The sequence below is a fragment of the Megalobrama amblycephala genome, linkage group LG16, assembly GCF_018812025.1.
Source record: "Megalobrama amblycephala isolate DHTTF-2021 linkage group LG16, ASM1881202v1, whole genome shotgun sequence".
In the NCBI taxonomy this organism is placed as follows: Eukaryota; Metazoa; Chordata; class Actinopteri; order Cypriniformes; family Xenocyprididae; genus Megalobrama; species Megalobrama amblycephala.
Window position 1 is genome coordinate 7949853 of NC_063059.1, and position 129247 is coordinate 8079099.

At 36.7% G+C, this 129247-nt stretch overlaps 5 protein-coding genes and 2 long non-coding RNA genes across 9 annotated transcripts; 3 read left to right on the top strand and 4 right to left on the bottom strand.

Annotated features, from left to right (window-relative positions):
• Positions 1-1342: 1342 nt before the first annotated feature.
• hdac12 (histone deacetylase 12) lies at positions 1343-8176 on the top strand. Of its 2 annotated transcripts, none has more exons than XM_048161802.1 (8): positions 1343-1763; positions 1885-2028; positions 2137-2296; positions 2641-2784; positions 6735-6830; positions 6980-7096; positions 7206-7348; positions 7731-8176. In XM_048161802.1, the coding sequence occupies exons 1-8, from the start codon at positions 1623-1625 to the stop codon at positions 7752-7754; spliced, it is 969 nt and encodes a 322-aa protein (XP_048017759.1). In that variant the 5' UTR covers positions 1343-1622; the 3' UTR covers positions 7755-8176. The 2 variants fall into 2 exon arrangements, with proteins under 2 accessions (XP_048017759.1, XP_048017758.1); XM_048161801.1 differs by having other exon boundaries at positions 1353-1763; positions 2641-2837; positions 6680-6830.
• A 3612-nt stretch (positions 8177-11788) lies between these two features.
• On the top strand, positions 11789-21283 carry LOC125248978. The gene is made up of 2 exons (XR_007180458.1): positions 11789-12001; positions 20743-21283. It is a non-coding gene; the product is annotated as an uncharacterized LOC125248978 (long non-coding RNA).
• trmt9b (tRNA methyltransferase 9B) lies at positions 13332-42657 on the bottom strand. Its single transcript, XM_048161148.1, is given in 5 exon segments — positions 13332-14834; positions 14837-15010; positions 17722-17895; positions 18338-18528; positions 42448-42657. Coding segments are annotated over 4 exon segments (1278 nt in total). The 5' UTR covers positions 18492-18528; positions 42448-42657; the 3' UTR covers positions 13332-14058.
• On the top strand, positions 37751-41236 carry LOC125248977. The gene is made up of 3 exons (XR_007180457.1): positions 37751-38002; positions 39200-39269; positions 41189-41236. It is a non-coding gene; the product is annotated as an uncharacterized LOC125248977 (long non-coding RNA).
• Positions 42658-47322: 4665 nt separating the features above from the next.
• pds5b (PDS5 cohesin associated factor B) lies at positions 47323-110467 on the bottom strand. Its single transcript, XM_048160128.1, is given in 38 exon segments — positions 47323-48131; positions 48264-48375; positions 49937-50035; positions 55227-55322; positions 55324-55469; positions 55471-55512; positions 55514-55697; positions 57145-57287; positions 57372-57434; positions 57928-58047; positions 59362-59494; positions 59795-59909; positions 61090-61294; positions 62355-62478; positions 66065-66201; positions 66475-66543; positions 70458-70616; positions 70784-70907; positions 71170-71330; positions 74172-74277; positions 74357-74472; positions 74570-74709; positions 74827-74875; positions 74992-75073; positions 75364-75477; positions 83546-83616; positions 83618-83698; positions 84898-85043; positions 87360-87454; positions 87567-87682; positions 92983-93123; positions 93784-93864; positions 94740-94866; positions 98041-98138; positions 98229-98315; positions 98723-98926; positions 104539-104665; positions 110167-110467. Coding segments are annotated over 37 exon segments (4230 nt in total). The 5' UTR covers positions 104647-104665; positions 110167-110467; the 3' UTR covers positions 47323-48095.
• Positions 110468-111698: 1231 nt separating this feature from the next.
• Positions 111699-118898, bottom strand: n4bp2l2 (NEDD4 binding protein 2-like 2). Of its 2 annotated transcripts, none has more exons than XM_048161252.1 (6): positions 118758-118898; positions 117443-118431; positions 116370-116494; positions 113360-113448; positions 113030-113106; positions 111699-112696 (listed from the first exon to the last, which is right to left on the bottom strand). In XM_048161252.1, exons 2-6 carry the CDS (start codon positions 118429-118431, stop codon positions 112573-112575), a joined length of 1404 nt encoding a protein of 467 aa, XP_048017209.1. In that variant the 5' UTR covers positions 118758-118898; the 3' UTR covers positions 111699-112572. The 2 variants fall into 2 exon arrangements, with proteins under 2 accessions (XP_048017209.1, XP_048017210.1); XM_048161253.1 differs by having other exon boundaries at positions 118820-118890.
• A 4824-nt stretch (positions 118899-123722) lies between these two features.
• mmp13b (matrix metallopeptidase 13b) lies at positions 123723-126923 on the bottom strand. Its single transcript, XM_048161966.1, is given in 11 exon segments — positions 123723-124123; positions 124235-124338; positions 124586-124745; positions 125127-125145; positions 125147-125261; positions 125393-125513; positions 125599-125754; positions 125939-126064; positions 126199-126347; positions 126435-126673; positions 126764-126923. Coding segments are annotated over 11 exon segments (1386 nt in total). The 5' UTR covers positions 126860-126923; the 3' UTR covers positions 123723-124022.
• Positions 126924-129247: the final 2324 nt, after the last annotated feature.

Sequence of the window (129247 nt, forward strand, 5' to 3'; positions counted from 1 at the left end):
GAGGCTGGGAGGGAAAAATCACAGTATACCACTGCGTACAGCCAAAAGTAGTCATTCGGCAAATGGAAGATGATTCAGTGAAATGTAATTGTTTTTATTTTGGCCAGGTCACTCCTGTGAAAGATATGTTTAACCTCAGTGAGTCTTTCCTGGTTAAATAAAAAATGGTGGTTAAAAGTGCTGGGCACTGCTGAAAAAAACAGCATATGCTGGTAAGGTATAGGTTTTGAAGCTGGTATGTTGGATTGAGCTGGTTTATGCTGGTCAAGTGCTGGTCCTATGCTGGTCCCGGACCAGCTTAGGACCAGCATAGGATCAGCATGGACCAGCATAAACCAGTTCAATCCAGCATACCAGCTTCAAAACCTACCTTTACCAGCATATGATGTTTTTTTCAGCAGGGTGGTACGAATATGTGTACCGTTACACCCCTAATATTTAGAGTATCACATATTGCTTAATGGTTCTTGTTCCTGTTGTTTCTCTTATGTTCCTGTTTTCTTCACCCATTAAAGTCTTACTCCACCCTGTCATTTTCCACCTTGTCATCTTCATCTTTTATAAAAAAATAAGCAAATTATTTTAACAAGTTAGCAAAACAGTTTGTGTGATTTCTTCATGAAGAAAATAAGGCCAGTTCATATTGTTTAAAAAGTTTGACCAGATATCTTTGTTTTTAGATGTTATTTAGAAAAGAAAGTGCAACTATCGCATATTTAATAGGTAAAACAAATATTTTTTCAGTAATTTCATTATTATCAAAAGACTTTTCTGATTAATTAAAATGTATTGTTGAGAAAGGGACCAAATATCTTTACTTAAAATCTACATTTTATAATCATGCAAAGAAAATATATTTACTTTTTTTGTCCATGACAGGGTGGACATATTTTGTGGTTTGCTTGTACATTGTCTGCTTGCAGTTAAGTTATAAAAAAAGTGCAGGAGCTTGATCAACATGCATTTCTAAGGTCTGCTTAATACAACAAATAAGAAGTTAAATGGAAAATCTCAGCTTTTTGTTTTGGAAATTGTGAAGTCTCAAAGGCATTTTATAGTGATTTGACCCAGTTAGTTATGTAAGCCGTTTAATCTACAGTCAGCCAATACCTTCTGATTTAAATTAAATCTGTGTGTAATTGTATATTTGGGACACTTATACTTACTTGTTTGTTTATTGTGCCCATTCTCTCCTTCAAGTGGACAATATTCTCTTAAATAAATGTAGAAAACAAACAACAAAAATGTTTGCAATATGACAAAATGACTGCACCACATTTGATGTCCTGTTTGCAGCTCTCTCGCTCCTCAACAAAGGGTGGCAGTAGCACACTTCGATTACAACAAGAAAAATACGAGCTCTAGTGCACGCGCGCGCGCGCACACACACACATACACACGCATAGATCTGTTTCTGTATCTTTTTTTTACAGTCTATGATCTGTACGGGCTGATGATCGTGGATATACTTTATGTTCTTGCGTGCGTATCTTTAATAACATCCAATCTGACTCAGAAAGCGTTTTAAAATGTCATGTATCTATCGATCGTTAATTCATAGTTGCTGATTGTATAACTGCGCGCTATTTGTAAACACTCAGTTGTTACGTATTGTAGCCTTTATGACAGCAATGTTTCATTTATTACGTCAAAAATCTACGTATAGAGCAACTATTAAATGCAAACATGTGGTCCAATATGAAACACTTCTGAAACGAAACCCAATGCATGGGGCATGGAGGAGGTCTTTCAACGCTGAACATGTAATTTTCCTCAATATTATCACATTCAAACCCCCAGAGTGTAAAACTAGTACAGACATGACATTTACTAACAGTTCAGTGCAGTGAATTGCTGCAACTCATTTGCATCTGTTTTTCTCAGACTTGCCTTGAATCAAGAGCACTTCCTTTAGTTCATCATGTCAAATACGTATGTGACCTCCCTGAAAACCACAGGTTTCCCATGGGAAAGTTCCCCAAAGTCCTGGAGAGTCTGCTCAGAGATCAAGTCATAACAGATAAACAGGTTGGGCATGTTTAGTGAATATGTTACTTGCATTAACACATATTTAACAAAACTTGATTTAATATACTTATGTAATATTAATATAGGCTACTTGACACCGTCTTATAGGTGTGGGCCCCTAAGATTGCCTCCAAAGGGCTTCTGGGATGTGTTCATACTGAGGAGTACCTGTCCAACTTTATTGATGGAAAAATCAGTGAGAAAGATCAGAGACGGACTGGATTTCCTTGGAGTTCTGGTTTAGTACAACGCTGCAGATATGAAACAGGTCATTTAGTACATGTACACATGTGGAGTGAACCTCATTAATGTCTGGTCTATTTCATATTTCTGCATTACAGTACAGGCCCCTTCAAAAATAATAATGTTACAATGGAAAAAGTTCATTTTCTTAAGCAAAACATTTTTTTCCTTCTGATTAAGGAGTGAAATATTGTTTTTGTTCGTTTGTTTCTGTGAGTCTTCAGCACTGTGTTGTTTAATCATTTAACCCATTTTGTTATTGCATACTGAAGTCAGTACTAGATTGTAAAACTACCGTATACTGTCCAGTTGTCCTCCCCCTTCAGCAGTCTCATGTAATGTATTTCTCTCATCTGAGATGTGGTCCAGGTGGCACTGTGCTGGCAGGAGAGATCGCCCTGCAGAGGGGACTGGCGTGCAGTACAGCCGGTGGGACCCATCATGCCTTCCCAGGCTACGGCGCAGGCTTCTGCCTCCTCAATGACTTGGCTGTGGCCGCCAAACACTTGATGGGTGAGTCCGCATCCAAGAGGAAGATTCTCATCGTAGATCTGGATGTACATCAGGTACAAGACTTTTTGAAGATTTTCTAAATTTTTTTAGGAAGAATGTTTTTAGTCACCATAAAAAAGAATTGACAATTCATATTTATACAAAATATGGCAGTATTTATTATATTATCCGTGCACCTTTTTTTTTTTAAATTCATGTGCCTTCATAATCTTTAATCAAAATAACTTCCCCTGCCTCTTGCAGTGACATCTCTTCTCTGATAGAGCTGCATGCTTAATCGTTAAAAGATCGCAATCTCCATTGAAACATCTTATTACTAAATGACAACGATTCGCCTGTGTCTATTAAACAAAATCACACTGGAACATTCAAATCTGCGTTGGCGCTGCCACTGACATAGAAAAACAGTTGTCAAGTTTAGGTATGCAACAGCTTCACAAACAGCCTTTTCAACCACACAGTATCACTATTTCTGTGTTACAATAATTCAAGTTATCACAGAAGTACTGGGATAAAAAAAATATAATTCGGATATAAACATTGATGTCTACTGTAGCGAACAAAATAGAGTAAATCATGATTGTATCAATTACATCATTACACCACTAGGTGGCAACAAGTGAATGTTAAAGTTAGGGATGTTAATGATTGATTAATTGTCGATAATACATTTAATCGATAAAATGTATCGAGTGTCGATTAAGCAGGTTCATGCGCATGTGTGCTGCTCAACCGCGAAACATGTAAAGGAAAAAAGAAGCGAGTTATGTTTGAAACCATTTTACAGCTAGAGTTACACCTTCATCATGACTAAGTTTGTGTGTGCATTTGCAGCCTTTCGTTTTGTGCAAATGTAAGTTGTAATATTGTGTTTATTTTGTGTAGGCCTCTCTATATCTGATTTATCTCATAGATTTGGTTAAGAATTAACTCTGTAGTAAAGCACGCATGCATTTAATAGACAGAGCCGTAGTTCACTGACAAGCTATGCAATATCGCGTTTCATCTGCGATATGAACGCGATATTGCGTAGCTTGTCAGTGAACTACGGCTCTGTCTATTAAATGCCGCTCCATTTGAAAGCAGGTGATGGCGATTTAGCGGTAATCAGGGAACCGGCTTTACTGACGAAATACGCGTGAAAATCGCATGCGATATAAGCCCTATTACATACCTACTAGCCCTTTATTTAGATTGAAAACCCTTCTCATTCATTTGGTGAGGAACATGGCGTTTTGAGCAGCATTTGCACACCCTGTCATGCCGTTGACTAAGCATACTGCAGTATTAAGGCTAAAGATTAATCAATTAAGTGACTGTTAATTTAAACGACGATCACTCGTGGGAATTTGTGTAAATTGACATCCCTAGTTAAAGTATTTGTCATTGAATCATTCATTCAAGAGATTGAAAACCATTTTGAAAAGAGGTTAAAGGTGCCCTAGATTCAAAATTTGAATTTACCTTGGCATAGTTGAATAACAAGAGTTCAGTACATGGAAATGACATACATTAAGTTTCAAACTCCATTGCTTTCTCTTTCTTATGTAAATCTCATTTGTTTAAAAGACTTCCGGAAAACACGCGGATCTCAACATAACACCGACTGTTACGTAACGCCCCAATATTTGCATATGCCAGCCCATGTTCCCAACATTATGAAAGGCATTAGACAAGGGCAGCCAGTAACGTCTGGATCTGCACAGGTGAATCAACAGACTAGATAAGCAAGAACAACAGCGAAAATGGCAGATGGAGCAATAATAACTGACATGATCCATGATAGCATGATATTTTTAGTGATATTTGTAAATTGTCTATCTAAATGTTTCGTTAGCATGTTGCTAATGTACTGTTAAATGTGGTTAAAGTTACCATCGTTTCTTACTGTATTCACGGAGACAAGAGCCGTCGCTATTTTCATTTTTAAACACTTGCAGTCTGTATAATTTATAAACACAACTTCATTCTTTATAAATCTCTCCAACAGTGTAGCATTAGCCGTTAGCCACGGAGCACAGCCTCAAACTCATAGAGAATCAAATATAAACATCAAAATAAATACTTTACTCACATAATTCGAAGCATGCATACAGCATGCATGACGAACATCTTGTAAAGATCCATTTGAGGGTTATATTAGCTGCGTGAACTTTGTAAATGTTCTGTAATATAATCGGGAGCTCGTGTGGCAGGGAGCACGCGAATTAAAGGGGCGGGCGCCGAAAAAAATCGGTGCATTTCTAATTATGCCCCAAAATAGGCAGTTAAAAAAATTAATTAAAAAAAAATCTATGGGGTATTTTGAGCTGAAACTTCATAGACACATTCAGGGGACACCTTAGACTTATATTACATCTTGTGAAAAAGCATTCTTGGGCACCTTTAAAAAACGTTGATTCATCTATAAGTGAGTCATTTGTGAGTGTGTCATTGAATCATTCATTCAAAACAATTTTTTTTTTTTAAACTTTTCAAATTAATTCAACATTCTTAATAGACTGAAGCAACCTTTTTGTCAGAATCTCTAGTAAATTGTTTTATTTAGTTATATATTCAGAGTTGGTGGAGAATTCTCTATTTGGGAAAAAAAAATATATATATATTCTCAATTTATCCAGAATCATGCAGCTCTATTCTATGATGATGTTTACTGGTGTGAAGGCGGAAAAACTGTCACTCACATGAGACTGACCAATAGCAAACCACAACTATCCAACTAAAATCAAAATCAAGTGCCATCCTACATTTTTTCTTGTTCAAGAAGCTGTTTCACTCAGATACAGTACAGTCCAAAAGTTTGGAACCACTAAGATTTTTAATGTTTTTAAAAGAAGTTTCGTCTGCTTACCAAGGCTACATTTATTTAATTAAAAATACAGTAAAAAAACAGTAATATTGTGAAATATTATTACAATTTAAAATAACAGTGTACTATTTAAATATATTTGACAAAGTAATTTATTCCTGTGATGGCAAAGCTGAATTTTCAGCATCATTACTCCAGTCTTCAGTGTCACATGATCCTTCAGAAATCATTCTAATATGCTGATTTGCTGCTCAATAAACATTTATGATTATTTTCAATGTTGAAAACAGTTGTGTACTTTTTTTTTCAGGATTCCTTGATGAATAGAAAGTTCAAAAGAACAGCATTTATCTGAAATACAAAGCTTCTGTAGCATTATACACTACCGTTCAAAAGTTTGGGGTCAGTAAGAATTTTTATTTTTTTTTTTTTGAAAAGAAATTAAAGAAATGAATACTTTTATTCAGCAAGGATGCATTAAATCAATCAAAAGTGGCAGTAAAGACATTTATAATGTTACAAAAGATTAGATTTCAGATAAACACTGTTCTTTTGAACTTTCTATTCATCAAATAATCCTGAAAAAAAATATTGTACACAAATATTTTGTACAATTGTACACATTAAATGTTTCTTGAGCAGCAGATCAGCATATTAGAATGATTTCTGAAGGATCATGTGACACTGAAGACTGGAGTAAAATTCAGCTTTGCATCACAGGAATAAATTACTTTGTGAAATATATTCAAATAGAAAACAGTTATTTTAAATTGTAATACTATTTCACAATATTACTGTTTTTACTGTATTTTTAATTAAATAAATGTAGCCTTGGTGAGCAGACGAAACTTCTTTTAAAAACATTAAAAATCTTAGTGGTTCCAAACTTTTGGACTGTACTGTATATGTCACAATAGGGAAGAAAAGACTATCACAACTATTGTTTCATGCTGACTTTAATAGTGGATGAATCATTTACATCTGAAAGTCAAAAAAGAGGCTAACAGAAATCCTTTTTTTGTGTGTGCGTGTGTGCTGTAGTTTTCCTGAATAATAGCAGATGTTTTTCTTTCCTGCATTCACTAGGGTGATGGCACAGCATTCATCTTTAAGGATGAACCCAATGTTTTTACCTTCTCAGTGCATTGTGGGACAAACTTTCCTTTGCGAAAGCAGCAGAGTGACCTAGATGTCAGTTTAGAAGATGGCACTGAAGACAAAGAGTATCTTTCCAAAGGTATTATTTATTTCACTCTGACTCACTTTGCACCTACACAAAAACATAAGCAGATCAGTTTTGACTTTTAAAAACATTTACATATATCTCTATTAAATAAGCCTATCTGTGGTACTATGGTAAAATGCATCAGGTCATTTCCTGTGCAGTCCAGGAACACCTCCCTTGGTTACTGGAGACATTCCACCCTGAACTGGTGCTGTATGATTCTGGAGTCGATCCACACTGGGAGGATGAACTTGGAAGACTTCGTCTCACAGATGAAGGTGAATCATTCCACTCTATTACGCACATATATCAGATATCATTATAATCAAAGTGGTATTTTATGTAATTGACCCTTTTATGTCTGTCCATTTTGCCCACACAACTTAGGACTTTACCAGAGGGATCTTTATGTACTTCAGACAGTCATTAAAAAGGGCATTCCTGTAGCCACTGTCATTGGAGGAGGCTATTCAAGAGATATTGATCGACTGGCACGCAGGCACTCAATAATTCACAGAGCTGCTTCAAAGGTGAGGTCACAGAATCCATAATGAATGTAACATGGTATTTCATGGACCTGAGTAAAATGAACATGGATATTATTCATGCCTTTTACCAATCTATATATTTATTCAATTTATCTCACTTTTTTATTTTTATTTTGACAATTGTTTTTCTCTTGATTGTGAGAAAACAGGGTATGTTTTTTTTTTTTTTTTTTTTTTTTAAGTAATGGAAAAAAAAAAGCACATGCTATGTTGCTGTTTTTCGTGTGGATGTTATTATGAAGCAGTTTTTGCTGAACACTTTTATAGAATTGCTTTCTGTCCTTTTAAATCACAAAAATGAAGACAGCAGTAGTGCACTGTCAGAGGTTTATATGCTTTTAATGGTTCATATTTCTGCTCTTAGGTTTGGAGAGAATATGGACTTTAACACCAGGATGGAAATGGACAGCAGATGCTAAACAAACTGAAATCATTGGTGTTGAGAGGGACCATATGAACATTCGGTCACAGTTTAGTTTGAGGAATAAATATTCACTATTAACTATGACTTTTGCCTTAATGTACTCCTAATTTACTGCTTATTAATAGTTAGTAAGGTAGTTGTTGTAGTGGTTACATTTAGGTATTGGGTAGGATCAAGTGATGTAAAATATGGTCATGAAAAATAAGGCATTAATATGTGCTAATAAACAGCCAATATGCTAGTAATATGCAAGCTAGTAATAAGCAACTAGTTAATAGTGAGAATACGTCCCCAAACTAAAATGTTACCGAACATTCTCTTGTGCCATTGCTATTGGATGCAATAGATCTCATGAATAAAAATCCCATATTTATTCAAACGATAAACTATGTTGGTCTTCTTTTAGTAATGTATTTTTTATTTATAAATGGCTGGGTTTTACAAAGTTTACAAAAATTTTTACTTGCCGGCTAAAACTACATTGCTCAATATTATTATAAAATAATATTTAATTAAAAATAAATAAACAAAATGATAATGAAGTAATTACATTTTATACTATGGGTCTGTTGAATGATTGAATCTGATTGGTTGACCAACGTTCTAAGGTGTGCAATTATTTTCAGAGAAGTAGTAAAGTAGTGGACTATGGGTGTGTCTCAATCAGTTCCCTAGCTCCCGAGCTCGTGAATCAGTATATCGTGTACACGAATTCGGGCACTGATAAGGACAGTAAAAGATGCTTGTTTACTACACATTGGGACACTTATGACTCTATTTCCGGCGATGTGACAACGTCCTCATTGTACAACATCACTACTGGTATTTATGAACAACAACAGAGCTGATATTTTCTGACATTACTTGTAATGTTATTTAAAGTACATTATGATTAATTATTTGCTTGTTACATATACGTGCAACATTTAAGCCGTGAATAAATTATAAATGTTAGCTAGATTATGTTCATTACCTGTCTAGCGATGTATGTTTATGCTGAAATATAATAAAATAACGGTTTGTATTTTTAAAAACATATATCGCGTATCGTTATGTGTAGTGAGTTGGCTCACGTGATTCAAGTTTCGCGCTTCAGAACTTCCGTTAAGGGAGCATAGTGAGCATCGATGCTCCCTGGTTTTCACGGTGCATTGTGGGACTTTTCAGGGAGTGACCGTTTCAGTGCCCTGGAAGGATTCTGCGATTGAGACAGCCCTTAAAATGGCCGACTCCCTGGTCAGTGCCCTGACTACTGAACTAGGGAGCTGATTGAGACACAGGGTATATCAAAGTCCCTTTAAGACAAGTCATTTCACTCGGCGGCCATCTTTGAAACGCCTCTCGGGCATCCTGGGCATCATGCAATCTCTTTGAATGGGGAAACATCAAATTCTCCAAAACTGTTTGCCAACCTTACGATTAAATTTCATATTTGAAATCACCAATGAAATCTAACAACAACCGGCTCATAAATTTAGTTTCTAAACGCTCGAATCATGACAAAAAAATTTATTTTTCAGGCTGGATCAAGCTAATGCGCATGCGCAGACCTAAATGCGCGTCTCTTCGGAGGCTCGCGTCTGACTGTTTCTATAGAAACCGGTGATTCTAACGGCCGCTGAAGTGACGCGATGACTTTACCAGTCGGCGATTGGCTCTTATTTAGAAGGCGGGACTTATTCCGCCATATTGCGCGTTACACTTTCTCCCATTCAAAACAATACGAGTGACACGTCTTGTGTTCCGCATTAATATAAGCCAGCTCGATAACTTCCGGTGAGATGTCATTTGCTGGTGTGTTAAGCATCAGTAGTGTAATACTTAGTTTATAATCAGAATATAGTCACTTAAATAGTCAGGCATAGCATTAATTTAGTTATTCAAACGTAAGACAGCTTAGAAAATAAATAAATAAAGACGTAGCCTACCTCAATGTTCCTCCTCGGCTAAATTCAATTCGACCATTAGTTTTCACACTTTTATGTGAAAAAAAGCTTCAAAAATTAAATATTTATTGTGCACTTTAGTTAGATTAATTGAATAAAATGTGTTTTTACAAGTGTGCTGAAATCATTGATCTTGCGCTGCACCATAGACTGTAAAAAACAGACAGACATCTGCTGTGATTACAAAGGGAGATGCGGTGCTCGCTTTCTGTGTAGTTAATTCACAATAAAAGTTATTGTTTTTCATAAGATTTTGTGAGTATTTCATACTTCACATTGACAAAATGTTTTTTCAAACCTAGTTATTTTATAATGTTTAATATTTAGTCAAAAACGAAGTGAAAAACGTTTAGAGGAAATGGCTGATTTGTGCGCAAATAAATGCTACTTTGCCGCCACCTGCTGGTTAAAGTGCTAATTACTGTCTTTTTTATTTTTAAATAAGTGTTTTTTATCAAATGTTAAATTTCCTACAGTTTTAAACGTTCGGTTTTACAATGGGGACAATCTCAGAAGGATGAACAAATTATGTTTGTGGTCATCGCATTAAAAATAACATTTAAAATGCTGGGGAAAAAATGTGTGTGTGTCTAATTACAGACACGGCATTTTTAAACAGTCCCAATAGCTTCGTCTTTATTGCAATCAATAAAACTGGTTTATTGGCAAATTAGGTAAATGTAATAACTGCATTAAAATATAAATACAACATTAAAAAGTCAACCATAGATGGTTTTGTGTCGATGTACAAAGACTACAGAATGAACAGCTAACAGTTCACCGGAAGTGCCCGAGCTGGCTTAACGACAACCAGGAAGTAACCCGTGCATATAGTCCGTTCTAGCAGGTCTTGTCCACATTGCAGTTCCATATCACTTCGCCAAATGATTAGTTATCTCAATAGGTCCTTACAGCCTACGACCGCAAAAGAAACAAAACCCAAAACGACAGTGACCAAGCAAATAAATATAGGAAACAAAAGGTTGAAAACGACAAATTTTTATCATGGTTTTTGCCACAAAATATGTTTTCTCTCCAGCTCTCTCTCTCTCTTTCAAACATACACACGTAATGTATAGTATGGACACACACTCATACAGAAACATTTGGTCAAGGTGCTCTGACGAATAATCAGTAAAATAGTTTAGCGACTTAAAAGCAAAGACTATAGAATAACACAAGACGCGTCACTCGTATTGTTTTGAATGGGACAAAGTGTAACGCGCATTATGGCGGAATAAGTCCCGCCTTCTAAATAAAAGCCAAACACCGACTGGTAAAGTCATCGCGTCACTTCAGCGGCCGTTAGAATCACAGGCTGCGTCCGAAAACTGTAAAATGCTGCCTTCTGAGGACACATTTCAAGGTAGGAAGGCATCAAGGCACGTCCGAATCCAATGTTAGCTTCACTTCCTGTTTCATGAGATACCTTCATCTGATCGATTTTTCAAGGAAGCATAGATGTATCCTTAGCTGCCTTTGATATCCCACAATCCTGTGCTTTCCATTCTGTGACAGTTGAGCTAGAAAAATAAAGATGGCGTCCGACAGTTGCGTTTGCTGCTCAGTTTGTGTATAAATGTACGATTTTGACCAACATTTTTCAATTTTGATATCATTTCTATCGAGAAATTACTACTGTAATAATTAAATATTTGTTTAGTTCTCCCCAAAGCTCGCGCTATATTGCTGTAGATCATTAAACTGTTATGCTGCCTCAGATGTCTGTCCGAAATCAGTTTCGTGACGTACCTTCATGTACAAACACTGCCGTAAAAGTCATTCTCTTATAAGACAGCGAGGCAGCAAGACAGCTACCTAGGTTTTCGGACGCAGCCACAGACATCATGATGTCTATGGTTAGAATCACCGGTTTCTATAGAAACAGTCAGACGCGCGCCTCCGAAGAGAGCCGAAGAGAGCCTTGATCCAGCCAGAAAAATACAGTTTTTTTGGTCATGATCCGAGCGTTTAGAAACTAAATTTATGAGCCGGTTGTTGTTAGATTTCATTGGTGATTTCAAATATGAAATTTAATCGTAAGGTTGGCGAACCGTTTTGGAGAATTTGATGTTTTCCCATTCAAAGAGATTGCATGATGCCCAGGATGCCCGAGAGGCGTTTCAAAGATGGCCGCCGAGTGAAATGACTTAAAGGGACTTTGTTAAAAGATACATGACTCACCAGTGAGGTAACTGTGCGATTCTTGAGATAAACTTATAGTTTCGCTGGAGACACTGCTGCCGTTAGAGACGCACAGATCAGGTAGGCTAGTTCACAAATTCTGCTTATTCTCTCTCTCTCTCTCTCTCTCTCTCTCTCTCTCTCTCTCAACTGCGTTAATAACTGTATCAACAGTATTATTCTGCTATCAAGGTTCAAGCCTCCGTTACTAGTTCTGAAATGACGTTTTGGAATTAGCAACGAAAGCTTGGGATGAGATGCGTAAGAAATTAGTCCCACACACAAGAGTGTTTTAAGGACAAAAACCTGACAAATGTCTTGAAATACACCATTGAAACAGTGTCTTGAGATGTGGTAACTGTAGTATAAGCGGAATAATTGACTCCAGACTGTTGAATTCTTAGAAAATAATGCACACCCGAGGTGTAACTCCGCTTCGCGTCATGGCCGCATTACCACCTCGGGTGTGCATTATTGTCTAAGAATTCAACAGCCCGTCATCAATCATTCCTTACTTATTTTAACCAGTGGGTAAAAACAGTGCTTTTATTATATTGTTTTTTGTTTTGTTTTTAATAATAAAAATAATGCATTATTAAGAATTTTCTTATAAGCTGTGTTTCATAAATTATTTTATAAAATACTTTTAATATACCTTTTCACTAAAAAGACTACTTTGGAATCACAGATTGTAGTCTTGGAAGTATGACCAAAACAAGAATTTTCACCGGTTAAAAATGCCATCTCAACAAATCTGCCACTTTTGTTCCGACCAACAGAAAAAAAAAAGCATTACAATAAATCGCGCTGCCAATGGTGATTAATGATTGCTTAGGTCATGTCACATCAAACTGTGCACAATTTTTGTTATACGTTCCCAAATTGTTAATGTTAACAACATCAGTATTTCGTGACTATATTTAGTCTGTGTTAGCGTTACCTGTAGATTTCAATTCCTGTAAAGTCTAAACTCTAACATTATTTTGTCATACCGTAAAATCCGCCATCAAAATAATATTTAATTATTGCAGCTGCTGTGAGAAAAGGCCATAAATGATCCAGCACCTGTAGCATTCACACATGATATAGCTACTAGCTGGGACTCTTCCTTCATGTAAACAGATGTGACATAATGACACAAAGTGAGCATGCCTCAAAATTTCCGGGGGAAACCTACCAGTACCACCCGAATTAGAAAACATTATTACAAACTTACCATTGTAAATCAGGCTAAGGTAAGGAGATAGTTTTGAACACTGGCTGGTTATGTACTTGCTCCAAAATTGATTTTGGATCATTTTTAACCAAAGAAAAAAAAAAAAAAAAAAGTTAGGGACAGCAGCTTTAAAATATTTTAAACAACTGGGAAAAAAAATTACCTTTCACTAAAAAGACAAAAGAAGCCAATAGGTCAGATAAAAACAAAATATACTGCATTTATTATAAGTCAAAAATACACATAAAATTGGTTCAAGTTTAAAGGAAAATTAAAGACCTTTGTTGTGACAATGACATGATCAAGTTACACAAATACAAACGCACAATTCACAACAACACGGCACAAACATGTTTCAATTGTTCAAGTTTTCAAGATGGATATTCATGTGCAATTGATTAACAAGCAGCCAACTAGTTAAAATCTTGTTTAAAAGCTTCAGACCACAACACAACTGCTTTATGATAATACTAACCCCACAACACAACACCTACACAGACAAACCTGCCAAGAGTGTTCATAAGAAAACACTAGTTATGTGCTCACATTGTTTAGTTCAGAAAAAATGATGTGCTATGCTTTCTGTTTCAGGCAGGCATTGCTTAAGACAGTTAACAGTGATACACCATTAAAATCAGTGCAAGTTAAGTCGATTATTTGTAACTTTAAACTGAATGCAACAGAAGTAGGCTAATGCTAAATTTAGTATAGCAGTTTTCATAGTACGACTAGCATTAGTGTTACAATTTGGACCAACACTGGTCTCGTAAGAGCATCAATACCTCGCTTGTTATTGCCATGGATACTGAACAGCTAATGCTTAATATTAGCTCTCTGGTCCCAATACTTAAAATCTCAAACTAAAACGTTAAAAGACATTAAAACAGATATTATAAATTAAAATACATGTATAAAATGAGAATTAAACCTTCCAGACTTGGACCTTCTCAGCCACCACGCACCAATTGGCGTGGTCCAAGTAAGTGTGCAGAACATGGAGGTCATCAACATGGTTTTGGATCAACTGCGTCAGTTCTCCTTCCCTGAATACGTGGTAGTACCGCAGACAAGAGTCCTTCATCTGTTCGCTGCTCCGTCCATTCATCCCCTCAGTTTCCAGAAGAGACGCTCTGCTTTCCTGCCTCTGCAAGGGCTCTTGTAGGCTTGATTTTCCATCCTCGTGTCCTTCAAGATTCGACTGATCCCTCTGGTAGGACACCAAGTCGGGCAGTGGAACTGAGGAACAATCATGGACAAGCTCCACAGGAACAGTCTCATTTCCATTCCCAGCACTTCTGTTGTCGAATTTATGGACCCGTTCGTGAGGTTCTGAGATGAAGACATCTTCTTCTAGACTGGTTCTGGAAGAGGATGAAAAGAGGCTGGACATCTGCCTGATGAGCCCTCTACTAGCTCTTCGGCTTCTGCTTTCCGTGGCTTCATCGACAGGAGTTTGTAAAGAGCTGGAAGAGGAGCGTGACATGGTCAGGCTGCCGAAGTCCAACACTGAATCCAAAGATCTGGAGAAGAACCAAAGCCTCTGTTGTTTCTGCTGACTGGGGTTGATCAAGTCACCCTCATCCACCATGGAGGATGTGCTTTTCACTTTCCTGTGCTTGTCACTGGAAGCGTTGTCGTCGCTGATGCTTTGGGTTCCGTTTGCCTCGCTGTCGGGTTTCGGCCGGTTACTCTGAGGGCAGGAGATGAAGGAGGATTGGGGTTCCAGGGAACGAAGATGTCCTGCTTCTCAAACTTGCGTCTCTTCTGCTCCATGGCCCAAACGTAGATCATGATCCGCCCGCCCACACGCAGGGTGCGCGCCATCTCTCTTATTGCTCGGATACGCCGTTCTTTGGTGGACATGTGGTGGATGACTAAGCAATTGAAAGAAATCGTGGTTACATTATTTCGATGGTCCAATTTAGACATTCTACTAACTATAAGTAACTTTGCAACTACATGTCAACTTCAGTCATTAGAGTATTAGTAGACTGTTAGGTTCGGGTTAGTAGAATAAGTTGGCATGTAGTTGCAAAGTAGAATGTCTGTTTGGGGACCATCAAAATAAAGTGTTAGCAGATATTAAGTTGACATGTAGTTAGTTGACATGTTGTTGCAGAGTTACTTATGGTTAGTATTCAATAATAATAATAATAATAATAATCAATAATAAAGTAATTCAACCCGTCTCATGGCAATTCGTACGTATTTTACGAGGTGGCTAATTTGTATGAATTACTATGTTTTTTTTGTTGTTGTTGTTTTTTAATGAGTTGCCAAATTTGGATGAATTTGTATGAATTACCTACCCCTAACCCCACCCGTCACTGGGGTTTAGACGAATTCGTATGACCTCACTCATTTGAATTAGCCACCTCGTAAAATACGTATGAAATTGGGCACAAAAATAGCGTTGGATATACAGTCTAGTGATTTTGAGGACTAGCTCGTCCCAAAAAATTGTTACTAAAATATTTACTTATAAAATATTTTACTTTAAAATATTTTATTTATATACTAAATATTGTCGGCATGCATGCAATAACTACATAACACGTTACTTCATAAGTTAAGACTTTTTTTTTTTAAATGTAAAATGTAACTGTTGGGTTTTACAAAGTAGAAAATTACATCTGTTGATATTACATTGTCTCAGTATTGTTATGATGATTAATAATAATAATAATAATAATAACAATCATAATATATTGTAATTAAGCTAATTAAACTGAAAACTTTGAAATTATTATAAATAGTGAAAAGTAGCATTGTCAGTTTTAAATTTAATTAGATTTTATTTTAAATATATTATTTAAAAAATAAAAACTAACATTGATTCAGAAAATTGTCTAAAAATATAATTTAATTTTATAATTTTATCATCACTTTTATTATTATAAATAGTGAAAAGGTTATATATATATATATTCAGTGAGTCAATATTGTCTCGATTCTGTTGCCTATCATTATTATTATTATTATTATTATTAATGAATTTGATCCAAACAAAATACAGTGTTTTTATTAAATACAAATCAAAATACATAGATAAAAAAAAAACAGTTCAAGTTTAAAAAAAAAAAAAAAAAAGACCAAATTGACATGGTCAAATATGGAAAAGAGCAGTATAAATTTACTTTAAGAAAACCTTTGAACAGCATTTCAGTGACTAAATTATGACCATTTTCAATTTTGGGTGAACCCACCATTAAAAAAAAGTGTCCCTATGAAGAACATATCTGAACAATGTAAAACCAAACTCAATGCAGAAAGCCCAGTTCATAGCAGTGGGCCATTTCATGTGTTTAGAATGGGCTTTCAGAGTGTTTAAACCATTATGAGACTCTGATATCATCAATGGCCACATGAATCTTCTCTCTGGGGATTGACGAGAGGTTGCCAGGTGACCCAGCGGTACAGCCTGACAACAAATACTCCCAGGCCTCTTCCAAGCACCACTAATCTCCTGTAGCCTAGTAACACCTCTTGTTTCCTATACCTCATAAAGTCTAAATAAACCTATATAACTGCTCCATTTGGAGTTAATGGCAGCATTACCAGCAGATTGAAATTAAATGGTTTGATCATGGAAATACTGGTATGTTAATTTGGGTTTATCACATGAAATGTGCCCCTATGAACATACATCCTCACTGATCATTATGCTAATGATCTCATATCAGAGCCTATCAAGAAAATGTCTGCACTAGATGTTCCTTTTAAAGCAACATGACCTTTTACAGTTCCAGTACATTCTGCACTAAAATAAAACATGGATGTGCAAAAAAAAATTTAATAATTGTTACAATAACTGGGATGGGAATTTTAACCATTTTAAAATAATAAAATATGGAACTGAATGTTTTTAAGTTCTGTTAATGCTTCTTGGTGGTTGCACACAACAACAACAACAAAAAACACAACCAGTTACTTTTATGAGTTTATGCATATTTTATATATATATATATATATAAATGATTTACTGAATCAATCCAAACAGTTCTTCACTTATTCACTGAACTGAAATTCAGTTGTCCAACTAATAATGTGTTTGTGTTAAGTGGAATCTGAATCAAAACCAGATGCAATCCACCTGACTGTATTAAAGGGTTAGTTCACCCAAAAATGAAAATTCTGTCATTAATTACTCACCCTCATGTTGTCTTATAAGACTTTTGTTCATCTTCAGAACACAAATGAAGATCTTTTTGATGAAATCTGAGAGATTTCTGTCCCTCCATTGACAGTTACGCAACTACCACTTTGACACTTAAAAAAAGTTCATTAAGAGATCGTAAAACTAATCCATATGAATTGAGCGGTTTAGGCCAAATTCTCTGAAGAAACACGATCGCCTTATATTACGAACAGATTTAATTTACACTTTTATTCACATATAAACATTCATCAACTCAGATCAGTTATGGTAAACGGAAGCTCATGCATGCTTGCTTGATGTGTACGAGAACCAATGGGGTTCATTCTCATGTGTTACACAGGGTGAACTGAATCGCTAAGTGAAATCAGAATAAGAACCAGAATGAATCCAACTGAATGTTTTAGGATATTTATGTTGATATATTACCTGCAATGGAGAGCACTGCGTCAAAACAGGCGTCTCTGTAGGGTAAACGTAGGCCATCGCAGAGCTGCACCTCGTGACCTTGGCTCCACGCACAGTCCACCAACGGACGACACACGTCACAGCCCAACTTGAAGATTTCCTCATTGATGTGCAGATATTTGCCATTTCCACATCCTGTAATAATAAAAAAAAAAATCATTAGTACATATTATAAATAAACTCATAAAAATGAATCAAAATCATATAATAGTTCCTCATGGATGATTCACTGGGCTGTTTATCCCAGTGTCGTAGTGTAATAACTTCAGTGCCCATTCATCCTTATTAAACTTTAATATGAGTAATTGCATTTCAGGCAATGGCGAAGTAAAAGCTGTTGACAAAGTCTCTGTGATATAACAGGCCATTACTCATACAGAGTTTTTTTTCCCCAAACAAAATTATAAAGACAAGATTAAATGGGCTCCAGTATGAGTGCAAATCATCAGATGAAAACGTGACAACGGCCGTTTACAAAGAAAGCGTGACTGCAACAAGTAAAAACACATTGATCTTGCTCTTCTGAGAGTTTTAGTTCTCGTTTGAAAGACATTAAAGATCGAACACGAAGCCTTACCGACATCAGCCACGATGCTGCCGGGCTCCTGCTCTAACAGGAATTGTTTGACCTTGGGCCAAGCTTTGTAGCGGCTGTCGTTGAAGTAGGGTGCGATCCTCTCGTACACGCTGTGAACATGGTCTCTCTCCAGCTGGCTGGCAGCCTCGTCCATGCTGCTCTCTATTAAACCCCACAGAGCATCTTCACCACTTATTAGCCAGACAGAGACAGGAACAGAGAAGGAGGAGGCGAGACACGAAATGAGACCAAAAGATTGAGCAGCCCTGTGTTTAATGCTTTGTTTCTGCAGCCATTTCTAAAAACAAAAATTGAATCCTTTATATTGAATGCTTCTATACAGCAACACTTATAACAAAGCTTATATTTATAACATGAAAACTGTAAAAAAAAAAAAAAAAAAAAAAAATTATATTATATATAAAAACTTGTAAAGTGCACATAAAGCAACTTATAAATCTAATTATAAAATTATGTTTTTAATCCAATTCGTTGTTGAAATATAATCTTTTTCACAGTGGCTGTCATCAAAGATTTGAACATACATTAAATAATCAAGACATCACTAATAAGTTAAGTAAAATATAGGCCCTAATGAATATATAGGCTAATATAGTGCATACATTTAGCGAAAGAGTTCAATTCTCTGGCGAACTAACAAGCTGTGGACTCGCCTGAGGTAAATGCTTCATGACTCGGTGTTTACAAGCTGTTTTATTGATGTCTTTCCGCCATTGAAACACTGATTGAAACATTACACGAGATATTACGTTTCAGTAAGTTGTACTGTATCATTCAACATACCTTCAGATGTTCATTCATGTTTTTTCAGTAACTATCAAAGAGGAAGCGATGATTGCGTTCATTGGCGCTCTGCGCTTGTGCTTGAAATGAGGCACCTGTACAGCGATCTGACATGCCACATTAAAGAGCGTCAAAAGGGCAGTTTTTGTTTGAATTTCATGATAAAATAGACAGAATTTGAAAGATGACACTTTGTTTATTATCCAAAGTAACAAAACAACACTAATTGTGATTATTGGTGGTTAGGCTACAACGTATTCGTCTTGTAGATCCAATGGGCCAGGGCTGGGCGGGCAGCAGCAGAGGTGTAAAGTACTTGAGTAAATGTAATTAGTTACTGAACTTAAGTATCTTTTTGGCTACTTTGTAGTTGTACAGAGTATCAAAGATATTGGCAACTTTTACTATCTACTTGACTACATTTTTGAGCAAGTAAATGTACTTTTTACTCCACTACATTTGTGATGAGTAATGCAATTACACATTATATTTTTCATGGCACCAAACTTTTTCTGCAGCAGTTTGTTTCTGATATAAAGAAGTGATATCGCCATCTGAGGGCAATGAAGTTACTATATCTTGTGTGTTTTGCCTTTACTCGCCCCAAAACTTGTCAACAAGGATACTTTACGTGAATGTGAGTGCATTAGCAGATAGTTGCTGATCGCAGATGTTTTATTTATTAGATGAGGAATTGACTGCAGCTGGTGATGAGGCTCAAACCAGCACATACAGTAGACCTTGACTATTTAATGTTAATTAACATCGTTTTATTTATCCGCTATAATGACAAGACCGTTTTGAAGGATATTGGTTTACTTATGGCCTTTCTGTGCACTTGAGCTCAACTGAGACTTGAGAGTTTGTAGAGGTTTAAAAGGTTGTTGTGTCGACCTTGATTTATTGCAACATTGAGGTGTTCAGTTTTATTTTGATTTTAGAAAATAAACTTGATTTCTCATCTTACAAATCAATTGTTTCTTATTTTCACCGGCATGTCTCTCAGGTGTTGAGGACTAGTGCATCTCTGAGCCTACGTTCAGCATGAGTAAAATACTTAAGTACTGTTAAAGGGGGTATCACGGTATGGTTTGAATATCGTTACACCTCTAAAGCCTGGAACACACCAAGTCGACGCCGACGAACTAGTGGTGATGAAAGCAGACTGTGGGGTTAGCTCACGTCGGCAGCATATGGGTCCAAAGTTGCCCTGACACACCATACCAACGCTCGACACCCAACGGCCAAGTAGCACATCCGTTCTGCTCCTGCGTAAGATGAAATGCCTTTCCGTACCAGTAGGTGGCAGTAGCTAAACAGCCAATGAGAATGATCAGATGGCCAGACGAGCTCCGACGCTGATTCAACATGTCAAATCAGCTGGAAAAAAGCCGACAAGGACTAACGTTGACTTGGTGTGTTCCGGCTTAATAGATTGAGAAAATCTAAGCAGTCTCAAGGAAATAAAATGTAGGCTATATATTCACAATGAGAACTACATGATAAATGGAAACTAATGATAAATGGTTTTCTGATTTTGATAAGTCTGTGAAATTTAGCTGAAACGTTTCTGATTAATTCTTTATTTTTACCTTTTTCAGGTCAAAGCATTTTGCAAATTGTTGCTCTTCTGCCACTTGACTGCACCAGCACATACAGACGCGATTGTCGCCTCTTCACAGCTGCACATCATTTAGCAGATGTCCAGTACAACAGCATCATACTTCACAATCAACACATGGCTGTTCATCATTTCCTCACCTCCAAACACGCACTACACCTTCCTCAACAAGGACATTTCAAACAAAGCTTTGAAGCAGAAACAAATCAGAGATTTCTGTGCTCCTATTGTATCACGTAATTGAAATGTAGATTGGGTGCCGCTTTTCAAACTGTGCTGCCACCTCTGATCGGTTTTCAAAGCCTTTGCTGTTGCATAACCAATACTCCTGAAACTAAACACGCAGCTTTTCAGGTTTTGGTTTATTCATTTATTGTCAAATATGTTATAACATCAGATAGATTTGAAAAAGTGATATGCTTAGCTGTAAAACTAAACTAATTGCCTTTCAGCTGGTTGAGTTGTTGATAGTTGAGAAGTGAAGACATGGATCAATAAAAGAACATTTCGAAGCAAATCCACATTCGATGCTTATCTACTCTTATGCATTTCAATTGACAAGGTTCAGTCAATAATCACATGCTCTAGTGAGCAAATTGATGAGACCTTCATGTGGGCCGCCAGAAGGGTTGAGACAAGTCTGCATTGATCGAATGAAGGATTTATCCTATTTTCACACTTACTCAACAAATGACCAGAATCTAAAAAGTGTGGTTTTTGATTGTATAACAAAGCCATTGTGAATAAGCAATTGACCTTTTGTGTAATTTTAATGAAAACATAATTATCTTATTTCATAATGCCTCAGTGGTTTGGTGTAGTCTGGTGACTTATGTAAAAACAGAAAGGCTCTTCGGTTGAATCACAAGCTGCCCTAAAGGGGAAACTCCACAGCTGAAATCACAGATGAGCTGTAAGAGACAACACAGCAGCATGTGGGCTGATCGTATATATGTGTGTGATTTGCTGACAGAAATTAAAACAGAAATGTAATTCAAGAAAAATTTCCAATGCAAGAAGTGGTTATATTTGGAAGTGTCTTGCATAATGCATCTTCTAAAGCCAGCATAAAATCACAATGCACTTTCGTAATGCACATTGTGGACTTATTGTGAACTATTCATTGGTGCAAGTTATTGTGAAGAAAAAAAAATGTTTGGCTTTGTAATCTTTAATCAAAATGTAATAACTCTCTTTACTTAAAACAACATACCTTGTTCTCTGACATCACTTATGCAGCATACTGATGGATAATGTTAACCAATAGCTAAACAGTTATTTAAGGCATAGATATGTATATGTAGATGCCACATTCAGTGCCCACCATCTTGGAATGGTCAGCGTGTCGTCACTCGCAGTAAGAATCAATGATGCCACAACATTGCACAGATTTAACTTCCAGAAGAAATAGGCTAACCTTTCTCTGATTAGAATGGGTTGGTTTGTGTTTTTATAAGACTTTAAAAAAAAAAAGTACAGGTTTTTAAACTATGCTAACTTTTTAATGTTAGGTGACACCTTTGTCTTGTAAGTTTAGCAAAATCATCTGCTGTAGTCTAGGCATGTGGCGTGTTTTCATGTTTTGATAATTTCTGAAGTTATCGCGGTATACGGTATTATCACAATATTAAAATAAGTTGCAACAGAAGTGTTGTCATAGGTTTAAGAACTCTTTTTCTTATAACAAAAAGAACTCTGAACATTTTAAAACGCAAAACACAAAGTAAAATGTTTCAAACAGATTAAAGTGCAAAATAATTATAAAGAACAACAGGTAATACTTTACAATAAGGTCTCATTATTTAACATTAGTTAATGCATTAACTAAGATTAAGAATGAGTAATAGCTTCATTTGTTACAGAACGTATTATTTTTTGTTAAAGGTGTCCTAGAATCAAAAATTGAATTTACCTTGGCATAGTTGAATAACAAGAGTTCTGTACATGGAAAAGACATACATTGAGTTTCAAACTCCATTGTTTCCTCCTCCTTATGTAAATCTCATTTGTTTAAAAGACCTCCGAAAAACAGGCGAATCTCAACAAAACACTGACTGTTACATAACAGTCGGGATCATTAATATGTACGCCCCCAATATTTGCATATGCCAGCTCATGTTCAAGGCATTAGACAAGGGCAGCCAGTATTAACGTCTGGATCTGTGCACAGCTGAATCATCAGACTAGGTAAGCAAGCAAGGACCACAGTGAAAAATGGCAGATGGAGCAATAATAACGGACATGATCCATGATAACATGATATTTTTAGTGATATTTGTAAATTGTCTTTCTAAATGTTTCGTTAGCATGTTGTTAATGTACTGTTAAATGTGGTTAAAGTTACCATCATTTATTACTGTATTCATGGAGACAAGAGAGCCGTCGCTATTTTCATTTTTAAACACTTGCAGTCTGTATAATTCATAAACACAACTTCGTTCTTTATAAATCTCTCCAATAGTGTGTAATGTTAGCTTTAGCCACGGAGCATAGCCTCAAACTCATTCAGAATCAAATGTAAACATCCAAATAAATACAATACTCACATGATCCGAAGCATGCATGCAGCATGCATGACAAACATTTTGTAAAGATCCATTTGAGGGTTATATTAGCTGTGTGAACTTTGTTTTTGCACTGTTTTATAGTCGAGAGCTCGGGGGGCAGGGAGCACGAGATTTAAAGGGGCCGCAGGCTGAATCGGTGCATAGTTAATGATGCCCCAAAATAGGCAGTTTAAAAAAAAATTATTTAAAAAAATCTATGGGGTATTTTGAGCTGAAACTTTAAACACACACATTCAGGGGACACCTTAGACTTATATTACATCTTGTGAAAGAACGTTCAAGGGCACCTTTAATGTTAGTAAAAAAATACAACTGATTGTTAGTTTTAGTTCAGGTCCATTAAATAATAGTTACAACTTTTGATTTTAGTAATGTTATTAAACATTAACCCTTTGATGCACAACATGGGTCAAAAATGACCCGGCTGAGATTTAATTTTCTATATCTTTGCAAGAAATTAATTTCATCATTCAGTATTCCAGGTATTCCTCAATTAACTTGTTGTTGATCATCACAAATCCTCATTTTCATTTTTTCTTTCTTACTTTTTGAATAAAAATAATTTTTGTATCACTACCCTTCTAATGCACAACATGGGTCAAAAATGACCCGTATTCATTTCCTATGTAATTTCAAACACGGTTGAGTGTTTCTTTGCTGAATCTTTAAAAGAAATGTATTTTATCATTCATTTATTCCAGGTATTCCTTAAATATCTTGTTTTTGATTGTCAAAAATCATTATGTTCATTTTTTTCTTTCTTACTTTATAAACAAACACAGTTTTTGTATGTCTACATCAATTTTACACACATGGGTCAAAAATGACCCGTATTCATTTCCTATGGTATTTCAATCATGACTGAGTGTTTCTTCGCTGAATCTTTGAAAGAAATGTATTTTGTCATTTATTTATTCCAGGTATTCATTAAATATCCTGTTTTTGATTTTCTACACATAATTATGTTTATTTTTTTCTTATTTACTTTATAAACAAACACAGTTTCTACATCAATTTTACACACATGGGTCAAAAATGACCCATATAGAAATCTTTAATATTTGCAAATTTTTGCAAGTAACATATTTACTGCAGACAACTGTTCATCTGCCACACATTTCACATCTTAACAAGGCTACTTTTGTATATTTGATGGATGTAAGTCTTATTATATTTAATATATTAGGCTATATATTTCATAATTTTTTAATTTTTGTCATAAATCAATGCAATTGGTCACGTCACCCTTTGAGTCTGTCAGTGTTCCTGAAAAGTAACAGTTTTGGACATATACAACATGGGTCTAAAGTGACCTGAATGAGTTATTTTCTATATCGCATATATTACAATAAATTAATTTCATCATTCCAGGTATTACTCAATAAACAAATCCTTATTTTAATTTTTCCTTTCTTTTTGAATGAAATTTTTTTTGTGTCATTACCTTTCTAAAGGCCAAAGTATACTTCACTTTTTATGCGTACGTGAGGGTCAGCATACAGATTTTTGTAACTTTTTTATAATTTCCGCCTGGTTTCTGTAACTGTATGTGCAACCTGCACATACACATTTAAATTGCATTTGATTGTTCGCAAAGTATACTTTCAGCTTTTTTTACAGTGATGTCATCATCCACCTCAGTTCTGTTGAGAACCAGCCATACTAACATTCTGGATAAAGAAAATCAAAAGCACAAGAATATTTTCAAATACACATCAAACCCTTGATCGATACACTTATTATATATTTTCACTGTTGGACAGAAACCTTGTTCAAAACTGTTACTTTTCAGGAACACTGATAGATGTAAAAGGTGACCAGTAGCATTGTAAAATTATGAAATATAATATGACTTTCATCCATCAAATATACAAAAGCAGTCATGTTGAGATATGAAATGTGTGGTGGATGAATAGTTGTCTGCAGTAAATATGTTCCATGCAAAAATTTGCAAAGGCTTCTATATGGGTCATTTTTTACCCATGTGTGTAAAATTGATGTAGAAATACAAAAACTGTATTTGTTTATAAAAAAAGAAAGAAAAAATAAACACAATGATTTGTTAAAATCAAAACAAGATATTTAAGGAATACCTGGAATAAATAAATGATAAAATACATTTCTTTCAAAGATTCAGCGAAGAAACACTCAGTCATGATTGAAATACCATAGGAAATGAATACGGGTCATTTTTGACCCATGTGTGTAAAATTGATGTAGACATACAAAAACTGTGTTTGTTTATAAAGTAAGAAAGAAAAAATGAACATAATGACTTTTGACAATCAAAAACAAGATATTTAAGGAATACCTGGTATAAATGAATGATAAAATAAATTTCTTTTAAAGATTCAGCAAAGAAACACTCAACCATGTTTGAAATACCATAGGAAATGAACACGGGTCATTTTTGACCCATGTTGCGCATTAGAAGGGGTTTTCATAGCTTGTGCATCAAAGGGTTAACAAAGAAATTAACATTAACTAAGATTAATAAATGACTACGTGACTAAGTGACTACACTAATGACTACACTTTTTTTTTACTGAACAATAACAAATAGGCTAATCAGAACATTTTCAATCATTATAGAGCATGTTGTAGCCTAGATTAAAATATTAAAATGTTTAAGTTTGAAAATAATTAGCCTATCAAGTTGTGCTGTCCTCACTGCAGTGTAGCAACTGCAGTTATACAGCCAGCTAACTCTGATACAAAATGACGAAAAGTCGTAGTGAGCGATTTCTTGCTGTTTACTGTGGCTTTCAACATCATCTTACATGACAGAGTGAAAACTGTAACAAAGGAAAAAAGTTTGAATGTTTTAACAAATCTTGTCTAATGAAATATATCTGTATCTGCATGTAAATAAACACTGTAACTATGTTTGGTCTTTTCTTTTAAACATTATTGTAACATCAACTTATTAACATAATGAATTTTGTACTTACGACATTGCTTCTAGCGCTAACAACAGATGGATTGCATGTACACACATACTGTCAACTTCCTTCTTTCCTTACAGGAAATAACCTCTAACCCCGAACTCCAGATCTACATCATATCAAAATAAAAGTCCTTAACATTTTGCCTTAATGGCAACACACTCCCCGCCTGGCATCTGTGAGGTCACTACACTTAACTAGTTATGTATTAACTAAACATATGAACATCATTCTTTACTCAGAAGCAAAACAATTTCCGTCACTGGTCTAAGGTACTTTTTTGAATGTCCTTGATCCGTGGTCTTCAATTCCACCTTACGGACTTTCCCGTCTTCTCCAGGAATAACCTTTGTGATTATCGCCATAGGCCAGTTGTTGCGGACAACTAGGTTGTCTTTGAGGAGGACGACATCTCCTTCCTGCAGATTTTGGTGGGACTTGGTCCATTTCTTCCGGCCTTGTAAAGTTGACAAGTACACTTGTCTCCAACGGCGCCAGAACATGTTGGACAAGGCTTGTACTTGTCTCCACTGCTTGGTTAAGAGGTCTCTGTCCGTAAAGTCTCCTGGAGGAGGTGGAGTACCGACTTTCTGAGTTAATAACATAGATGGTGTGAGAACGAATGGATCCTCTGGATCATTTGAAACTGGAACCAGAGGCCTTGCATTCATAATTGCTGTCACCTCCGCCATTAGTGTACACAAGACTTCATGGGTCAGGCGAGTGCCATTTTCAAGAAGCATTGAGTCCAGAATCCTTCGAGCCACTCCAATGAGGCGTTCCCATGAACCACCCATGTGCGAAGCATGTGGTGGGTTAAACACCCAGGAGCATCCTTGTTGGTGTAGGTACCTCTGCACAGCGGTGTCTGGTTGGTCTGCGCTCATCCCGAGTTCTCTGCAGGCCCCTATGAAATTTGTGCCACAATCTGACCGCAGTTGTTTGGCTGGCCCTCTTATGGCAAAGAAACGCCTTAAGGCATTGATACAACTCGAAGTGTCCATTGAGGCAATCACCTCAATGTGAACCGCCCTGGAGCTCATACAACAGAATAATATGGCCCACCTCTTGCTCTCAGGCTGAACTCCTCTTGTACGTCTGGTAGTGATGTGCCATGGTCCGAAGACATCTAACCCCACATACGTGAAGGGAGGGCAGGCTTTGAGACGCTCTGGTGGCAAATCCGCCATTAACTGCTCCTGCATCCGTCCTCTGAGTCTACGACAGGTCACGCATTTGTGAAGAGTTGAGTTAATGAGCCTTTTACCTCCCAAAATCCAGAGTCCTGCAGCTCTCACAGCGCCTTCTGTTAAATGGCGGCCCTGATGTTTTACTTGGGTATGATGATGTCTGATGAGCAGCAAGGAAACATGGTTGTCTTTTGGGAGAATTACAGGGTTCTTTTGATTGATCTCTACGTCTGCGTTTTTCAGGCGACCTCCGATACAGATGAGGTCATTCTGCAAAATAGGGTTGAGACGACGTAGACAGCTGTTTATAGGAATTGGCTTGTCTCTTTCTAGAGCCTCAAATTCCTTTCCGAATGCTTTTCTCTGTACGGCTCTAATGATGACTTCTCTGGCTTGAGAAAGCTCATCCAGAGAGCGAGGCAGCTCACATTTATGCCATCCTCTACACTTGTCCATCATGTTAGGGGACTTGTAAGATCTTGCAACATGAATTAAGAGTGCTACAGCTCGCTGGAGAGTGTTGAAGGTGGAGAACCTCCCAAAACGCTCTATGCTGAGACCTTTCTCGTGTAGTTGGGTGGCATAACTCTTCACATCCGGACGAATTTCCGCATCCAATTCTGGCGAGACTAAACTGAACGACTGAATAGGCTCTGGCTGAATGGAAAGCTTACGCAGAAAGGTAGGTCCGTTGAACCACATTGTTTGTGTGAGGCGCGATGCTGGAACAGACCTTGATGCAATGTCAGCCGGATTGTCCTCTGTGCGTACGTAGTGCCACTGTTCAGGATTTGTGGTCTGTCGAATACGCTGGACTCGATTGTGGACATATACATAAAACCGTCTGGATTGGTTATGAATGTATCCAAGAACCACTCTGCTATCAGTGTAGAACTTGATGGAATCTAGCTTCAAGTCCAGTTCATCCTGAATCAGTTCGGCCACTTCCACAGCCAAAACCGCAGCACATAGTTCAAGTCTCGGTATGGTTGGCTCTGACTGAGGAGCGAGCTTAGACTTCCCCATGACAAATCCAATGTCAACAATGTCTTCTTGGATGATCCTCAAATAGGCTACAGCCCCAATGGCCATAGTAGAGGCATCACAGAACACACAGAGTTCCATCCGTTCGGCCTTGATTAGAGAGAGACCTGTGTACATCCTTGAAATATGGAAGTGCTTCAGCTCTTGAAGTGAGTTTCGCCAAGCCTCCCACTTGCCTAATTTCTCTTCAGGTAATGGAGTGTCCCATTCTGAAGCCTCAGAATTCAGCTCTCGGAGAAAAGCCCTACCTTGAATTACGACAGGAGCCAAAAAACCCAAGGGATCAAAAATACTGTTCACCATGGAGAGAACTCCACGACGAGTAAACGGTTTTACCTCAATGGACACAGAGAAGGTGAATGTGTCCGTAGCTACCTCCCACAGGAGGCCTAAGCTGCGTTGGACGGGTGACTCCTTCGCACAGAGGTCTACCTCTTTTCTCTCTGCCACACAGTCCTCACTTGGGAAAGCTGCCAAAACAGCCGAACTATTCGATGCAAACTTGTGGAGCCTGATGTTAGACTCAGCAAGCGAAGCCTGAGTCCTACGCAGCAAGTCAATGGCTTCAGCATCAGTAGGGACAGAACAAAGACCGTCATCAACATAAAAGTGACGCTCGACAAAGTTAACGGTGTCTTGTCCATATGTTTGTGCACCGTTTCTGATAGCCCTTCTAAGCCCATAAATTGCTACTGCTGGGGACGGGCTGTTCCCAAACACATGGACTTTCATCCTGTAGTCTACGACTTCACTCGTTACATCATTGTTCTTGAACCATAAGAACCTCAAATAGTTCCTGTGTTTCTCTTCTACGAGAAAGCAGTAAAACATCTGCCTTATGTCTGCCATAACAGCCACCTTTTCCTTTCGGAACCGCATGAGTACTCCCAGAAGAGAGTTATTAAGATCGGGCCCAGTCAATAGTACATTATTTAAGGAGATTCCGGAGTGTTGGGCACTCGCATCAAACACCACCCTGATTTGACCCGGTTTTTGTGGGTGAAATACTGCAAAGCTCGGTAAATACCAACACTCTTCATCTTCCCTAAGTCCAGGTGCCACCTCAGCATGATCATTCTCCAGCAGTTTATCCATGAACGCTACATATTGCTGTTCCAACTCCGGCTTTCTTCTCAAGTTGCGTTGAAGTGATGCAAATCGTTTGAGTGCTTGGCTGCGGTTGTTAGGCAACCGTTCTCTAGGCTGCTTGAACGGTAGTGGAGCGACCCAACTGTTTGAATCATTTCTGTAGACTTCTTTGTCCATTATGTTCAAGAAAGCCTCATCCTCAATTGATGGTGCCAGCTTGATGTCCTGTTCAGTGCGATCGAATACATTTTTCCCCAGCTTGTCTTCTTTAGCCCTGCTAAGCCCTAAAACACTCTTCCTGGGCTCTTTGCTGTGAAGTTCATCGCTGACATGCATAAAACTTGTGCACGGTTGGAGGAGCGAAGGCCGTTGACAATCAAGCACTATCGTCCTGTACGTGCTGACATTTGGCTTGTGCGCATTTCCCAGGCAGACCTCACCAACCAACACCCAACCTAGGTCAAGACGTTGAGCAAAAGGGGCGTTGGGAGGGCCATTCACTTGTTCCCTTACCTTGTGCACTCTAATTACGTCTCTACCCAGCAGCAGCAGGATCTCTGCAGTGGGGTCCAACTCAGGAATGTGTTCTGCTACTTTGACGAGGTGAGGTTGATGAAGAGCGGCGTTCGGCGTGGGAATTTCAGCCCGGTTGTCAGGTATGTCATTACATTCGATAAGTGGGGGGAGAGGGATTGTCACTTTCCCATCAAGTGCTTTGACCATAAAATCTTCAGCCTTTCTGCCAAATGTTTCCTCCGTGCCGGAACACGTTCTCAGTAAGTAAGGATATGGCTTACTCTGAATGTTGAAAAGATCGAAGAAACTAGACGTCGCCAATGACCAGTTGCTTTGGTCATCTAAAACGATATATGCCTTGATGGCTTTATCTGGACAGCCCTTGTGATACACCTTTGCTAGGCATATCTTAGAACATGACCTCCCAACTCGTTCCGCACCACATACTTCAGTACAGCTTGAGCTGATGACTTCCCTACTGTCGTTACCCTCTTCTCCCTCCCCGCCATTTATCGACGAGATTACAGGAGCCGTGGACTGTGGTGGAGGCCCCGGATGCATAGCTGAGACATGTTTGGTGCTGTCACACTCGGAACATTTCACTACTGCAGTGCAGTCCTTCGCCACATGACTACTTGAGCCACAGCATTTAAAGCAGAATCCTCTCTCTTTCAGAAAAGCTTTCCTGACTTGAAGGTCTTTGGCTCTAAAGGCTTTGCACTTCTTCAATGGATGTGGTTTCGCATGTATAGGGCAGCTCTTATTTGGATCAATGGTAGTGCTTGACTCTGCTTGGGAGACATTGGTCTTATGAACTGCAATGGGGTTCTTGGTGCTTTTAAGATAGGGACTTTCAACCTTTACAGAAGATCCACTAGCATTTAAAAAGACAAAACTTGGATCATTCCTTTTCTTAGCCTCATAGCAGATGAATCTGGTAAAGAATTCAAATGGTGGAAACCGTCCTCCATTTTCTTCTTTAAACCTTGAACCCGCAGAGATCCATTTTTCTTGAAGTCCATAAGGCAGTTTGGTTACTATAGGTTCAATGCCACGAGCAGTATCCAGGTGGGACAAACCTGGAGAGTAGCCGTCTTCCTTAGCACACTGCACTTCCATCAGCAGATCCGCTAACTCCCTTAACTTCAAATTTTCTTTCGCCGAAACCTTAGGGAACTTATCGAGTCGCGTGAAGAGGGCTTTTTCAACTACCTCTGGTGCTGCGTAGCATTCCTGAAGACGTTCCCAGGCTTTTCTGAGTGCTATGTCTGGACTCGCTACATGCACTGAACGCAGGCGCTTCACTTGGTTGCTGGATTCTTTGCCAAGCCATCGAGTCATTAAGTCTAATTCCTCAGTCGCAGTGAGAGCCAGCCCTTGTGTGGCATTTTTATATGAAGACTGCCAAGCGCGATAATTTTCCGGTTTGTCATCAAACTCATACAAGCTTGCGCTCACCAGGTCACGTCGAGCTAAATATTGCGCAAGATGTTCAGTAGCAGACACACCCTGGTCGGGTTTTAGTTGGGGGTAATAGCACGGAGCAGAAATATTCAAGTCGGTATGAAACTTCTTCGAATCGACTTGAGCATCCTCTCTGTCTGTTAAAGTCTTACCATATGACAGTTCGACTGCCGGTGGAACATAAGCACCGTCTAGACCATCCTCCAATAAATTCACATTTCCTATGTCATTAGCCTGACATACCTCATGTGAAGGAACATGGTCCTGCCGGTATGGAGAGAAGGGGTTATTCGGATTGAAAATAAGAGCGCCATCCGCAACAGGCAGAAAAGTCTGAGAGCAATCCTCAGTAAGCGCCCGTCTTGCGGAGCTAGTCGGGTCAAAATGAGTTTGGACGTATTCGCTTGTCCGTTCCATTTTATCTTCTCTTGAAGCGCTCGTTTCATCCAACAGAATACACTTCGCAATTGTATCAGCCGATTCCCAAACGGCTGCTTCAGCTTCGGCAGCCGCCGCTTCACGACACATCGCGAGTGTTTCAAGCTCAGTCTCTCTTTTTACTTTCTCCAACTGTGATTCAGCTTCTTTAGCTGCCTTTTCTATTTTTGCTTTAGCCTCTCTTTCTGCATATTCAGCGCGTACTTTAGCAGCTGCTGCTTTAGCCCGTGCACGGATTGCTGCACTGCTTGATGACGCAGATGAGTGAGAACTTCCACTAGCTACAGAAGACTTAGTACGTTTTCCTTCCATCTTGTCACGATGTTCAACACTAACTTTGTGTCTTTTCACTGTGCTGTCCTCACTGCAGTGTAGCAACTGCAGTTATACAGCCAGCTAACTCTGATACAAAATGACGAAAAGTCGTAGTGAGCGATTTCTTGCTGTTTACTGTGGCTTTCAACATCATCTTACATGACAGAGTGAAAACTGTAACAAAGGAAAAAAGTTTGAATGTTTTAACAAATCTTGTCTAATGAAATATATCCGTATCTGCATGTAAATAAACACTGTAACTATGTTTGGTCTTTTCTTTTAAACATTATTGTAACATCAACTTATTAACATAATGAATTTTGTACTTACGACATTGCTTCTAGCGCTAACAACAGATGGATTGCATGTACACACATACTGTCAACTTCCTTCTTTCCTTACAGGAAATAACCTCTAACCCCGAACTCCAGATCTACATCATATCAAAATAAAAGTCCTTAACATTTTGCCTTAATGGCAACACACAAGTTATTAAGTATTAAGTATTTGGTGCTGTGATGAACAACATTGCGAATACAAAAAAATGTAATGACTGTTTGAAACATTTTAAATACTGTTCAGTAGCGCAAATCCTTTGTTTGCAGGGTTTCCGGGGTAACCGCTGCATTTCTGCTATTCCATCAGCGCTCTCTGTTGTCAGAAAGTTAACGTGCACTTTCATTCAGCACGTCTCCTTCACTCGTTCCGCCATGTGCTTTTAAAGAGTGATGAGCACGCGCAGCTTTTGTGTAGCAATCATCTGCAAGCTATCAATGGTCAGCTAAACAAATGTATTTAAACACACACAATCGCATTATCCCTGAATAACTTTTGAATCACTATAATATAGCATAAAGTGAATGATGAATAATGAATTTATGAATTCACTACGTTCGTGTTGTTCACATAATATGCATTTAGGCGCCTATTGCCAACAAAACAGACATTTGAAGCAGTTTTACTCACCACCTGCGGTTCCAACTCATGACCGGGATCATTACCGCTGTGACCGCTCTATCTTTCGTTTCAAAAGATCTGTAAATCCAGTGTAGAACTGGGCCTAAGCGCAGATCCTGAGGGCTCGAGCAGCCACAGAAAAACACGAGATATTCTCCATTCATTTTAACCAATAAAAAAAGTGATTGCAACTATCAGTTTCTATGGTTATTTTAATGATATATCAAGAGCGCATCAATGTAATATGTGAGCACAAAACTCTCAGCTCCACTTAAAGGTGCCCTAGAACTTTTTTTTAAAAGATGTAATATAAGTCTAAGGTGTCCCCTGAATGGGTCTGTGAAGTTTCAGCTCAAAATACCCCATAGATTTTTTTAAATTAATTTTTTACCTGCCTATTTTGGGGCATAATTAGAAACGAGCCAATTTCAGGTTGCGGCCCCTTTAAATCGCGTTCTCCGCCCCCTCCCGAGCTCTCGACTCTATCACAGCATAAACAAAGTTTACACAGCAAATATAACCCTCAAAATGGATCTTTACAAAGTGTTCATCATACTGAATGCATGCGTCGGATTATGTGAGTATTGTATTTATTTGGGTGTTTACATTTGATATTGAATGAGTTTGATAGTGCTCCGTGGCTAACGGCTAACATTACACACTGTTGGAGAGATTTATAAAGAATGAAGTTGTGTTTATGAATTATACTGACTGCAAGTGTTTAAAAATGAAAATAACAACGGCTCTTGTCTCCGTGAATACAGTAAGAAACGATGGTAACTTTAACCACATTTAACAGTACATTAGCAACATGCTAACGAAACATTTAGAAAGACAATTTACAAATATAACTAAAAATATCATGTTATCATGGATCATGTCAGTTATTATTGCTCCATCTGCCATTTTTCGCTGTTTTCCTTGCTTGCTTACCTAGTCTGATTATTCAGCTGTGCACATCCAGACGTTCTGCCCTTGTGTAATGCCTCAATCATGGGCTGGCATATGCAAATATTTGGGCGTACACCCCGACTGTTACGTAACAGTCGGTGTTATGTTGAGATTCGCCTGTTTTCCGGAGGTCTTTTAAACAAATGAGATTTATATAAGAATGAGGAAACAATGGAGTTTGAAACTCACTGTATGTCTTTTCCATGTACTGAACTCTTGTTATTTAACTATGCCAATATAAATTCAATTTTTAATTCTAGGGCACCTTTAACGCTGGGTTCTTTGAGAAGCAAGGTTATCTTTCCCTCACAACCAAAAACACAGTTCTTTGGTAACATTGTTGATTTCGTGAAGTCCTGTGACCTGTGCAACGCTGCCGACATCTTCCGTAAAGCCGAATGTGTGTTGATGGGCATGCTCTTGCTCTCTCGCTCTGGTCGATGTGCCTCGCTTCCGGGAGAAGTGCCCGTACAAGGAATTCCGACCTTTATAACGTTACAAAGGCCCATACTCTGAAAAAAAAAAAAAAAACCCCGAAGGATTTGCAAGATTTCGGGGCTAAAGGCAAAAGGCGCCTTTGACTTTATTTTCTTCTAAACCACTAGATGGCACAAAAATGCCGCAGCACTTTCCTAAATATCCGCTTTTCAAAATTTGAGTCTTGACGCGATCGCGGGCAGCAACGCAAAGTTGATTCTGAGGTAGTTTGATCTAATATTTGATGTTTTTTTAAATGTTGTTGATTAAAGTAGCAAATAAGAATCTATTAAACTAATGTTTGTATTTTCAGACAAAGGTCGTCTTAATGATTTTCGGTTTTGTTCAAGGTAATTCAAGCAACAGTTTTTCAATAACGGAAGAATATGTAAAAGTATGGTATTTGGGGTAAAAAGCGCCCCTGCTGTTGGGGCAAAAGGCACAGTAATTAACATGATAATGAATAGCTGGCTGACTTTTCCATTTCTTGACATGACATGGTTAGATACAGATGGCAAATATCATATCTCAAATTGGGTATCCATCTTAGAGATAATACCCATATTTAATGAAATAAACATATTTAAAAATATTATATTATCATATCATAATAAAATATAATTCATTGTTACTACTGTAAAACTATATTAAATATTATGGGATCTCCTTCAATGCTTTCAGAATCTTTACTTTTTAAAGTAATTTTGTTTATGTATTTTTAAAATATTTTTTTATATTAACATATGCTTATTTAAATGACAGTTTGAACAAGTATTAACCTAGACATTATTAAAAACATATTTTAGCTGAAATATTTGTACGAATACTGTGTGCCTTTTACCCCATGCTGGGGAGCCTTTTACCCCATGTGTGGGGTAAAAGGCCCCCCTCACCACGTCATACATTTATAAGATTTTATACAAAATTAACCACTTTTATGATTTATTTTCACACAAAAACTGTTGCTCCATCAATGTTCAATACAAACATATATTTTTCCTGCAATCATATACTTTGAGAGTATTGAAAAGCACATTTTTTCTTAAGGTGTGCCCCATTGTACCTATTTTTGGCACAGAAATACTCATCGTATGTCCAACTCGTGTTTATCCATGTTTAGCATGAGAATCCAACTCTTTACTTATTATGCTCATTTGTAGTCACAAAAATGTTTCCCTATTTTGCTTTTTCGGATATTATCTTTCATGTAGTGTGTAATATAGGTGTTTGTGGATGTAAAAAATCTGCAAAGATTTAAAAAACATAAGTGCAGAAGCTTTTGAGAGGAAATTCAGATATGGTAATGGGCGTTTAATTTTTTGAGATGCACAGCAAGTGGCAGACAAATCATAACAGACTGGCCAATCAGAGCAGAGCAGGCTCTCAGAAAGGAGGGTTTGAAGAAACCGAATCCTTGATTGAACTGTTTCAGACAAGAGGTGATGCTGCAATGTATATTATGAAAAAATTAAAGTGATTTTTGACCTTGAATGCATCTAAACCTATTGTCCAAAACAAAATCAGAAGCCTTTAAAATAGCATAATAGGGGCACTTTAATAGAGCCCTTTTGGAAATGAAACACAATATTAACTTAAAAGGCTGCATTTACATAGATTCTCTCTACATGGCAAAATATCCACGTGACAAATTTTTTGTGAGCAGTCATTTTAGACTTGCGCCAGTCTCTCTGGCCTTGAGAGTCTTGTCAACAAGCAAACAATATTAAAGGTCTTACCAGCACACACCGCATCAAATAAAGAGATAGTGGACAGCAACCTTAAATGTCACCTGACTGAAAGATGTCAAATGGTGTCGCTCCAACACACATTTGGAAAATATCAAACCTCCATCAAAGCAAAATTGTTTCCGTGACTTTCTCAAGCCCTTCCGTCTTGAGCATTAGGATTTCACCTACCCTTAGGACCCTGTGTACTGTTGAGCACTCTGAGGGTCCCTCATTACGAGACTATTTTAAGATCACACCCGCTGACAGAAGGATGGGAGAGGAGCGTTATGGAGTCATCACTTCGCACAGCCCTGAAGAGACTCTGATTGTCCCTTCAATTCATTAAAATGCTCAACTCGACAGGCATTATTTAAGCAGCTGCAAGCTGGATGTTGTGAGCATACTGAACAGCAGCATCTAAATTTAGAAACAGGCAATACCCGCCAGACCACTATTCTCTTACAGAGAAACAGCGGGTCTGGCTCAGCAATACTAATGGAAACATGGAATGAATGATAAAGAGATTCATTGTTCTGTAATATATCCGCTGATAGATTTACTTTTTCCTTCATGCAAGTTTCCCATAACTGATGCCTTAGAACTTAAATAGCTCTGTTAAGGCCTTAAGATAAATCTAAGCATTGCTTTTTCTTATAAAATAAGAATGTAGTAGTATAATAATATACCGCAGAGCAGTATGGATACTAGCCTAGTATGCAAATACATGCCACATTTAATATTTCTGTATTTACACTGAATATCATGAATCCACCACAAAAAAAGTACTGTGGAAAAATGACTATTACCAGATGGTAATACCATGGTATCAAAAACCATGGCTTTTTTGTTGATGTTAAGGCAAATAATTGTATATAATAATAATAATAATAATAATAATATTTTTCTGATGAAAGATGTAAAATATTATAAATCATTTTAATATAAAATTATATTTAAAACAATACACACACATATATACATATATATACATATATATATATATATATATATATATAATTTATTTGACATTTTTCTAACATTTAAGCGATTGATGCACATGCATCAGGCATATATAACACATATGCACACGGAAATGAGAAATGTACATGATCTATACATAATAATAAAACTTTTTTAATCAAAAATGTCCATGGTTTTCTAACAATAAATGTAAACTATTATAAATCATTAAAACAAAAACTAATATATATATATATATATATATATATATATATACACTCTAAAAACTCCTGGGTTATTTCTTTAACCCATTTTCTGGGTTATTTGTGTTGGGTTAAAATTATGGGTTATTTTTTCAGCGAGTAACCATTTTCTGGGTTACAGGGCTAATATTTTGACCCAATTCCTGGGTTGTTTAGGTTTCTGGGTTATTTTTCAAAGAGTAACCCATGTTCTGGGTTAACGCCCCTTCCCCCGCCCCCTGCTGTTGTTCTGGAATTTTCTCACAACAGTCGTTTGAAACAACCGTCACTTGAACTTGAACGCACTCGATCCGTTTTGGTCTGGGCTTCTTCGGTGCAACTTCGTCGCGTATTCAAGGTAAGCAAGTATTTTCAGTGTCAATGTAACGTAAACTTTTCTCTGTCCATGTCCCCGTTGCTATTTTAGCACTATTTGTTGAAAAAATGACCATGGCTTACCGTGGTAATTCTGTGGTTAGCATGTAGCTGCCTGCGGATATCGCGACAACATCTAACTAGTTTAAAGTCCGTGTAAAGTCAATATAAATATGTGTTTTGAGTTTGTCAGACTAAATAAGAAAGTGTTATTAACCACCCAGCCTCATTTGAATAATTAAAAATAACGATAAGTTCATGAAATTAGGTGTCAAAATGGTTGAAATGCTTTTTACACATTGTTGAGAAACGTATGACCCATTTAATGTGTTTAGAAGAAAATGACTGAATTTACTTTACACGGTCTTTAAATTCTATTTTCCATAAACTGTGTTGTACTTATCTCATTGTTATAATACTGGTAATAATACGACAGGTACAGTGCAGCTAGTGGCGACTTCATGCCGCGTTAAGGGGGTCGAACACCGGACGAGAAGCGCCGCGCCGCGTCTAGGACAACTCGAGGTATCGCATACTTTCTCAGTTTATGGCCAGCAATATTGTTATGTTTAAGGACATTATGAAATTAAGATAATGTCAGTACTATGTTATGATTGTACTGTATAATTAAATACAACCGTTGCTGAGTCTGCAGTCTGAACCTCAGAGCGTCCGTTAACTGAATGAATTGAGAATATCACCTGAAAATACAATAGGCCTAACATCAGCAATTTTTATTCATGCAGCTGATTTCTGTAAATTAATGTAAAACTAACTTTATATTGCAGCACATGGTGAAGTCAGTATATACATTAATGACGATTTGAGACAAATAAGTGTAAATTTAATATAAATCTATGTACATGGCGCTCTGTGGCGCTGCAGGATTTTGAACAAGGTCCTGAACCGTTGCTGGGCGCTGCGGACAGACGCCGAATGGCGCCGCCGGTGTGTGTACACTCATAGAGAATAATGTGTTTGAATTTTAAATAAGCTTCTCTTCCGGTGTGCGACCCCCTTTAGCCGCGGCTAGAGCGACGAGGCAACACAATAGTTGAGTTATGTTAACCAGCTACGCTGTGCTTATCATATTATACAGTGCTCTACGGGCTTAAGTAGTCAGAGTTAAAGAAGTGTGTCAAGTCTTCAAATTGTTGCTAACCTCTATTGTTTTCTCCAGGTCTTTTTAAATGGACAGCTTTGTCGCTGATAAGCTAACTGAGTGGCGGATGTCTGAGCTGATTTTAGAGGTGAGCGTTTTACTCTTTTAAGGGATAGTTCACCCAAAAATGAAAATTTGATGTTTATCTGCTTACCCCCAGGGCATCCAAGATGTAGGTGACTTTGTTTCTTCAGTCGAACACAAATGATGATTTTTAACTCCAACCGTTGCCGTCTGTCAGTCTTATGCTGTGTTCACACCAAACGCGAATAGAGCGTCTGGCGCGAATGATTTCAATGTTAAGTCAATGTAAAGACGCGTTTACGCGCGTCTGGAGGTCTCGCGGCACAAATGAGGCGTTTAGCGCGGCGCGGAAGACGCGAATTCGCCTCATTCGCACGAATGGTGCTTTTTGTGCATTTACGCGTTTGACGCGAATTCGCGTCTGACGCCCGAGTTGAAAAATTTGAACTTTGGCGTAAATTCGCACCGCGTTAACCAATCAGGAGCCTGCTTGCTGCTGTGGCGGCAGGCCCGCCCGGAGTCACTCATTCAAAATGGAGGAACGACTGATATTATCAGTCACCCAGAGATTTATGACACAAGTTCATACTTCAGACAGGAATAAAAAGGACCTCGCTTGGAGGAGTGTCGGTGAGGAGATTGGGCTACCTGGTAAGTTGTAAATACACATTTCACTTTTGAGTCACGTACACATTTATCGACCCGCGGCCTTCCCGCGACGCTGACCCCTACGCCACTGTTCTGCTCTCCAGAGCAAATACAAAGCGGTAGCTCTCTCGATGAACGCACGATCAACATCAGCCATCTTGCAAACAGACAACCGCCTAGCACTTGCCCCTCCCACAAGAAGTGGATTTCGCCTCGGACGCGCGTCAATTTCGCTTCAAACGCTTGTTTTTTACGCGCGTCTATTTCACTCTAGACACGCGAATGCATTCAAAATGTTCAAGCGGCAAACTAGACGCGGTAGACGCGAATTTGACGCTCTATTCGCGTTTGGTGTGAACGCAGCATTATAATGCGAGTGAATGGTAACACAATTTATAAGAGTCAAAAAATATGCTTAGACAAATCCAAACTGAACCCTGCAGCGCGTGACTACACATTAATGTCCTAAGACACGAAACAATCGGTTTGTGCGAGAAACCTAAGCGATTGCTGAACGCAGTTGGACATAGTGGTGTTTTAGAGGTAAAAAATTATATAAATAATTTTCGGTTTCTTGCACAAACCGATCGTTTCGTGTCTTAGGACATCAATGTGTCGTCACGAGCCGCAGGGTTTAATTAGGATTTGTCTAAGCATATTTTTTGACTCTTATAAATTGTGTTACCATTCACTCGCATTATAAGACTGACAGACGGCAACGGTTGGAGTTAAAAATCATAATTTGTGTTCGACTGAAGAAACAAAGTCACCTACATCTTGGATGCCCTGGGGGTAAGCAGATAAACATCAAATTTTCATTTTTGGGTGAACTATCCCTTTAACTGCCCTCATATCATCTCTCTATACCTAAATATTTTTCTTTAATATGACTTAAATGTGTCAGTGCAAGATTTTGTGACAGTCACAACATCTTTGACAGTGGGGAATGCATCTCTATAATAACCCTTATAGTTAAAAGATACTTGTGCCTTGTCTTTAAGCTGTTATGCATAATAATGGGCCAGATATTCACCTTTGCATTAATGTCATTACACTTGTTAGTGAAAGAAAAGATGGACAGGATAGACTGTCATTCACACAAAATGGGTAATGCTGCAAAAGAACCACATTAGTTAACTAGCAAATTGGGCCACTTTTTTTTTTTTTTTTTGCTTTTTTTTTTTGCTTTTTTTTTAAACAAAAAAAAACAAAACAACAGCATTCCCTTAAAAGTGATTATTTGTTAGCTTGATAATCAAAGAGTGTCTGGTGAGTGGTTCACAATTGTCTCGACTTATTAACAATACTCATGTTGTCTTGTTTTCTGTCTTTCAGGTGAAGACAGAGATGAGGAGGCATTTCTTCTCTTAGATGAGGACACTACCAAAACTCTTGTCCCTCAAGTTCAATCCAGTTATTGAATGTTGTCAAATGTTTGAGAGAGAATGAGTTGTTTTTCTATTTTTTCTAATGTCTAATGTTATTACAGTGTGACCTAAGATAAATAGGTCTAAGTGTGTAGAGTTTATGTAAAGTTTAATTTAATTTAATGCAATAAAAAATGTAAAAGTGCTTGAAGTGTGTAAGTGTCTGAAGTTTTATTTTCTGAAATAAGGCATACTTGCATAGTAACCCAAGTTAGGTTATTTTTGACCTTTGACCTTTGGTTAAAAAGGGACCTACTGATTTCTGGGTTATTTCAACCCAGATATTGGGGTTGCTCTTTTGACCCAGAAGTTGGGTTATATTAACTACAATTTTGGGTTATTTTAACCCAAAATTTGGGTCAGGTATTTAACCCAGAAATTGGGTCAAAAAGAATAACCCATTTTTCTGGGTTGAAATAACCCAGAAATTAGTTGGTCCCTTTTTAACCCAGGATTTGGGTCAAAAATAACCCATTATGGGTTATTTTTGACCCAGGAGTTTTTAGTGTGTATATATATATATATATATATATATATTTTGTGTGTGTGTGCTTAATTATCAACAAATGCTTAACTGTCACAAAGCAAAAATGTATATATAATAAAACAACATATAAGCTAAACATTATTCAATCTATCAAGCATCACACACTATATAAATATAACACGCACAGCATATAAGTGCTTGATTTACATAATTGTCTGTGTCTGTGTGTGTAGTATGTAATTTATATAAGCGATTGATGCACATAACATATGTGCATCAGGCATATATAACACACGTGCGCACGCAAATGTACATGATCTCAGTTAAATAACAGGAAATCAGGAACTTGTTCTTTCATTCATTCATTCATTCATTCATTCATTCATGTTTAGGAATCATTACACTATGAGACACATCATCGTGTTGATCCCTGACGAACCTGAATGACTCTATAAAGTTTAAACGCCAATAATGAGCTTCTTCAGAGAGGTAGTCTTCATTAAATAAACATGCATTTCACACACTGGCGTTTCTGTTTATCTTCATGCGCGAACTACACAAGACCGTCATTCAGCGTCAAGTGATACAAATCAATGCATTTGTTCCGGCTGAAAGTTTTATCCCATGTACATTTGCAACAGAAGATTCAGCGCCGTAAACATCCTATGAATCAAACCTACCTTTCCCCTCTCAAGGCTGCAGTCGCAGAGACATCAAAACCGACGGGAGGTTATTTCTGTAATTCGCGACATAATATTTCCGTGAAAGTAAAACACAACGATAAAACATCGACACCCCACACCGACTGTGTGCAACCGACCGGCTCAGGGTGCACACTGGGGATGTGTTAATAAATACATGCTCACTACACTCGACCCCTAGTCTGGAGTGATGTCCTGTTCGCGAACGAATTGTTCATATGAATCGGTTCTTTTTAATGATTCAATCGAACCGATTCTCAAATGATATCTTTCTTATAAAGTTCCTGATTTTTCTCCGGAGTATCTTGGAAGTTTACACTGATTGTGAGTGACTAAAATGTTGAAGCAAATTTCGGTATTATATTACTCAAAAGGTAGGAAAAACACTTTTCAATATAGGCTACACCTAACTGGATCGCACAGATAGCCTACAAAACTACAAGCTATTAAACCCAGTCAAAAACTTAATACACTGAAGCATTTGGCTGTAAATGTCACTTGTGAGACGTCAGGGAACATTGTGATGAATCAAACGAATCGAATCATTTTAGCAAGCCGTCCGAACGAATCGACTCGCTTAAATGAATCGGACATCCCTATGTAACAAGACGGATGATTGAATTTAATGAGAGCGCAGGGAACACAGGACTAGTGCGCGGCGTAACATCCGCGACTCCGATTGGTCAGCACAGTCATGTGACCCCAACATAACAAACACGCACACTGTGACACATGGCAAACGAGAGGCTAAGCAGGATTTTCATTTACTTAATGATGATTCAGACTTTTACTAGAGCGTGTTACACGAGACAAAAGAGTAGCTGTGTAAATAGATAATAATTAAACAGCAAAAAACTGATTTGTACATACTAAAAGCTGTAAAAGACAGACAGAAAGAGATAGATAGATAGATAGATAGATAGATAGATAGATAGATAGATAGATAGATAGATAGATAGATAGATAGATAGATAGATAGATAGATAGATAGATTTTGTATTTGTATTTTCTTTATGATCACTAATACAATTCATGGAAAGATGGCAAAACTAAAATGTATTAAACATATACATAATAAAAGCTGAGAAATACATGTCATTAATAGCCATAAAATAAGTAAATTAGCCAATTTTGTTTAAATGAAGGATTGCAGAAATGAGTACACCCCAGATTTAATTAAACAAATGTATAACATTCTAGTACTTATTATGCCCTCCATAATTTTGAATATACTGCTCTGACTCTTCTTGGCACAGAGTGTACAAGTTCATGACAAATTTTCACATCTGCCCTGTTTAACTCCTGGATGATGAGCTCCTTAAAGGTGCCCTCGAATGAAAAATTGAATTTATCTTGGCATAGTCAAATAACAAGAGTTCAGTACATGGAAATGACATACAGTGAGTCTCAAACTCCATTGTTTCCTCCTTCTTATAAAAAAAAGTCTCATTTGGACACCTTTAAATGACCTCCGATCTTTAACAGGCGGAGTATTGCTCAACTCATAACTCTACAGAATCCCCAACAGGTGCTCAAGAGTCGTTAAGATTGAGTGCAATACATGCCCCCAATATTTGCATCATGCCATTGCCCATGTTGAAAAAATGCCCAACATTATGAAAGGCATTGAGGACAAGGGTAACATCTTCTGTATTCAACGTCTTGTGTATCTGCACAGTGATGTGGGAATTCATGACAGACTTGATAAGCAAGCAAGGACAATTCAGCACTCATACATCCCTATATAAGAGCAATTACTACCACTTGACATGATCCATGATGGGAACCATGGCATATTCTTTAGTGATATTCCTCCTCCAATTGTCTTTCTAAATGTTTCATTAGCATGTTGCTAATGTACTGTTATTAATGTGGTTAAAGTTACCATTGTTTCTTATTGGATTCACCAGAGCCGTCGCTATTTTCATTTTGTAAACACTTGGGAGTCTGGATAATGGCCATAACACAACTTTATTGTGCTTTGGCTACAGTAGGTAGTCTCCAACAGTGTAGAACATTAGCCGTTAGCCATGTCATTTCTGCAGGCCTGCATCTTCATTCTGAATGAGAATGTAAACAGTCACTAACAGTATACAATATTTTGCTGGCTCTGAGACACTCACTTGGTATTTCTCCTGCTCTTTGTCTAGCAAAAAAATCCCTCATCACTAAATGAAAGCTTAAAGGCCAAAACACACCAAGCCGACGCCGACGAACTAGTGGCGACGAAAGCAGACTGCGGGGTTGGCTTCACGTCGGCAGCGTCTGTGTCCAAAGTTGCCCTGACACACCAAACCGACGCTAAACAGCCGACGGCAAAGTAGCACGTCAGTTCTGCGCCTGCGTGAGATGAAATGCCTTTCCGAACCAGCAGGCGGCAGTAGCTGAACAGCCAATCAGAATGATCAGATGGCCCAACGGACCAACGGGCTCCGACGCCGATTCAACATTCGAATCGGCCGAAAAAAAGCTGACGAAGACCAACTTCAGCCGTCGGTGCGGAACACACTGAGAAAACTTAGTCGGCCGACGAAGAAAAACTGCCCAACGGCCAACCGTCGGCTTGGTGTGTTCCTGCCTTAAAATGAAGGCCTGATTATTTCAGGGGTCTTGTCACAAGTCTTGCTATATGCCACAACTTTTGCTATATTTTCACACTTAAAACAATGATTTTGTAATCCTCTTGTACCACTGTCCTCTTTTGTGCTAAGAAATTAAGTCTCCTGGCAGTTCTCTCCCAAGTGGTTCCATTGTTGTCCAGCATTAAGTCTGAGAATGATTCAGTGGGCTATATAACACTTTTAATTGTCAAGAAATTACTTCTCTTTAAATGTTTTGGTTCAACATACTTACCTGTTGATCAAACATTGCCTCAAACTTACACCAGCAATTTTTTATTTTGTTTTATTTAGTAACTTTTAGGAGGGTGTACTCCTATTATTTTTTCTACACAACATTTTATCACCTTGATAAGAAGTCAACCCCTAGTCTGGAGTGATGTCAATTTGCTTAATTTAAATAAAAAATGTCTGTTTAGTTCCTCACTCAAAGACCACCAACAGTGTGTAAATAGCTGTTGCATATATAAACACTGAATTGTTTGTCTTATTTCCTTAATTCTCAGTTGCAGTTGGCAGTAAGTAGAATTTCTACATAGTGTGGGTGTGTATAAATGCATGCAAATTGCACAAAGCTGTTATAATAGTACAGAACAGGCTACATGCTGCTCAGTTAAATGTAATCTAATCGATTTCCAGTTTTAAAGTAAATGCCACACAGCAGCTGGTCAGCAGATGGTGAACTCAAAGAGGGTGAATGAAAAATAATTTTTGCTACCTCTTACAAAAACATGTTCTGTTAACTGTTCATTTGCTCACAAAATGCTCACAAAACTTGAAATTATATGTAAGCAGACATACAGAGCAACAATAAGGCAGTTGAAAGCACAAGGTTTACATCCAGTCATTTAATCATCTAACAAGATGGATTTCATTCGGATTTATACAGTTTTTGCCATACAAGTTTCAGTGGCCGAACAACTCTGTACCTGTAGATTCTGTTCGACCTTCTGATGTCTTCATTTATTTGAATCTCATCAATCAACATTTTTTAAGACACAAGACTAGCTGGACCTTCTGGACAGATGTTCACGTTCTAAAATCATTCTAAATTCAGCTGATGAACGATAAAAACAATCAGAATTCATCCTCCTTTATAAAGCTCGAGCATTTAAAGCGACAGACCACAAAACTGCAGAGCGTGCTTTTAATGAACAGAACGTTATCATTTATTGGTGTAGACGCTTTAAAGTTATCTTTAAAGACTGGTCAAAAACATGACATTAAACATAATTCATTTATTCCACCGACAGCCATAGTTTTGCATCTGAGATTAAAGGTGGGGTAAGCCATATTTAAACACGCTGTTGGACATTGTTGATATTTGAAATCAGCCCAAACAAACACCCCTCTCTTCATTGCTCTGCCTCCAAAACTCACCCTCCAATCCTAACCATCCTGCACCGTTCGCCGAGTGCACTAACACCGCATTCTGTAGCGGTCGTCAGTGCGCAGTGGTTTACCTGCTCAACTCTCACTATCTGGCCACTGTTAAACACACACAATGCGAGAGTGGACGTCAGTTTATCACAGCTGACGCGCAACAAAATAATGCTTCACGAAAAATAAATCGCAGATGATGAACGAACGACAAGGAAGCACAAAAAATTAATGTACAGTAGACAAGAGTAAATACAAACAAGAGTTTGTTGTTAGTCTCCAACAGCTCCAGACAATCATGACACCCAAACCCAGTGTTACTCACATGTGGAGCAGAATCAAAGCAGCCTCCATGTCTGTTTTCAGACCTTCCCGCTCAGCTCTCTCCAGCGCTGTAAAGCTTTTCTAATATTAACGTGGGTCTAAAGCGCTTGCCCAGTCATAAACCTTCATTCCAGTGATATTCTTTTGAGCTCTTTTGTATTGTTTCATCTCTTTCTGCAGTCTTTCTTCAAATCTCCCGCTTGTTCGTTCTGTCCCCTCGACAGTCTTAAACCCTCTAATGCTGATTGGTTACACGTTTGTTGTTGGCGTCGGCCCGACTAACTTCCAAACAGTGCTTTTGAAATATAGCTTACCCCACCTTTAAATAGTGCTGTAAGAATTTTTTATCCCCAGATATTTTATTAAATGTTAAATCTTTTTCACAGTATACAAAGCATATACTTATATAGCTGCCTTTATACTTAAGAAAGAGGATTCTTCAAAGGGAATCATAATATTTTGAGGTCTGTGGCATAAAAACTTTGAAAACTCCAGCCTAAATGAACACTTTACCAATAAACAAATACGCAAGTTATTTATACAGAATATTTTATTGGTTCAGCAGACTGAAAAACTGATTTTGGTGGTGGGGGAAGAATCTTCAAATGTTTCCCAACACAGCCAATATTAAAACCAATGCTCTGTACCATCTCCTCCCCGTTTCAAACACTGATAAAATCAATACTGGGCTGTAAAATGTAACAAATACATGAATTTATCATCAGACCAGTGTTTCTTTTATCTGCAGAGGCACATTTGCACATGCACAACCATATGCACACAAGAATTACACAAATGAGTAGGGTTAAAAAAGGAAAGGATAAAATGACAAACAAATAAAAAAAGGAACTACAAAATGGTTATTTGTGTAGCACAGTACAGAATGATATACAGAAGACACACAGGACACATACAGTACTGCTAAAAGTTTTTCAGATTTTTTTTTTTTTCCTTTACTTGGACAGATCAGCTGGTGCAATATATTTAAAGCTGGAGGTAAAAGCTATACAAGTTGCCTCCCTAACCTTGGGTGGGGGTAAAGTAAGAGCCCAAAAACTATTTACACTTTCTTTCTCATAAGATTAAGATCACATAGTCGGCACACGTAACAATGGAAAACGAACCACGAGTCATGGTGGATAGGTGGGGCAGAAGCATACGGCAGAAAAAGACGGCAAAATACAGCTGAAGCAAATGCATGGCTCCAAAAAGTCCAAACTTTCCAGAAGTTCATTCCTCTTTTTGGGACTTTTTCCTTAAGTATAGCAATCTCCAATCAATCTTGCATTTTGTCTCCGTAAGCACTCATCTTCGGTCCCTTCTTCCAACCTTCCGTCGCACCTATAAAACGTGTCATTAGTACATATTCTCAAGTTTCAATGTTTCTGAACAATGAATTTCAATTCAACAACTTTTTAAATAAGCTAATTGGGCTTTCCATGACTGTGGGAATTGAGGAGAAAGGGAACTCACTTTAGGTGAAGCGTCCACTGACTCATCCTCTTCCTCTTCACTCTGTTGGGCTGTGTCCATCTCCTCTTCAGACTCCTCTTCCTGGTTGGTGGCAGCTCTTGATCTCCCACCACTGAAATAGATTGTATGACTCAAATAAAACCCATGAAGCAGACCTAGAGACACATGTAGACCCACCGCGTGGTACTTTTCGGCTCGGCTCGGCACGGCTCGCTTTACTTTCGGTTTGCTTTTCCATTGCAGTTAGTGCCGCTTCAAAGTGGGTGGGATTATAGACTGATCATTATAGTTGTGCTGCCTCTACTGCCGTGGATCCGCTCCTCGTCCACCAACGAGTCTGCACCTCATCTACTGACCACGATACAGCAATTTATTTTTTCAAGTTCTGTGTGACAGTCGTTTAAAGGTGCTACAGAGGATGTTTTGTTTTATACATTTTTGCAATATTACTTGAAACCGTCTTTACTAACTGATAAAAGAACTATTTATTAGGTGCACTGAAAGGAATATTAATATACATCATCTGTGCACGAGGTAGGGCCTTAAAAACATCAGCCAATCGTTTACGCAATCATCGTGTAAACGATTGGCCCTCTGGCTTGTCAATCACTGGCCATGACGTTCCTTGTGAGAGACGAGCGCAGGCTGCGCGCTCCAGTAACTTTCCACACTCCACAGGCGCCGCATGCAATGTTTTTGTCAGGAGACAGGAGTAACAACTGCAGATTATGAGTTACCTGCGGTGAGTCCGACATAATGAATCCACTAACACGACACAGCGAATGCCGGTGGTAAACACTCGTGTTCCGATACTCGTGCACGAGTTTTGGGAGGCGTTCCCTCGAAACGAGCTGTGAAGGAGGGGGGGTGTTCTTGCGCATGCGCTCATTTCAAAAACTCACTAACAGTCTTTGGTTTCTCAGTCGACAAAAAGATAGCACCTTTAAAGCAAGTCGTTTTGTGTACAAATGATACTGTGGTGGTTGTTACTGACTATTTAAATCTAGCGGGTTTGGTGTCTCGTGTTTCAAATCCAATGACGCTGGTAGTGACGATTCTCTCTGACCAATCAGTGATCTGCAATTTACAAGTCACATTTAGTATTGGTACGGCTTGCTTGGAACCTCCACCAAGGTGGTACTATTTAAGCGAGTAGAGCCCCATGCAGTGGAAAAGCACCAAAAACTGAGCCGTACTGAACCGTACCATACAGTGGAAAAGCACCATAAGGGCAGGTTTACATGACAACAATGTACTAAAAAACTGAAAAGTTTTTTCTTTGTACAGATGACAACGACATCAAAACTATCCCCGTTTTACACTGATCCACGCAAACGACTTAATGCGCTGTATATCTCATGCCTGACAAATAGTTGGCAATTTTGTAAATAAAGACTATGTGCCTATCCACCTTATTTTACAGTTTACTGCACTTTGATATTCTTCTCATTATAGCGGCTAATATTTCGGAAGTCTCACACATTCACAGAAAACACCTTATTTCAGCATTGGAAAAAAAAAAAAAAAAAAAAAAAAAGTGGATAGACTAAACACACAATACGCATGTGCACAGCGTCACCGTTTTCACGGCCAAAACACATTTTTAGTTGAAAATGGTGTTGTGTAAACAGCCCCTAAGTGTCGAGAACTTTTAGCAACTTGGGTCTGTGTACCTGGCTTTCCTAGCTGCTGTCTGTGACTTTGGAGGTCGTCCTCTCCTTTTCTGAGGTGTGGATTCCACAGAATCGCTGGCGGCCTCTGATACCTCCGCTCTGCAAAGAAAGATCGTTATATATATAGTCTCTCATTTCCATGGTATAAAATGTCTATTGTTAGAGATTTTGGTATATTGTGTATATCGCGGTATGTAAATATATAGCATTGACACTTCAGAGTGATGAAATGCAAGAATGAGAATATAAAGAGCGGGATGAGCTTGGATGTTAAAAAGTTATAAATCGTCATATATCCTGAAAAGGCATTCGATGTGGTGCTCATGATGACTGACACACTGCCAAAGTGTGCGCACAGAAAGCTGCCTCTCAGAAGGCGGTTGTGAATTTGGGACATGCTCGATTTTAAATGTTATTAAGCACAATAAGCTAAGAAAAAAATAATGTAGTGCTGACACACAGCGTAAGCGCGCACACAGAAAGCTGCATCTCTCAGCATGCGATCATGAATTCAAATCTCTTTCACATCTTGTATGGTCGAACACACGCAATTACGTCAAAATGCCCATCGTGTAGAGTATTCATGTAAACACAGCCGGTTGCATCTCAAGTGAATGTAATTAGTGAATGTAATTAGTTGGGTGTAAACCGAATGTGTATCAGTATAATGGATCCATGCGTTTGGTTCGAAAAAAAGTGACAGCAGCCTAATATACTGCTGCTCTGTGCCATTAATGTGAATCAAACAAAAGAGGAAAAAAAAAAAAAAAAAAAAAAAAAAAAAAAAAAACGTACTGCTCTTGACTGAATAATTTTTTTTAAGCTTTATTAAGAATAAATTTATATTTAATTCATACATACAGTGAAGTATTTTTTCATACAGTTTTATTTTTACATTTGATTATTAAATTTCTGTACTAATTCTAACTGTTAAATACATTTTTACTATTTCAAATGTTAGTTCTATAACTTGGGTGTAGACCTAAATTATATATTTTGAAACATTAAAAAAAAAATAACATAAAACAAACAAGGCTCAAGTTTCGTAATGAAAGTGTTCATTTTAGCACTTCCAGTGAAACGCACTACAGCCTGTAAAACATTAAAATAAATATCCGTAAATAATTGCAATTTTTGTAATATAAGAAAGTTAAATAAATAAATAAAAAAAAACATCTGTTTTACATATCCCCACCAAGATAAATGCGTGATCATATATAGCGCCCTACGCATTGAGAGGGATGTGGGACACAAGCAGGACAGAGACCATCTTTTGTCTAATATCTTCATGTCTTCTCCCAAAGTTCCAAAGCAACTGACACTGGTTGTAAAAGGTATGAAGAGCTAATTTTATTTTCTGCAAGTGCAAGACATTTCAGCTATATTTGATGTTGTGCTGCCAGAGAAAGCAAAAGTAAATTACAGGTGTGTGTGAAATGTGCTATACAAATAAACTGGATGTGCCTAGTAAACTTGATAAACTTGAAGTCTAACAAGCGCAAACTGTTAAACAGAATTTGATGTGCAAGTAAAAAGGTATCTGTCCTACAGCCTTTTTCTACATTGAAACAGTAAAGGTGTGAATAGTCATTAAGAGTGAACAAAAGGAAGAAAAGTAGTGCTGTCAACATTCACGCATTAACGCACACATAATTTTTTTTTTTCCAGTTTAACGCATTAAAAATATTAACGCCATTAACGCAGCATGCGTTTTTTCCGTCATGCTTTGGCTAGCATTACAATATATGATCACACTCTTATTCATGCAAATCCTTTTAAACCATTTAAGCCAGCCAAAAGACAAAAAGAGAATGCGCTGTCTGTGAATGTCCTGTCACACACGACGCACAGTAATGCCAAAAATAACTGTTTTGTCGAGTATCCTCATAAGAGCAGCCTTGAACGAGTTAAAGTCTTAAAATGAAAGTAAAGAGCTGTGAGAAAGTGCGACGCGTGTGAGATCCGCGTCATGTGCAGCAGCGGCAGCTCTTAAAGTGACAGCAACCATTAATGCCGTCTGTCATTGAAGATAATGAGAGAACAAAGGCAACAGAGAAAATTACTGCTCTTGACTAAAGAACTTTTGTAGCTTTAATAATGATTATCTATATTTAATTTAGGCTATAAATTATGCAGTGCAGACTGTTTGGTAACTTTATTCAATTTCTGCATTTTTTCCTATCTGTAGGAAAGGCACAGGTAAATATGACATTTATTATGGGTTTATGTGAGGATTGTTCTAAGTTCACTTAAATTAAAAGTTGTTTTTAAAGCCTAATAAACGTAAAAAAAAAAAAAAAAACATATACATACACACAGTACAGTCCAAAAGTTTGGAACCACTAAGATTTTTAATGTTTTTAAAAGAAGTTTTGTCTGCTCACCAAGGCTACATTTATTTAATTAAAAATACAGTAAAAAACAGTAATATTGTGAAATATTATTACAATTTAAAATAACAGTGTACTATTTAAATATATTTGACAAAGTAATTTATTCCTGTGATGCAAAGCTGAATTTTCAGCATCGTTACTCCAGTCTTCAGTGTCACATGATCCTTCAGAAATCATTCTAATATGCTGATTTGCTGCTCAATAAACATTTATGATTATTTTCAATGTTGAAAACAGTTGTGTACTTTTTTTTTTTCAGGATTCCTTGATGAATAGAAAGTTCAAAAGAACAGCATTTATCTGAAATACAAAGCTTCTGTAGCATTATACACTACCGTTCAAAAGTTTGGGGTCAGTAAGAATTTTTATTTTTATTTTTTTGAAAAGAAATTAAAGAAATGAATACTTTTATTCAGCAAGGATGCATTAAATCAATCAAAAGTGGCAGTAAAGACATTTATAATGTTACAAAAGATTAGATTTCAGATAAACACTGTTCTTTTGAACTTTCTATTCATCAAATAATCCTGAAAAGAAATATTGTACACAAATATTTTGTACAATTGTACACATTAAATGTTTCTTGAGCAGCAGATCAGCATATTAGAATGATTTCTGAAGGATCATGTGACACTGAAGACTGGAGTAATGATGCTGAAAATTCAGCTTTGCCATCACAGGAATAAATTACTTTGTGAAATATATTCAAATAGAAAACAGTTATTTTAAATTGTAATAATATTTCACAATATTACTGTTTTTTACTGTATTTTTAATTAAATAAATGTAGCCTTGGTGAGCAGACGAAACTTCTTTTAAAAACATTAAAAATCTTAGTGGTTCCAAACTTTTGGACTGGACTGGACTGGACTATATATATATATATATATATATATATATATATATATATATATATATATATATATATATATATATATATATATATATATATATAGAGAGAGAGAGAGAGAGAGAGAGAGAGAGAGAGAGAGAGAGAGAGCTTTCAATTACACTAAAGTTGAATGGCTATAATTCATGTTTAAAATTGGGGGAAAAATCTATTACATCCAGACATCAGTAGCTGTATTAGTATCAGTGATACTGACCTTCATTCATAAAAATATGTATTTTTTGTAAGTATTTAAAATATACTGCTTTCATTTTGTTTCTTTATGTTGTTTTAATTTGGAGATTAACTGTGAAATTATGACATTATAAAATATATTCAAAACATACAGGGAGTGCAGAATTATTAGGCAAGTTGATTTTCTGATCATATTTTTTTTCCAAGTACATTTTACCAATTCCAATCCACATCAATCTTAATAACTACCATTAATATTGTTTTTAATCATTTATAAGTGATACATAATAGTTCATGAAGGCTGGAAATGAAAAACGCCTATTATTCAGGTGTGCAGAATTATTAGGCAGGTTTTCTTTTACAGGCCAAATGAGCCAAAAAAGAGATTTAACTCAGACTGAAAAGTCAAAAATGATTAAATACTCATGAGAAGGACGCAATACTAATGCAATACTAGAAATTGCAAAGTTAAAGCATGACCAATGGACAGCAAAACGCTCATTGGGTCAGCGGGGTCATACAAAAACAGGTGGAAAAGAAAAGACGCATGTTAACTGCAAAAGAATGAAGAATTAAGGTGAAGAATTAAGTGTGAAACCATCAGGAACCCTTTAGTCTCCAGCGCCACCATTTTCCAGAACTGCAACCTACCTGGAGTCTCCAGAAGTGTGAGGTGTCAGGATCTCAGAGACTTAGGCTAGCTAAAGAATCCTAAAAAATGACCCGCTCTTAATAAAAATCACAAGCTGAAGTGTTATAAAATACATTAAGACTGGGTTTTTATAGGCCTTATAGACAGACAGATTGAGAGTGACTCTTGAAGGACCAGCACCACATCCTCTTGTACCACTGTTTGAAGAATTCATCTTCCAAAATCTGACAGTAAGTTTTAGAAGATCATTTTTAGTCCATATCTGCAAGACGGACATTTCAGGATAAGAGATGGACTAAAAGTGAACTCCCACACCTTACTGCCAGATTCTGGCACAATTCTGCACACCTGAATATAAGGCATTTTTCATTTCCAGCCTTCATGAACAATTATGTATCACTTATAAATGATTAAAAACAATATTAATAGTAGTTATTATGATTGATGTGGATTGGAATTGGTAAAATGTACTTGGAAAAAAAATATGATCAAAAAATCAACTTGCCTAATAATTCTGCACTCCCTGTATAAAAACTTAAGCGTTTTTAATTTTTTATTAATCAATTGACAGCACTAAAGAAAAGTTTATAATCCACTGCGAAAATGAGTGAGACACGAGTAGAGATTTTGGGGGAAAAAAACAGATTTTTATGTTCAGTAGAATAACTCATAGAATTTTGTTAAATTAATGGAAAATCGGGTGACCAGATCACAAAACAGAATATTAAGCCAACAAATGGCTTAAATACATTGGCCCATGTACCGCACTCATTCAACACAAATCCAAAAGTTTCCATGGTTGCGACTTATTTCTTTTGTAAACAAAGCTTTGTGCTTCACTCGTGTCATAATATTCACGGAAAACAGCATTCACTTACAAAAAAAAAAATGCTTTAGCGCACTGCCGCCAGTGGGGCACAGGCCTACATGCAGATCTAACAGATTTGTAACATTCATGGAGCAACCATTAAAAACCTGGTAATATTTATGTTCAAACCTTCACCATATAAGGTTGAAGGCTACATAAACCTTAGATTCTCATCAAATATCTTCATGTCTTCTCCCATTGCTCCAAAGCAACTGACACTTTATCATATATATGATATTATTATTAATTATTAAGATAAAGAAGAATAGAAGTGCATATAGGCAGCCACTCACCTTGGTTTCCGTCCTCGCCTGCCTTTGGGCTTCACCTCCATATTCTCACTTCCTGCATCCTCCTCATCCTCCTCCTCTTCCTCTTGCTGCTCTTCCTTCATTCTCCTCATCTACAGGTGGAGCAGCCTTCCTGCGACCCCTCCTGCCCTTGCTGGGTGTCTCATCCTTTGCGGCTGCTGATTTGGGGGGCCGTCCTCGCCGCCCCCTCTTGGGTGGGCTGTTCTGTTCGTCTTCGGTCTCCATAGGTCGTCTCTGCCATGCTGCTGTCCTCGCCCCACTGGTCCTCAGGCATCATCAGTGCTCGTGTTGGCTGCTTTCTTCCGGCCCCGCTTGGGTTTGGGCTCCTGGCCCTTGTCGTCTTGGTTGGCTGCAGTGCCTCGCTTGCGCCCCCTGCTGGGCTTTTCTGTCTCAGATGGGCTCTTCATTGAAATGTCTTCATTCTCGCTGTGGTCCACATCAGCCGAGTCCAGTCTGGGGTGAGAAAAGTAATGCACATACGGTGCGAGACAAGTTACTCTTTGAATTTTTTATAAATCTTGTAAAAGGCCATGAGCTACTAATTAAAGAATGTGAAGAAATCAATAATTAAAGACAAACTTCAAGGCATTTCTCATCTGTTTGTCTTGGTCACATTATAAAGACACCTACGAGTTTGGCCATTGTAAATCTCGAGGGACGACATGAGTCATCTCAATGCCACTGAGCAGTACATCCCCAGAGTGCTCTTTCAGTGTAGCACAGGTAAAAGGAAACAGCAATTACTGTGCCTTCGTGACACAGATCCATAAAACACTCCATTCAAAAGAATCTCAATGACACCTATTCAATAACCGAGTGACTGCAGACAGCCACCGCACGCCTACCCATCCTGCTTTCACTCGTGTGGATGCTGAAAGGCGGTATGATTACCGAGCACCATGACTTCAATAGAGCTTGTTTAGTCCACAGCAGGATGTTAATACCACAGCCAGATTTTGCAGTATAAAAAAAATTAGGTTTAACGTCTAAAATGGATTCAGATGAGGCTTGAGATCAAACTGCAGGCAGCTCAGATTTTATAACAATATTACAGATTTAGGAGAGGAAGTGTGTCACATGTTATTTATAATGCTTGTGTATTTATGCACACCACCATTGGTTTTACTGGACACATCTAGAACAAATTTATGCTACTGAACAGATCACGCAACAAATATGTAGTTTTAAGGATGTTCTAAACTACAAAATCGTCAGTCAGATGGGTTGTTTCTTGCATTCAGAGCATTAAGAGCAAAAGCCATCTCTAGCCGTGACATGGTGTTTTCCCCTACAACCTATAGTGAGTTCAGATTACGAAGCAAACTGTCTTTACGTTGGTTGTTAATTAATTGGTTTAACCAAATTGCAAAACATTCGTAAACTTTTTAAATATAATGTAGAATTTTGTGTAACTACCCAAAAACTTGGCGATGAAAAGTATATTTGAAAAGAAAATTGTTTACTACAAAAAAAAGAACATGTAACTACTTCTTTTGTAAAATTTACATGCAAATGTAAACTGGAGAATCCATTATTCTTGAATTGCTAAATAAAAAACAACAATCCGAATGAACTGAACTGCTAAAAATGAATGATTTGATGATTTGTGCTCAGGAAACATTTATTATTATTAATGTTAAAAACAGTTGTGCTGCTTAATATTTTTGTGGAAACCTTGAAAATTTTCTTTGATCAATAGAAAGTTCAAAAGAATAGCATTTATTTGAAATACAAATCTTTTGTAACATAAATGTGTTTACTGTCACTTTTAGTAAATTTAATGCATCCTTGCTGATTATAAATTGAATTTTAAGAAAGTAAAAAAATCTTTCTTATCCCAAACTTTTGAACAGTACTGTATATCAGTTATCTCACATGTTTGTGCGTTTGTGACACTAACCGTCCTTTACTGCGGCCGGGGGAGCTGGGGTTGGAGTTGCTGCTGGCGTTGCTGATGGTCTCCATGCGTGAGAGTTTGGTCTGCAGTTTTCCTGTGGCGGACAGAGGTTTGTTCACGGCGCCCAGCACGTTTGCTGCCTTAGGCTGCAAAGAGAATCAGGCAGTCAATCTCACAGTCCTATTGGACTGATGAAGGTTAAAAGCACAGAATAAAAGGCAAATATGTACCTTTCCTGGAGTGAAGAACGATTTCATCTCGGGAGGCAGATAGTTTTTCGTGTTACTGAAATTCTGAAAGGCAGCAAGGACATTGAAATACAAAGTCATCGAGTGGGAGAAAAATCAATTTGAACAGACATCTGATTCAACTTGCAAACCGATTTAAAGTTTGTACCAGCAGCAGGGCTTCCACACCTGCTGACCCATCAACTTCTATGACTTCTGACTAGATAAATGTGTTACATTTATTTTATTTTATTTCTGAGACTGCATTCAAAGAATTATTTTTAGGGCTGGGCTTAAGAAAATTTTATATACACTAGTACAGAAATTTCAATTACTCTTTAAGATTTCATAAATTTCTGACTTTTCCAGGGTAGAAACGTATAGTTTCCATGATACATAAATAAAGAGCTGCTGTTTATGGGAGATACGGGTTCAAATCCAGTCACAATCCCATACTAGCTCTCTCATTCACTTTCCTATCCCTTTTTCAGCAAAAAAATTCCCGTAATCCCCCCCTCCCCTAAAAATCCCTGATACTTCTAAAACTAAGGTTAAGCACCTTGTCAGGTTGTGTGAAGTAGCGTGCAGGCAGTACAGGATCTTTAGGCGACTCTAGACTGTATGTGGTGCTCTTGGAGATGACGATGTTCATGGCTACATCGCACACTGTGTACAGTTTCTAGAGAGGAGAGAGAGAATTGAGAACAGTGTAAATAAATACATTTATATAGGCGTGGGCGATATACCGGTAGACAAAACCGGTAGAAATGTGTCAACCAGTAGAGATTTTAGACTATCGTCTCAATGCTGCCATGCTGCAGAGTCATGAAAGAATCATTTGCACGGCTTTAAGATCATTTGCTGTTTAAGAACAAGTGATTTTAAACCATTGAAGCACAATAAGCAGTGAAAGAACTCATTTCTGTATTTACGTGCACTGTCTAAACAGTTCTTTTTGTACTAAAGTACTAAGGTTCTTTTTGCTGCCTTACTGGGCTTGAACATTCAAATTGGCGAGAGGAATGATGAAATCTCAAAATTCTGATTTCATAAAAACCTTATTTAAAATAAAAAATAACTATATAGTGATATATACCATTATTGTGAAATAAAATTACTTCTATACTGATAAGATTCTGGTCATATCGCCCACCCTGACATTTATAAATAATCATGTTTACAGAGCACAAAGATGCTAAATATTGTCTTACAAAAATGTCAATGGATACTACCAGAAGTCAACAGCAGTACAATGTATTGTAAATTAAAAACAAGGTTCCAACAACTTTTTAACAATGCATGTAAATTACTTCCAGTCCTTTATGTTTACCTTTTAAAAGTTTGGGGTCAGTTTTAAAATGTTTTTGAAAGAAGGCTGTAATTATTTCAAAAATACAGTAAAAAGAGAAATATTGTGAAATATTTTATATTCTAATATATTTTAAAATGTCATTTAAAATGTAATTTATTCTTGTGATGGCAAAGCTGTATTTTCAGCATCATCACTCCAGTCTTCAGTGTCACATGATCCTTCAGAAATCATTCTAATACGCTGATTTGCTGCTCCAACAGTTGTGCTGTTTAATATTTTTTTTTGTGGAAAACTAAACAAATTTTTTTTTTTCCCAGGAAACTTTGATGAATAGAAAGTTCAAAAGAAATTGAATCAATTTAATGCATCCTTGCAAAAAAATAAAAAATAAATAAATAAATATTTACATGCATATTTTCCAATCTTTAATGATTCATTTAGATGACTATTCTCAGTGTAGAAATGTCAAAAATAAACTTTTAAATAGATAGACTGATCTCTATCTACTGATGACTGTTAGACATTTACATGTTTTGTTAGTACTTCATGAATGGCCAGTTCTGAAAATCATTTATATTTAAAAATTCCTTGATATTTCCAAGGAATTTCCAAGATTTTCCCTGTTAGAACAACCTTTGAATAGCCATGAGAAAAGCAAAGCATCCCTGAAACAAGACGAACCTCATTAATCTTGGCATCGTCCGGACACTGTCCATCTTTTGTCTGTTTTATGTTTTCCACCATTTTCCTGATAAACGCATGGCTGTTGTTTTCATTTTTGGCCATTAGGATTTCCAAAACAAACCATAAAGCCCTGAAGGAAAAGATATGAGAGAGAGAGGAAGGGAGAGAGAAACATCATTTTCAAGATTAAAGGCAGATGGCAGCTCTGGAACACCATTTATCAGTGTTTTCGGCAGCCAGCCAAACATCTAACAAACTGCACATTTTCTGCACTGTTTATGAAAATTTGAAGAGTAACATATTGGTAAAGAATATCTCATCCAAATTATGCATATGACATTATCAGAGCATGAAATAACAACCTAATGAAGAGATAAACATTCTCCGATTAAAGATGGAAGAGAAGCCAATGGAGCTCGTGTGGACTCACTCTTTGATGTCTTTGAGCTGCTCAATGTCCTGGACTTTCACGTAGTCTGGGTCGTGGACCAAAAGGTGAATTGCATATGGCACCACATACTCCGGCAGGAGTGATATCAGCTTCTCTGCAGCACACACACACACACACACACACACATTATGATAATGTGAGTTATAAAATCCTGGGCACTTTCCAGGGCCCACAATATTTTACAATAGCATAGGTTTGTACTGTGGTTCATAAATATGAATCAAAATTGGAAAAGGTTCCCATTCTCCAAGGGTCTGAAACTAACAAATCAAAAAACGCTGACGTGCAATGAATTCATTCCAAAAGCAACAGAAGAAACCGACAAATCCACCTGACAGGACAGACCTAACAACAGCATCTTCTGCATAATGACCCTGATGAACAGTTCAGCTGAGAATCTAAACATTTCACTGTGCTGAAAGCATGAATATTAACTCATTAAGATCACTAGCACAATTTAATAGGGAATTTGATTCTGCTTCTGATTCCTGAATGATTCTTTAGTATTTAAAAGTACTCTCACCGCAAATAACCATTCATATCTTAAACCGATTTATTCATTGTAATTCTTTTTGGAAGGTGGATCAACCCCCCCCAAAAAGCAATTTTTACATTAATAATTAATAAATGATGTTGCTGAAGAGATTAAGATGCAATGAGAATCATTTTGGAATGGCTACCTGAATCAAATCTAAATGAATCGTGAGGTGCCTAAAGATTTCCATCCCTATAATGCAGTAGTGGCTTGAGTTTGATGAGAATGAATCTTTTTGTATTGATTCATTTAAAGTCTATATAAACTTCAACTGAAAACAAGGTAATAAACAGCACACTTCAATCAAAAACTGCCTACTACTACTACTACTACTACTACTACTACTACTACTAAAAAAAACAAAAGAAAAAGTAAATTATTTTGAAAATCATTTTGGAGTCAGATTGTGACTCTAAAATCAAATAGAAATGCAAGTAGCTCAAACTGGGCAGGAATTAATCTTTTTGTACAGATTCATTAAAAGAACCAACTCGGAAGAGTCATTTGTTGGAAAAACTGACTGATCAGTGGTGCTGTATGTTTGTTATTGCATGTAACATAACAGAAAGATGTGTTGTCAACTCCCATCAACATTATAGAAACCATTTACTTACAGTATCTCTGTATTAAACAAACACCTAATTAAACCTAAATGAACCAAATAAGTGATAATGAATAAGAATCGGTTCTCGATTCTAGCCCTTGCCTTTAGAGCAAGATTTAGACAAACTCTCCTTACCACTGACTGCTGCATGCTGTTTCAGGTATTCCCTGCGCAAGTTGATGTTTTTGACCAGGCACTGACGGGCATGCGCCCTGCGCTCCTTCACCGGGTCTTTGGCACACAACGTGAACACGGCCAGGTACTCCAGTGGCAGACGCAATCTGCACAGACCTTTGTGCAGCTTCTGGGCGAAGGCCTGTCGCACCTGGTAGCACTCGTCCTGAAAAAGACAAGAGGACTCATTAGTTCCTAATGAGTCATTTAGCTGATGCTTTTGATCAACGGTTTACAAAACACTCCAGGAACAATAACCCTGGAGTGACCCAAGGTTAAGTGCCACCATCAGGTTTTCGCAAAGCTGTCCAAACCTGCATGGTTTGAACCTACAACGTTTTTGTTTCCTGTACAGATCAACGTGAAATCAAAATGGACCCCATTTAATTTCTTAAAGGGATAGTTCACCCAAAAATTTAAATTCTGTCATCATTTACTCACCCCCAAGCTGTTCAAAATCTGTATAATTTTCTTTGTTCTGTTGAACACAAAGGAAGATATTTTGAAGAATGTGTTAAACTGAACAGTTCTGGGGCACCATTGACTTCCATAGTAGTTTTTTTTTTCCTACTATGGAAGTCAATGGTGCCCCAAAGTGGCCTGGTTACAACGTTCTTCAAAATATCTTCCTTTGTGTTCAGAACAAAGAAATTTATAAAGGTTTGGAACAACTTGAGGTTGAGTAAATGATGACAGAATTTTCATTTTTGGGTGAACTATCCCTTTAACGCACATATTTAGACTTACTGTGAAAGACTGATCTGTTTCTTCCTCTGAACCCACTTTATTTTTCTTCTGATGTCACTTTTTGGCTGTCAGTTAAAATTATCCAACAGCCTGCACAGTCTGATTAAGCATTGGTTTTGCAAACATACATTTGGTCTGGCTCCATTTTAATTTGAAAAGCCCATTTTCAACAATCCAGTTAATTCCCACCCTATTTTTTATTTTTATTTTTTTCCCTTTTCAAGAGATTTAATCAAGGGCACTGAAGCCAACAGTTAAGTGAGGATTCCTCAAAGATATGCTGGTCATAATGTGAACATCAGATAAGATTTCAAAGCGTGACAGGTGATGGAATACAGCGAATCACTACAAAACCAACAAGCCTGTTAGTCAGAGCAACCCATTAAAACAATGTTATGATCTTTGTTTTTTTTTTTTTTAAAGAGATAATTCCATCAGGCCAACATGCAGTCAGATAAAGAGCCGGTGATGGGTCTTACATTGATGACGAGGGCGCAGAGCTGGTACTGCTCCAGGGTGATGATCTCATGGTAACATGGCTCCTGAGCAAGACGAAGAATCGCACAGCCGGCTGCCAGCCGCAGACGAGACATGTCCGGCTTTCTGCACACCCACACACAGAAAGTCAGCACATAAAAATCACTCCCATATCACAACATACAAATAAAAGCATCAGTAATGTTTTACCATGTATGTCATCATTTTCCAGCAAAAGTGTTCATAAATTTATGGCGATGCTGGAGTTTCCTATTATAATATTATAATGAAAGTAGAAAGACTAGAAAAAACCCTAATTCATGTGTGAAAAAAGTGTAATGAATATTAAAATTACTTATTTAATTATATAAAACTATAAATTTTACATTTTTATGATTTTATATACACCACTGTTCAAAAGTTTTGGGTCAGTAAAAAAAAGGGTTAGTTCACCCAAAATTAAAATTATCCCGTAATTTACTCACCCTAAAGCCACCCTTGTTGTATATGACTTTCTTCTTTCGGACAGTTATATTAAAAAAAATATTCTGGCTCTTCTAAGCTTTATAATGGGAGTGAATAATAACTGAGACTTTGAATCCCAAAAAAGCACATCCATCATAAAAGCCATATGGCTCCAGGGGGTTAATAAAGGCCTTCTGAAGTGAAGTGATGCGTTTTTTTTTTAAGAAAAATATCCATATTTATAGACCATAATCACTAGCTTCTAGTAACATCCATCTGCACATTCATGAGAGAGTTGAGTTCCGGCATAATAGACGCCTCTTGCACTCCTCTGACATTTCTCTTGTTTTGATCCATCCTCTGTGCTTCCGTGTTTGACAATACGTCATGCGTTGGGTCAAAGTTCACTCTTCTGCTGAAATTGATTCTCATACGGAAGCCAGTGATTCTAGTTTAAAAAGTTTTAAATATGGATATTTTTCTTACAAAAACACATCGCTTCATTTCAGAAGGCCTTTATTAACCCCCTGGAATCGTATGGATTACTTTTATGATGGATGGATGTACTTTTTTGGGATTCAAAATCTCAGTTACTATTCACTCCCATTATAAAGCTTGGAAGAGCCAGAATTTTTTTTACTTTAACTATGACTGTGTTTGGCTGAAAGAAGAAAGTCATATACACCAAAGGAGGCTTGAGGGTGAGTAAATTATGGGATAATTTTCATTTTTGGGTGAACTAATCCTTCAATACTTTTATTCAGAAAGAATGTATTCACTTGACCGTTCACAAATACCCGCCCTCTTTAGTAACTGTTGCTATGTCCGACAAGCCATGTCATTCTCACGCCACACATCAAGTTCTTACACAGTTAAAAATATACATCGCGGATCAAAGAGGACACTAACAACACGTTGACAGACAAGACAGAGCAAGTTACTTTTGATATGAAAGTCTCAAATTTTGTAATTTTTAAAGAAGTTTAAACAACTACTATTTTGTGGCTCTTTAATGTGTTGTGACAGATCGCTTTAGCGCCTCAGTTCAAGCGGCTCATGAACCGTTCATCTCTTCCTACTAGTTCATTTATAGCATCAAAAAAACATGAATGAACATCAGAAGAAATGTTGTTTCAACTGCGGAAAGATGTCAGTACACACCATTTTTCAAGTTCAAGTCCACCAACGTTAATCTACTAAATCCCCTGACTGCTTTGTCGAAAATAACGGAGGTTTCGATTATGATTGGTTAGATTGTCCCATCAATCAAACTCCCAGCAAAGGGTCAACTGATCAAAAGTGACAGTAAAGAAACTTATAAATGTACAAAATTTTTCTATTTCAAACAAATGTGGTTTTTCTATTCACTAAATAATGCTGAAAAATGTATAATAGTTTGTAGTGTTGTCAAAAGTACCGGTACTTCGGTACTAAGTCGGTACTGAAATTTTGAAAATGTGACAATACCAGCATTTTTGTAGTACCGGTAGTACCGAGAATATACCCGATATTTGGTACCCACTGATAGGGCTGTGCCAGTATTTACTTGAATATGACAAGAGTGAAGCACAAAACTTTGTTTACAAAAGAAATAATAGGTTAGAAATGAAATGTGACATCGCAGCCATGGAAACATTTTGGTTCGTGCCGAATGAGAGGCACGCGAGTCCATACATTTAATCTATGTATTCTGTTTTCCGAATCGCGATCTGGTCACCTGATTAGCAGAGAATTTAACAATATTCCATTAGTTATTCCACTGAACATGGAATCTGTTTCTTTTCCCAAATCTTCACTCACGCAGGGGATTATAACGTTTCTTTCGTTCGCATTTAGGCCTATTATAGGCTATTCGCATTATTTACTGTGGTAAAGTAGAAAAAAACACCGCAGGACAGAAACCTTTTTGCTTGCACGTCAGTTTCTATTTAACAGAGTTTGTGCTTGTTATTAGACTTTATAAGGCACGTCAAGTTTATTTGTATAGCGCGTCTCTCACACACGCTGATGATTTTTACTTCCGTTTTCTCTGACAGCGCTAAATCAAACATAGCCTGAATGTCTTGCCCCTGCGGAGGATAAAACTCGCTCTTCAGACCTTTTACAACAAGTGTCAGTTGCTTGTAACATCAGGATATAACGAAGATATTAAAGAGAAATGGTCTCTTTCCTGCTCGTGTCCCTATCCCTCTCATAGCGCAGAGCAGGTAGGCTTTATCAAAGACTAATAACGGGACTTTGGCTATATGACGCATCTTTGAGCGGAAATAAAAAACGAATATTTTTTTTAAATAATATTTAATTTTCTTATTATTTAGGTTACCATTATTAACCGATATTTATTTCATATAGTTTTACAGGCTGTAGTGTGTTGTTTCACTGATGGAATAGCTCAAATAAACACGCACGTCTGTTACCCCTGTTGAAAAAAACCCAGCATATGCTGGTTGGTTTTGAAGCTGGTATGCTGGTTTGAGCTGGTTTATGCTGGCCCTATGCTGGTCCATGCTGGCCCAGGACCAGCTTAGGACCAGCATGGTCCAGTTTTGGAGCAGAATGAACCAGCTCAGGACCAGCATGGACCAGCACTTGACCATCATAAACCAGCTCAAACCAGCATACCAGCTTCAAAACCTACCTTACCAGCATATGCTGTTTTTTTCAACAGAACAAAATGGATGTTTGAGCATTTATTTATTTTTTTTATATTTCAAAATTTATTTCATTGAGGTAGCCAATATTATACACACAAATCATATTTAATGTTTTTAAAATAGGCTATATAAAATGGTAAAATAGTTCCAACAGATTTTGCTGTGGTACCGAAATTGGTACCGAGAACCGTAAAATTTTCATGGTATCGGTAACGACTACTGGAATTTTGGTACCGTGACAACACTAATAGTTTTGCATAAAAAAAATTCTTTTAACACTGATAAAAGTTTCTAGAGCCCAAAATCAACACATTTGAATGATTACAGTTATTTTATATTCTAATAATTTCACAATATTACTGTATTTTGATCAAATAAATGCAGCCTTGGTGACCACAAGATTATCTTTCGGATCTTTACAAACTTTTGAACAGTAGTTTATTTGTCTGATGTAAATGCTCTGTTTTTGAGGGCTCTTAAAAATCATGAAAATCATTTATTTTCTTTTTACACTACAGCTCACAATAGTCACTATTGAAGGATTTGGAACTATGCCTTTAGGGCATGTGTGTTTGGTTCAAAGTGCCACTCACCCCATCTTGCCCTGCTCCGTCAGATCGCCATCGCTGCTCAGAATAGCCGTCAGCATTCTCAGAGTGGAGTTGCCAGATTTACTCTGGTTGTTCTTCACGCCAAGCAGCCACCTGACCATCAGTTTCAGACCCTGAATCTGAAACGAAACAGAGACAGAGGAACATTGAACTCTTACTTTACTCGCTAGCATCATCTCCTGTGGCTGCAAGTTCAGGTGTCATTTATTTACAAAGAGAAAAAAAAAAAAAAAATAACAGAAAAAAGAACCTGTCTAGCCATATCGGTTGGGAATCAATGCAATACAGGCTGAGATGTGAATCACTCTGGTACTTTCTTCAATAAAAATGAATAATAAATGGCAAAAGACAAATCTTAGTTGAAGTTGTGATTTATTTACTGAGTGTCTCACCTTAGCCAATGTTTCAGGAGAGACTTCATCATCTGGGACCCACAGCTTGGTGGTTTTCTTGCCAGGAATCTTTGCAGCAAACAGAAAATCTAGATCAGTATCAGATGCCTCAAAAACCCGAGAGTGAGGAGAATCCTTTATTGCTTGGTCTGAAAGTTTGTTAACAAGGTTACAACTAAAAATAAGCACGCTTCTTGTAATAGAGGCGAGGAGACAAATGACGTGTCACACGTCTATGTGTATTAAAGCACAAAACTTTATTTAAAACCACTGCAAAATGAAACTGTGCCCACAAGGTCAATCAAATGAGATCAGTAAACGGGATCTCATCTGTTTGATACATTCTGAACTTTCTTAGCCATTTACCCTCATAATTATACTGGGATGATTTAAGCCTTAAGCAAGCACATCCCCATAAAATCACATTAATTCAATAAGTCTAAATTAGTTCATGCTACAGGCAAATAAACAACACATGCATATTTAATGCCGTTCTCTCGACCAGCTACGATATTCATTATCAGCAGGGCTGTCACGATCATGAAACCTTGGCTGATGATTAATCATTATACTAATAATGGTGATTTAATGTCTAATGTCATGTTAGTACACGTTCAAACTGACCTTAAGAACAAAGTCATTATTTTGTATACTTCCTTTGAGGCTTTATGAACAAATATTAACATTTAATAATTTTTTAATTATATTTTAATCGTATGAATGTTCTATTTATTATTTTTGGCATTAAGACATTGGAATGTATTGTTAATAACAGTGAAATATTTTCAATAGCTAGTGGTTGAAATGGGTACTGGCAGACTCGATGCTCACACGGGATGCCAGTCTAAAGACACGCAACAGAAAAAAAAAAAAGAAGAAAAAAAAAAAATGAAGTCTTCAAGCAGCAGTGAGCACGAGTGTCTCCTCTCTTCTTAGAAGGAGAAAAAGAAAGAGGAAATATTGGGTCCATTCAATCCCGAGATTGCATAGAGAGAAAGGAGAGTTCACCTCATCAAGGAGCTGCGTGATTATCCCGAGCGTTTCAAAGATTACTTCAGGATGTCAGTGGCTCTGTTTGATGCTTTACTACTGGCACAATCTGTCTTTATATTCGGTCTCTTTGTATTCCTCACATTGTATGTCATTCATTGCTGCTGTTTTGTGCTGTAGACGACGTGGATCAACTTGTCAGATAGCATTCTGGATTTTTGCGTTCGTGTACGGTGGCTCTGAATTGTCAAAACGTCTCTCAAAATGCGTACCACGGATGCGAAAAACGCAGAAAATCGAACCTGATCCGAATATTTTTTTGACGGACGAAAGTTTCGGAGGCAGTGTGCAAATCCGATTGACATAACGTGAGGTCGAATTTATTTTTTAACGTGCGAAAGTTTCGCATGCGAATTTCGGACTCAGTGTGCAATGATCTTTACACAGTGTAAGATAATTAGTCGATTTATTGATTTATTAAGTTATGATGAGTTGATATCGCATTTTAATATGCTCCCGTTCATAGAGATTTTTAGATGGATGATGAGGCTTTTTAGGTCGGGTAGAATCTGCGACCTCTGACCCAGTTTGTTCACTGGCTTCCATGGCTGCAATTTGCTCCATGTGTTTTCCGCCAACTGGCAACCCGGGGTGGTGAAATGCTATTGGGTAAATGGGCAATGTGTGGTCTTGCAAAGACCAAAACAAAAACAGAAATTCCGACACGGAACGCACATTTCAAAGTAAAATAACTGGCTATAGCAATGGTTTTAAGAGAAACGAGTATGTGAACTTAGCATGTTTAAGAAATATGTGCAAACATATTATGGTATTTTTATGCTTTAGTACAGTCAAAAACTTACATAGAGCACCTTTAATGCACAGCTTGTCAGAGCTGTACAGCTCTGTGATCAGTAGTAAATGCTTCTCCATCTGAAAGTCTGAGGGCGCTCTTGCACAGAAACTCAAAACATGCCCTGCCGCAAGATAACACGCGTCACATCACTGTAGCTGAATAAACAGAAGAGTTAAACGCTTTGATTGATTAAACATGAATAATAAACACACGACTGCCTTATTCTGTGTAAGAAGCCACATCATCTCACAGAAGGATGCTAAACTGTTGTTATGAAGTGAGTTGGAGTAAAAACATGTTATTAAATGTTGTCTTTTGTAGGACAAGATGTTAATGAACGCTTTTCATGTCTGGAAAGAAGTTTGACGCGTGTTGCTTTTTCAAATGTACATTATATGCGACTCAAACTCGCAGTGCTTTCAGATGGATTAGCATTTGGAGCCATACTTATATGATAAGCTATAGTAAAAAAAATAAAAATAAAGTAAAATCGCAGCCTTTGCGATTAAATCACGTTTAAGCAATAATCGCGTTTAAGTTCAATGTTATTTTTCGTATCGTGCAGCCATATTTATTATTGGCATTAAGATATTGGAATATACTGTTAATAATATTGGAATATTATACATTGCAAGTCCAAAATATATTTACTACAATTTATTTACTTATTTAAATATAATTTATTTACTTTTTATTTCTAATTACTTTTTATTTTTATTATATATATTTATATATTAGGGGTGGGACGGTTCAGATTTCTCACGGTTCGGTTTGTGTCTCGGTTTCGGTACAGTTCGGTATGTGCTATGTTCAATAAAAAAATAAAAAAATAATAATAATAATAAAAAAAAAAAGGACAACTGTCAAATAAAGATAAAGAAAATAAAAAATAATCTAAATACAAGAAACAGCACAAATAAATACATGAGAGCTAAGATACAAATAAAATAAACAATGCTTTACAGGTTTTTCAGGTATCTAACAGCGTTCAGGTACAGAAATTAATCAAATATAAAATAACACTTCATAAAACCTTCTTTGAATAATTAAATAAAGATGAAACATTGAGGTTACAAAAGTTATTCAGTAAAGAGTGATTTCTTCGTGCTTTGTCATTTGATTAACATTAAAACACAGAGCAGGAATATTATACAGCTTTCCCTTTAAGACATAATTCAAAGATCCAGCACACTGATACACATACGTTGTCTGTCTCGTTTTTCTCTTAAGACATAACCTACTATGTTTGTTAGGATACTCGCTAAGATGGGCATGTTGACAATTTGTTTGTGAATTTGTCCGTTTAGGTGCAAGACTTGAAAGAATTTGTGCGAGAGTATTTGCGCGCTGTCACGCTGCTCTCCACGTACGCGCTTCGGATGAGTAAAGTTACACACAAATCTGCTCACAGTGTGTGTGAGTTCTCTTTCACGTACTACGGATGAATGTTTAAATTGGCAAGGTTAAAATGGGTTTAGTTTAAACACAGATAGCGACATGAGATGTTCAGGTCTCACCTGCGCTCACGTCACGCCCTATCAACACCCAGGTGATGACAGCGTATATGACTGGTCATAGAGCATTCGGCCATCATTGAACATTTGTTTACAACGAGTGAGTGTTTTGTCAATTTTTATCATTGCTGTTGTAACATATTGGGAAACCAGAATGCATCGACTGAAACATACATTAGCTGAATCCGTCTGTCTGTTTCGCACATTGTTTTCAACAAACCATATTATAGATGTGTAGTCAGATTTGGGATGAACCGCGGTGCAAGCACGTGCCGAACCGTGGGTGGAGAACCGAATGGTTTGATTTTTTACAGCGAGCTGTCCCACCATTAAACATTTGTGTATTTTTGGCCAAATATATAATATATAAAGAAAGAAAGAAAGAAAGAAAGGAGCACTTTGGGTTCACAATGCATGTTACACTGGAGCAATCCAGAGGCGTTTATACATCAAGTAACGAAGTAATCAAGAGTTAATTTTTAGTGCTCGCATACTGCAACACATCACCAGAAGGAGAGATATAAAAATGTGCATTTCTATGCAGTGCATCACTGATTGCTATGTCCTCTCATCAAAATTCAGGTTTTATTGCAGATACAGTAATGTGCAATGCTATCATTTACCCGGTCGTTCATTAGCAGGTCTTTAACGATGAAATTGGCCACTAAAGATTTGAGCGGAGCTGCAAACTGTTCTGGGGCCAGCATGGCCAGGTGTCCCAGCGTCGTTAAAGGGGTGATGAGCTGTTCCATGTTCTCTGTGTCTAGACTCTTATGCAGAGGCTGTGGTAGATAGAAAGCAATTGGTCAGCATGTCAGGCATCCAGGTAAAATTTTAAAGTAAATATGTGAAGGTCTCGGTTTTGTTAGCCGAAAAGGAAAGTCATTTCAGAGGAACAGCAAAATTACAAAAACATTATTCCAGATATTTTTTAAGACACTAATCTTACCTCAAATATCTGTGCAAAGTGTGTGTCTCTGTTGGAGAACATGGCATGGATACAGTGGATGGCATATTTGGCCTGGCGAGGAGGACCCTTCTTTGCTTTGTGCTGCAGTACTGGTAACAGGATTCTAGGGGGCAGAAAGAAGTAAAACAGGCAAAGTGAACAGCACCGTCCACTTTATGGATGACTGTACAGCACAAAAGAAATTGGTTTTCCATTAAAGTGTCAGAGCATCTCAGAAATCACAAAATAAATAACGGTCTTCAATAAACATAAGCATGTTTAAAACATCTGAACTGGTGGAACAAATCAAGCAGCATCACTCTTCTAAAACAAACCCAGACGCGCCCTTCAGAACAGCCCAGTCCATGAGACAAACTTAAACTTACGATTTGATGTGTGGGAAGCTCTCCTCCAGTTTGCTGCCAGTGTTTTTGAAGATCTGCAGTGCGGCCTCTGCAACCTTCTCATCGTCCATCCTCAGGCAGCCCAGCAAAGACTCAAAGGTCTCGGCAGAGTGGAACGACACAGGGTGGGTGAAGGACAGGACCTGAGAGGTGTAAAAACACTTCAGTACAGCTATGAACACATACCAACAAACTTATAGTAAAAAGGTTACATTCTGTTAAATGTGTATATTAAAGGTGCACTAGAATTCAATATTGAATTTATATTGGCATAGTTGAATAACAAGAGTTCAGTACATGGAAAAGACATACAGTGAGTTTCAAACTCCATTGTTTCCTCCTTCTTATGTAAATCTCATTTGTTTAAAAGACCTCCGAAGAACATGCGAATCTCAACATAACACCGACTGTTACGTAACAGTTGGGATCATTAATATGTACGCCCACAATATTTGCATATGCCAGCCCATGTTAAGGCATAACACAAGGGCAGAATGTCTGGATGTGCACAGCAGAATCATCAGACTGGCAGATGGAGCAATAATAACTGACATGATCCATGATTACATGATATTTTTAGTGATATTTGTAAATTGTCTTTCTAAATGTTTCGTTAGCATGTTGCTAATGTACTGTTAAATGTGGTTAAAGTTACCATCGTTTCTTACTGTATTCACGGAGACAAGAGCCGTCGCTATTTTCATTATTAAACACTTGCAGTCTGTATAATGCATAAACACAACTTCATTCTTTATAAATCTCTTCAACAGTGTGTAATGTTAGCTTTAGCCACGCAGCATAGCCTCAAACTCATTCAGAATCAAATGTAATACATCCAAATAAATACTATACTCACATGATCCGATGTATGCATGCATGACGAACACTTTGTAAAGATCCATTTTGAGGGTTATATTAGCTGTATAAACTGTGTTTATGCTGTTCAAGGCAAGCGCGAGCTCGGGGGTGGGGAGCACGAGAATTTAAAGGGCCACAACCTATATATCGGTGCATAGTTAATGATGCCCCAAAACAGGCAGTTAAAAAATGAATTAAAAAAAAAAATCTATGGGGTATTTTGAGCTGAAACTTCACAGACACATTCAGGGGACACCTTAGACTTATATTACATCTTTTAAAAAGAAGTTCTAGGGCACCTTTAAAGGCTTATTGATATTGTCCACTGGCATTTTATTGGGCAAATAAGATTCGAGTCTCTGATTTAAAATGCAGTAGTAAAAATGCTACAGTATTGGCAAGTTTAACTCATTACCATGAATCTGTGCAAACTGTTTCAATGAATTGATTCAAAACTTGATTCACCCATTTACGTATTGTTACCACCAGATGTTTTTGTTAATTCATAGTTTCATTTCTGTCCTAATGGGATTTAACACCAGCACAGACAGTCCAATGTGGGTAGGGGTGCGTTTTCAGGAAGGTCCGTTTTATGCACAAATTACTCCAAATTTACTCACATACTTATGAAAGTTTCATGAATGAGGCCCAATAAGTGCAACCATAATCAAAGTACTCTCTCAATATTCAAAGTGCAAACAGAGACCAAAACAGAGCCCAGGGGTGTATTCCAGAAAGCAGGGTTAACTTACTGTCACATATACCCTGAACTCTCGGTTGATTAACCCAAACCTTGCTTACTCGAGGTATGCTGGTTCCAAAAATGCATCCGGGAATAAGTTCAGCCAACCCAGAGTATGTTCCCGGTTAACACACAAGACATTCTCAACAGAGCGACGAATCGATGATTCACCATGGAAACAGACGCTAAGAAAAAGCACGCCATTCTACTTCATTCTTCTTCTTTTGTTTAATGGCGATTTACATAACCTACTTGGTGCACATCACCACCTATTGGGTGGTTGTGCAATAATTTTTAATCTTAATATTGTTTGTTTGATGCTAATTATTTAATAAAATATCACATATATGATATGTATTTTATTATAGAAATTATAGCATAGAAAATGTCCTGTTATAAAGATTAAGAAGTAGATCCATGTGTGCTATGACAATAAAATTCATATATTAGAACTGAATAAACATTTATATATTGTATAATATAACATTGTGTATATAACTGTAACTATATAACAAATTTAGATACATTAATATAACCATATTGATAATATAACACACATCTAAATTCCTCTTAAGCTAACTAACCCTTGAACATAACCTGCTCCGGAGCAGGTTATGTTCAGAGAGCAAGTTGCTATGGTTACTTACATACCCTAAAAGTTACCTCCGTTTTTGGAACCGAAAGTTGAGGTTATCCGCTTACTTACTCTTAAACATACCCAGGTATGTCACATAACCTGCTTTCTGGAATACCCCCCAGAGCTAAGAGGTGGTTACAACTACACAGGGCAGCCTAAGAGAGGTCTGATATTGGGAGACAGGCTATTGTATGTAGCCTAATTTGAGCGAATCAGGGAGCTCGCGTTTTACTTTCGCTTTCAAAGTCGCGATCACACATACTCTGTGTAAAGGGAGCGGCGGTGCTGAGTGCACATTCTACAAGATAAGACATTTATTAGACGCTTTAGGCTCTGTTGCACAACGAATCCTCCACCATGGTCTTGTCAGTCATCTCGCCTTACTCTCGTCACGTGATCAGTGAACTGTGATTCCTGCTGCACTGTGTGCGACTCTGCAGCTTGTGCTGAATGAGCAGACGTTTACAATTACGGTGGCATATTATATGCTAATTTCACCCTCACGCTCCGTCATGGTGAGATCGTGAGATCATGGCATAGAATCTCGACTCTGGTCCTGGAGGGCCAGTGTCCTGCAGAGTTTATCTCCATCCCTGATAAAAACTCACTTGCCTATAACTTTCTACTAATCCTAAAGACCTTGATTAGCTGGTTCAGGTGTGTTTGATTAGGGTTGGAGCTAAACTCTGCTGGACACTGGCCCTCCAGGACCGGAGTTGTCCATCCCTGGTCTAGAGGTTTATTTACCTTCAGCAGCTCCAGGCCGGCTCTAATCGCTTGCTCGGTCGGGACTCCCTCATCTTCATCATCAGCAGTTCCTTCTATAGATTTGTTTACTTGTTTGATAAGTGCACTGCAGAAAGAGAGGAAGCAGAGAGACTGTGAGCAAATGATGCTACATTTATTACCGGTATTTAAAAGTCTTAATGTACCTGATAGATTCTGTGTCGATATGAACGGGTGCTATCCGCTCCAATAAAAACTTCACCATCTCTAGGAAAGGGTTGCTGGGCTGTTTGGGGCTGCCCAGTTTTTTGGTGATTTCTTTCTGTGGAGTGTAAACACAGCCACAAACTGAGACAACTTAAAAAACAAAAAGGTTAAAAACAGGATTTTTCTTCGAGGTGAAGCAATACGGTTCTTACCACGCAGACCTCGGCCTGCTTACACGAGCAGGATGGGCTCACGAGAGTCTCCAGCTGCTTTCTGATCTTCTCGTCCTCCTCAAGAACCTGAGCGAGCTTCTTCACAAAGTCCTGCGTCTTGCCCGGGTCTGGCAGGTTTCCTTTAACACAGAGATGGAGAGATGTTTCTCCCTCAGCATGTTTTTTTTACACAAAAAGCTAATTGTATTTGACAGGAGATTAATCTAACAGCACTGCAGTGAACAAACACGACTTACTTGTGATAACCATGACCTTTGAGAACACGGCCTTGTTGTAAGAGTCAGACTAGGGGAATAAAGAAAAAACTATTCAAGAATGTTCCAACAGAAGTACAACATATAATACAGAGAAATCAGAAAAGCTATAACCAAAATGAAACAACTGTGAGAGGAAAAACCAACTTTTGGCTGTTTTACAAGATCCAGAAGATCTTTGACATGGTGTCTCAGCATGTTCTGACACTTCCACATTTCATTCAGAGCTCTAAAGGAGAGATGGACCACAACAACCACAATCAACATTCCATGTCTGCAAATGCATCTTTATAGGTCCAATAAACTCTTTTCAGACCCATAATCACTGTATAAAACCATTTTTTTTTATTAAAAACAACATGAAACGATTTTACTTCCATAACATGAAATTTGTAAATAAAATAATATTTAAGAGAATGGGACTTTTGTTGTTTACAGGTTGCATGGTTCAAAATCAGCTACTCAATTTCTGCGCAAGCAGACGTTTTAGATGAATAAAACAAGAATTACTGCACCTACTTGACAGCATTTCCATCCAGTGTGGCGTACAAGTAATACAGACACTTCATTCGCTCTGTAGTCTCTAGATTGTGAGGCACGAGATATTGGGCAAAGATCCTCTCCACAAGCAACCTAGTGGAAAAATCAAATGCGATTTGATATTTATTTATTTAAATTTACATTCCTTTAAAATTGCTCATTGTTTTCTTTGACATTGTTACCCAAATTTAAATGAGCTTAGACATCATTCAAGTGAGCTCAAATCTCATATTGATGACCCAATCACAGCACGAAATTGCATTTGCACACAGTTGTCAGCACATGCTTTAATAATGCAATAAGATTATAAACTAGCTCATCAGTGAGGAGTTCCAATGGATAATCGGAACAAGCTGCATGCAACACACCATGAAGGCTTGCAAATGAAAAGTACTTTGGTTGCAGAGCACAAAAACACCAACAAGGTCAGAAATGATTACAAGGCGGGATACCGATTCATGTTTCAAACAATGACCGCAAATGAACTCGGCATGCGTATTTAGATTTGAAAAGAAGTGAAAGAGGTTGTGAGCCACAAACTGCAACCATCTCTGCAGTTTATCCTGTGGCTCCATTCTGGGTTCAGTGTAAGGACAATCTATGGTCACTAGGGATGCTCCGATCAGGATTTTTGCAGCTGATACCAACTACGGATTTCATGTCATCAAGATTGGCCGATACAGTTCATTCAGTCTTTATATAAGTGATATATAAGCTCTCTGACTGTCACAGTTAACCCCTTACAACACACTGAAGGCATTTTCATTTCATTTCATTTCATGTCTAAGCGGCATATTTAAAAAGTAATGACTTATAACTTTTATTCAGCAAAGACATGTTAAATTGATCAAACTATATATATACATATATATATATATATATATATATATATATATATATATATATATATATATATATATATATATATATATATATATATATATATATATATATATATATATATATATATATATATATATATATATATATATATATATATATATATATATATATATATATATATATATATATATATATATATATATATATATATATATATATATATACACACACACACATTTTTTTTTTTGAGATGTATAAATATTTGAGATATACAGGGAGTGCAGAATTATTAGGCAAGTTGATTTTCTGATCATATTTTTTTCCCAAGCACATTTTACCAATTCCAATCCACATCAATCTTAATAACTACTATTAATATTGTTTTTAATCATTTATAAGTGATATATAATTGTTCATGAAGGCTGGAAATGAAAAATGCCTTATATTCAGGTGTGCAGAATTATTAGGCAAGTTTTCTTTTACAGGCAAAATGAGCCAAAAAAGAGATTTAACTCAGACTGAAAAGTCAAAAATTATTAAATACTCATGAGAAGGACGCAATACTAATGCAATACTAGAAATTGCAAAGTTAAAGCATGACCAAGGGACAGCAAAATGCTCATTGGGTCAGCGGGGTCAGACAAAAACAGGTGGAAAAGAAAAGACACATGTTAACTGCAAAATAATTAAGAATTAAGGTGAAGAATTAAGTGTGAAACCATCAGGAACCCTTTAGTCTCCAGCGCCACCATTTTCCAGAGCTGCAACCTACCTGGAGTCTCCAGAAGTGCAAGGTGTTAGGATCTCAGAGACTTAGGTTAGCTAAAGAATCCTAAAAAATGACCCGCACTTGATAAGAATCACAAGCTGAAGTGTTATAAAATACATGAAGACTGGGTTTTAATAGGGCTTATAGACAGACAGCTTGAGAATGACTCCTGATGGACCAGCACCACATCCTCTTGTACCACTGTTTGAAGAATTTATCCAGAATCTGGCAGTAGGTGTTTGAGTTCACTTTTAGTCCATCTCTTATCCTGAAATGTCTGTCTTGCAGAGATGGACTAAAAATGATCTTCCAAAACTTACTGCCAGATTCTGGAAGATAAATTCTTCAAACAGTGGTACAAGAGGATGTGGTGCTGGTCCTTCAGGAGTCACTCTCAAGCTGTCTGTTTATAAGGCCTATAAAAACCCAGTCTTCATGTATTTTATAACACTTCAGCTTGTGATTCTTATCAAGTGCGGGTCATTTTTAGGATTCTTTAGCTAACCTAAGTCTCTGAGATCTGAGACCTTGCACTTCTGGAGACTCCAGGTAGGTTGCAGTTCTGGAAAATGGTGGCGCTGGAGACTAAAGGGTTCCTGATGGTTTCACACATAATTCTTAATTATTTTGCAATTAACGTGTCTTTTCTTTTCCACCTGTTTTTGTCTGACCCGCTGACCCAATGAGCATTTTGCTGTCCCTTGGTCATGCTTTAACTTTGCAATTTCTAGTATTGCATTAGTATTGTGTCCTTCTCATGAGTATTTAATAATTTTTGACTTTTCAGTCTGAGTTAAATCTCTTTTTTTGGCTCATTTTGCCTGTAAAAGAAAACTTGCCTAATAATTCTGCACACCTGAATATAAGGCATTTTTCATTTCCAGCCTTCATGAACAATTATATATCACTTATAAATGATTAAAAACAATATTAATAGTAGTTATTAAGATTGATGTGGATTGGAATTGGTAAATGTGCTTGGGAAAAAAAATATGATCAGAAAATCAACTTGCCTAATAATTCTGCACTCTGTATTTAATTTAATAATAAAATAATATTTTATTAATACAAATTTAATATTATATATATATTATTTATATATCTCAAATAAATGCTGTTCTTTTGACCTTTCTATTCAAAGAATCCTGAAAAAATTCCAGAATTGATATTAATTCATATTAAATTGCTTTATTTAAGTCCTTGCTTATAGACAAGGCAGAGGAAAGTTACCTCTTATTTCAGCAGAGGGCGATATGTGGTGTATCAATGAGTATTACATGACATCATATCTCATTCTAGTGTACACGAGAAAGTGAAAATGCCAGACAGAGAAACATCTACAGATATACGAACTGCACCATCATGTACAAGTGTATCATTCAACTTTGCCCCATGGTCTAGAGTTAAAAAAGCAAACCAAAATCACAATACATAGCAATATTGAATCGCAATACTTGTAGAATCGTAATTCTTAAAAATCGCAGTATATATCGTATCGGCACCCTAGTATCGTGATAGTATAGAATAGGTGTAACATCCCAGCCCTAATAATAACATGTTATAAATAATAAAATGTTTCTTGACCACCAAATCAGCATATTAGAATGATTTCTAAAGGATCATGTGACACTGACAACATTGGTGTTTTTACTGTATTTTTTAACAAATAAACACAGCTTTGGTGAGCATAAGAGACTTTTCAAAGTTGCAAAAATCTTAATTAATCGTAACTACCGTCATTCAAGGTCCAGAGAAGTAGTAAAGACATTGTTAAAATAGTTAACGTGACTACAGTGGTTCAACCTTTAATGTTATGAAGCAACGAGAATACTTCTTTTGCGCAAAAACAAAACAAAAATAACCACTTTATTCAACAATCTCTTCTCTTGCCTGTCAGTCTCCTACGCAGTTGAGGCAGTACAACGCTTCTGCGTTTACGGCTCAATGCCAGCTCAGTATTGGCCAACACCATCGCATGAGCACAACGATGCATGCGTGTGACGCAGGAGCTGGGCAATACTGAGCCGGTGTTCGGACGTAAACACGGAAGCACTTGCACTGCGCCAACAAAGTAGGTGAATGACAGGTGTATTGCTTTCTAAGGGGGACAAAAAAAAAACTCTTGGATTTCATCAAAAATATCTTAATTTGTGTTCCAAAGATGAAAGAAGGTCTTACGGGTGTAGAACGGCATGAGCGTGTGTACTTCATGAAAGAAATTTCATTTTTGGGTGAACTAACCCTTTAAGTGCTGTAACAAAATTAACAACAATTTATACACAACTATTTTGTTGAAAAAAAAAAAAAAAACATTTAGAAATAAAACAAACATTTGTTTCAGACAAATATAAAAAATATATATACACAGTACAGTCCAAAAGTTTGGAACCACTAAGATTTTTAATGTTTTTAAAAGAAGTTTCGTCTGCTCACCAAGGCTACATTTATTTAATTAAAAATACAGTAAAAACAGTAATATTGTGAAATATTACAATTTAAAATATCTGTGTACTATTTAAATATATTTGACAAAGTAATTTATTCCTGTGATGCAAAGCTGAATTTTCAGTATCGTTACACCAGTCTTCAGTGTCACATGATCCTTCAGAAATCATTCTAATATGCTGATTTGCTGCTCAATAAACATTTATGATTATTTTCAATGTTGAAAACAGTTGTGTACTTTTTTTTTCAGGATTCCTTGATGAATAGAAAGTTCAAAAGAACAGCATTTATCTGAAATACAAAGCTTCTGTAGCATTATACACTACCGTTCAAAAGTTTGGGGTCAGTACGAATTTTTATTTTTATTTTTTTGAAAAGAAATTAAAGAAATGAATACTTTTATTCAGCAAGGATGCATTAAATCAATCAAAAGTGGCAGTAAAGACATTTATAATGTTACAAAAGATTAGATTTCAGATAAACACTGTTCTTTTGAACTTTCTATTCATCAAATAATCCTGAAAAAAAATATTGTACACAAATATTTTGTACAATTGTACACATTAAATGTTTCTTGAGCAGCAGATCAGCATATTAGAATGATTTCTGAAGGATCATGTGACACTGAAGACTGGAGTAATGATGCTGAAAATTCAGCTTTGCATCACAGGAATAAATTACTTTGTGAAATATATTCAAATAGAAAACAGTTATTTTAAATTGTAATAATATTTCACAATATTACTGTTTTTACTGTATTTTTAATTAAATAAATGTAGCCTTGGTGAGCAGACGAAACTTCTTTTAAAAACATTAAAAATCTTAGTGGTTCCAAACTTTTGGACTGTACTGTGTGTATCAGGCCAATAATTATTAAGGCAGTATAATCAATAATTTAGGCAGTATAATCGGCCAGCAGAAGAAAAAAGTGCAAACCCTGATAATGTATTACAACAGTGATTAAACCCATTTATATAAAAGACATAATACATTACAATATGTATAACATTACAATACCCACAATGTGCAACATGACAGCTTTATAACTCATTATATACACAGGCATCAAGCAAACGTCTGTCTGGTGACATCATTGTTTTTTCTTTATGAGTGGCCCTGTCTTCAGGGAGCTCTGCAGAATCACTCAACACAGGTTCAGCTGAGGATTTTCACAGTTCTCTTGTTTTCAGGCAAATCACAGATGGCTTTCAGAGGTCATTTATCCATGTTCTCATTTGAAAAACAAGCCCACTGGCTGTCAATACATCTAAAAGTCACCTCAAGCCTTAAAAACATGACTGGATTTTTAATGTCGAGGAGGCGATGTGTCATGCCATCAGTACCATCGTAGAGCTTTCTCTGTAAACAGCACCATCTCAAGCCCTCTGTCCAACAGTGGAAATTCCAACAGCTTCTGAACAACCTTATAAAATCCAATTACCTAACAGAGCTCCTTCATACAGGAGATTCAGTTTTATAACAAGCTCTTACAGTAGGCTTGCTGCAGTAGTGGGTGTTACACGGTGTTCGTTGTACACAGATTACTTTACTTGGCCACCGCGGCACTGCCCCCACTGTCATTTTGCTATTTTATAGAAATAAAAACTAGGGATGCACCGATAGGATTTTTTGGGGCCGATACCGATTTTAACAAACAATTGTTGGCCGATTCCGATACTTGTCATTTCCTCTCTTATTTGAAATTTTGTCATCAAAATAGAATTATTTTGACCATGTTTTAAAGGTCCCGTTCTTCGTGATCCCATGTTTCAAACTTTAGTTAGTGTGTAATGTTGTTGTTAGAGTATAAATAAAATCTGTAAAATTTTAAAGCTCAAAGTTCAATGCCAAGCGAGATATTTTATTTAACAGAAGTCGCCTACATCGAACGGCCAGTTTGGACTACATCCAGGGCTTGACATTAACACCCGCCAACCCGCCAAATGCGGGTAGATTTCAGCTGTGGGCAGCCACTCCCACTAGCCACTTTGGCGGGTTGAATATAATTTCAGTTTACAGCCAAATTATCGTCGAAGATCATCGTAGCACAAAATTACAAACACAGTTCGTTATTTAGGCTACGTGCAGTTAGTGAATGAGGGATAGGCGGAATTGCGCTGAATGACACACAACAAAAGCGCTCTCTCGCGTGCGCTCTCTCTCTCTGTCGCGGGCACGATCAGTTCTCCTCGCGCCGGAATAGTAAAATACACGTGCACACAGATGTCTAAATGTCCATCGTGTGGAGTATCTCGCGTGAATACAGTCGGTTATGGCTTAAGTGGACGTAAACAGGTGGGTAATAACTGGATATGCGTCAGTTACGTCCATGCATTCAGCAGCCCAATTAAACAGGCCTACCTGTCTGTCATTAATGTTAATCAAACAACAAAAGATGTTAAATAAATGTAGGCTATATGTTAAATAAACCTAGTGTATCTGAAAAAAAGATTATTTTTAATGTACTATTGTTTTTGTAATTTGCTTCTTTGTTCTTTTATATAGCCTAACACAAATAACTTATACAATTTCTCATATTAGCCCATGCTCATATTGTCCACCTCTTGCCCACCTGTACATACCAGCTGATATACAATCAATGTAGTCTTGATTTGGGTGGTCAATCTGCATTTAAAAGTTTGAAAGGGTTTTAAATCTTCTAAATCAAGTAAAATGACTCAAAATAAAGTAATTTAAGCATAACAAAGTCAACTTTAATCATATAAAATGTAATTTACCAACATCAAAATTGTGGCCAGTGAAAATGCTGAGTGGCTAGTAACTTTGGAAAACCACTAGCCACAGTGGCTGGTGAGCAAAAAAGTTAATGTCAAGCCCTGACTACATCCCTCTACTTCCTTCTTTAATGACGTCACTAAAACAGTTTTTTGACTAACCTCCGCCCACAGGAATACACAAGAGTTGCGTTTGTAGAGTGTGTTTGTCGCCATGTCGTCGAAACGCTGTTATTTTCATCCCGCAGTCCAATCACCGGGTCTGATTCCAGCTCAAATTGATAGGGTAAAATTAAAGACATGTTTACAATAACACTGAGCGCGTGCATCTCCACGTTATGGTAAGAGGCGTGACCTTTCCGCTAAGCTGCTGTCGAATCACAACACAGGAACCGCTGGCACAATCAGAACTCGTTACGTATTTCTGAAGGAGGGACTTCATAGAACAAGGAAGTCATCAGCCCGTTTTTATGACAGTGGAAACAGCGGTATACAGATAAGTAAATTATGTGAAAAATACTGTGGTTTTTTACACGCGAAACATGAACACATGTTATATTGCACACTATAAACACAATCAAAGCTTCAAAAAACCACGAAAAACGGGACCTTTAAATCAGCAATGCTCAAAAACACCTGCATTACATTATACTGGCAGGTTTATTGCTGCATCATTAAATATTTTCTAATGAACATGGATTAGATCCATTTAACATTCAACAGGCCAACATAAATACAACAGAACAAAGACACATATGAAATAAACTGTGCTTTTTACATAGGTTTAATAGTTTTCAGGTACGGAAATAAAGGAATGTAAAATAACAGCATATTATTCATTGTATAAATTAAATGCACATTAATCCTTTATTGTAACAGACTTTATTATGATTAATCTTCTAATTTGTTTTTGTATACATTTTCATATTTTTTGTAAGTTTAAATATGTATAAGACTCTTATTTTGACGGATTTTCTATACGGGTAATGTAATGGAGAGCACGCAGTTCTTCAGTGATATTTTGCAGATTTAAAGTACTTTTAAGCAAAGAACAAAAATAAATGGACTTTGTCGTGAGTACATAAGGACCACAAATCATGTTCAGACTCCTTGTATGTTACATGTGCATGAGTACGAGCAATAAGTTGCTGGTTGCAGTTCACTTATCAGTAACTGGTGTCGCTAATAACAAGGGTTTCTGAATTCTACATATAGCCCCTTTAAGATTTGAACCAAACAAATTAAGACTTAACCGCCAAGTATTGAATGGAGGCAGCATTCACCACTGACATATATAAACTCACTTGAATTTAAAATACTCATGGATGTCATACAAATATGAAGAGACTACCAGCTTATATTTACTCACCGGTCGTCGATACTGTTCTGGTAGTAAATGTGGAGCAGTTTGTCTTTGATCCAGGAGATCTGCTTGGCTGCCTTCTTTGCCGGCCTCCGCCTGTAAGGAGTACTTCTTATAGATCTGAGCCAGGCCCATCATAGCCTCCTTACGGACCCGCCACTGCAAGATATCACACAATGAGAAACTCTACTCAGTGAGATTATTCTACTATAGTGTAAAAATCATACCCTTAGAGCCAACAGAAATAAAAACACCTTGGTCAAGTAGCCCATTTAAGGCAGAATACATATTTTCCATAGTAAATAAAACATACAACACTACCATTCAAGAGTTTAGGGTCTGTAAAAAAATGTTTTAAAAGAAGTCTAAGGCTGCATTCATTTGACCAAAAATACAGTAAAAACAGCAATATTGTTAAATATAACTATTAAAATAAAATTAAGTGTTTTTTTTTTTAATATACATTTTAAAATGTAATTTATTCCCGTGATGGCAAATTACTCATTACTCCAGTCTTTCAGTGTCACATCATCCTTCAGAAATCATTCTAATATGCTGATTTGGTGAAACATCATTTATCATCCATCAAAAACACTTATTGACCCCAAACTATCGAAACCATCTGGAATTCATAAAGCATCTCTAGCATGCCAATTATGATTACAAAATGTTGCCTTGGTGAACAGCTTACTACATTTTGGAACAGGTTTACAGTAAAACAGTAAAAATAAATGCATTAACAAACAGAAATCATATTTAATCTAGTCACATTTTGCCTCTGCATGAATATGTCAGAGAAATGACTGCTTTTGAGGTTTTACCAAGACATAAAAGTGACAAAACATCCATTTAGCCACAGCTGAAGCTGAACAGCCTGATATTACCGTTCCTGCATAAAGCCACAGTTTATGTATGGCAAGCTACAGAAGTAAACGAGGTGTAATAGGATGTGATGGAGATACGCCTTGACTACTGCGGTGTCATTTGTCCAGGAACACAGAGGGCTCTTCAATTAAATTCCTCCCTGAAAGCATTTTGAAAAGGCTGAGGAATGGTTATATGTGAGTTATAGTCCAATTTATATCATTCGGTCCCCTCCAGCTCGGGTGGCTAAAGGAGACTGCTGATTAAATTATAGGGGGAAGAAATGGAGTGTGTCTGGAAAGAAACAAGAAGCTAATGTATTCCAGTCCCGGCTCTGCCCTGAATGCAGTGATGTCAAAGTCTCTGGTTCATTTGGGGTACTAATGGGAGAAAAGGCCCTCGGATATTATGCATGAAATAAAATGACTGCAGCACTAATAAAGAATGTTTAGGAGACAGCAAACAAACAAGCATAAAGACAGCCTGGCACTTACCCGCTTATCTAAAGTCCTCTCCCTCACAAAGTTTAGCAGGTGATCATTGACGAGAGAGAGGTCCTTTTTGGAAGCAGTCACAATGGACACAATGACGTCGTGTCGAATTGCCTCCTCTGGGTCATGTGACCTTACTTTCAAATACTCTACAGAAGAAAAAAATGACATGCACAATTTGGTTTAATGTGCATTTGCATAATTTTCCTTGCATTGTGTGATGCATTCAATATAATAAAATATATTTCAATACATTTAAGTGAAATTTAAAAGACATTAAATGTAACAAATATACAAACACATATGTACGGTGGCCCAGTAGTGCACAACACAACGAAATTAAAAAAGCAAACATAAGTTCACAACACAACGGAATCAAGCCACAACACAACGGAATAAAGCCGCAACACAACGAAATTAAAAAAGCAAACATAAGTTCACAACACAACGGAATAAAGCCGCAACACAACGAAATAAAGCCACAACACAACGAAATTAAAAAAGCAAACATAAGTTCACAACACAACGAAATCAAGTCACAACACAACGGAATAAAGCCACAACACAACGGAAATGCTCCCGACCACTTGGGGGCTCTCAGAGCTCTGCAATATTACTATTCCTTGCCACTGTTCTATAAAGTCGACAGTTTTACAAAGATATCAATACCATGATTAGTTTTAAGTATGCAAGCATTGTATAGCGACATGATATATTAATTAAAAATCAACTACGTTCACAATAGCTTCATATTTATACTTGTCAATGATTTGAAGCGATACCACGGCGCATGATAAAGGGAACATCCACCAATTCCACCAAGTGGTTAAAACGTATAATTTGTATTCATTAAAGTTACTTTTAACATTTAAAAACAGACATATTCAAATTCCAAAGCTTGTCAGTCTTACCAACAGGAATTAACAACATTTGGAATTTGAACATGTCTGTTTTTAAATGTTAAAAGTAATTTTAATGAATACAAATTATACGTTTTAACCACTTGGTGGGATTGGCAGACATTCCCTTCATCATGCGCCGTGGTATCGCGTCAAATCATTCAGAAGTATAAATATGAAGCTATTTTGCACATAGGTGATATTGAATTAATATTTCGTGTCGATATACAATGTTTACATACTGTTAAAACTAATTGTGGTATTGATATTGCTGCCGACTTTATAGAACATTGGAAAGGAATACTAACTTTACCGAGCTCTGAGAGCCCCCTAGTGGTCGGGAGCATTTTCGTTGTGTTGTGGCTTTATTCCGTTGTGTTGTGGCTCGATTCTGTTGTGTTGTGGCTCGATTTCGTTGTGTTGTGGCTTTATGCCGTTGTGTTGTGGCTCGATTTCGTTGTGTTGTGGCTCGATTTCGTTGTGTTGTGGCTCGATTTCGTTGTGTTGTGGCTTTATTCCGTTGTGTTGTGGCTCGATTCTGTGGTGTTGTGGCTCGATTCTGTGGTGTTGTGGCTCAATTTTGTTGTGTTGTGGCTCGATTTCGTTGTGTTGTGGCTCGATTTTGTTGTGTTATGGCTTATTCCGTTGTGTTGTGGCTCGATTTGTTGTGTTGTGGCTCGTTTCGTGTGTGTGGCTCGATTTCATTGTGTTGTGGCTCGATTTTGTTGTGTTATGGCTTTATTCCGTTGTGTTGTGGCTCGATTCTGTTGTGTTGTGGCTCGATTTCGTTGTGTTGTGGCTTTATTCCGTTGTGTTGTGGCTTTATTCCGTTGTGTTGTGGCTCGATTTCGTTGTGTTGTGGCTCGATTTCGTTGTGTTGTGGCTCGATTTCGTTGTGTTGTGGCTTTATTCCGTTGTGTTGTGGCTCGATTCTGTGGTGTTGTGGCTCGATTCTGTGGTGTTGTGGCTCAATTTTGTTGTGTTGTGGCTCGATTTCGTTGTGTTGTGGCTCGATTTCGTTGTGTTGTGGCTCGATTTCGTTGTGTTGTGGCTCGATTTCATTGTGTTGTGGCTCGATTTTGTTGTGTTATGGCTTTATTCCGTTGTGTTGTGGCTCGATTCTGTTGTGTTGTGGCTCGATTTCGTTGTGTTGTGGCTCGATTTCGTTGTGTTGTGGCTTTATTCCGTTGTGTTGTGGCTCGACTTGGTGTTGTGGCTCGATGTTTGTGAACTTATGTTTGCTTTTTTAATTTCGTTGTGTTGTGCACTACTGGGCCACCGTACATGTGTGTATTCAAAATATTTATTAAAATATAAAAACTCTAGATAGATAAAACTTTATATAAAAATATGTTAAATATATTCAATATATTGTAAAATGATCGATGTGGATTTTTTTTTAATTAGATTTAATTTACATTTTTTTTCCTCATTGGAACAACATGCACTGATGAATCATGCAAAATGTTTTAAATTAAAGGGGTTCCATTTCAGCTTCATGTTGGCTTTTATGCTCATTTGTGAAATAAAAGGATCAGTGAAAGTTAGTTCGGGAACAGTTTGTACCAGTGAGATCTTTTGCCAGGTCTGGATGGTTCATCAAGCAATGGCTGGCAAACTTCACACATTCCAGTCGAACAGGGACGTGGATGTCATTAAACCTAAGGAAACACAGATGGTAAAAATCGTACAGCTTCGTCTTGCTGTTGAAATGTTTATCAGTTTGTGTAGAGAAAGAATCAGGTAATTGGATGTGTGGTGCGTGAGCTGTACCTCCCAAGGTAGCACTGCCAGAGAGGTTTGTTCTGTGAAGCGAGCTCTGAATCCTTCGCACCAAACATCTTGGCCAGGAGCTTCACAACTTGCAGGCGTTCGTCGTTATCGTTGCTCTACAAAACACACATGAGGGTTTCCCGGTGATACAACTGCAGAAAGCGAGGCCCGTGGCCATTAATTAAAAAAAATGAATGAACCCATTTAGCCTTGTCGTCACTGTGCTTTGCATAAAAACAAAAGAATAAAGACATGACGTCAAATACGGTACATGGAACAAGCAGCTCCTAACAGACCGATAACATTCATTCAAACGCTAATCACAAACTCAGCCTGCTTTTGTCAATGTATACAAGTTTAATAACATGGCCAACACAAAAGAAAGTAATCGCCTTTGCTAGTTTTTGAAAAATGCTGTGCTTTCAGGCCACGCTGGATTAAACCTCATGTGAAAGTAAATGAAAGAAAGGATCGTTGACTCGGCTGAAGTGTAATCATTTTCATGCAGCACGTCAGCATCTTTTCTCTCGGGAATGTCATATCCATTTATTAGATGTGGATTTTAATGCTTAAAAGGTTGTTGGTTTCTATTAACTTCCAGTTAACTCACAAACAACTGAGCCGAGTTTCCCCATTTGTGAATAACACACTTATTCTCAGGTAAGCCACTGAAGGCAGAATTTATTTGGCAATTAAAACGCTTCTCCATATGTCATCAGGTTCTGACCACAGTTAATACACACAAGGTTTTGAAGAGGCCACAAGAAAAGTCATAAACAAGGTACTGCTTCCAAGGGGTTGTGAGATGTAAATCATGAGCTATCAAAGATGTCCTAAAGGCTCAATAAAGGTCTCATTACAGGGGTAACATGCAATCTTAGATGCAGCCAGATATCCATCCAAAACTAGACCAATAACCAGCATGACATTAGAAGGGGAAAGAAAGATTTAGTAGTTCAACTTTGTCCTAATCTAACAAGACTGTCAATAAATAATACGGGTGTAATGATACACTCATCGCAATTCGATGCCAATTGCGATACTGAACTCTCATGTTGTTTTCGCATGTCACGCAAGCATTTGAACGCCAGCGTTTACCACAGTATGGGCGTCGTTGTAAATCTGTTCATCATATAAAGCCATCGTGTCTCCTCAGAAGACTTAGATTTGGATTAGATAACTCAATTATTTTTTTATAATGCCTTTGTGACCTTTTTTGGATCTTTTAAGTTTTAGAGGAATGGACTTTAAAATGGAGGGAGAGAAATCTCAAGTTTCATAAAAAAATATCTTCATTTGTGTTTGGAAGTTGAATGAAAATCTTCTAGGTTTGAAATGACATGAGGGTGAGTAAATGGCAGAATTTACATTTTGGGGTGAATTATACCTTATAAATACAGTAAGATGAGCCTTGGATAAAATTAACTCTATATCACAAATCATATCGTTTACATCAGGGATTCCCAAAGTGTGGTGTGCGCACCCCCAGGGGTACGCGAGCTGCCACCAGGGGGTGCGTGAGAGGAAAAATGAATGGCGGCCTGTTTTTTAAGTGGGATTTTTCCATACAATAAAAAAAAAAACATGAACAGTAAACATTTCCTTTGTAATCGCTTTTATTTTAAATAAAAAAAATATAATTTATTAGTTTTTGATAGAAACGTAGAAGACGACAGCTGCTGTCTTCTACGCACTGCAGGCTTGGCTATATGTGTGCCATCTCGTTTCATTCATAGCCTATTGCTGCAATGTTTCTTTTACGCGGCTGAATATAACCGTGCTTTCTGTTAGGCTACTGCGTTTACATGGACAGCAGTAATCTAACTACTGACCTTATTCTGAATAAGACAATACTATGATTAAAGTGTTTACATGAGTTGCTTTTAGTATATTCCATTCATGTTCCCGTTTTACATGTTATAGAACATAGATCGATTAATGGCAAACGTCATTACGTCCCCACGACACGCCGTCCGACGTACTCTACAGTATTTCACATTAGAGGTCTTCATGGGTCCAAAAATTCATACCCGAACCCGAAGAGACCCGTAAATGTGCTACACGGAACCGACCCGGCCCGACTATTATTTTGAAAGTTGGACCCGAACCCGTGCAGAACCGAGAAATGCCATAAATGTACTACCCGGACCCGTCTAAGCTGGACCCGAACCCGACCGGACCCGTCTGGACCCGATTGGCACATAGGTTTTCCACAGCAAATTGCTATTAATAAGTCAATAAACAAGTTGCGAAAATAAAACGTGTTGTCTTACCTAATATTAGGCTATAGCTTTTTCCCTTGTACCTGACTGTGATGCACTTGCCAAGAAAGTTCATCCGTTATTCCTCTCTTGCCGATTGAAATGCTTAATCCACTCATTATTCCAGCTTTAAAAGTTCTCTTGCTGTCACGATGACAAATGCAAGTTTTGCATTATTTCGTTGTATCTCGAGACTCGAGTCAACTCACATAATAAAATAACTTTGAATGTTTGCCCTTTTTAACTATAATAACGATTGCTTGTTCAGTGACATATGGCCGCTGACGTTAGCATTACTTATTTGCGGTCATTTCTGTGCTTTCTGAGCAGAGTCTGACCAAAACTTTAGATATAACAAGACGGCATAATGTTATTATAAAAACAGGAGAAAGAAAGTGCGCTCGCATGAGACATGCGCGTTAGCTGGAGCGACCTGAAACATAAGCTTTAAGCGTCACAGAAAACATTCGTGTGATAGTTCATATTTTGTTAATGATTTGAAATAGGCTATGTTATTTAAATCCGAATGTGCAAGGCTACAAGCAGTTCTTGAGATTTGAAGTTTGTTTGCATTACTGTTGCACACGATAGGAATAGTAAAACTCGATGATCACTGTTCGCTTGCATTAACTCCGCCCGCTCTGCTTCTGATGGCTGGGGTCACTGTGTTTTTTCACCTTATTTCCCGGCTCATACTTTGCAAGTTACAAAACATGCACAGCGCTGACTGACTCTGAACACGGCCGGGTGAACTCCGAATCAAATCGGCTCGGGTATACACACAATGTTAATCAGACCCGGGAACCGAAGTAATAGATTAGGACCCGACCCGGACCCGGCTGACCATTTAAAATATAGTCCCGAACCCGTACGGGTCCCGGGGTTGGGTCCCGGGTCCTCGGGTCTCGGGTCTTTTTTGTAGACCTCTATTTCACATATCATCACCACACAGTTCGTGCCATATACAGTTTTGGGTGTTTTCATTTTTAATCTTACAAAAGCTTCAAGTGCTGTTAATTATTTGACAATGCAATACGTGCAAAACGAAGCCCGCACATGACATGCAAGAATAAATAAATAAATTGTGTGCATGATTTACTAATTCGCTCCCTCGATTTATACATAGAGGGAACAAATTAGTAAATCATTTGCACGATTTAGCCCAGGCTACTATTTATTTTCTCTCTCATGTGTGGGGCTCTGTAAATAGACAACGGTGGATACAAATTCTCCAGCAACAGGCCTCCTGTACTTCAATTCGGCAACTTTTATTCATGCCACCGCGACAAACTCAGAGGTACTGGATGAGAGATGAGGTGAGAGGAATTTGATTTGTGGCTTCTTGCTTGACGCTTGCTCTCGTTTGCCGTCAAAACGGTTGACCACTGCCGTGTGTGTATTATGTGTCCTGTGGCAAAATGTGGCGAAAACTCCCACATGACGTTAATAGTGTGATTAAGGTGTGTACATTTCTACAATGCACTCCAATAATGCGACTAAAATAGGAATACTCCACCTGTCTTAATTCGATATGTGTTAACTTCTTCGAGTATGACTTTAGTCGGATTAAGGTAATAAAACAATCGCTGTTTACATGGACCTTTCTTAATCAGAGTAGGGCTGCACGATTAATCGCATGCTTTTGTCATGCGTGTCTCGTCAGTAAAGCCGGTTCTGTGATTAGCGGTAAATGTCCATCACCTGCTTTCAAATGAGCGGCACTTATTACAGAGCCGTGTCCGGACAAGCTACGCAATATCGCGTTCGTAATCGAAAGCGATTCATCTGCGATTATGAACACGATATTGCGTAGCTTGTCCGCGAACTACGGCTCTGTATATTAAGTGCCGCTCCATTTGAAAGCAGGTGATGGACATTTACCGCTAATCACAGAACCGGCTTTACTGACGAGACACGCATGACAATCTCGTGCAATTAATCGTGCAGCCCTAAATCAGAGTATTGTCTTAATCGTATTAATATCGGATTACTGCTGTCCATGTAAACGTAGTCACTGAGCCTGTGTCTGTCACTTGTCCTCTTAAAAGTGGAAGCTTGTGCGTAGCTTTGTTGCATTATATTGAAACTTTGTTGATGTTATTGTCATGCATGTTCTGGTTATTTGCACATGAGTTTTATATGGCGATAAAACAAAGCTTTGTTGCGTTTTTTTTTTTTTTAAAGTGGGGATTGGGGGTGCGCCAACCTGGTTGGGACAAAAAAAGTTTGGGAACCGCTGGTTTACATCAACGATACATATCGTCGTATTTTTATATCACAATATCTTGATATAACAATGTATCGTTACACCCTTAATAAATGGCTTCAAATATTTGTCAGTTTTCAGTAAACAGAGTAAAATGTGTCTGTATGTAAAAATTGAGCAGCAAGTTTGTGTATTTATTAGCTATTGTATTATGTGTATATAAGCCATCAGCCACACTGCTCTTGACATATTAACACTGATAGCAGCCTCAGTTTTTAAATGAAGCCAGATTATCTTTTTTTTTATCTTCTTATCTAATATATATTACATTATATTATATTATACTATATTATAAATCATTAGGTGTTTTCTCAAAGGCCAATACCAAGAAAGCAGAATCCAATAGCTGATATAATATATGTAAGACTTTTTAAAATAAACTAATTTACTACTACTTCTAATGATAATAATAAAAATATTAATAATAGTAACAACAACAATAATAAACAAAATAAAACCAGACACTGAGCCCAAAAAAGAAGTTATTTTTCAATGCCTAATGCCAGTTTTAAGGGGGCACTGACTAATATAAATGTTTAATAATTTTACAGTTAGTAAATGATTATTAAACTGTAGTAATAATAAACGAAATCCAAAAACAGAAAAAAAGTAAGAAATGCTTATTTCGTTGCACACTATTTCACTAAAATAATTTGAAAACAGAAAACAGGAATTTATAATGGCTGTTGTCAGATTTTGTAACTGAGGGAAATCTCAAATATCTTTTGAAAACGTTTGAAAAACTCAAATATCAGTCTATGTCAGTCTGTCACCACAAACAATTCAATTATACATTTTTATACATAAGCAAAAAGACCTCAAGGCACAGACAGACAGTTTTATCTGAGATCCCCAAAGAATGCCACGTATCATTAACAAGCCATCTTACCTTGAGCTTGAACTCTAGCTGTGGCAGGACGGACAGCAGTAGATGGCTGTCGATGTTGTAGAGCTCCAGGATTAGGTCGAAGACATGTTCCGACAGATCACTGACTGAAGTCTTCCCCAGCATCAGCACCTGGTTAAAGAACTGAGACACCAAACTGCACATCACACACTCGCATCCATCAACGTCTACCATGCTGCACTGGAAAACGGCTCCCCTTTAAACTCACTGCATATCCGTCTGGTAGCAGCTCTTAACATGGCGTTGATTAGAGATTAGTCTGAGGAAGCTGGTATTAGATCAAAACAAAAAAGTAAGTGGCTTCATCTTTGGGCAGGAAGGGCTTTCTCCAACAGAGCACAGATGTACGGAATAGAAAGAAAATCAGGCCTTTCAGATCTATTAGAGAGTTATTGAGAAGGATTCTTGTCTGGTAAGGACCTCCACACTTATTCTCACTATCTCTGGCACTTTTAATGAGCACTGCAGGGAATAAGGTTCACAGCATAACAGCGCTGCATGCTCCTGCGGGTGTTACTGATGAATGTGTTTAAGCTCAACATGCTGTTTGAGTGTGGAGAGGCACTCTTGATCTCCCGGTTAATGTTGTAAGCCTCAACGAGTTTTTGAAAGCGAAAGGGCTGGAGTCAAATCATGGATGTTCATTAGGGATTATTCACAATTTAAATAAATGAGAAGAACTTTCTCACACCCTTGTAAGTCAGCATGATTATGGCACAGCTGACAAGAGGTAGGGCCATACGTTCTATGCAAAGTTAGCTATTATAAATCACGTTTACTCACATTGGTAATGTATGGCTCTATGGCCTGAGCGGTTCTCTTCAGCAATGCTTTGGCCAGATCGTACGCTTGCTTGTTGAGATTCTGCAAGACAAGATGGAGGAAATTAATAATTAATTACCTATAATGGCAGGTATGTGTGTGAATTTCATGAATCCTGTCAAGAACCTGTTCTGGACCTTATTTTATCCCCAAAACAAACAAATATAATGAAACCTATTTTAAGGGTCATTAAGATTATTTTATATCTTGCAATGTATTTTTTTAGTTTTTCTGTAAATAAATAATTCATATTTTGCTTAAAAATAGAAACCTATTATAAAGGGTCATTAAGATTAATTTATAATTAAGCACATTTTCCTCTCTCAATTTATTGTACTGCCAAAAAAACAATATAATGTACATTGTAAAGCAATTACACATTATGGTAGTATTTTTGTACTGACTTTAATTCAAATTTCAGAATTACTGTTTTAAAGTAAACCATAATCAAATCAACATTGAAAACAATTTAGGGTGAAGTGTGCTTAATTGACATGGAAATTATTTAATAAGCTTCATTTTCTTTACATAAATGTCATTATAAAATTAAAGACAGTAAAAACAAATACCAACATGATATAAAAACTTAAATGCAAATATGCATTAAACAAAAAATATTAAGTTAACTTCAAACAAAACTAAAACCAAGAAGCTTAAGTTCTGCTAAAAGCATTGTGTCATCCACATTAAAATTCATTATGTAAAATTAAAATTTGTAAAAAGTAATGTAAAAGTACATGACTCTGTTCATATGTAATTACTTTTTAAATGGCTTTGCAATGCATGCAACAAATTATGTAAACACATTAATACAGTATTATAGACATGCAATTATAGGCCAAGCTTAAAGTGCAACACATAAACAATATACTGCTCTGTCTCTCTGTCTCTCTCTCTATATGTGAGATTCAAGTTACCTTGTGTGCTGGGACCAGGTTAACCAGAACAGTATCCAGGAGTTCCTGTGAGACAGAGTCACCCTCACAGACAATTGAGCTCATGAGATCCACCATATGCATGTGGACTTTCTGGTTGTGTCCATTGCTAAAAGAAAAACATCACGGTAAACACAAGAACTGACCTAAAATCAGGTGCACCAGGCAATCAAAGTGGAGGAGTGCAAGATGGGAAGCAAGCTTCAATGGGGCAAAGAAAACAGAAACACTTCAAGGTTTTTCCATTTACGCATGAGAGCCGAGTGCTGCAGTGTCCCGCGCACAGAGGACATTTCCGACTGAGTGAACATCAGTGGCTGAGTTGAATCGCCCCCATATGCAGCCTTTATAGCACACATGCAATGAAGGGTTTCCACCTGGGATTCGCACGCATCATTGTCATCTGACCGAACGCGGGGAAATAATATCGGCAAGCAGGAGGCTGACAGCTCATTAGGACATAACAAATAGGCAACAGCTTCACATTTGAATTTCAAACAGAAAACAGCAAAAAATAAGGAGGTGCTTTACTGCAAGATTCAATGATGCACTCTCTAACCAAATGACAGCACTATTACAGGAATACAAAAATACAACTAGGTCATATAATTCATCCTCAACAATAATTTTAATGATATAAAACTAGAAAATATCACTTAAAAAATCTAAATATCTTAATGTTTTAGGTAAAAATATATGTTGGTAAGTATGTATGTTCAAATGACTGTATTTTCATATTTACACAAAATTATATATATAAAAAAAACTTTTGTAAAATTTTGTAACATTGTAAAATGTTACTATGTAACTAGATTTTTACTGTTTTCGCTGTGTGAAAAAAAGGAAATTCAAAATATTTATATAATAAAAATAATATATTTGAATTAGGGTTGCACAGTACACTGGTACTGGGAAAATTCTGGCATGTATTTTATTTAAAACGGTACGATATCATGATTTTGCTAATTTCGGTACTTGATATGCTGCTGTTCCGGCGTTCACAACTACGCGGCAGTGTGCTGCTTTATTGAAGCTCAAACTGCATTGATTAATTGTTAACATCCCTAGAAATTACTTCTCACAAAAAGTTTTCAAATTACTGATTTGATGTGATAATCTGATAATCTAATTTCCCGCATTATAATTTTATATATATTTATATGTATATTTAATATATATATAATATATATATATGTATATTTAATATATATATTTTAGGGCCGTCAAATGATTAATCACGATTAATCGCATACAAAATAAAAGTTTGAGTTTGCCTAATATATGTGGGTGTACTGTGTGTAATTATTATGTATATATAAATACAAACATCCATGTATATATTTGAGAAATATTTCCAAGTATATTTATTTATATTTTTATATAATTTATGTTATATATAAATAAATTTTTTGTACATAAATAACATATTTCTCTTAAATATATACATTAATTTGTGTGTATTTATATATACATATTATTTACACACATTACTCACACATATATTATGCAAACTCAAACTTTTATTTTGTATGCGATTAATCGCGATTAATCATTTGACAGCCCTAATATTATATATATATATATATATATATATATATATATATACATATATATATATATATATATATATATATATATATATATATATATATATATATATATATATATATAAATATAAATAAATAAAGGGCTGTTAAAAAAAAAATGTAATTAAAATTACATTGTGCCGATTAATTTAATTAATCACATGTAAACTTTTAGGCTAAAAAAAACTAAATGAGGATTTTTTTTTTTTTCAGAAGCTGCATCTGAATTGGCATTTAGCTATATTTACAGACTGTTTATTGAAACTCAGAGGTGGCATGAATGCATTTACACTGCAAATACAATTGCATAAATAATGCCATGAGATTAATGGGTGTTAAATGGGTATTAGTGCACTTGTGCTTTTCAGGACAAAAACAGCACTCGTGATATTGCGCTCGTTACTCATAATAAAAAACCTATTAAAGGATAGATTAGTTCACCCAAAAATGAAAATTCTGTCATTTACTCTGCCTTATGTCGTTTCTAACCTGTATGACTTTCTTCTGTGGAACATAAAAGAAGATAATTTGAGAAATATCCCAGTATATTTTTGTTCATACAATGGAAGACAACGGTAACCAAAACAGTATTTTCTTTTATGTTCTGGAAAAGAAAAAGTCATAGAGATTTGAAATGACATGAGGAAATGATACTCTAAATGAGAAACTAAAACTGCCAGTATGTGGCAGTAAAGTGTGTCTTAATTAGAAAGTCATTAGCTGTGTCTGAAAGCTGAAAAATGCTGCCTTCAAGAGAATGCATTCCAGGGTAGGAAGGCATCAAGGCACGTTCAAATCCAATGTTAGCTTCACTTTCTGTCTCCTGATTGATTTTTGAAGGCAGCATAAATGCATCCTTCACCACCTTTGATATCCCACAATCCTGCGCATTCCATTCTGTGACAGTTAAGCTAAAAAAAGATGGCATCTAAAAGTTGTAGTTGGTGGTCAGTTTGTTTAAATGTACATTTTTGACCAATATTTTCCACTTATGTCATTCCTAGTGAGAAATTACTATTGTAGTAATTAAATATTTGCTTAGTTTTCACCAAAGCTCTCTCTATTTTGCTGGGGATCATTAAACCATTATGCCGCCTCAGAAGTCTGTCCGAAATCAGTTTCATGAGCAACTTCATGTGAAAACACTGCCTGCAAAGTCATTGCCTGATAAACCAGCAAGGCCACAAGTAAGCTGCCTAAGTTTTCAGACGTAGCCACTGAGTCATTCATTCGATTAGTCAGACGGCTGATTTATTCAAGAACAAAGTAAATGGCTCTCTTTATGAATGGGCCATTGAATCATCACTTCAACCGAGTCATTCAAAACATGCATTCATTCAAAAATAAAACACCGCTGTGTGTTGCTCAGAGATGCACAATAGTTCTGCTGTGGCTTTATAGATAACATTTTTGTTGGCAAAACTGAGCAAAAACAGACAATATTGTACCTAAAATATAACATAATATTAACTTCTTATTTAGTGAACTGTTGCATAAAATCAATATCACATTTGCACTCGTGCTATTCAGGATAAAAACATGATATTTACTCATTACTTGTATGACATTGCTTAACTATATCATATGATATAAATATGAGACAAAAACCCATATACCCCCAAACACAAAGAAAAATACTGATACAATTTTTTACTCTATTGAATGCTTCAGTGGATAGACATGAACAACAGACTCACTTGATCACTTGAAACAGCGTTCTATAGAGTTGAGTAAAGATCTCATTACTGTCCTCCAATTCAAAGCAGATGTTGTAGGACTTCACCCAAGCGATGTTCTAGGGAGCCAGAGGGGGAAAGACAAGGTCAGATACTGGTTGAAAAACCATTAAGACCTTGCTTCAGAGTGTATTAGTTGGGTGCCATACCTCCAGTAGATAAAAATATCGATTAAACTGGGCACTCTTGGTGTCCTCCAACCCTTTCAGCTGTCGAGTTATGAACATGAAAATATCCTGAGTGGAAAAGAAGAGCAGACAGTTTTAATATTTAAGCACCTGCAAAGGCAAGACTTCACAATGCATAAGAGACAGCAGTGTTATTTTAGTATTTTCTGCAGAACAACTCGATCCGTTGCTGTCTTTTGTTTAAGGTGAAGAAAAACAGACACATGCACACACCCTCAATAATTCTCAGTTTTAACACACACCAGAACAATCAAATATTTCTTTCCTAAAATAAGCCAAATTTTTACTTAATGGGGCCAAAAAAGACTTAGTACTCAGTATACTGGTCATGTAATCTCAACATGGCAGCCAGCATGGTGGGAAAATAAAATGTAATTACAGATATAAAACATTTATAGTTCTTCACTGACATATGCATGAACTAGCATGGCATTCAATAGACTGAGTTTTCCAACCTTAAGTTTATCAGGTGATGTGTACGGTGCCTCGGGGGCGTAGATGCGAAATATATCTGCAAGACAGCAGGCCACGAGCAGTCTGACATCTTTGTCTGGGTGTTTGAGAAAAAAATCTGAGGCGAGATGCAAGGCCAAGTTCAGATAGAGTTCCTTCTCCTCCTCTGAGTCCTGGTCCATGTCCATGAAGGTTTTCACCACCATCTGAGGTTGAAAAACACCACAGAGTCGCGTGTCAACCACACATCCAACTAAAAGTGTGATGCAAGACAATCTAATGGGAAACATACTTTCACTTGGCAGTCCTACTTAAAAATAGACATAAGTGACAAAGCCACAGAGGGAGGAAACTGTATCTACAAGCTGTAAAAACGTCTTGAAATACGAGCTGAAAAATTATCATTTAATTCTGTCTGATAAAATTTCAGCTGTGGTTTCAGTTGAACAAATCTGAATATGAAAAGATCTGCACAAAATATTTCTGATAAAATATCCAAGGAAAAACATCTCTGGCAAGGAATCTGGAACAACTCACCAAAATTCCTAATGAGAATTTCAAATTAATAATTATTAATTATTCTGATTATTGGCAGTGTTGATGTTGTTAAGTAAAACTAACAATTAGTAAAAATCAGGGCTGCAATATTAATCGAAATTAATTAGAAATCACGCTTAAACTGATGTGGCTTAGTACGATTATGAAATCGCAAAGATGGTTTATTTTATGTGCAGCTTGTCAGTGAAACACAGCAGTGAAAGCTGTTCCATCAGAAAGCACTGCGAGTTTGAGTCGCTTATAACATGCTTCAAACATCTTTACAAATATGAAAAGGATTTATGAACCTCTTGTCCAACAAAAGACAACATTCAATAACATGTTTTTACACCAAATTCAATTCATAACGTCAGCCGAGTGTTTGAAATAACATTCTTCTGTGAGATGATGTGGCTTCTTACACTGAATAAGGTCCACAACATATTATTTCATAGAATTCTATACAGTGAAAAAGGCTATGTCGATTAGCATTGAAGTATAAATATACTTTATTATCATGAAAATATCTGAGAAGGCTTGAAGAATTCAGATAAACCATATATTGTTGAATTTGTGTGTTTGTTAGTCATGTTTAAATCAATCAAAGCATTTCAATCTTCTGTTTATTGTTGTTGCCCTCTGGCTTTCAGATGGAGCAGCCAGGGGCGCATTAAAGGGTTAGTTCACCCAAAAATTTAAATCATGTCGTTCTACACCCGTAAGACCTTCGTTCATCTTCAGAACACAAATTAAGATATTTTTGATGAAATCTGATAGCTCACTGAGGCCTCTATTGCCAGCAATGTCACCGAACAAGATCCAGAAAGGTACATATTTAAATATTTAATATTTAAAACAGTTCATGTGACTACAGTGGTTCAACCTTAATATTATAAAACAAAAAAACAAAAAAAACTACTTTTCAACAATATCTAGTGATGGGCGATTTCAAAACACTGCTTAATGAAGCTTCGAAGCTTTACGAATTTTTTGTTTCAAATCAGTGGTTCGGAGCGCCAAAGTCACGTGATTTCAGTAAACAAGGCTTTGTTACATTATAAGTGTTTGAAATTTCAATAGTTCACGTGACTTTGGTAGTTTGATTTGTGATCTGAACCACTGATTCGAAACAAAAGATTTGTGAAGCTTCGAAGCAGTGTTTTGAAATCAGCCATCACTAGATATTTTGTTTTTTTGGCGCACAAAAAGTATTCTCGTCACTTCATAATATTAAGGTTGAACCACTGTAGTCACATGAACAGTTTTAAATAAAGTCTTTTAAATATGTACCTTTCTGAATCTTGAGAGGTTCAGTGACTGCTGGCAATAGAGGCCTCAGTGAGCCATCGAATTTCATCAAAAACATCTTAATTTGAGTTCTGAAGATGAATGAAAGTCTTACGGGTGTGGAACGACATGAAAGCGAGTAAAAAAAATGACATAATTTTAATTTTTGGGTGAACTAACCCTTTAAGATAACCAAAGGCCCCTGGGCTACAGCATTACGGTAGGCCCCCCTACCCCAGATAAAAAAATAAATTAAAAAAATGAGGTTTGACTGACAGTTTGAGGAGCGAATGGATTTACGAGGTTTAGTCACAACCTCTTTTAAATGCTTTTTATTGGTTAAATATTTGTAAAACCCACATACAGACATAAATGATGACAAATAGCATTCATTTTATAAAACAAAAATGACGAAATATAGAGACACAAGGTCCAACAGCGATGATATATTATTATTTGAATAATTTATTTTTACATATTTTTTGGAATTTGATAATTTTCCACGGCACACAGGGTTTTTCCTGCATAGTGAATTATGAGGCGGCCGCCTCCGTCAAAATTCGTGCCGCCTCCGGTTGTCAATAAAACTAAGACAGGCAGTCACATGCTCAGATACCCCTTTTCCACCAACACGGTTCTGTTGTGGGTTCCCGGCCTATGTCCATTCTCAAACCGTTCAAAAGTGATCCGCGGGGTCGGGCGGTCCAAGTAATAAAAAATAACATTACAATTAATTGCGAGTGGATGAGAGATAAATCATTAATGTATTGTTTTGAATAAAGACAAAGAACTCTCATTTCACAGTAAGATGCAACGAAAGCGCGTCACTGTTTTACTTCCCTTTTCAACTGAACGCATTTCTCTTTAGGGAAAACCAATCAATGTGCGTAGAGCACCTAGTGGTCATTAATAAAACACAAAGGAAAAACCCTTCATGAGATAAAGCTATTAAGTTATAAAGCAGTAACTAAAAATATACACAAGCTTAACTAACAGACATTATTCTGATAAGAGTGTTTTCAAACAATGATGTAATGAAACGGTGACAATTTAAGTTTGAAGGGAGTAAAGCCTGTTTAGGCTATTAAAGGTCCCGTTTTTCGTGTTTTTTTTAAGCTTTGATTGTGTTTATAGTGTGCAATATAACATGTGTTCATGTTTCGCGTGTAAAAAAACACAGTATTTTTCACATAATTTACTTATCTGTATACCGCTGTTTCCACTGTCATAAAAACGGGCTGATGACTTCCTTGTTCTATGAAGTCCCTCCTTCAGAAATACGTAACGAGTTCTGATTGTGCCAGCGGTTCCTGTGTTGTGATTCGACAGCAGCTTAGCGCTCCTTGCCCGGAAAGGTCACGCCTCTTACCATAACGTGGAGATGCACGCGCTCAGTGTTATTGTAAACATGTCTTTAATTTTACCCTATCAATTTGAGCCGGAATCAGACCCGGTGATTGGACTGCGGGATGAAAACAACAGCGTTTCGACGACATGGCGACAAACACACTCTACAAACGCAACTCTTGTGTATTCCTGTGGGCGGAGGTTAGTCAAAAAACTGTTTTAGTGACGTCATTAAAGAAGGAAGTAGAGGGATGTAGTCCAAACTGGCCGTTCGATGTAGGCGACTTCTGTTAAATAAAATATCTCGCTTGGCATTGAACTTTGAGCTTTAAAATTTTACAGATTTTATTTATACTCTAACAACAACATTACACAATAACTAAAGTTTGAAACATGGGATCACGAAGAATGGGACCTTTAAGGAAATGTAATTTAGATAAATATTAATTTAGAAGCAACCTACTTCAGTGTATGTATCATGCTTAACACTGAGAATTTGAATAATTGTAATGTGATGATCAGATGCAGATATCTAAATCAGAGAATATAATCAGGTGGTTGGTGGATGGATGATTTATTTTTAACAGTGGATTCAGGTACAAGTCAATGCACAGACTTTTTTATTTGTTCATTTTGCACACTGAACATGGGTCGGAGCTCTCAAAGTTCACCAGATGAATGAATTTATCTTTAAAAGTGTACAAAATTTTCAGACCAAGGATTTTACCACCTCTGCCTCATTTTGAGCCAGGAAAAACCCTGACACACTAGCATAAAAGAAAATGCCATCAAAACTTTTCCGGCCGAAATGCGAGTTGTTCCATGTTATTAATAACATAAATTACACAAAATATTTATCATTCATCAGCAGTAGATCAAAATAATCACTTGGCATAAATGTGGGCTATTTGGTGATTGCAAACTGCTCTAAAAGCACAAGCACGCAACAACAGCACCGGTCTATTCTTTGAAACATGCAGTGCTGGCATTTTCATTAATCAAATCATAGCCTTTTAAAGTTTAATTAAACAATATTGCAGTTTTTCCGTCCCCAGATTTAAAACCTTCTTAAAGTATTGAGGTTTTAAAGCAGCACTGATGTAACAGGGACTGGATCCTATCCGTGCAAGTTAATGAACGCTCAGTGCAAGGCGGCTCCTGAATGACGTTAACTAGTTGTCCAGTACGGTTCTGTTTGCACACAGGGCTTTGCCGAAAGTGCAGTTAAGTGTCCTGAAAATGTATGGGTGTGTGAGTTGGTTTAATGCTGCTGCAAACCCCAATAAATACAAATAATTATTTGTATAGACATACATATACACTCCCCCTTCAAATAAAAAAAAATCCTCCCAGAAGGGGGAATTCCCCCCCTATTTTCCAAAATTAAATTCAAGCCCTGCCATGAATAAATAGAATAAGTTTAGGGCTGGAATGACACATCAATGTAATAGATTACGTGAATTAGTCAATATGCGTGGAATGCGTTGATTCATTGCACGGTTTATGGTCATGCCCGATGATGGCAGCTCAGACTCTTGGGTATGCTGAAAATCAGCCGTCATTACAAAAATATTGAGCCCAATCTAAAGTGTGGAAATTTTTTTAAACAGAGACCAAATAAAATGGTGCTCTGCATGCTCTGTAAAACTGAAATGGCACAGGCAGCACAACTTTTATGCAGGAGCATCTGAAAAGAAAACATCCTGGGGCTCTCCTACTTCAAAACGACGAGACGGCAGCGCAAGTATTTGGACTATTATAGTGATTTTTTTAGTGCCATATTTTGATCTTAATATGGCTGCGTTCATACTGCTTTAATCTCCTTAATGTACAAAACATTTCAGGATTCTCGCTTGCAAGCAATTGCTGTTGTTAATCCTAAAAAGTGGCTATGACCGCAGCCATAGTACACACCTTTCCTAATTAGGCCTACACTCCATAAACCTTATCTTTTGTCATAAATAGTTTCATTATGTACAATTTCATACATAGATTAGTTACAGTTATTTATTGGTAAATTAAAAGGTGCAATATGTAAGATTTCTGTCCGCTAGAAGTTGCTAGAGGCCCATTCAAAACAAAGGCGTAGCTTGATGACGCCAAGTTTGAGCGTGGAATCTTGGGACGTGGTCTTTACCTCAACGGCCGGTGGAAAATAATTGGGATAGGACTGGGAATGGGGAAGAAATCATGTTCATGGATGCGATTATTAACGTTACTGTAGTATGAAGCAGAGTAAATAATTAAATTATTATTATAATTAGACATTTCAATTTCGAATTATTAATTATTCTAATTAATAATTAGATTAATCGATTGGAAAAAAAAAAAATTTGTTAGTTCTAGCCCTAGATAAGTTAATATTATAAACTGTTTCTGCATTTATTGTCAGTACTGGGCTCACAGTTCACATTGGTAGGGTACTTTGTACTGTGTGTGTGGATAACCGTGTTCGTCTGCCACCACAGAGGACCATTTTTGATCCAGGAAATACCCTGTATACATATATATCTATTGTATATCTAACCGAAGAGTGGTACAGACAAGCTTCAGTAGCCATTATTCATTGTAATTACACTGGGGGGAAAAACATTTTCACCAGTAATCAAACTGTTTCCACTTTGATGAATGACAAATTGTTCCTCACCTTCAGTCTCCGAACCATCTCCTCCTTGGAGATCTTATCGGAGATCTCCTTCACCCCCGGCGGGTAGGTGATTTTGCCGTCCGTGGCTCGATTCTTGGAGTGAGCCATGCTCTCCAATCAGTGATCGCTGCAAAAGTGTCAAAAAAGAAAGAGACGAAATTTGTCAGCCCACAGAACGCTTATAAATGAACATCATGGGAATTTCCATCAATTACTCTTTTGGAAAAGAATGTGCCATTAAAGAAATGATCTAATGGATCCTGTATAAAGATTTGACTACCCCCCACCCCCCAAAAAATAAGAAAACATAAGGCAGAAACAGTTTGTTTTTTTATGAATTTGTTTTTTTAGAAAATTGCTGGATGCTGGCCTAAACCTCACCTCCTGTGGATAGTTAAATATTGACGGCTCTAAAAAACCCATTTTAGAAAGAGCAGTCTCATGCATTTCATTGCCACGGAGACATTTAAATTCAAAGAAATGCTACACTTTCAATTCAAGCTGGTGTGCACAGAGGTTTTTCAGATTATCCAACTAAAACACTACACCCACATATGAATTATAACACCAAACAGTCTAATCTAAGTAGACAAGTCAAAAATGAATACAATTACATAAATGTTGTGGATAATTCACAACATTTATAGACAGTTGTTATAGACAGAGTTATAGACAGCACAATTAAGCCTACTGGCATAATGAAGAGTTAAGATTAAATAAGGAAAGACACTATGAAATGCTTCGTCAAGCCAAGTTATTTTCCATGTAACAAGAAGTTGCAGAAAGATGCATTGCTTGTAATTTTTTTAAAAGGTCAATACTCTTTCCTTTACATCACAACAATGAACTATGCTTTACTTGTCATTAGCAAAGTTTCTATCCAGTTTTTGCACTGTTTTGTTATTGACAAAGTAAATATGCATTAAAAAAAAGTTTGTGAAACTTGATATCTCCAGCCTTTTACCAACAAAATGGTGTGTGTAATGACGTCATCCATAAAAAAATGCATTGTCGCATGTTGCCCTTGAGCCGTTTCCATACATAATTTCAAGTATATCGCAAATTATATCATATCTTTCGCATCTCGAATATTTCTAAAATATAGAGAGTAATGAGACAATTCGAAGTTTGCTAGTGTACGGCTTATTATTTTCACAAATTATATTATTAAATTAGGAAATAATAGGAAATATCAGATGCCGACAGCGAAGATTGTGTGACAGGACTGCATGTAACTGCCTTTGTGTGACGAAGCCTACATTGAACACAAATTTTAACATTTAAAAAAAATGTAGGGTTCATAAAAAAGATTGGTACAGTCTTTGCATATAGCAGCAATCTTTAACATAAGCTACACTTGAACATGCAAGCCAGTCGCGGTTTGACGCGGCCACATATAGCCTAATTCAGATTTAAATAACATCAGTTTGATCAAAAGCATCAAATAGCTGCTTTTTTTTTTTTTCTTCCTTTCCTTCAGATACAGCTGTGACCTAAACATTTTGTTTATTTACGCTTTAAATATGTAGCTTAACTGATGTGGGTCTTATTCTCACAAAAAAAAATTAAAATTTGCTTATAGCTTTTTGGATTCAACCCACTTTATTTTCCTCATTTGTTTTAGATAAAACTACATTACATATAAATTGTATTTATAAAATTATTTATTATTTATTTACAAGCGTCATGTTTGTGATTTCAACCAAAACTTTATTATATTATAATAAAGTACAATAAATATTATAATAAAGTTTCGGTTCAAATGCATGGTTGAGGAAAACACAGCGTCTCTGCAGCTCGTCAAAATAAAAATGGGTCATAGGAAATACATAATATTATTTTTATAAACAAGTGTCACTTCGTTTTGTACTGTTATGTAAACTATTTAGATCAATACTTCATAATCATAATCAATATTCACTTATTATTTTTTTCTGATTGCCTATTATTTTTAAAATGTGAGAAACAGCCACCTATTTATACACTGTAAAAATATTGTTGCAATTAGTAATCACAACTTAAAAATTTGTGTTAGAATAATTTTCTCGGATTTAACTTGTAATAAAAGGAAAATCATGAAAAAAAATTAATTACAAAACTAAGGATAAATGATGTTTGTCTTTTTCTTACCAAATACCAACAGTAATAAAATAAGTTTATATACAATTTAATAATATGATATAATAGATTTAATGCAACTTTGAACATTACAGAGAAACAGTGATCAACATCACGAGCATGGACGCTTTGTGTAGACAAATTCTGTCATGTGACACCACCACATTTATTTGCGTCAAAGCCCTTTTACTCGACAAAAAGTATCTCCAAAATAATTCTTGCAACATTTGAAGTATTAATATAGAATTTATGCGTTAAACTTAACCGAAAAAAAAAAAAAAAGATTGTGTCGATAATTGAGAAACCATTGGGTAACCTTTTTTTGCAAAAAAAAAAAAAAAAACACCTTGGATGGAAACCTGGCTATTGATAGTCAGAACTAGCTGGTATTGGGAGGAGGGGCATTCTCATTCTAGAAAGCATTTGATTGGCCAAAAATATACAGTGCAAGAAGAGTTATAGGCCCTTTTCACAGACTGTGATGATGCGTTTTAATGGTCATCAACATTTTTATATTTTCATTTTTTAAAAAACATATGTACATTTATAACACTATATTTAGTATTAAATTACCTTTGCATCAAATTACAAAAAACTAGTTAACGCTGCTGTGAAGGTGTTTCTAAAGGCAGGAACACACCAAACCGACACCGATGAACTAGTGGCGATGAAAGCAGACTGGGGGGTTGGCTCACGTCGGCAGTGTCTGGGTCCAAAGTTGCTCTGACACACCAAACCAACGCTAGACAGCCGACAGCTAAGTAGCACATCCGTTCTGCGCCTGCGTAAGAAGAAATGCCTTTCCGTACCAGCAGGTGGCAGTAGCTAAACAGCCAATCAGAATGATCAGATGGCCGAACGATGACCAATTTCAGCCAAACACACGGAGAAAACTTACCCTGCGTCTCAATCAGCTCCCTAGGTCCTGAATCAGTATTTCATGAAAGTGAATGTGGCTGACTCCCTGATCAGTGCCCTGACTACTGAACTAGGGAGCTGATTGAGACATGGGCTGCACGATATATAGCACGATGCGAAAAATAACATTGAACTTGAACGCGATTATCACTTAAACGTGATTCTTAGTGTGATTATGTAATCGCAAAGGCTGCGATTGTTTTTTATGCGTGGCTTATCAATGAAGTATGGCTCCAAATGCTAATCCATCTGAAAGCACTGCGAGTTTGAGTCGCTTATAATGTATATTTGAAAAAGCAACACGCGTCAAACTTTTTTTCAGACACAAGAAGCATTTATTAATATCTTGTCCAACAAAAGACAACATTTAATAACATGTTTTTACTCCAAACTCACTTCATAATGACAGTTGAGCATCCTTCTGTGAGATGATGTGGCTTCTTACACAGAATAAGGTAGTCGTGTGTTTATTAGTCATGTTTAATCAATCAAAGCGTTTAAATCTTCTGTTTATTCAGCTACAGCGATATGATGCGTGTCTTCTGCTGCAGGGCATATTTTGAGTTTCTGCGCAAGAGCGCCCTCTGGCTTTCAGATGGAGAAGCATTTACTACTGATCACAGAGCCGTACAGCTCTGACAAGCTGTGCATTAAAGGTGCTCTAAGCGATCCTGGGTGGAGTAACTTCCTGTTGACGTTCGAAGTGTTGTCAAACAAAACAGAGGCTAGCCAGTTTGTTTTTGTTGCCGTTTTTGGAGCTTGTGGCGACTACAGAGACCGTGTTTTTTTACAGTGTGTTCTGGGGACAGGCAGCTAGCGGATAGTGAGGAGATGTTTGCTGTATGTGACAAAAAATGTTTTGGCCTAAAAACACGTGACATCGCTTAGAGCACCTTTAAATAATCGCAGCCTTTGCCATATCGCGTGCGATTTTATCACGATAAATCGTGCAGCCCTAATAGAGACACACCGTTAGTCGGCCGACGAAAAAAAAAACTGCCCAACGGCCGACTGTCGGCTTGGTGTGTTCCTGCCTTAATACAGCAGCTAGGGGAGTGACGGTAAAAATTACTTTTCTCTCTTCTGACTGCCATTATCAATCGCTCTCTATTTTTTCCCTCTTTTTGAAAGTTGTGAGAACACTATTGTGAAGTTTTTCTTTTGCTGTTTGAGCAAATTGAAATACAAAAAAATATATATTTAATGTGTTTTCTCATTCACCGCTATAGAAGTTTACCCAACTATGACGACTTCTGAGAAACCCAGAAATGTGAAAAGGGTCCATTATTCTGGCACAATTTTTCCAAGAGAAAATGACCGTCAATTTAAAATGTGTTATCTTAAACACAATAAAGACAATTTCCAATGTTTACAGCCCCAAAATAATTTTATATATATATATATATATAAACAATTGTTACAAAAATTACTTGACTTTACAAAACAATTACAATAATAAATGTACTTTCATTCTGCAATGATAGCTGGAATATATATAAAAACAATGTAATTGATTCAAAACACACACACACACACACAACATATAATAATCATGGATTCTTTAAATAAACAATACGAATAAATTAATCAAATGCAAATAAATGCATTATGAGTCCTTTGCATTCCCCTAAGAGCGATCCATGAAGTTATAACAGCACAATTATGCAAGAAATTAATAATGCAAGCTGAAGTGAAAATAGCTGTCATTTCTAGGGAGGATCAAGTGTTTCACACTCTCTGCAAACAGCAAACGCATTTCACAACACCTCCATGCATGCAATTAGTAAACAATGCAACACATTTACAGACACAATTTCAGCCTTACAAAATTTTGCACGGAAAAAAAGAGAGGCTTACACTCTGACAGCAGGTTGACTTTCTCGGCTGATGTCTTTGTGCTCCGTCACTGCTTTTTCTACAGCCACAACCAGGACAAAATACAGTTTTGATCACATATCAGCTGTCATTTCATTCCTTTGACAGTGGTTTATCCCGTGCAAACCCAGATAACACCCCTAAGGGGGTGTTTACAGGCTAAAATTCATTGCACACCACTACAGCTCCTCCGTTACTATCTAGATCCAACGCATAACACCACGTCCGATCTCAGCATGCAATTGACTATATTAACCCATTACAAAAATGAATGCGAAACTGCAGTAGTAATATCTGAAATGGGTTATGAATCCGATTTAAACAGAGGCTGAAACGGTTTACGAGCAGCTAAGCTAAGCTAACAGAGCTAAAACACAAACACACTCATATGCATGTAACGTTACACACACACGAGGCATCAGAAAAGTGCACGGCCCTCTTTTGCAATGAAAACGACCACGATAGCATACGTTACACGTAAACCAACAACAACTGTCAGAGAAATTTGGATTTTGAGTTAAGACTGAACAGATTTGGGGGGAAAGACAGTGAGAGTCAGATGCCCTCGCATGGGTTAACAGAAGAATAGACAACCAACCGCCGAAAAGGAAAAAGCACCTACTAAAACAGCAACGAAATGACAATTCCCATTAACAGACTCCAATTAGCAGAGATCGATTATACTCGCGTGCGATTTAAAATCAAATAGTCGTTTACCTTTTTGGAAAAAGTGCGCGCTCCACTCGCTTCTCCCACCACTGTGATCCTCCTGTCGGCTTCAAAATGGCGCCAATTTGTCCCTATCTGCACCAGTCAGTGCAGCTCCGCTCAATACAGACCCTTCACTTCCCTCCTCCACTCGAGTTTATTTATTTAAGGGCATGGCTGTGTTTTTTGTGGCTATATTCGCTGTATTAGTTTAGAAAAATACATAAACTGCTATAATATTAATGTAAATGGCCAGTGCATAAACGAGCGTTTGAGTCGCTTAGCAGGCTGGAGCGCGGTGTAACAGCGACATCTATAGGTCATGAGGAGGACAGCAGGCAGTCTCCGCCTTCATACACATTGGATGGATACGGCAATGCACTGCAGCAGTGCTGTTACTGTTGACTAAACTATTAAAAAAAACGTGTTTGGTAATTTAAATTAAGCTGAGATAAAACATAATATAAATATTAAATGAAAAACTTACACTTAGAAAATCAGAAATGCTGCCTTGCAACCAACCAAAAAAAAGAAGTTTAAGTTGAAGAAGTAGCCTATTAAATAGACGAAAGAAGAAAAAAACTAAAACTAAACTTGAAATAAAATTAAAGCTATATATATATATATATATATATATATATATATATATATATATATATATATATATATACTAATGAAAAGGACAAAATTAAAATGATTAAAAACTAAAATTAAAATTAATAATGTTAGTACATAATGCTAAAATAATGGGGGTAATTCTTAAAAGTTGGTGCACTTTGACATTTAAAAAATGAAACCTAGATTTTTAGGAGTCAAGGTTTCATCATAATATGTTATGATGTAAAAAAAATTTTATGCTCAGCTACCTACTTTATTGTTTTTGTCACATCATTGACGCAAGTGTACAAGGAGTTTTGTGCATTGATCCTAGCAGCAATGCATAACAAGAACTACAATTATACACAAATAATAATAATACACTATACATACAATGGATACACTTTACACAAAAATACAGTAAGACAGAGGTGCGACATAAACAGTAAACAGAATTATGCAATGTAATGTAATTCTTTATTTATCTACATTATTGCCAAGGTCACATTTAGGATATTTTAAATTTTTTAACTTTTAGTTTTTCATCTACTTCAGCTTTATTTCAATTAATGAAAACGATTTTTACTAGTTTTAGATTTAGCTGATAATAACACCACTGCTTCTAAGTGGTAAGCAATGCTTATCCCATCATAGATATTTACTCGTTTGAATATAAATGTAGAAATCTAACAGTTGTGGCACTTAATTTTCTAAAAGATGTTTAAATGGGAACATAGAAAAAAAAATTCAAATAGTTTTAGGCTGAAAGCTGTGTTTTATATATATATATATATATATATATATATAGAAATATTTTACATTTTATAATAAACATTTTTTAAAACAATATTTTAATCTTTTTTAAAAAAAACACATTATAAGTGCCACAAAAAATACTGATGTGCATGTGCATTCTTTTTAAAAAATGAATTATTGGCATCATATCAGAAAACATCATTTATTTACAAAAATAAGAAGCATTTAAGAAAAAGATATCTTGTTCTGTACATAAGCCATCAACTATGTAAAACACCATGAAATGTAAACCCTGAGATTAGCTGCTGGTCTTTTGAAAAATCTTCACCTTGGAATTATAAGGATCTGACATTTTTCTCAAAACTGAGTTATTCACATATTCTTATTCTGTGACAGTGCATTTACATCATGTGATGTTTTCAAGTTGTGTGAATATTGGGACTTTTTTTAGAAAACAAAAAGTTTCTATCTACAGAAGAATATGAAATACAAAAACTTTGAAGCTCAATATCTCAAAACTGCTCAGAATGCAGACTGAACCTTTTAATTCCAAGGTGGTGAAATAACTGAGAATGCTTAAAAACACATACACTGGATGTGCTGCTCCTAATACAGCATGTCACTACAGAATCAGATAATATTATTTTTTATTTATTCTGGCTTGGAATGTATCTGGAAGCTCAGCACTAATTGTATGTGCCAGACTGTGTAAAGGTCAAAAGCTTCATCAGACTCTAATGGTCTTAAATCTTACCATTGGTCGACACTTATCAATGTGATGATTTAGAAGATTTACATTTTTATATTACAATGGGCAAAACTAGGACAGCAAAGAACGTTTTCATATGCACACTATTTAAAAAGACATTCTCGATCTAAAAAACAGAGCATTTTTGAAAATCTGCATTGTTCTCAATTTTCATTAAAACATTAAAATCACCACACAGTCATTAAAACACCTTTAGCTGCATCAATTATATTAAAACTGAAGAAAATAAACCTATTATATTCCAAAAGATGAAATGAAAAATGGCATTTTTGCTAAATGGCATCGGTTCCCTGTTAATGGCCTTTGTTTTTATGGGGAGGCACCACAGAATTCATCACAATGTCAACATTCATCGGCCACTCGAAACCATCCAGCATCTTTGCTATTGTTTCTCGAGGGACTCCGTGCTTGTTCCTCCTGTTGATTAAATTAATAGACAGGAAATTACCAGGATATCCAAACTCTAGTAGACTGCTATACAAAGCCGGTCATAAATGAAACAAATAAAAGAAAGTAACATTGTCTCTTAATCCGACCAGAGTCAGCTGGTCTTATTCACGAGGACATGAAAGATACTCACTGATCCTAGACTATAAAACATTTTATCCACTTAAACACAACTGAATTCCGAACCTCTGTACTGTAAGCCAAAACCTGATCCAAAGTCAATAGTCTCTCTCATTCAGTGATTAATAAAAAGCCACTGTGTTCCTTGCTTGACATGAGAACCAAAATTATTAACAGACTTACTTTTCTAACTCAGCAGGATCATATTTCCAGGGGGTATCTGGCTCAAAAAAGTCCACTCTGTATCCGTTCTTTAAAGCCTGTGTGAAATAAAACAAATTAATTTAAATATGTTACTAGTTTATAGTTCATTTAGCAAATAGCCTGAGAAATGTGATGTAATGTAATACAAGATCTCTGGATTCAAACATATGGAAATGTTCTAAAGCACTCCTCTAATAAAAGAGGGGTTGGTTGTGTTTCAGACAGTTTCCAGAGCCAGTTTAAAGCCTAACTTGTGTTTTACAAAAAGATTTTTCACTCCAATCCCAGGCATTTCTGACACCAACTCACCATTTCAACATAAGGCTTCATCTCCCAGGCTTTGACATTAGTGTTGTCGATGATAACAGGTGAGCAGCCCTCCAACATCGCCTGTTCAGCTTAGAAATGACAAAGCCATAAACAATTAAAAAAACAACACTTCATTGTCTTTCTCAAAACATTAAAGGTGCCCTAGATTCAAAAATTGAATTTACCCCGGTATAGTTGAATAACAAGAGTTCAGTACATGGAAAAGACATACATTGAGTTTCAAACTCCATTGCTTTCTCTTTCTTATGTAAATCTCATTTGTTTAAAAGACTTCCGGAAAACACGCGGATCTCAACATAACACCGACTGTTACGTAACAGTCGGGGTTTACACCCCAATATTTGCATATGCCAGCCCATGTTCCCAACATTATGAAAGGCATTAGACAAGGGCAGAACATCTGGATGTGCACAGCTGAATCAACAGCGAAAATGGCAGATGGAGCAATAATAACTGACATGATCCATGATAGCATGATATTTTTAGTGATATTTGTAAATTGTCTATCTAAATGTTTCGTTAGCATGTTGCTAATGTACTGTTAAATGAGGTTAAAGTTACCATCGTTTCTTACTGTATTCACGGAGACAAGAGCCGTCGCTATTTTCATTTTTAAACACTTGCAGTCTGTATAATGCATAAACACAACTTCATTCTTTATAAATCTCTCCAACAGTGTAGCATTAGCCGTTAGCCACGGAGCAGAGCCTCAAACTCATAGAGAATCAATTATAAACATCAAAATAAATACTTTACTCACATAATTCGAAGCATGCATACAGCATGCATGACGAACATCTTGTAAAGATCCATTTGAGGGTTATATTAGCTGTGTGAACTTTGTAAATGTGCTGTAATATAATCGAGAGCTCGTGTGGCAGGGAGCACGCAAATTAAAGGGGCGGCACGCTGAAAAAATCAGTGCATAGTTAATGATGCCCCAAAATAGGCAGTTAAAAAAATTAATTTAAAAAAATCTATGGGGTATTTTGAGCTGAAACTTCACAGACACATTCAGGAGACACCTTAGACTTATATTACATCTTGTGAAAAAGCATTCTTGGGCACCTTTAAATACTGAAATTTGCAAGTTTCCATTCTTGAAATTGTCTGAACAATTCTGTAAACAGTCGAATCTCACAAAAATGTTCTGGTCATATTTGACCCCAAAAGCAAAAGAAAAAAAAAAGAAATTATATTTGAATACATGAAGGCTATATTAAGACTTTTTTTGCACGGTAACATTATTTTCATGACAATTGAACAATTTAAATACATAAATATAAATTCCTGCCTCTTCATAATTCAAAAAGCATTAGGCCTATATGTATTTGTATATCTATATACATTATTTAATCCTTGTTTTTTTGTTTTTTTACTGAAAATTACTGTATTGCAGCAATGACAAATGGCATAATGCTCCGGCAGACAGAGGCATGTTTCACTAGGTTATTGGAGGTGCCACAATATACGGCGACATGTTCCAGAACATTGTCAGTGGCACAGGACGTAATTATTCAGCACGTCACAAGTTTTAGTTGGCACGTGCCAGTGAATAGTGGCATGTGCCAATGACAACACAACAGGATGTGCCACTAAGCCACAGCAGTTTATGCCAATGGCTTCTGAGCGTAAGATGCCACGCCACTTAATGTTAATACTACTACTGGGAACGCGGATAAGCAAATGGGCTTAGGATACGCACCTAAATGCGTACAAGCAAAAAATGTCAAAATGCCTTTTTGGAGAATGCCTTCATGTAAACACAGTGTGTTATGTCTTAAGTAAACACACAGTTGAGAATTAAAATGCATGTGTAACAGTATATTGGATCTGTGCATTATCTCTTAAAGTGACAGCAGCCTAATTCTGCTGCATTCTGTCATTAATTATTATCAAACAACAAATGATAAGGAAAATCACTCAGTGATTTGGACTGAATTAGTTAAGTAGCTTTAATCTATAATTGATCTATATTTAATGTGTACAGTAAGACTATGCAGTTTTATAGGCCCTATGCAGTGTTATTTTACATTTGATTATTAAATTTTTTATTGTAGGCTATAGGGCTGCACGATAGATCGCATAAGATTGTCACGCGCATTTCGTCAGTAAAGCCGGTTCCCTAAATGGCCATCACCTGCTTTCAAATGGAGCGGCATTTAATAGACAGAGCCGTAGATCACTGAAAAGCCACGCAATATCGCGTTCATTATCGAAGGCGATTCATCTGCGATATGAACGCGATATTGCGTGGCTTTTCAGTGATCTACGGCTCTGTCTATTAAATGCCGCACCATTTGAAAGCAGGTGATGGCGATTTAGCGGTAATCAGGGAACCGGCTTTACTGACGAAATGCGCGTGACAATCTCATGCGATATATCGTGCAGCCCTAGTAGGCTATTACTTATCTGAATACCACTGTTAGTACATCTTCCTGATAAACTCTTTATTTAATTTGTATTTTCATTCTGTTAAATATTATTTATCCATTTTCTTTGTTTTTATTATATTGCCGGCCATATACTTGTCTTTTGTAATTGTTTTGAGGACCTTTTTCTTACATTAGTTAACCTAGTATTAGTTTTTGCTGAAGTATTGATAATTGAGAAATTGACACTGATATTTAAAATTACTCATATCGTGAAATAAGACTTTAATCATATCGCCCACCAATAGTCGTGATTTCAATATTGACAAAAATAATCGTAATTATGATTTTTGCCATAATCGAGTAACCTACCTGCCCACAGCCCATCTGAGTAGGCCTGCTCAAATATGGCAAAAATCATAATTATGATTATATACCTGGATATATTTTCATAATAGCCACCCAACTAAAATGTATCTATTTTATTTATTTTAAAAATACTTATTTTAAATATTATATAATGTAATATAATATATGATTAAAAAGTAATAAATTGTAAGATGAAAATGCTTCAGTGTCCAATGCATAAAAAGATGTAACATATAGACTTTCCTCACCTCTCTTCTGATTCCAGTCATGTGCATCCCCAAGCAGAGCAGAATCGAAAACATATCTGTTGTCTTGGAAAAAGTAGTCATCTGTGCTCAATATTACTCCATTGGGACCAGTGGACAGGAGCTCTCTGAGAGACATGCAGTGTAATATTAAAAAATCAGTTAAGCTTAAATTCTCTGCATACCTAAACTAATCAAAACATTCTGTGGAGACAATGTTAGCAGAACTTAAAGGGTTAGTTCACCCAAAAATGAAAATAATGTCATTTATTACTCATGCCGTTCCACACCCATAAGACCTTCGTTCATCTTCAGAACACAAATTAAGATATTTTTGTTGAAATCCAATGCCTCAGTGAGGTCTGCATAGGGAGCAATGACATTTCCTCTCTCAAGATCCATAAATGTCCTAAAAACATATTTAAATCAGTTCATGTGAGTACAGTGGTTCAATATTAATATTATAAAGCGACAAGAATATTTTTTTGTGCACCAAAAAAAAACAAAACAACGACTTGTATAGTGATGGCCGATTTCAAAACACTGCTTCAGGAAGATTCAGAGCATAATGAATCAGAGGTTCGGAGCGCCAAAGTCACGTGATTTTAACAGTTTGGCGGTTTGACACGCGATCCGAATCATGATTCGACACAAAAGATTCATAACGCTCCGAAGCTTCCTGAAGCAGTGTTTTGAAATTTTTGGCGCACCAAAAACATTCTCGTCGCTTTATAATATTAATATTGAACCACTGTACTCACATGAACTGAATTAAATATGTTTTTAGTACCTTTATGGATCTTGAGAGAGGAAGTGTCATTGCTCCCTATGAAGGCCTCACGGAGCCATCGGATTTCAACTAAAATATCTTAATTTGTGTTCCGAAGATGAACGAAGGTCTTACGGGTGTAGAACGACATGAGGGTGAGTAATAAATGACAGAATTTTCATTTTTGGGTGAACTAACCCTTTAACCAATCAATACAAGTATTACTTGTAATAGGCCTTTAGTATTTAATCAATCATTTGGCCACTGATTTAGTGTAGAAATTTCTCTACAACCTAGTTTTACTCACCTGGCCAAAGAGGATTTTCCAGATCCCGGGACTCCCCTCAACAATATGAGCTCCAAATGTTGATATTGGTCTTTTTCATGATCGTGCTGCTGCCAGTGTGATAATAGTGTGTCATATTCCTCAGAGAATCCAGGATGCTCATGTGACTGGAAACTGCTACGTTCATGCCATCTGTTTGAAGGTAATGGTGGCCCTTCCCATGGGCCCCTGCTGTTATTGTAACCGTGGAAGTTCTCCTGAGGTCTCGTGTCTGGAGGATACATGATTGGACCTCCAGAGGTTGGGGGAGGGACGAACTGAATCCTTGGGTCTGGATGAACCCATGGTGGAGGTGGATACCATGGCTCCGGATGTCCTCCTCCACCAAAGTTATCCGTATTCCATTGTAAGCGAGGTCTCCATCCCTTTGGATGGTTCCCGTTTTGGTTCCGTTCATGTGGATCTGGGTAGGGTCTGTAGGCTCTACCGTGATCAGTTACAACAACAGGACTGCTTGTCCTGTTTGATAGGTTGCTTTTGGGATTTCTGGATGAATGGCGGCCATGCTCTTCAACCGATTTGGTGTTGGCATCGCCATCAACCTTATCTACTTCCTCAAGCTCTTTGTAAAATTCACAAAGCTCCTGCTCGATAGAAGGATCAGGGCGACAAGTGGGCCCAATAAATGCAGTACTAGTGACACCCAACTTTCTAATGACACGATCTCTGTCTGTTTGGCTTGTACTCTCTTTCGAACATGCGTTAACTTTTTTCACATTAGCGTCTGTTTGTATTTGTGTTGAAGGATCCAGTTGTCTGCCATCTGGATCAACACCCTGTTGAGTCTTGAAATGACTTTCATCAGGTAAATAAGCAAATTCAGTTTGAGTATTGGATGATTTAGTCACTCTGACACCATCTGAGCAAATCTGTGGTGTGGTTTTATATGGTTCCTCTACATTTCCACCGTCAGGTGGATAAGTAGATTTACTGGTGTTCACATTTGGCATCTATAAAGAAAAACAAAACTGACTTAAAAAAAGACATACAAAATCGCATAGTAAAGCAATATTGTGTACATTCATAGATTCATTGAGTACAAAGACGAATAGATTAGTCAAAGCAGGCCAACATTTTAAGTATCAGATCACAGGTTAGTAATAAGAGTGTATAGACGTTTATATCGGTCTGTTTGACAACCATTTTTTACTATTTTAAAAAAATACTATTTAAACGACACAGAAGCAGTTTCGATAATCAGGCTCATCCTTCAGTAACGACGTATTCTACGAATGATCTTTTGTGAAATCGCTAAAATTGCGCTGAAAAGATTTACCTGACGTGTTGACAAAACTTGTAAGCATAAAGGTTAATTAAATGTTTCGATTATCGACGTACATATCTCGTAGTAACATAGACGGAAGCCAACCGCCTGATACACAACACCTCAAAGAGGAAACTGAAAGATTTCAAAATAAAAGTCGCTTAAAAAGAAAATATATATATATTTTTTAAATGTACAAATGTATGTGTACGCATATACTGTACCGTTAAAAAGTCTGTTATTACTATTATATATATATATATATATATATATATATATATATATATATATATATATATATATATATATATATATATATATATATACTTTTTTTTTTTTTTTTATCTTATACTTACCCCAAACTTTTCAACAGTAGTGTAGCAGGTGAATTAAGGGTGATTGGGACATAACATCAAATGGGACAGTATAACTATATAGAATACAGTATAACTATATATATATATATATATATATATATATATATATATATATTTTTTTTTTTTTTTTTTATTTTTTTTTTTGCTGAGCCCTAGCTGTGGGACCACATAAATAAAATGGGATGCCCTCATTGGTCTAGCATCATGTAGGTGGGCGGGGAATGCATCAAACAGGAAGTTGACCATGCATGCATGAACAGAGGAGAATGACATAAGCTTTTGGTAGTTTTACAGGGTTAGTTCACCCAAAAATGAAAATTCTGTCATTTATTACTCACCCTCATGCCGTTTCACACCCTCACATCAAGTCCTTTGTTATTTTTGGAACACAAATTAAGATATTTTTGTTGAAATCCGATGGCTCCGTGAGGCCTCCATAGTGAGCAATGACATTTCCTCTCTCAAGATCCATAAAGGTACTAAAAACATATTTAAATCAGTTCATGTGAGTATAGTGGTTCAATATTAATATTATAAAGCGACGAAAATATTTGGTGCGCCAAATAAACCCCAAAATAACGACTTATACAGTGATGGCCGATTTCATAACGCTCCGAAGCTTAATGAAACAGTGTTTTGAAATCGGCCATCACTAAATAAGTCGTTATTTTGTTTGTTTTTTGACGCACCAAAAATATTATTGTCGATTTATAATATTAATATTGAACCACTGTACTCACATGAACCGATTTAAATATGTTTTTAGTACATTAATGGATCTTGAGAGAGGAAGTGTAATTGCAGGCTATGGAGGCCTCACTGAGTCATTGGATTTCAACTAAAATATCTCAGATGAACGAAGGTCTTACGGGTGTGAAACGGCATGAGGGTAAGTAATAAATGACAGAATTTTCATTTTTGGGTGAACCAACCCTTTAATAATAAGGTCCTAAAATGGTCATAGCTACTATAGTGTACAAACTTTTGATAGAAACATGAATATGATGCACTGCTACAAAATCAGTAAAAAAATGTTAATATCATGTTTCTATTTTCAGAATTAGCTTGTTTTTTATTTTGTCCAAATTGTGTTTGGGTGGATGAGACAGTATAATTTTGGGTGATTGGGACAGTGCTTAAATGCTTTGCTAATTAAGAAAATGATCAGCCTTGCAATAGAGAACCATTGTTTGCTATATATACTCTATATCAGTGTTCCCAACCATGCGCAAGCCCTAATCAACCACTAAAGTAGGGGAGAGCGGGGTAAGTTGTCACACTTTTCACACTGTCTAACATTTACTGAGCACCATACATCACAATGGTATAAATGTCATACCAAATGAAAGAAGGAAGTCTTGGGCACATATGTTGTATTCATTACATTTTCATATCTTATCTCATTACGGAGTTGTAGACTGGTGAATAGAGAATGTGCACTTGTGACAATTTGCCCCATCGGCCGGTAAGCTGTCACACTAGATTATCTAAAAATAAGAACACAACTACTTAATTGTTATTATTGATTTGAATTTTTAAATTCAAACCAGAACTGGAAATATAAACAATCATGCCTAGATAATTTGGAAAAACAATTATTTCAATCCAAACAATACACATTTCAATCAAAACACATTAAGTGGTGTTGTGGAAATTTTAATTTTTCATATGCTTTAACCTGTATTCTTGTGAAATATGATGCTTATGGAACATGATATGATGTTGGCTTCATTGGTAATGCTTAACATAGTGTTAACATAGATGTTAGAAATAGAAAGAGCAAGATATAGTATGGGGAAATGCAAGATGTATGTTAAAAACATGTCCGTGCTAACAATGTGTGGAAAGTTACAGCCACTAAGGGATGTTCCAAATATGGTAAAAGGACAGAGGCTTCGGCCTTGGAGGTTAGAGATATAAAAGTGAGGGGAAGCTTTCATTCTTTGTCTTACACTCTGCAGCTACTTGTGTTTCTGTATGACCTGTCTGACCTTTCTTGCAAGAAATAAAAGCTTTAAAGACAATTGGACGTGTTTGTCTCTTATGCAGTAGAGTCTGAGTTGATTTTTTGCCACAACAGTGGCAAGACCACTTTACTTTGAACTTTAAACTCAAACTTTCTCTGGCTTGCACATAGATCCATGATAACTGAATGGAATACTGCAAATAACTCGCTTAACATGTTTAACCTCTGAACATAACTGACTTAACATGTTGAACCTTTGAGCATGTTCTATGTGTTTATTTGTACTGGGGCACACGTGACAACTTGCCCCAAAGTCACTGAGACAACTTGCCCCAAACTGACATGTGTGCTAATGTTGGCTAAATCTCAAGGTGAGCTCAACATAGCACGTCAGCTAAAGTATCAAAAGACACGTTATTGTCTCCTCTATGTTGTGAAAAAAAAAATATTTTTTAACATTCATATCTAACAAAGTTATATTGATAGTTAAAATTTCAAGTGCAAATCTTTTACTTTTTAAGCCAAAAAATAAGAAAATTGTGCTAACCTCAGATTAGAGCGATCTTGACCACATGTGAACAGGAAGTTGACTATAGAAGAAGAAGTCACACAAAGTGGCTATTTGATTTTTGAGACTCTAGTTTTGGAGTTATGAAGAGTGTGACAACTTACCCATGTGACAACTTACCCCGCTCTCCCCTATTCATGAACTAGCTAGATTTTACTAAAGTAAAACAATCAAATTCAGAAAATATAAACATTATATTTAAATTCTTTTTATTTTATTTTTTATTTATTTTTTTATTTATTTACTGATTACAGTAATAATTTTACCGTTGCAGTAATAAAAGTTTTTTGTAGGTTAAATATTTGTCAAACTGTTAATAGGTGATGGGCCCACCCAACATCTCATCCAAATGTTACCAAAAAAAAAAAAAAAAATCATTTTAGTTTTTCTTTCTCTTTTTTTCCCTTTTTTTGTATGAATTTTGGACCTATAGCATCTTTTACTTGTTTACTTGATTTTTAAATGTTTTCAATTACTTCTTTTGTGGATGGAGAAATAAAATTGAACAAACATAATCATGGACTCTTAACGATGATGAACAGAAAAGGAAATATTGCATATAAAATTATATAAAATTATGATCTAACATATGCAATACAGTAAATATGCTTACACTACCCTAAATCAATGGAAAGACGTGCTGTCTCAATCACCCAAATGTGTCCCAATCACCCAAATGTTCCCCCCCAATTTTTTTTTTTTTACTCAGTGCTCATTTAACAGAAAAGTGTATGTCACACATCCTTACATTATAATATAGGCTACCATTGTTTGTCCCTCAAATGGATAGTTATCTTCAGTATTACAGAAATGTATCATGTGTTGAGCTGATGTTTTGTGACAAAAATTTTGAGAAATTCAAAAACTGTCCCAATCACCCTTAATTTAACATATGTGATATAAAATAAGATGAATATGTTGTAATTTGTTGGTAGGATATTGTCAACAAAAAGTACATAAATATATACATTTCCCTCAAAACAGAAGTGAAAACTCAATGTGCTCCTCAAGTTAAACCACAGAATGTGTCAGTAACCACTTAGATCCTCTTCTGTGAAGAAATGTGAAGTTTGAGTCCACACAGTTACGCTCTTTGCAGCCTAACTTGAATTTATTGCCAAAACCATATTTTGTTTTGAAGGATGACCTACACAACATAATCACATAAGGAAGTGGACTCTTCAGATCCTCCTGTAGTAGAGACTGCTGGTAAACCGCTGGAACTTAACCAAACTGCCTTTGAGTGAGTGCATTTGAATGCTTTCTTAAGCTGTTTGGGGTTAATTCCTATATATTGACTATACTGTGGTATTATTCCAAACACATGATAATGAAAAATGCTGTTTTATCTTTTTATTCCTTTAATAAAATAACTTTTCTGTTTTACTGAGCCATACATCTGAAAATATGTATACACAAATATTGCAAAACTTCTCAAAACTGAGTTTTCCTATAAAATCCCCAACTCACAGCAGGATACGTTGGCCACAGTACACCAGGCACATAAGCAAACATGTTTGGTAAAGTATGGGTTTTAACTGAAATCCCCTATAAACACTTGAGGCAGCCAAACACCATGACTGGTGGGAGTAATTCAGAGCAACCTTTGAGAATGTTTTCAGTCATCTCATTGCCAAAAGCATTTAGTCTAGTCATAGACAGGGTCAGCTGGAAATGAGACTAAAAACAAACGTGTGTTCATGCAGGGACTCAAGGTTTTCATATATGTTTATTAGTCATGACAGAGACAAACAGTCTTCTTTGGATAGCAATTTGTGATTAGATGCATATTCTTTTTTTCTTCTTTTTTATTACTATGAATGGATAGTTATGTATAATTTACATGTGTTTTTCTTTTGTTATTTTATTTTATTTTTTTGCTTATTGCCATATCACTTTAGTTCATTTTCTGCTTCTATTAAGTCACTTTAATATTCATTTAAATGTCCACTATTTATTGTTTATTCCCTGTATTCATTTACTTATGCATTCTCTGTAGACGTAGCCCAAAAATAAATAACATCCATTAACACTTAAGTAACAAATTCAAAAACTCACCAGGAAAATTTTCATGCGCATTTGTTTATTTTTTTAACAGTGGTATTGTAGATGCATAACACATTTACAGTTTTCAGCTCAATCAATTTTTATTTCACTTTCTTTGCTCCACGTTGGATAAAGAATCACACAGAAGTTAAATTTACCAAAATATCCCAGACATGATTCCAGAATCATGGTTTATAAATAAATGAGAACATTTCTACTGATTTACCAGCTCAGTAGTTAAAAACACATAAAAAAGAATGTGAATTTCCACAGCAGTTGATAACAATTGACAATCTATAGCACATCCACATTGTAAGTGCTCAACAACCGAGAATAGAGTTGGCCCTCATGATGCGCATGACTTTCCGTGAGGCGAAACTGTATTCAAACTGCAAATGATCATGGTAGAAGTATAAATATCCTGTAAAAAAAGCGAAACAACAAATCTTTTCATTCAGTCATTCATGTCTTGGTTCAAATACATTAACTGACACAATAAGAAAGTTATGTAACATTACTAATTTTCACGTACCATAATGATAAGCAGCAGCATCCACTTCATCTCCAATTCCGGGAAAGTTTTCCTCAATGGATCGTGGGTATCCACTATCCATGGTGCCTGTCTGCTCATCATAACTGGAGAAGAGATGCAGCTTGCATTAGCTTTTTAGCATTCTGTTGACAGTTGGATTTGCTTCTGGGATCAGAATACTCAATATATATGTATATATAGACATCTGAAATTTTCTTCTAAAATGAGCATTTTTATCAAGCTTGTATGTTTAGGGTCAGTAATTTCACTCTAATGGCAATGAAAAGGACCTATTAATTGCCATTATAATGAAATTACTGACCCTAAACATACCCTAAGATTGTAACATACCTCCAGTATTCCTCATCTACGAAAAGTAGAGTCTTGCCCGTATCTCGGATGTTAACAGCTGCATCTATTTTGCGGACAGTTTTCGGGAGACCCAGTTTGTGGATGTATTTTGGATAGCCATCAACTAGATTGTAGCCATTGAGAGCCCACATTTTGATACCTGTAATATTTTTCAATCATAAAAATATTAATACGAGTTAGTTAAATCTAACTCAAAGTGTTGCAGTGATGTTATTGTTAACTAAAAAAGGCTAAACTATTTTTAAAAAGTGTTTTTGTAATTGAAGTAAAGCTGAAATTAAAAAAAAATAAACAACTACTGAAATAAAATAACTTTCAAGTACTGAATTTACTAAAACTGAACAAAAACAAAAAATAAAAAATATTTTAAAAAATAAATATAAAAAAAAAAACAAATAAAATGACAAAAGCACAACAAGATTACTAAGTGTTGATAAAGAAAACATTCACAATACGCTGAGCAGTATATAAAGATAAAATAACATGACTTATCATTTGACATTTGAATCTCAAAACTAACCACTGAATATGATGACGAATATCTTTCTCTGGGTTCTCATAGGCAGCATCTACTTTGTTTGGTATTTCAGGCCAGGTATTTTTAATGAGGTTTTGTTCAGGCTCAGGCATTTGTGCATGTAGCCGCCAGTAAAACCTGCCAAGAACGATAATATCACAAAAAATTAACCATATTAGGATATAACACATTATCCAAAAGTTTAAAAATGTGCAAGTTCAGCCAGGTACAGTTTTATCACAACAATGAACTGTGGACTATTTTTGTACCTGTCTTTGAAAATGATTGTCTCTCCACGGAGTTCAGTGACAGCATCAAAACTCAGTTCAGGGTCACACTTGCTTGGAGCGTCGGGTTTGGGATTGACTTTTCCGTGGTTTGGGTTTTCACCTTCGATTAACCCAAAAGCATAGGTTGAATCAGGACTATGAAGACTTCAAGAATGATCTATTGGTCAGAATGGTATATTACTCACCATAGAGAGACTGGATCCCCTTAATGTCATCCTCAGCGAGAGGGTAACCCTTGCCGTAGGTGTACACCGGGTACATCAGTGACCCAGGGTCAGAGGAATGGGCCATACCAAGAGCATGACCAAACTCGTGGGCCGCGACCAAGAAAAGATTGAATGCTGCAAAAGAACATAAAAAGATAAGAAATCAGACTGTAATAATATTTCACAATATCACTGTTTTTACTGTATTTTTTATCAAATAAATGCGACATTGGTGAGCATGAGGCATTTAAAAAATCGTTTTTGAACAAACTTTTGAACAGTGTTACAGCTACTGCCTAAATGTGTTATTTTTTTGTACCGTGAAAGTCTTTGGTCCATGTTTCATCCTCATCAAAGTGTGTATCACCACCAATGCCATTTCCAGGGGGATAAGCATGAGCAAGAAGCCCCTCCGGTCCATCAAACGGGTTGAAGTCTCCATGTTCTGTCATTTGCATACAAAACAAGGAGATTGATTGAAGAAATATCCTTCATTTTAACTTCAATGAATAATACAAGGAGATTGATTGAAGAAATATCCTTCATTTTAATTTCAATGAATAATAAAAATAGTGGTACCTCTTGCTCCAAAGCTGATCATGATATCAGCATTTCCCTCATACAGTTTCTTAAACTTCAGTGGAGTCACCCTGCTCCAGACATTAAAAGCGTTGCGAACGGCTCTGTCCACATCCGCCTTCTTGAGGTCAGGAGTGTAGTTCAGAATCCTTAAATTGAATAAAACACATATTTTGAAAATAAAACGGCCTCTTTTTTTTTTATCGCATTCACCTATTTAACGTACAAAAACAAACCTGAAGGTCACATCTGTGGTTTTCCATTTGAGGTCTCGTGGAAAGTGATTATATTCGGCCACATCTGGAACTCCGCAGCGAGCCATTTCCATTATCTCCAAAGTGTCATCGTCCAGCTTTCCCGTCACTTCCAACTTAAAAAACTCTTGCATCTCTCGAATTTTCTTGCTCATGACATCAGATGTTTTTCTTTCTCCCTGGAGACCGGCCGGCATGCCATAGTACCTTCGAAGATATCGCTAAAAAAATAAATAAAAAAAAAATACAATTTCAAGAACAGAAAATCAACAAGCAAAGATCTTTATCCCACAAAAATAATGCTCTCATACCTCAGCTAACAACACATCGTCTTTCTCCTCACTTGAAATCGGTTTTGCTAAAGCGTGTGCAGCGATCAACAACAATACCACAGCTGTGCGCTCCATGTTGACCGGATGATGTTCTGCTCAGTCTGACAGGGTCCTTTATAGTGCTCTCTCCTGTCAAAAATTGTTTGTGATTCATGTAAAAAGTACCTTGGCCAATCTGCCACTTCCTCAATCCGCACAGCCAGCAGAATGTGGTTAAAAACTGCTTTTAAGACACCTGAGTGAGCAATGATATCACTGCTGCGGTGCTACTTTTAGCTGCAAGTGATTTGTTGACTCATTTTGGTAAAGGACATGAGTAATGAAAGGATATAAAGTCATGTTAGCGCTTCTTGTTTTGATAGTTTATTATGATTTTAGAGTTTTAGAAGCCCTCATAGTACATACCTCTCAGACTTGCTCATATATGATTTAAAAAATACACAAGAAATCTATTTTAAGGCCTGAATGATGCTATGCCAACTTCATTTAAAAAATGAATATTATATTTCCAGACTGCTGGAAAGGAATAATGAATCATAGACATTCAGTTTTGACTAAGACCTGGCATATGACTTCTAAACCTGTACAGACGATAAGACAGAGGAAATTTAGCAGCTAATATTTTAGATATTTAGAGTCTAGACACAACATCTTTCAGTAAACAATTACCAATCAATTAAACTGATCAAAAGTGACAGTAAAGACAGGTATAATGTTACAAAAGACTTATATTTCAAATAAATGCTGTTCTTATATCCATCAAATAATAAAATGTATCAAGGTTTCCACAATAGTATTAAACAGCACAACTGTTTTCAACATTGCTGATAATAAGAAATGTTTCCTGAGCAGCAAATCATCATATTAGAACGGTTTCTGAAGGATCATGTGACACTGAAGACTGGAGTAATGATTCTGAAAATTCAGCTTTGCCATTACAGGAATAAATTACATTTTAAAAATATACCCACTTCCTTATGTACTTACATTTAAATTAATCATTTGAAAACACTTACTCTTTTAATTGTATTATATTTTAAAAACACCTGCATGTAATTACATCTGTAATTAATTTCTGTAATTACATTCAAATTACACTTTGACACTAATACCCCTACCCTTAAACCTACCCATACCACCAAAGTTTCTAACCTTACCCGTTCCCACCTCAATAGCTGATGTGTTTTGCAATTCATAAACCCAATGCAGACTTGGTGAGCATAAGACCATATATTCAAATAGAAAACAACTCTTTTAAATTGTAGTAATATTCTTTCAAAACATTAAAAATTAGTGAGCTTTCTTTCACTAAAAAATCTTACCGACCACAAACTTTTGAATGGTAGTGTATGATCAAAAACAAAATGCTCTGCATGTTTTGCACAGCTGTTAGGGGCTTTTTTGCAGCTTTGCAGCGTCATCACATGAAAAACAGTCTGTTGGTTTTGTGTGGTGCAAACCCTTGAACCCATTTAAAAGGAGCAAGGAAAGGACACTGTTATGAATAACTGTTGATATTAGATTTACTATTTTTTCATATTTCCATTTGTTTGTCTCTAAATTTGATTTACAGTAAGAATATATATATATATATATATATATATATATATATATATATATATATATATATATATATATAGTATTAAGATATATTATTAAGTCCAAAGTTTCAAAGAGCAACATATTTTCAAGACTGCAAGTGTAGGCATGTCCTGTTAATGGCAGCTGTCTTCCGTATAACGCAGTATAATGGAGTGACAGAATTCTTGAAATGTGACTGCTACTGTCAGAGTCAGCAACACCCTCAGCACCAGACCTCTACACTCCACCCATTTGTTCACAATCACCAGAGTTCTGCACACATTCATCAACCATGCACTATATAAGCCAGCACCCATCAGTTCACCATCGTTTGGTCTCATCGTTCAACATGAACCATTTACCTGACTGATACTTACCTGTACCTGACCCGTCAGTCTTCAGTCCTCCGTTGTCTATCACAGCAAAATCCCCAGAGTTAAATCATCTCTGCTCAGAGTACATATGGTCCCTCTCTATATAGTGTTAAAGTAACACTGAAGCAGAGTTAAAGTTAATGAGATAATTAAGTGATTAATTAAGTTATGATTGAGCATTAGTGATGAACACCTGCTGTTAACAAGCAGAATCACTGAAGAGAAACACAATAACTACAAACGACTTCCATCCACAGTCTTAGATGAAATCAACTGAAGATAAAAGACTTTAAAACTCTCAGGATCTGATTAAACAACTCCACAAACAGCATATTATCTCATTAACTTTAACTCTGCTTCAGTGTTATTTTAACTCTATGTAGAGAATGACCATATGTTCTCTGAGCAGAGTTGATTTAACTCTGGGGATTTTGCTGTGTACTACCAGATTCAGTCATCTGAACCAACCATCTCCAGTCTTCACCATCTAAAACAGATAAGAACTGTC

Excerpts from the sequence above, each read along its gene's own strand:
- hdac12 (XM_048161801.1), top strand. The coding sequence starts at position 1,623 with ATGACAGCAATGTTTCATTTATTACGTCAAAAATCTACGTATAGAGCA. Across the intron at positions 1,764-1,884 it reads GGTCTTTCAACGCTGAACAT|ACTTGCCTTGAATCAAGAGC; the intron begins GTAATTTTCCTC and ends TGTTTTTCTCAG. Across the intron at positions 6,831-6,979 it reads CAAAGAGTATCTTTCCAAAG|TCCAGGAACACCTCCCTTGG; the intron begins GTATTATTTATT and ends TTTCCTGTGCAG.
- n4bp2l2 (XM_048161252.1), bottom strand. The coding sequence starts at position 118,431 with ATGCCAAATGTGAACACCAGTAAATCTACTTATCCACCTGACGGTGGA. Across the intron at positions 113,449-116,369 it reads TGACTGGAATCAGAAGAGAG|CTGAACAGGCGATGTTGGAG; the intron begins GTGAGGAAAGTC and ends GTCATTTCTAAG. Across the intron at positions 112,697-113,029 it reads GATCCTGCTGAGTTAGAAAA|GAGGAACAAGCACGGAGTCC; the intron begins GTAAGTCTGTTA and ends TTTAATCAACAG.